This window comes from Schistosoma haematobium, chromosome 3 (genome assembly GCF_000699445.3).
Source record: "Schistosoma haematobium chromosome 3, whole genome shotgun sequence".
NCBI lineage: Eukaryota > Metazoa > Platyhelminthes > Trematoda > Strigeidida > Schistosomatidae > Schistosoma > Schistosoma haematobium.
Genome location: NC_067198.1, coordinates 24562046 through 24664157, shown reverse-complemented (window position 1 = coordinate 24664157; position 102112 = coordinate 24562046). Strand labels below are relative to the sequence as shown.

The 102112-nt window shown below is 35.6% G+C and overlaps 1 protein-coding gene across 2 annotated transcripts; it reads left to right on the top strand.

Moving 5' to 3' along the window:
• Positions 1-21543: 21543 nt before the first annotated feature.
• MS3_00000090 (uncharacterized protein) lies at positions 21544-82145 on the top strand. Of its 2 annotated transcripts, XM_051207998.1 has the most exons (14): positions 21544-21663; positions 26534-27903; positions 29330-29375; positions 41441-41951; positions 44492-44922; positions 50306-50491; positions 54024-54593; positions 59424-59686; positions 61170-61445; positions 66817-66955; positions 68360-68531; positions 74891-75111; positions 77604-78014; positions 79144-82145. In XM_051207998.1, the coding sequence occupies exons 2-14, from the start codon at positions 26564-26566 to the stop codon at positions 79954-79956; spliced, it is 5379 nt and encodes a 1792-aa protein (XP_051069354.1). In that variant the 5' UTR covers positions 21544-21663; positions 26534-26563; the 3' UTR covers positions 79957-82145. The 2 variants fall into 2 exon arrangements, with proteins under 2 accessions (XP_051069354.1, XP_051069353.1); XM_051207999.1 differs by lacking the exons at positions 21544-21663; positions 26534-27903; positions 29330-29375; ... (7 more) ...; positions 68360-68531; positions 74891-75111 and adding an exon at positions 75555-77507 and having other exon boundaries at positions 77604-82145.
• Positions 82146-102112: the final 19967 nt, after the last annotated feature.

Here is a 102112-nt window from a genome sequence, read left to right as displayed (position 1 = left end):
GAGATCTAGAGAAGAGAATAATAGTAAGTTTCTGCCTCAGAACCCGGTCCCACATGTAGACCTTCTACGGTTACTGTAGGTCTCCAGCCCGGATAAGGGAGTATGGTAGGGTTTGAAGTTAGCAACCCCTTCCCGTGGAAAACAACCTAGCTTAAAAAACGCTAACCAGAATAAATCATTTAAGCCAATTAAGCTCTGAACTGGGGGTTGAAGGATCTTCATTTGCAACAATTATAATACCTCATGGTAAAAGCCATAATTCTTCGGAAGCCATGAGGCTGATGTCCCTTCTAACAACGTTCGGCCAATGTGGGAAATCAGGAAGACTAATCAAATAGCTGCGGAGATGTTGAGATACAACTTGGCGGTGCTAGGAATCAGTGAAATCGATTGGACCCAAGCTGCACAGAAGAGATTAAATTTGGTAGAGGTGGTGCTATACTGTGATCATGAACAAGAAAATGCTTCGCTACACAAGGAGTTGCACTGATGCTATACAATGAAGCACGAAAAACACTTATAGGAACCCTCAAAACAAAGAAGGAGTGATTCACAATGAATGTTATCCAGTGTTATGTACTAATAAATGATAGAAATGAAGAGGATAAATGTCAGCTTTAGGAGAGACTGGAGTCAATCGTAGATAAGTGCTCAGGAAAGGACCTGACCATCCCTATGGGAGACCTAAACACCAACGTCGGAATGGACAACACCGGGTATGAATATATCTTGGAACGACATGGAGTGACTAGGAGAAAGGAACGAGAATGGTGATAGTCAGTCGGTTACAACGTAGGACCAGGCACATACATGCGTCGGTTCAAGTTGTCACACCTTATTAGCACAGCAAGAAGCAGTTAACTCAATGGTGTAATATATAAAGGAAAGATTTTGTGCAAGGATATAGTACAGAAAGAAAGATATGAAATAATATTAATCGCATAGTTTAAGGGGAGACAAAGAGTGTATGCACCTACGCCACTGTGGTCGATTATGAGTCATGTCACTCAGTCTTCAACCATTGCTTACGATAGTCGCGCGGACTACAACCAAGTAGTCTGTATCTACCAACATGGCTCAGACTAGAAGTTAGTGACTTCAAGCACTGATTCCACGTTTTGGTTTGGCCGCCCTTAACTTTCTTCCAACCATCTCCAACACCGGTTAGCATTGCACGTCGTGGTAATCGGTGTTCAGGCATACTTATCACGTGGCCCAACCATCTCAGTCGATAAAGATTCACAACCTCATCAACTGATTTACCATCATTCCCTAATACCCTGCGTCTAACCTCACTATTACTTACCCGGTGATCCCAGCAGATGCCAGCAATATTTTTGAGGCATCTGTGGTCAAATACTAATAGCTTACGAGTGTCTTCTACTCTTAATGGCCATGGTTCGCAGCCGTAAATTAAAACAGAACGGACTGCCGCGCAGTATACTCATCCTTTTATTGATAGACGGATATCTCGCCTTCATCATAGGTGACGTAAGTTGGTAAAAGCCAAACGAGCTTTTCGAATCCGTGCTGAGATTTCGTCAGACACCAACCCATTAGGGCTGATCAGACTTTCAAGATAAGTGAAGTTGTCAACGCGTTCGACTACTTCACTTTGTATCCTTAGTTCAGGTGTTGACGCAGGCCAGTCCTGAAGCAACAACTTGCACTTAGAGGGAGAGAAGCGCATTCCAAACATTCTAGCATTGTTGCTTAGTGCTACCAAAACACTCTTCACTTTATCAGCGTTTTCACTAAACAGGACTATTTATTATTTATTTATTTGAACACATACATATTGGTACAAGAATGTGCCAAATATATATGCGCCACACAAAACAATGAGAATTTAAAGAGAAGGAAAAAGAAAAAAAAAGGTAAGGAGGGTAAAAAAAGAACAATAACGAAGAGATTGGTGTAAGGTAGTGTAATAATAATAGTGGTAATAATGGGGGAACGGAAAGGTACAATCAGAAGAAACCCTTCAGTTAAGGAAGATACAACCATTTTTTATGAAGAAAGTAAAAGAAGGTTACAGCACGATCGCCACTGGCTTCTATTCTGAACCATATCTGATAACGTCTCTAGCCACACTGTGTTGCGCTATCTCTCGGACCCCAGCCAGGGAGTCGTGAAGGACCAACACAAGTCAGTACTTTACAGCTTTCTTTCATACCACGACACGATGTCATATACTGACCACCTCTCCGCTTTTTCCAACCAATCCCAGAGTCGGCAAATAATGAACGAGGTGGAATTCTCTGGGACGACATTCGTAGAACATGTCCAAGCCACCGAAGTCGGTGTTTCAAGATGGTGACACCGATTGCATTGTCGTCTCTGTGCCCGAACACACGATGCCGAACCTCTGCATTACTAACATGGTGTTGCCACTAGATGTCAGCAATCCTTCGGAGACAACGATGATCAAACACAGAGAGTCGTCTGACGTCCTCAACTCGGAGAGACCAGGTTTCACAAGCATAGAGCAAAACTGCTCTCACCGACGCGTTCTAGATCCGACCTTTTACAGCCAGACTGACATCACGAAGGTACCAAAGATAGCCCAGATTGGCATAAGCCGCTCTGGCTTTCACTATACGTGCATTGATCTCATCACTCACGCCACCTTCAGCACTTATGTAGCTATCTAGATACACGAACTTCTCGACTATTTCTATCTGCTCACCATCCAGGGTGAGTACAGGATTAGAATCCTGCCAGTCTTGCAGAAGTACTTTGCACTTCGGAGGTGCAAAGCACATACCATACCTACGGACAATGATTGCCAACTGATTAAGTGCGGATTGCATGCCTTGGGCATTGTCGCACAGTAAGACACTATCATCCGCTTACTCAAGGTCGAGAAGTCTTTCTCCAGGCAACAGATCCACACCACCATTACTTACATCCATCAGAGCTGTTTCCAGAATGTCATCGGTGGCAAAGTTGAAGAGGAATGGTGAGATTGGGCAACCCTGCCTAACCCCACTGCTCGAATGGAACAATGGAGAGAAGTGGTTGTATGCCCTCATTCTACCTGAGGTGTTTGTATATAGGGACTTTAGGATGTTAATAAACTTCTCAAGCACACCCTTCTTCAATAGACAATCCCAGAGAACAGTCCTGTCCAACAAATCGAAGACAGTCCTGATGTCAAGAAACACTACGATTGTTGGCCTTTGATAAGTATGGCGGTGTTCTAACATTTGGCGGAGGGTGAAGATATGATCAATGCATCCTGGACCAGAACGAAACCCAGCCTGCTCCTCGCGAGTCAGTCTTTCTCGGGTTTTGAACAGTCTACGAAGTATGACGGAAGCCAATAGCTTGGACGCAATCGGAAGTAGACTTATCCGCCGATATTTGTTACAGGAACGACGTGGACCCTTTTTAAAGATAGGGACAACTATTGAGTCATTCCATGACGTTGGAACACTCTCTAGCTCCCAGACCTTTGTAAACAACACAGTCAGTTCCTATGCCAGAAAGTCACCACTATCTTTAAAAAGAGCCGGAGGTAAGTCATCTGGGTCAGGTGATTTGTGGCGCTTCAAGAGTTGGAGTTCCTCGCGGACTTCCGCCTCATTTGGTGGATCAGTCGTCACCGGCCATGGAGGACGGGACAGTCTGACCGATGTTGCCGGAGTAGCAGGCCAGTTGAACTGCCCTTCGAAAATTCTGCCCACCGTCCAAGACGTCGTTGGGTGTTAGTGATTGGCATCCCGTCCTCCTCACAGATTGTTTCACTCACACCAGACTTCTTGCTGCCAGTGGCTCGGATGAGTTGGAAGAGCTTCCGGTAGTTAACAGACGCAGCTGCTGCTTCCAGCTCATTAGCACGCTCCGACCACCAGGCTTCTCGGTCCTTACGCAAGCTTTGCCCAATTTCCTTACGTAACATCCTTCGTTTATGGTCAAACTCACAGTCACCCGGAATGGACCGACGGGCTTCGATGAGTTGTAAGGAGCCTGAAGAAACCCAGTGCTTATAAGTGGGACGTTTCGCGAAGCCGCAAGCGGCTTTACTCGCCATTTTCATAGCGTCATGCAATTGCAACCAATGCTCATCTATACTTTTCGGTGGAGTGGTAGCTAGCCTAGAAGCTAGCTCGGTTCGATACTTACTTGCAACAGAAGTTGCAACCAACTTGCTGACATCAATCCTTTCGTGGTGGTCACTTCGTTGGCCACTGAAGAGTAAGGTAGGGCATGGTCAGAGTCCAGATAGGTACTCCAAAAGGAGTGGCAGTCTTGTACACAACCACACCAGTGGTAGCTGATCGCGATGTGATCAGTCTGAGTCCAGGTTTGAGATGCAGAAGGGGGATGCCAGGTGGCACATCGGTGATGACTGTGCCGAAAGTTAGTGCTGGCCAGAAACAGGTTGTGGCCTGTGCATAGTTGCAGAAGACGGTCCCCGTTATCTGTCCTGCGACCAACAAGTTGCCATCGGCCACCTAAACAACTCTCTTCTGTGCCTAGACGCCCGACCTGAGCATTGAATTCTCCGGCTAGTACTGCAATATCTGTCGAACGCACTTTCTGGAGAAGAACAGTTAACTGGTGGTAGAATTCATCCTTGGTTGTATCCGGGCTGCAATCTTTCGGGGCATAGGTGGAGATGACGAAAAGACATCGTTTCTCACGCCGATTTCTTCTCACTTTGATAGAACTCTCTAATCTAACAGCACATAACCGACTGTTAATGGGGATCCAATCGATTAGTGCTGCCTCAGCTCTAGCGCTCAGTGCGACATCAACGCCAGCAAGATCAGACAAAGATGCCACGGGGTCTCCGGATAAAAGCACGTAAAACAAGCTTTTCGAAGCGACAGATGAAGAGCGAATTTGTAGTACTTCACCAGAGTCTTGAATATGGGTCTCGGATAGACAGCAAACATCGATATTAAGACTTTCTAAAGATATAGCCAGCCCTATCTGTTGTCCAACCTGCATAAGTGTGCGAACGTTGAAGGCAGCCAGTTTGAATGGCGCACGCGGTTTCAGAAAAACTGCTTCAGTACTCATATTCGGTAGTGACATACAATTTTCAACCGGACAGTGACTCGAGAACGTTTAGATACAGTCGAATTTCCACCAAAGACGAGCTGCTGTATAAGTTGAAAAAAATAAGTATAAACAGAGTGGGAATAAAAGAGGGTGAATAATGACGTAGTAAATAATAATAATTATTATATTACAATAATAATAATAGTAATAATGATTCGAGTCACTTGTTTGTTATTTGGAGCGAGAGGAATATTTTTCATAAATAGATAGTTTATCATGTTTTTGTGTGCGGGCTGAGATACTACCCGGGTGCCCAAACCGAAGCAGGTGGTTTTCTTAGGGGCCACACCCCGAGCCTTTGACCTAGAGGTCTAACCCACAAGACAGTGGGGCATCGTGAGGAGATGCAGTCCCATGGTAGCCGGTGACCAACGATAGGCTCATACGCCATTTGTTCCCGCAGGATACTGGAGCATATGTGCACCATTAGTTTGGGATCCGGTTAAAGCGCCGGACATTCGCTTTTAGTCCTCTCATTTTTTGTAAGCAGCACCCCCCGCCACGAGAAGGCAGTGAGTAGGACTTCCCTGGCAGAGGCTGTATACGCGTGGCCGTGTGAGAGCATTTCGAGAGGGAGGGCGAACCAACCCCGCTCTCGGCCATACCAGGGCATTTGGGGGCCAAGCAGGACTATATCATCTGCGTATTCTAAGTCGATAAGTGGACCTCCTGGTGCGAGATCAATGCCCGAAAATTCAGTCGATGAGAGCGTTATTTCCATCAGTAGGTCTATGATGAAGTTGAACAAAAATGGAGAAAGTGGACAGCCTTGACGGACACCACTTGAGGTTGCAAAATCAGATGACAGTTCGCCATAAGCTCTGACTCGACTGGTAGTGTTCGAGCAAAGAGCCCTCACAAAGTTTATGTACTTCTGAGGTACGCCTTTCAATGACAAACACAGCCACAGAATCTCGCGGTCTACGGAGTCAAATGCTGCTTTGAAGTCACGAAAGACCACCATTGTCGGACGCCGATAAGCATGCCTATGTTCTAGAACCTGACAAATGGTGAATATGTGATCGATGCAGCCACAACCAGGCCTGAAGCCAGCTTGATTCTCTCGTGTTTGCAGTTCACGAGTCTTAGTTAGGCGTCTGATAATTATCGAGGCTAGTATTTTAGATACTATATTAGTCAAACTAATCCCTCTATGGTTGTCACAAGATGATTTTAACCCTCTCTTATATATTGGGACGATAAGTGATTGTGACCAGTCAGATGGAATGACGTCTAACTCCCAGATCTTAGCTAAAATATTAGTCAACCTAATCGCTAAAATTGGACCACCATCCTTAAAGACCTCTGGAGCCAAGCCATCTGGACCAGCTGCCCTTCCTCGTTTCAGATTAGCTATAGCCTTTTGAACTTCTGCTAGAGTTGGGGGACCTACTTCAATGTTTCATTCACACTGTCTGGGAATGATGGGTAGTCGTAGAGTAGCTGAAGGCCAGCTGAACTGCTTCTTAAAGTGTCCCGCCCATCGTTCTAAACGTCTGGACTGAGAGCTGATAAGTGTCATCTTTTTCCGAGATAGTCTCACACTTGACTTCTTAGTTCCAGTTTCTTTTATTAGTCTGTAGAGCTGTCTAGTGTTACCTACAACTGCTGTCTTTTCCATCTCTTTTGCTTTCGTTGCCTGCCACTGCTCACAATCGTTCCTTAGACTTTTGCTTAACCTAGATCTGATTTGTTGTCGCTCTTCATCGTGTTCAGAGCCTGATAGGATGAGCTTACGATAGCCCACTAGTGCAATAGACTTAGAAGAAATCCGTTGGTTTTTCGTGACCCTTTGGTTTAGATCATTAATAGGTGTCACTGCTGTTTCTACAGCTGTTTGTATATCTTTCCAAGTAACATCTGTGTCAGACTCGTTTTCGGGGCTGCCCGATCGAAGCTGCTACCTTGACGCGGTGGTCGGGCTTGCCTATCGTGATGACCCAACCGAGCTATATTGGCTGGAACATATGTTCCTGCAGGTTCTACCATGCCAGGCAGGTCGATTGGTGAACGGTAAGACTAAAAGCAGCAACTCAAGGTCTGAGGGCGAAGTCGTACTGCTGACTGTAGAGGGGTGTGACAGCAGTAAGGTGTTTCCCTCGGACAACCAGCATGACAGCGATGCTGCCTTCCCACAAGGAGGGGTGGGGTTAGAAAAGGTCGACTCTAAAAATGTCACACCTCACTTTACCTCACGGATTTCCGTCTCCGGCGGTAAGGCCCTTCGAAGAACGGAGCTAACAAGTCAAAAACCTTCCACAAAAAGGCCGTGCGCGACCGGCCTCAAGCAGTTGTCCCTTGGGCTCTGCGGTCACGCTCCCAGGTCGTCAAGACCAACACTAATCCAATTTCCTTTTCAGGTTCCTCAAGAAATACCCTTCCACGGTGTGGGCAGCCGGGAAGTGATATCAGCCCTCATACCCGTAACAGCACAAGAGACCAAGGTGGTCACATTCAAATCTTTCCTACACCTAATACCTCTCTTATCTCCCCGACTAACCCTCCCCACGTCTCTTTATCACCTCGCACCGCTAGGGCGAACGATTCGAGTACGTGGAACGCCATTCCTGGTCTCCTGAAACCACGCTCTAAACTACACGTAGGAGCTTTTAACGTACGAACACTTTGCCAAATAGGACAGCAGGCTTCCTTAGCTAAAACTTTAGAATCTCGCGCCATCGATGTGTGCTGCGTCTCCGAAACGCGCATACAGGATCCGAGTAGCGTCATTCATTTGACCTCACCATGCCAAAATAAAGAACCGACTCGATTTACGCTTCGTGTATCTGGAAGCCCTGATTCTGCTTCCCGTGGCCTCGCCGGTGTAGGTATAGCATTGACTCCTAGGGCAGAACTAGCTCTCTTAGAGTGGATCCCAGTAGACAGTCGTTTGTGCGCTGTCCGACTGAACGGAACAGTAAGAATCCGGAAAGATAGGGACACTCGTCGTTGCCTCTTCGTCGTCTCTGCCTATTCTCCCACTGACTGCAGCTCAGATGATGTAAACGATGAGTTTTACAGAAAGCTTTCCGACCTTCTCCGAAAAGCTAGGCGCTCTGATGTAGTAATAGTGGCCGGTGACTTTAATGCTCAGGTAGGTAAACTAAGCGATAGGGAAAGACACCTAGGTGGATCTTATGGTGTCGTGGCTCAAAGAACAGATAATGGCGACCGTCTGTTGCAGCTATGCTCAGATAACTGCCTGTTTCTTACAAATACTAACTTTAGGCATAGGGAAAAACATCTTTTAACATGGAGACACCCTAATTCGTCCCAACGTTGGACCCAAATAGATCACATAGCTATCAGCCACCGATGGAGGGGCTCGATAGAAGACTGTCGCTCATTCTGGAGCACATGCCTAGATTCAGATCATGCTCTAGTGCGAGCGCGTATTTGCTTGCGTCTTACTGGACGTAGGAAAGACGCTGCAAGGAAACCTCTTAGGCGCCTACTTAATGATAGTCAAGCTAAGAGTATATCTCAGGAACAACTAGGAAAACAGTTAGGCAGCCATGTAGGTGATGCCCACCCCGAGGCAGCATGGAATGATATCCGAAAAGCTGTGGAAACTGCAGTAATATCTGCTAGTACGGTCAACCATAAGGTTAGGGAGCAACACTGGATCTCAGCAGCATCTATCGCACTGATAGATGCTCGGAAACTCATTCCACCTGGCTCTGAACATAATGAAAAGCGGAGTCAGCTTAAGCGCAAGCTGACAAGAAGTCTACGCAATGATCGCGAACAGTGGTGGGTGGCGAAAGCAAGAGAGATGGAAAAGGCAGCGGCAATAGGTAATAGCAGACAATTGTTCAGACTTGTTAAGGAAACCGGTATTAGGAAACCGACTGTTAGTGAAACAATCTCAGAGAAAGATGGACATATTATTCATTCTCAATCCAGGAGATTGGATCGATGGGCAGAACACTTTAGGGATCAGTTCAACTGGCCTTCAGCCACACTTCGGTTTCCCACGATCTCTAGTCAACCTGAATGGCAAGTTAATGTACGTCCTCTGTCCCTTTACGAAGTTGAAAAAGCCATAGGAAATCTGAAGCGAGGGAGAGCAGCAGGCCCTGACAGGTTTACTCCTGAGATTTTTAAGGATGGTGGTCCAGTATTAGCAATGAGATTAACCGAGGTCTTAGGTAGAATTTGGGAACTGGACGTAATCCCATCCGACTGGTCTCAATCACTGATTGTGCCAGTCTATAAGAAAGGACAAAAGTCCTCTTGTGACAATCACAGAGGAATCAGTTTGACTAATATAGTGTCTAAAATATTAGCTTCAATAATACTTCGACCCCTAACTAAAGCTCGTGAAGAGCAGACTACAGAAAGTCAGGCTGGTTTTCGACCTGGACGTGGTTGTATAGATCAGATATTCACACTACGTCAGGTTCTAGAACACAGACACACATTCAGACGCCCCACAATCGTAGTATTTCTCGACCTTAAGGCGGCATTCGACTCTGTTGATCGTGAGGTTCTGTGACAGTGTTTGTCACTGAATGGAGTACCAAAGAAGTACATTAACCTTATAAAGGCTCTCTACTCGAACACAACTGGTCGAGTGAGAACTTATGGCGAACTGTCATCAGAATTGATTACCTCAAGTGGTGTTCGTCAGGGCTGTCCACTCTCTCCATTCTTGTTCAACTTTGTGGTCGACGTACTTTTAGAGATAACACTCTCCTCATCTAAATTTCCAGGGGTTGAACTTCTACCGGGAGGTTCACTTGTTGACCTAGAATATGCAGATGACATAGTTTTATTTGGTGAAGACGCTGACAAAATGCAGAGTCTTCTGACCACTCTAAGCAACAATGCAAGCATGTTCGGGATGCGATTCTCTCCCTCGAAATGCAAAATGTTGCTTCAGGATTGGGTTACATCGACACCCGAACTAGTGATAGGGAGTGAAGTAGTTGAGTGTGTCGACCGCTTCACTTATCTTGGAAGTCTCATCAGCCCTTGTGATCTGGTGTGTGACGAAATCTCAGCACGGATACAGAAGGCTCGACTAGCTTTTGCCAACTTGCGTCATTTATGGCGTAGGCGAGATATCCGTCTATCAACCAAAGGACGTGTTTACTGCGCAGCAGTTCGTTCCGTCCTACTTTATGGCAGTGAAACATGGCCGGTAAGAGTAGAGGATATCCGTAGGCTACTAGTATTTGATCATAGGTGTCTTCGAAACATTGCTCGTATATCATGGGACCATCGAGTAAGTAACACAGTTGTTAGGAAACGGGTACTAGGTAAGGATGGCAAATCAATTGATGAAGTAGTGAAACTTCATCAGTTGAGATGGCTGGGACACGTGTTACGTATGCCCAACGACCGACTGCCTCGACGTGCTATGTTCAGTGATATAGGAGTAGGTTGGAAGAAAGCTAGGGGCGGCCAGATCAAAACATGGCACAAGTCCATGAAGTCACTGACAAGTGGACTGAGTCATGTTGGTAGGTGTAGACTACCTAGTTGGGGACCGCGAGATGATAGCAACCGATGGTTAGAGACCCTGAATGACATGGCTCAAAATCGTTTGCAATGGCTCAGGTGCATCCACTCTCTGTGTTCTCCCAAATTCTAATCTTCTGAATTCTTCATGTCCCTTTTTTCCTCTTTCCAAATTTATTTCACTGGATTATACTTTTTAAATAACATCTCCAAACCCTAATCTTCCCGATTACTGCTTATACTCTTATTACCTCTACCACTATGGGATTTGAATCGACAACTGCATCTCTGTGCTAATGTGGTGTGGCAACTCGAACTGATGTACGTACGTACGAAATTCTACGTTGTTACTGACTGACTGACTGACTCGTTTTCGGGGCTGCCTAAGTGTGACCTCAGTTGTTCCTGGAACCTACTTTTGGTTTTCTCGCTACTCAATTCAGTTCTAATGGGTCTTTTTACTGAGGCTTTTTTGCGTCCAGTGAGGCGCAAGCAGATGCGTGCCCGTAGTAGGGCGTGGTCGGAGTCCAATCAGGTATTCCAGAACGAGCGACAATCTTCTTGGTTTGGTGTAGGGAGTCGCCATGTTAGACGATGTCTCTCCTTATGCTCAAAATTAGTGTTTGCTAAAAGCAAACGATTGTCTGGGCACAGTTGCAGCAGACGATCACCATTATCTGTTCGTTGTGTCGGAATACTAAAATACCCACCTAAATGCCTTTCTGTTTGGTTTAAACTACCTATCTGGGCATTAAAGTCTCCCGCTACGAGTACTATGTCTGAACGTTTAACTTTCTGAAGAAGTTCAGATAGTTTTCTGTAAAATTCATCTTTTACTTCATCCGAGCTGCAGTCAGTGGGAGCGTAGACAGAAACGACAAAAAGGCAACGACGTGTGTCTCTATCCTTCCAAGTTCTTGTGGAGCCGTTTAGCCGAACAGCACATAAGCGACTATTAACAGAGGTCCATTATAATAGTTCTTGTTCCTACCTCGTATTTAGTGCTATGCCTACACCAGTCAGTCTACGAGAACTAGCCAACGGTTGCCAGATACACGGAGGGTGTATCTCGTTGGCTCTCCGTTTTGGCGAGGTGAGGTCAAGTGAATGAACACACTAGGATCCTGTATGCGTGTTTTAGAGACACAGCATACATCAATGGTATGAGATTTTATAGTCCCAGCCAAGGAGGCCTGCTGACCGATTCGACATAGTGTACGTACGTTGAAAGGCTCAAATGTGTAGTTTAGAGCGAGGTTTCAGTAGACCTGGGACAGTGTTTGGCGCACTAGAATCGTTGGCTATGGTGACACTTGAGGAGGAGGTCAAAAGAGGAAGTTTAGTGTTGAAGGAGGAATGATAAGAATCGAAGAAAGAGGTTGATTATGAATACAATGGTCTTGAGTGCTGTTAGAGGTATGAGGGCAGTTATCACTTCCTGGTTGCCCACATCGTGGAAGGGTTCTTCTGGAGGTACCTGAAAAGGAAATTGAATTAGAGGTTATCTTAGTGACCTGAGAGCATAACCGCAGTGCTCAAGGGAAAACTACTTGAGGTCGGTCACACACGAACATTTTGTGAGTAACTTTCGCGTTAGCTCCGTACTTGAAACCTTACCACCGGAAAAGGATATCCGCAGGATAAGGCGGTGTGCGTTTTCAGGTCGACCTTTTCTAACCACACCTCTCCTTGTGGAAAGGCAGTATCGCTATCATGCTGGTTGTCTGAAGAAAACACCTTACTGCTGTCACACCTCTGTAAAGTCAGCAGTACGACCTCGCCTTCGGAACTTATGTTTGTTGCTTTTAGTCTTACCGCTCTCCAACTGACCTGTCTGGCATGGTAGGACATTGAGGAACGGTTGTTCCAGCCAGTATAGCTCGGTTGCCTCATCACGATAGACAAGCCCGACCACATCAAGGTAGCAAAAACGGTCGGGCAACGTTGGTTTGGAATCAGGGTGTTCCAACTCCCCTAGGTGGACTCTCCACGTCCACTAACCCGGTCAGAGCGCAGAACATTCTTTTTTCGTCCTTTCAATTTTGTAAACAACACCCCCTCCACGAGAAGGCTGTGAGTAGGACTTTCCTGGTAGTAACTGTATACGCGTGGCCATGTGAGAGAGAACTAACTCCACCCTCGACAGTACCAGGGCGTTCGGTAGGTAGATCATAAATCTTGTCCTAGAGCATCAGCACATCGATAGTTGACTGATTTACAACACAATCTGTAAAAAGTTAAACTATGCCTTTAACAAGTGACTCATATTTTGCCGATTAACAGCCCAAATTAACAAACTGTGTGAAATTTCTGTGAAAATGTTCATAAGACTCAGGAACTACGTGCCTATGTATTCCCATTTATTCTTGAAGACCTTAAAGGTAGAAAATAGGAGAACAAACATCACAGTGCCTATACCAAGTGATTCCCTTTTTCAGTGAAAGTATAGTATGCTGACGACTTTGAATGACTTGTCAGTCAGTCAGGAAACGTTACACAATCAAAGACCAATTGACAATAAAAAGAAATGGAATGATAATGAAGTAACAACTTCGATTTGAACAATTAACCTTCATATTCCAAGCTATTCTTCATATTGAAAGAAAACGGTCAAGTCCCCACACTAGGACTCGGACAAGCATCCCAACATAAGGTTATCACCCCTAGAGTTTTTCGATTGCATGACCTCGGTTGTAACATAAAATAGTTAGATATTAAGAATGACCCACGAATTTTGGCGCGACATTTATCCGTACACTAGTTTTGGCATTATAGCTGATGTCAGTTCGTGATGAAAGCCTTAAACCTAATTTTTAACCCTAACCATCAACTGTAAATGAGAATTCTAGCTGCTTTATAACCATCATTTAGTCCTAATCAGTAGGTGTCCACCCCCAGGGTCACTTCAACTTCGCTCAAAGATCGTCCATAAATTATAGTCTAACCGTCGAATGGATAAACAAAACATATACACCATATTTGTGAAACGACAATAAAAACTTACACTGTCTTCTGTTAAGAAGAAGTTCAGGAAAAGCTGCCCGCCGTTCCGTCTCAACAACCTTGAGCGTTCAATACATATTTCAAATGCTGTGGATTTGTTGAGTTGCACGATTATCAGGTGTTCTCACTTTTACGTGGTCTTTTGCTGCAGCAAAACCACAAAATCATTGCGACGAACATTGATTTAGCTTTCTCTATTTTGTAGTGCACAAGTTGGATAATTGTTGCCTAGTAACTTCCCGATCTCCCCACTTTGGGGGAAATTTTGTCCGATTTGGTTACATTTTGGTCGAAGGTGTCATGTTCTGTCCGCCTGTAAACAAAACGTATGGCAAGAAGATCAGCTTGGAATTGAAAATGCTTTTTAATTTCAGGGACCTTGAGTGGTCTGACCCGAGTTGTGCATTTCATATTCGAAGTGTAAGTAGTGTGGTTGTAAGGTAGCTTAATATCGTGGTAATCCTGCCTTCAGGAGACCTTTATATTTATGTCCCTGAATCTTACAAGGGATGACGTTTCGTGGAACAAATGACAGACTCACTTGAAGTCTCTGATCATGGGTCTTAAATAACACTGTAGCGGTAAATAAATACCCATAATAAATAGCTCTGTAAGTTTTCGACATTGGATGCTGACCACATTAGTTTTAATGAACTCACCTAGGTGAAGGCTCTCGGTCAAGAATCCGCACCCGATCACGAGTGGGAACGCCGTGTTCAACAACCCTTGCAATCGCTAGCCAGATTAGATCAGACGATCCTCAATATATTGATAGCCTATCAAATATATCTTCGAACCTGCTCGCTTCTGTCTTTTGATTTCACTTGGTGGGTACGATTCATATTAGAAGGTGTTACTGGTTAAAGCGTTGTCAAACTCCGAATACTTGTGGCATCTTTAACACCAAGAAACAGGTGAGATATAAGTCTAAGAAGGTATAAGAAGGTTTCTCCAGACAAATATTGCTAGGAAACTGCAACTGAGCTCAAAGTATCGCGCGCTATTTAAAAAGGACAGTGGTATTTTTCTTCTGAGTATATTTCATAGTATTGATCGCCTAATTGCACAACACGACTACTGTTTTTTGCTGTAAATTAATTTATGTCAGTTAAAGTAAACTCCTAGCGTATTACTTCTTTCTAGAGAAGTCTATCATCTTTATTTTTTATTACAGATACAAAAAGAGGTACTGTTATCTTTCCCACGTTGAGTATATCCTTTAGTACTGTCTATATCTAAAGGCGTTAAGGTCTTGTTGTAAATACTGAAGTTGGATTTTTTATTGTTGTTAGGCCCGGTAATATACAAACCTCTGTTTTTTGTTTGTGTTCAGTATCTACCACCTATCAAGCCTTAGAATACACTCATTCTAGAGATCACTTTTCGCTTTTGTTCTTCCTGTGAGATCACAAAACAAATTTATGGAGCTAATAAAACGTCGTTGTGACAGGCCTGCGTGCTATCTCCCTGTTGATAATAGAATACAATGCAACAACTTCAGCAAGTGGTATCACAATGTGTGCACCGAGCTCCTACCGGCTGCATATAAAATGTGCTGCAAGCAACTATCACATTGGCTATGCAAAGCATGCTGTTCTGCAAAGTCTCTGCGGATTCTTCAGGCGATTGAGCTGCTAAACATAGATGGAAAATTGCCCTCAGATAAACAGGCAGCAGTGGATGAGCAGAATTCAGTTTTCTACGAAATAGAGAGCGTCATCATGAGTCTAGCTTTGAATTTTAATGAGACCATAAAGGTGGAACCTACTAGAGAAACGGATAATAAGCATACATATGTAGGAATTGTCACAAGGAAAAAGAAAAAGCATTCTGAGAGGAGACCATTTATAGGCAACACTAAGGTATGTGAATCTACGGTTTTAGTTCCGGATTCTCATATCAACGAAAAACAGACTATGGGGAGCAAAGTCTGAGAGGTATAAAAGATGTGATCAAGAGACAAAATAAGGTAAATGTATGACTCACAGTCACACCCAGGAAAAGAAAAGTAAAAAAGTAAAGTGGGATCTCTGAGTTTGACGCCTAATCGGAATCAGATTGCACGAAGGTTTCTGGATTTGGAATTTTACAGCGTGTTAAGTCGGACCTCGTTGAGAGCTCAGTCGTTTCTTCTGAGTTAAAAGAATCTTCCGGAAAGGAACCAAAGACTAGATTCAAGCACGATCTCACTCATATTAAGTCCTTAATAAGCAAGCTACTCCCAGGAATATTTTCAGGAGTTAAGATCTGTAAGCTTCATAGAATATGACAAGAGGTGGGTTTTGAAGGCACTCATCAAAGCTGCCTCTCAGAGGTTATCTTCGATTCGGCTGAAGAAAGAAACCTGACACTGAAAAACTCACGCAAACTAATTCGATCCGGAATATGCATCGGTGAGGATCTTAGCCTGGTTGATCGTATTAAGAGTGGTAAAAAGAGTAAGCAAGTAGGTAAGTGGTGATAAAGTCATGTGAAATTTAAACGATTTTTCAAACTATTGGTTTTCCGAAATCAATAAATGTTTATCCTGCTTTTCTCTTTAACCTTCCACAAACTGAGGCCTGTTTCCCCATTACAATTCTTCACTTTTTGCGTTTAGTTCCCATGGTTTACCGGTAGTTCCCTCGTTGCTTAGCTTGAGTTCTATCTACCAACAGACAAACCCTAATCTCTTCCACTGCAATAATAAAAATGTTGCGTTTTGTCAACCCCTTTGTTTTGCCAGTTATGCTGTTTTTTCCTCTATTTTCCCAGTGTCACGAATATGATACGCATAAACGGAATATGGAGAAGATGTACGTTTGATGAGGTCACATTTTGTATAATGTGCCATTTTTTAACAGCTTATAACAACTATGAACTTATATTACAGTACCAATACACAAACCCATTTATTGACAGGTTTTCCTGCATGAGTATTCTATCATAAATTGTGACCGAATTTATCTATTTAAAAATATCACTCAGGTAGTAGATTATCTGTTAAACTATGTAGCGGTAAACAGATCTCCAAAAGAGGTAGTTCTGTAGGTCTTTGACATTCGATTCTGCCCTCATTATTTCTGCTGGACACACACGGTTACACATATGCACCAGATCACGAGTGGGTGAGCTGTGCTACGTATCGCTTACAACTGTTAGCTGTCTTAGACTGGACGCCTTTCAATACATCGATAGTCTTCCAAATATACCTTAGAACCACTTAATTTCTGACTTCTGACTTGACTGGGTTGATATACTTCGATTATAAAGGTGTTACGTGCAAAGCTGTTGTCAAGCTCTTAATACCTGTGCCATCTTCAGCTGTGATGTAAGTTATTGGTTGTGCCTGAGGAAATGGCACGCACCTACGAACTATCGTTATTAATCTTGATATTGTTCCTATTCTTATCTGCATTAATTTAGCCCCTGTTTCTATAATCAGTATGCCTTATAACATATGAGCTTAACAGAGTAAATTGTTGCAGTAAATCCCGTAATATTCATAACATTTTGATCTCGCCAGTAAACTTGAATGCCACCAAAACATATTGCTATATGGAAATAAATTAAAACTAAATGAAAGATATAATTACCTCTCGAAGACTGCCGTATACCGTTTTAACAGGAAGGTTATTGACCAAACCTACTACATGATGAGACTATAACTAATGGATGACGTTTGAGCGACGCCAAAGTGACATTGAGAATGTTCACTTGCTGGGATTATGGGAAAATTATGAATAACGTGAGGAATAACTGGGCTCAAAAATGGTCATATGTTAGGACTTAGAGTTAGAATTAGAGTTTAGGGATTGGAGTTAGGACCTTTATCACTAGTCGACGTCAGCTGTAAAGCCGAAGTTCTATTTGACTACATGGATGAGTGAAATTCGCTCCATATTCAAAGACTCACTATCCCCAGTTTCATTGGTTTGTCCATAAATTTCTGACTCCCTACTAGGCCAATAATCGAACAATAAAATTACAGACTTAAAGTAATGTAGTCGATTAATCCATGTGATTTTTTGTTGAAGTCACATCATTTTCTATCCTAAATCATTCTCACTCTATGGCGGTTTGATGAGGGACAAGTGTAAGTCTACCGGAAGGACAAAATATCGAATATAAAAACGAAGGATTTAGATTGACCACACCGACATTGCCGAGTTATGTAGTTCCGATGATGCCTTCGTGCCTACCCCTATTGACTTTCGTTACTAGTTCTTATCAATCATTAAACGTGCAGTGATCTGCTGTCCAACACAGAAACAGTTCAGCTTGTGGGTGACTTACGGTAAGTTTCCGCTGTTATTACACTGTCATGACATGCTCACTCTCCACACCTTTTCAATCTGCTCTTCCTGACAATCACTGTTACTGCTGTAAGCTGCTATTTGTTCGTGAACTGCAGGTTGGAAGCAGGATGTCATGGTCTTCTCCTTGAGGTGGGTCAGGCCAGGAAATTTCCCTGTGGTGCAACGTTTGTGTAAGATCTCCGCGATTAAACGCAAATGAATATGAGTAAGCTAATAAGTTTATTGAATAAGAAAAAGAGAATTCAGCGAAGAAAATTTTTCGTCGAAAAGAAAATTTTCTTCGCTGAATTCTCTTTTTCTTATTCAATGACACTATGGGTTATTTTAATTATCTAATAAGTTTATGTCAGAACAGGAAGTTATAATTTGATTTGCAAGGGCATTCAGTCATCTAAATGTTGATATTTTTGGGGAGAATCTTGATCATCCTTGTTTGGCATGTGTATCATGCGAAGATCACCTGAGCCTGATCGTTTCGACACAATTTTTAGGGCATTCTATTCACACTCACTGTACAGGTGAGTAGCTGTCTAGAGTCAGTAGCTAAGTGGGTAACGCGTTTGACGTTTGAAGCGAAAAGTATTGGATTTAAAACCTGGGATGAACGTTGACTCCTAGGTCCCGTTATATCCAGCTGATGAGTTTCAAGTAGGAAGAAACAGCGGCTTTGAACTATACTATTACCCACAATCCATCACATCTGAAAACATTGGAGCTAGAGGTTGGAATTATTTGTTCTAAGAATTGTATTTCTTACCTTTATTTATTGAATGATGAATCATTTATATATTCGAGAAGCCTACTCGTAATTGACTTGTTTCCGTGATGTATAATAAACATTATAGATTGATTCTTGAAACCTCTTCCTACTTTCCAACCGTCAATGAGGCGAAGAATAATCTTAACGTTAGTAAGCTCTTGTTTTGAGGAAAATATGTCTTGTTACGTACTCATTAATAGATCAGCCCCTTCTGAGAGTGCAAGCACAAGCAAACTTCAAATAGGTAAGCAAATTATACACACACACTAGGCAGCCTACAAGGGCGGATAGGTTTTCTTGTAGTACGCCTTATTGTCCCATTTCTTATCATTTGTTTGGAGAGAATAACTCGTAGGGTAAGGTTGTGCTAAGACGTTCGTAATGGTTTGACCAGTAATTATGTAATTTTCATGGTGCGGCCTCTCAGCTCCACCTTGTTCAGCAATACGCTAACCAACTCAACAAATGTCATCCTACAGTCCCACGAACCTGGCAAACTCCCTATTTCCCTACCTTTTTTGGCGGTATTTACTCAAGGTTTCGCCAACAAATAGTACCGTAACCTCAGTTACTCGTTAAGATCTGATCACACCACTAGAGAATGGAGCAATCAACTTATTAACCAATAGCGATTGCATTCAATTTGTTCATGAAGGACGAAGTTAATCGCCTCTTAACCCAGATGTGTTTATGCTACACCCGAAACTTATGACAAATCGATAAACCAAATAATTCTGAAGCAATAATTAAATAACAATTAATTAAGTAGGCAACAGTTCAACAGTTTCCTGCATTTTTTTTATCGACAATAGACTTCATAGAGCACAGGATGTTAGTGGCACTAACCGAAGTGACCAGGTGACTCAGGAACACAGTATAAAGTAGGAAATCATATCATAATATATATGCATGCTAATGCACGACAACTCGTTGCCTCATGCATCGCCGTACTTGATCGAGCACCGGACAATTCTAAACCACATTGTGCTCTACAATAATCTGATATCATTCTATCAATTAAGAATTCCACCTACGTCTTTTCCAAAGCGAGTAGCTGCAGTACCTTTGAGGGCACAATACTCATTGACTAATCCAAACGATAACTGGACCACGCAACGATTACAGCAAGTTTGCTCACTGTTATAATAATACCGGCACGAAGTTAGCTACGACTGTCTACCTCCGTTGGATGTTCCTGAAGACTCTGGGTTCTAAGCACGAACTGTAGACCTCACACAACACAACCACGAAGTAGGTCACAGTATGGTGATAATGGCGCCAGAAAACAGGAAGTTGGCACGACCGAACAAGATAAGCGGCTTGATACCTCATCCCCCCTGACATAACTCGATAGATACTCCATACTTTGGGCCCAGTTGTAGTTTCTTAGCAAGTCTTGTCTGGAAAAACTTATGCCTTCTTAAACTTATGCCTCATCTGTTTCTTGGTGTTACGTAAGACTCATGCTCAGAGACTTTAAGTGAGTCTGTCATCTGTTCCACGAAACGTTATCCCTTGTAAGATTCAAGGAGGTATGAAGTCTACTGATACGTATCCGATAAAACCTCCAATGTTACGATAGCCGCAGCAACTTGGTTTTTCACTCAGATACTCACTGGCGTTCTTACTGTAATATCACTAGATGGGCACCTGCCACTTGTCCAGCTCAAGCTAATTCGAAGTTTTCCCCTTTAGGTAACCACTGATGTATATTGCTACTCCGCACCCCATCTTGTTTTCCATACCATGTTTAAGTGTCACGTATAAAATGCTCATTTTACCGTCTGTTACATCGAGGCTAATACTAAATTTCAACATGAGTTATATTCTTCATTTAAGACTGGACACATGTTCCTCGACCCCCTTCCAATAAACTGTCAAGTCATTTAGCTGTCCGTCACATTAAGGTGTTCTTTTATTGCAGAATCATTCTGAAATGCTGCAGATCGTGGATAACTTAGGTGAGGCTGTTTACCAACTTTGTTGAAACTGGCTCAAACAAGTTTGTTACACAGGCGAAGCGCTTGGTCCGTTTTGATTAGCTCGCAATACCCTGAGTGGTGGTTTGCTGATCGAGAGCAACTGAATCTGATGTGTGTTTCGTCCGTTTTTAAACGTTCTTCTTACTGATCTAGGTCACGTTTAAAAACACCTGACGTGTCTATGCAGGTCATTCTGCGAATAGGACCTTTCAGACAACTTCGGAAAGGCCTAATCGATTCCCAAAGTTTACGATCGGCAAGTGCGAGGACCCAATGGTTGTTAGGGATGATAGGCAGTGAAGTGGGGACACATTATTCACCGTTGTGGGCAACATGACTTTATTGACCATCATAACCTAGTAAGATACGTATCATTTCAGCATCCTTCCTTTTAGCAAGGTCACTCGAAGTACAACAACGTAAATTCGTGTAGGCTGACTCCAATGAACTCAACGGAAAAATTTATTGATATGATTGAATCGCTTAAATTTTCACTCAATTTTGTGGAATAAGAAGGGACACTATATCAGGAGTCTTCGTCTCAAATGATGACTCTGGTAACAATGTGTTCTATCACTTTCGTCTTTGGACAAGCTGATGATCTCCAAGGCCATGACATGACATACGGGAAGCTGCGTTAGGGTTTTAATTTTTCCGTAGGTAGGTTTTGTCTGAGATCTCCTGCCCAAGAGAGGGATAAAAACCCTTTGGACTAACTGTTTTTAAGCAGAAACCTAATCTTTACGGGAATAATTGGCACTGGGCTAGAAACAGATTAACTGACCTAATATGCCTGTTGTGAACAACCAAATATTACTCAAGGGATAAATTTCATTCACTGGATTTGCAAACAAATAGTACTTGCATATAAAAGCTGTGTATGAGCTCAGTTTCACCAAGCGATAAGAGGAAAATATACTTACATAAAAACTCTATAATCCAAACCTTGTTTTGTTGCGTCTTCCAAATTGCGGGAAGGTTGTATCTTGTTCGGAACTCACCTGGTTGGTTGGTGGGTTCTGTAGTGTGTACTTTATAGGAAACTGGTTATATTTCCACGTATAATACTGCACAGCAGAAAGTGAGTCGAATCTTTTTATTTAGGCTGCCGTCGTTTTTCCATGTGGTTAATCCATTAAGAAAAAACCTTTGTGTGTATTAGGAAACAAATTATTTCTGAAACATGCATAGGTTTTGATATTATTTTCCTTAAACCTCAGTTTTAGCTGTTTTGGCAACAGCAGCGTACTACAAATCACTTAGCGCTGAAATTATCAACGAAGAGTGGGTTGTCTTATTATAGCTCAATTACCAATCAACCATCTATTAGAAGTGAGTCTAGTTTTGAGGCTAGAGTTAGAATATATCTTTCGTGTTGACTAGTTTCATTCAAAAGCGAAACGAAAATCGGTGATGAACGGGTCAGAATTACTTGAGTTAGGTACTGACTGACCAATCGTAATAAGGTCATATTAATTTCTATACTGATAGGACGTGTTCATTCACGTCTGAATAAGGCTGTCGGAATTAAAATTAGTTAACAAGGCGAAATCCAGTCAAGTAACAAAACATTTGGTACATTTTATAAGAGGTGTGATCGTTCATATGACTATGTTTATTGTATGTAGCCTCTAGTCAACCACCTTAGCATACACAGGGTAGTAAGGCTGACTGCATAGTATATAAATTGAATGTAGACTCCTGGATGGTCATAAAAGGTTGATTTCTAGTGATTTAGGTACCTAACCTACCCATCAACTAGCATTTTTGCTACATTCATTTTTCATTCGTGCCATGGATCTAAAATTTATTTTCAGCTGTCACATTGTGAATCATCCTTATAAATAGATTTATTCACTTTTGGCCTCAGTTGTGAAAATATTTGCTTTGCACTCATTCCGTCAGTGTGCAGTATATCTGTAATTCAGTAGTGTAGGTATTAAATTTTGTAGTGTTTAATTTACCTTCCGCGTATCGAAATCCGGGCAATAGGGTTTATCGATTCCTTAAGCCTCCTGGTTTACATCTCTCAACGCTGGTGAGTAGTATATTGTACAGATAACGTACTAATGAGGGACCGTGGATCGTTTAATGAGGCTGCAAGTATTTTTCAGTTGATATCTGAAAAAATGTGTCGCGTGCACCCAACGACCACTTCCCTTGACATGAAATCCTGGCTGGAGTAGATGTACGTTAAGAGAAAGTCATTGGTGGCCAAACTAAGTTCTGAATTCGGTCAGTGAATTCACTGGTTATTGGAATAGACCATGTTGCCAAATCCAGTTCACCTGATCGGGCTTAGCGCGACGAGTGGTTGGAGACGTAAATTAACACTTCTTAGGACTTGTTAGGTGCATTCATAGTCGTCCCCTTAGTCTTCGATATTCATTTTTTATTCTCCGAATTCATCCATTTTTGGACTGTATTATCTAACTGTTGAACTCTTTCACTATCAGTGGTAATACTACTAGTCCGAATCCTTTGGTATTCATCTTGTTACGTTCGCAGATGCTAGTCATTTTCGGTGAGGACGATACAATGCAGTTTTCTGATCACCTTAAGCAGTAACCTAGGGCTTTGGGATGTTATTCTTTTTTAAATACAAAATTTCGCTTCAGAACGGGTCTGTGTAAATGCCTCAACTAGTGATAGGGAGTGAAATAGTCAGACTTCTTGATCGCTTCACTTATTTTAAAAATCTCATTATCCCCGATAGGTTGGTGCCTGACAAAATATTAGCCCGGGTTCCAAAAGTCCGGTTGATCTTTGGCAACTCGTGTCACTTTCGGCGTAGGTAAGATATCCGTCTACCAAACAAAAAGAATATGATGACTGGCAGTTTTTTTCTGTTTCACATTATAACTGTGAAATATGGTCTTTAAAAAAGGAGGATACAGGTAGGTTACTAGTATCCGATCACAGAGATTTTCAAAGAAACTGGCCATGCATGTTGGTTCCACAGAGTGAGCAATGCTGAGGTGCTCTTACTCCTTGTCAGCCTCTAAATTCTAGGTCTATAAATTTCCTCAGGAAGATTTCATTTCATTCTACTAACCCATATTTCCTTCCAAAATTATGCCTCCTGTGCTTCATCTTTTCCGCTACTACCAGTTGCCGTACTAATTATGCTAGTCTGACATTTCAGTGTGACATGAACGGATGCTCATAAGTGTCAGGTTCTACATTATGTATAACCATGATTGATATCTTGTTAACTTCATCTTGTTGTATTCATTCAATATGACAACGTGGGCTGACTCGTTTGAGTGCACGCTCTACGTTGGTAATGACTTACTGACTGATTCTTCAAATTATCAAAATTCATGAAACAAGGTAAGTGTGATACTACAGTTTAAAAAAATTAGTTGTCAGTTTGTAAGAAATGATATATTTTGGATTGGTTGACTGGAGCCTCACACAAACTTGTCGTCGTTGAGTGGTACTGGGAACTAATGGTTTGTCCCGTCTAATATCTTTTTTACCGCAATTGTTGAGCAATAATTGATGGTCCACTATTTTCTTTGTTCTAACCTGGATAACCTACTCAATATTTTACGTTAGTCAGTAAATTAAAGTAGACACAGGTCGTAGCACGAGTGTGCATTGGTTCAAGTCTCCATACCTTACATTCGTGCCTCTAGCGAGAATTGAGATGAAAATCATGGGCGCAAAAATAATGTCAATAAATACATTCGAAAGCCAAACGTGAGAAAGGCAACTTAAAGAAACAAATAAGATTGTGGGATTTAATACATGGAGTGACAGTAAAATCAGGATTTAGAAAGAGGTAGAGAATGAATGCAATTGTTCTACTAAAACTGATTTCAATCCACGTCACTCAATATCTTTAACTGTAGATTTTGACTATTGAGAAATCTTGAAACAGGAAGTGTTCAGCAACCGACATTATTCAGAGCAAAAGTTACTGACATCAAGGACTGACCTTATGTCTTGATCTATCCGGTTCTAGTTTGTTTCAAACCTATTCCTACTGTATTATGAATTATTCACCAGGGTAGGGAATGACTAGGCATGTGTATCACGTTGCAGTCACCTTGGTTAATGGTCTTTAGCATCTTCAGTTGGCCTGCAATTTTTCTATAATATCGGAATAAATTGCTGGAGTGAGTTCAATATCTGATTACCAGTTATATTGAGTGGTTCAGCTATTCGAATACCACTGGGAATTTGAACTGGATTTTAAGTTTCTAAAAAAGTAGTTGCAAAACTTCTCGACTAGCGAAAATGGTATGTGTTCTGATAATGGTTAGTATTTGTAAATAACATAAGACCCACTGAAAATTTGCTAACTTACGAAGCTTACAAGCTAGTGTTTAACAAGAGAAAACAAAGTTCCTTATGGAAAATTTCACCGAAATTGATGGAAACGAGTAACATTACTCAGAATTGGTTGCAACGGCGCGGATGTATTGACTTTTTACTTTTGATTCCCTGAATTATTTTATACATTTTATTCCATGATTCGATTCTTTCTTCTCTATGCCAATCCTTCTTACTATTACTGATACTGTTGCTTCTGCTCTTGTGTTCATTTAGAACCTATCTATCGTTTTCTGAAAAGAATAGATAACGTTTTTGAACTTCCACCGAATATTTTAAAAACTTTTTCACTGTGACTAGATATTTGCGTATTTATTCATGATAAACAGTGATTAGTTCGACTTCATTTTAGTGCATATTATTTTGTTTCATCGCCTACTTCCTTATTAGTAGAGTTGTGGCTTAATGGTTTAACCACTTCACCTTCAAACACCAGTGTGCAATTTAGAGTTCTACTCTTACTTCAGTTTGGATAACCTGGTAGTTTAATTAGCCCATATAAATTGTGGTTTACCGTTTAATAAATAAACCTATACTACTTATTGTTATATTATACCAATCAACTGAGCTGAAAGTCCGAAAAAAATTCCCGAGATATGCCTAAAAACCAGTCGCTGTTCTTACTTTTATTTGGTTGTCAGTGCTTTTCTCTGATGATGGATTTGTCATGCTACGTGGGAGATCAGCTACTACGACTTCGGGTCATAGAGACAAATAGAAACCAGTTTTAAGTAACAAATTCAAGTCATGAGGCGAATTTTAATTAAATGTAAAGTGAAAAATTAGCAATCAACTTATTTAATAAATGTCAATAGCTGATGACGATAATATTAAGCGGGTTTAAAACAATCTAGAAGGACAGAGTTATATTTTCCTGACCAACATTCTTTTGGGATTTTGGAGTGTTTTATCATTTCGACTCATATCTTTTCTAGATATTTCAGCTAATTAAGATATATTCTAAAAGTAAATCTGCTTATCAACTTCAATATTTTGAACTCTATCCTCAGTGATTGTAAATTGTGATTATAAATCAGTTGAAATCGAATTCACGATAAGTATATGTTATATGTCGATTACATCAGTTGTATCTTCATTCTGCTTTAGGTTTCCAAGTACAAATAATTACGCTTAATTCGAATTAGTATTGTTTTGTTATATAATGTTAACGCTTTGTGATTACTTAGGTGGATCCACAGTGTTATCTTGAACTTTTCGTTGGATGTTTTACTGCGTGAAAATGATATTTTTGTTGGTCAGTTGTATTGTTTCATGTCAGTTTATCTTAGGGTTAGTGTCAATAATTGGATTTCATGGACAGTTATCAATTGGCTACTCCACACTAATTCAGTCAATCGGCCACACAGCCAAGATACAACTATATTTCTATCGACAGTCCTTACCTATTCTCATAAACCAATCTGTGTCTTGATCTGTGTAAACTAGAGTGGGAAAACTAGTAAATAATAATTATATTGTATTATATTTCAGTTAAAAAAGTTCATAACTTTCCAGGGAATTTTCTTCATATTAATTGTTCTGGAAACTAGTGAATCTGACGAATGATCTTCAGAGCATTTTATCTTGTAAACTCTTTTCTTGTGTTGTAGGTTGCCAATCTGCTCTAAAATGCATACGGCATGTTAAATGATATAGATTTGTTCAACACTTTACCTAAGGGTGCAAAAATTTTCGCACCGCAAACAAATGACAACTTTTGTGTTGAAGGAACATCAAATTCGTCATCACCTTTAAACTTTGGTGCGAACCAGCCTCTTAGACCGTTTTCCCATCCCTCGCACTTATGTAATAAAGATCTAACTTCACATTGTCTCGAAGACCATGTACATGCACCTGTACTTAGTTACACAAGACCATCTAGCACACCAGCTTCCAGTAAGTCTGTCAAACATGCTGCGAAAAAGCTTACTGACTTCTTCCCATTTCCGGTAGCAGTTGGATATTCAAGTCAGTTGTGTGGCGAAAGTCCCGCCATCGAAAAACTTGAATTGTGTCGTCCTAATAGTTTTACTCCTTCGAGGTTTACGCCTCTCAAAGAGGATTCATCAGTAGATCCAGTTGTGGATGATCTGGTAAACAACACAATCCCATATGAGGTAGATGATAAAGACTCTTTGTTCACTACACAGGCATTTACATCCACGGGGGACGATGAGGTGTATGATAGTGAAGTTCCTTCTGTCTATGATCATAATCAGCCACTGAATAGAACTAGCACTGTCAGAGCTGGAGTAAAACGTCCACATTCCGCCGCATTATGTTACACTCACTGTTCAGATGGCGGGGATCCTTTAACACGTCCTCTCTCAGCGCCAAAACGTTTAATTGAGGAAATGCATGTATCTTCTAATCTGAATAGTATTCTATCATCTCCTGATAATACTCCAATATCTTCAGTGAAGTTCTCAAACACTGATCCTGACGCCCCTAAATCTACTCTTGAAGCTTTGGTGGCCTCAACATCTCCGTTGACGTTTTTCCCCCATGAATTTCCAATCGATTCAGAATGTGATGAGAAATTTCCAGAGTTTGCACCGCAAGTTTCACACAGTTTAATGAATAAAAATATTATGAACGACTTGTCTTATTCAGTTGATTTAACATCACCGAATACCGAATTTTCTATCAAAGGAGAAGTTGATTTAAATGCTATTAATTCAGTTCCATCATCGAAATCTATGACATCCTTGGATTTAAATGATCCTAATTTCAAATGCCCAAACTCTCATGGCAGTCATAAATCTGTATACAGTGATCTGGGTTTAATCTCTGATGTCTTGGAAAATAATAATACATCTGCGGCAACGCATATGAATGAATATGTTCAAGCCATAAGGACATATGCTGCTGAGTTATGCCCGGTAGACTGTGTGATTTTGCTTGAACATTGTCGACCTTTCAACTGTGATAGCCTTTTCATGAAGTATTTTCGTGATCAGTATCTCTGTCCAATTTTGAGGTATGTACATTTTTGATTGGTATATTTAAAAATGACGTTTAAGGGGATCGATCGATCACATCATTTTATTCATCTGATTGTGTAAGACTTATAAAATTGGTTAGGTAATCTCAAAAGATGCCGATTATTTAACACTTAGTGTGTTCGCGTTATATTGCGGACAGAAGAATAGCTGGTTGTTGTTCTAAGGACTACGTTGTGTGGTTATCAACTCCTGACAAGTCTACCACCTAGAATAATCTCAAAAATAGTATTATTTTTTGTTAGAAAATGATTTCCCAGCGTTTTTATCGAAAACATCATTCCTTTTAGTTTTGAAGCCCAGGTTTCTTCTAGGTGAAGCCCACAATTTATCTAACAGGGTCTAAGCTAGAAGTTATTATTTTCCTACTGTAGACTACTTTTTAGTGATTATGTGGATGTAGTTCTAGAAAGGGAACAATCTTAAAAATAGTGCACTTAGTAAAGCTAACGAACTAAAAGTCTTTCGATTTTTCATCAGAGTCCCACTTTGATATGAATGATAGATCTGTAGGACAACTTAGCTCGTAAGAAAAAGTTAATAGTCATTTTTATTAAGGAAATAAAATCCACTGATTTACTTGAACAATAAACCTTTGAGTGCTCAACCTTTACAGCCTGTTTAAATCACAGCTCTAAGTTATGGGACTCGGTAAATCAGCAGTGTTTTTTTTCCAGTATACCTTCTGAGTTACTTTCGCAAAAGTTAGTGCTTATAAGTTCAGTATTACTCCCTGTATTAAAGTTTTTCGATTGCTTTTACCTTAGTTTATTGAACATTTCAATTTCGCTAGCTGTCCCTAAATTAATTTGGAAGCATCTAGTACTTTGCATGGAAAACCACTGGATTTTTCTTTGAATTTCTTGTCAGATCGATCAATAACTAGGAAGCTCTCATACATAAGATTTTAAACCCCATGCACTTCAGCTTCCTTACACTTCGGATTCATCAGTTCATCACATAGTTTGATAATAATGTTGGCGGCTGTCCTAAAATGCCACAGAAGCTTGGAATGTCTCATAGTCAAATGAATCAAAATACTATTGACATAAAATCTCAAAATCTATGGCTTTTGATTTTAAAAATCAATTGTCAAGGTTTGGAAGGTAGATAAATTATAGTAGTCATCCAGTGTTCCATGTAATCATATTGATAACGTGTTAGGAGAAAAAAAGCTCTATGTATCCCATTTTACTCAGGCTAGGAACCATAATTGGTGCAAATTGTGAAAAAGAACAGCATGAATTTAAAGCGACATTACATTTCAACCAACATTCCAAGATATCTCGTATTCATACATTGGATTTTATTTTCTTTAAAGTTTAATATGATTATTTTTCCTTATTTTACCATATAACGATCCCTAGTTGTGTTTGTATTTGCATACGTCGTTTTCACTTGTAGCAATTTAAATGGAGGTCCCCCACTCAATGCTGATTTTGGAAGAGATGTGAGTTATAATTTACTGAAATATGTTTGTAGATTATTTAATTAACAATTATTGAAAGAAATTGTTTCTTCTCAGTCCACCAACCTATGTTCACTGATAATTATCTAAGAAGTAGTAGCAAATAGAACACCGACTACCACGACGTGCAATGCTAACCGGTGTTGGAGATGGTTGGAAGAAAGTTAAGGGCGGCCAAACCAAAACGTGGAATCAGTGCTTGAAGTCACTAACTTCTAGTCTGAGCCATGTTGGTAGATGCAGACTACTTGGTTGGGGTCCACGTAACTATCGTAACCAATGGTTGGAGACTCTTGGTGACATGGCTAGGAATCGATCACAATGGCGTCGGTGTATACACTCTCTATCTTCCCTTAAATTAAAAGATTAAAATCGCTTCATATCTTTCTTTCTATGAACTAATTCTTTCTTCCTGTACTATATCCTTATATGCAATCTTTCTTTTATATATTACCACCACTCAATTAACCACTTTTATGAATCCGGTGTTCATCTTGTTGTGTTAATGAGGTATGGCAACTTGGACCGATGCATATATGTGCCTGGTCCTACGTTGTAGCTGACTGACTGACTGAGTAGCGAATAAGTGGACTCTTAGAATAATCCATACTGCTTGATAGTGTCGTTAGATTGGAACTGTTTGTATAAGATAACGTAATGAATAACAGGCCATTTCAATATCAACAATTCGTTCACAAGATTATACAGATTTTATATAAAGACTATCTACGCATAATTGTGGTTTCTTTCATTCATTTAGTAATCAACAACATTTTGCTGGAATTGAATTACTTCTACTGCATTTTGTTTGTATACTACGACAGTTATATAAAGTAAAAACTAATATCATATATATTATTATACTTAAGTTAATCTTCCGCATATATTTGTAAATAATAAAATTGTTTTGATTAGTTATTAACGATTTAAACTCGATTGATAAATCTCTAAGACTAATTAATATACATTATTCAATGATTTATTAAAGTATAGATCTTTTATATCAATGGAGTATAATATTTTTTGTAAGTTGTCCATTATTTGAGTGTAAAATAGTTGACAGTTGAAGCCAAATCATTGAAATCACTTTTTCAAGCTCAACTACGATAATTGTTCCAGTCAATTATGCATAGGGAAACGAATATTATTGTGTTACTGACACAATCAGATTTCCTCTGCTCTGCTCTTAGTTTCCCCTCTTAATTAATAATCATAGTTATTGTCTAATGAAAGATATATCTACTCATACTATTATGGTATGGTAAATACTTTAATTGTAAACATTCTTCAGGGTTTTTCTATTATTCTATCCAGTTACTGTTTAATTTTTCAAAAATAAAGTATAATTTGTCTTACACGTTCACGTCCCGACCGTAGCTGGTACCTTGACGCGGTGGTCAGGCTTGCCTATCGTGATGACTCAACCGAGCTATATTGGCTGGAACATATGTCCCTGCAGGTCCTACCATGCCAAGGAGGTCGATTGGAGAACGGTAAGACTAAAAGAAGCAAATCAAGGTCTGAGGGCGAAGTCGTACTGCTGAATGTAGAGGGGTGTGACAACAATAAGGTGTTTCCCTCGGACAACAAGCATCTACAGCGATGCTGCCTTCTCACAAGGAAGGGAGGGGTTAGAAAAGGTCGACCCTAAAAATGTCACACCTCACCTTACCTCACTGATTTCCGTCTCTGGCGGTAAAGCCCTTTGAAGAACGGAGCTAACACGTTAAAGACCTCCTACAAAAAGGCCGTGCGCGACCGGCCTCAAGCAGTTGTCCCTTAGGCTCTGCGGTCACGCTCCCAGGTTGTTAAGACCACCATTAATCCAACTTCCTTTTCAGGTTCGTCAAGACATACCCTTCCACGATGTGGGCAGCCGGGAAGTGACACCATCCCTCATACCCGTAATAGCACACGAGATCAAGTTGGTCACGATCAAATCCTCCCTACACCTCCTAATACCTCTCTTATCTCCCCGACTAACCCTTCCCACGTTCTTTTATCATCTCCTCACCTCTAAGGCAAACGATTCGAGTACGCGGAACGTTATTCCTGGTCTCCTGAAACCACGCTCTGAACACACACGTAGGATATTTTAACGTCCGAACACTGTGCCAAATAGGACAACAGGCTTCCTTAGCTAGGACTTTAGAATGTCGCGCCATCGATGTGCACTGTGTCTCAGAAACACGCATACAGGATCCGAGTAGCGTCATTCATTTGACCTCACCATGTCAAAATAAAGAACCAACTCGATTCTCACTTTCTGGGCAGAACTAGCTCTCTTAGAGTGGATCCCAGTAGACAGTCGTTTGTGCGCTGTCCGACTAAACGGAACAGTAAGGACTCGGGAAGATAGGGACACTCGTCGTTGCCTCTTCGTCGTCTCTGCCTATTCTCCCACTGACTGCAGCTCAGATGATGTAAAAGATGAGTTTTACAGAAAGCTTTCCGACCTTCTCCGAAAAGCTAGGCGCTCTGATGTAGTAATAGTAGCTGGTGACCTTAATGCTCAAGTAGGTAAACTAAGCGATAGGGAAAGACACCTAGGTGGATCTTATGGTGTCGTGGCTCAAAGAACAGATAATGGCGACCGTCTGTTGCAGCTATGCTCAGATAACTGCCTGTTTCTTACAAATACTAACTTTAGGCATAAGGAAAAACATCTTTTAACATGGAGACCCCCGAATTCGTCCCAACGTTGGACCCAAATAGATCACATCGCTATCAGCCACCGATGAAGGGGTTCGATAGAAGACTGTCACTCATTCTGGAGCACATGCTTAGATTCAGATCATGCTCTAGTGCGAGCGCGTATTTGTCTGTGTCCTACTGGACGTAGGAAAGACGCTGCAAGGCAAGTTCTTAGAGTTCTACTTAATGATAGTCCAGCTAAGAATATATTTCAGGAACAAATAGGAAAACAGTTAGGCAGCCATGTATGTGATACCTATCTCGAGGCAGCGTGGAATGATATCCGAAAAGCTGTGGAAACATCAGTGATATCTGCTAGTACGGTAAATCATAAGGTTAGGTCAGTCAGTCAGCTACAACGTAGGACCAGGCACATATATGCATCGGTCCAAGTTGCCATACCTCATTAACACAACAAGATGAACACCGGATTCATAGTACATAATTCAATGTTAGTGCTATATAAAAGAAAGATTGCATATAAGGATATAGTACAGCAAGAAAGAATAAGTTTGCAGAAAGAAAGACATAAAGCAATTTTAATCTCATAGTCTAAAGGAAGATAGAGTGTATACACTGACACCATTGTGACCGATTCCTAGCCATGTCACCAAGAGTCTCCAACCATTGGTTACGATAGTTACGTGGACCCCAACCAAGTAGTCTGCATCTACCAACATGGCTCAGACTAGAAGTTAGTGACTTCAAGCACTGATTCCACGTTTTGGTTTGGCCGCCCTTAACTTTCTTCCAACCATCTCCAACACCGGTTAGCATTGCACGTCGTGGTAATCGGTGTTCAGGCATACTTATCACGTGGCCCAACCATCTCAGTCGATAAAGATTCACAACCTCATCAACTGATTTACCAACGTCCCCTAATACCCTTCGTCTAACCGCGCTTTTACTTAACCGATGATCCTAGCAGATGCGAGCAATATTTCTAAGGCATCTGTGGTCAAATACTAGTAGCATACGAGTATCTTCTACTCTTAAAGGCCACGGTTCGCAGCCGTAAATTAAAACAGAACGGACTGCCGCGCAGTACACTCATCCTTTTATTGATAGACGGATATCTCGCCTTCATCATAGGTGACGTAAGTTGGTAAAAGCCAAACGAGCTTTTCGAATCCGTGCTGAGATTTCGTCAGACACCAACCCATTAGGGCTGATCAGACTTTCAAGATAAGTGAAGTTGTCAACGCGTTCGACTACTTCACTTTGTATCCTTAGTTCAGGTGTTGACGCAGGCCAGTCCTGAAGCAACAACTTGCACTTAGAGGGAGAGAAGCGCATTCCAAACATTCTAGCATTGTTGCTTAGTGCTACCAAAAGACTGAATTTTATCAGCGTCTTCACCAAACACGACTATATCATCTGCGTATTCTAAGTCGATAAGTGGACCTCCTGGTGCGAGATCAATGCCCGAAAATTCAGTCGATGAGAGCGTTATTTCCATCAGTAGGTCTATGATGAAGTTGAACAAAAATGGAGAAAGTGGACAGCCTTGACGGACACCACTTGAGGTTGCAAAATCAGTTGACAGTTCGCCATAAGCTCTGACTCGACTGGTAGTGTTCGAGCAAAGAGCCCTCACAAAGTTTATGTACTTCTGAGGTACGCCTTTCAATGACAAACACAGCCACAGAATCTCGCGGTCTACGGAGTCAAATGCTGCTTTGAAGTCACGAAAGACCACCATTGTCGGACGCCGATAAGCATGCCTATGTTCTAGAACCTGACAAATGGTGAATATGTGATCGATGCAGCCACAACCAGGCCTGAAGCCAGCTTGATTCTCTCGTGTTTGCAGTTCACGAGTCTTAGTTAGGCGTCTGATAATTATCGAGGCTAGTATTTTAGATACTATATTAGTCAAACTAATCCCTCTATGGTTGTCACAAGATGATTTTAACCCTCTCTTATATATTGGGACGATAAGTGATTGTGACCAGTCAGATGGAATGACGTCTAACTCCCAGATCTTAGCTAAAATACTAGTCAACCTAATCGCTAAAATTGGACCACCATCCTTAAAGACCTCTGGAGCCAAGCCATCTGGACCAGCTGCCCTTCCTCGTTTCAGATTAGCTATAGCCTTTTGAACTTCTGCTAGAGTTGGGGGACCTACTTCAATGTTTCATTCACACTGTCTGGGAATGATGGGTAGTCGTAGAGTAGCTGAAGGCCAGCTGAACTGCTTCTTAAAGTGTCCCGCCCATCGTTCTAAACGTCTGGACTGAGAGCTGATAAGTGTCATCTTTTTCCGAGATAGTCTCACACTTGACTTCTTAGTTCCAGTTTCTTTTATTAGTCTGTAGAGCTGTCTAGTGTTACCTACAACTGCTGCCTTTTCCATCTCTTTTGCTTTCGTTGCCTGCCACTGCTCACAATCGTTCCTTAGACTTTTGCTTAACCTAGATCTGATTTGTTGTCGCTCTTCATCGTGTTCAGAGCCTGATAGGATGAGCTTACGATAGCCCACTAGTGCAATAGACTTAGAAGAAATCCGTTGGTTTTTCGTGACCCTTTGGTTTAGATCATTAATAGGTGTCACTGCTGTTTCTACAGCTGTTTGTATATCTTTCCAAGTAACATCTGTGTCAGACTCGTTTTCGGGGCTGCCTAAGTGTGACCTCAGTTGTTCCTGGAACCTACTTTTGGTTTTCTCGCTACTCAATTCAGTTCTAATGGGTCTTTTTACTGAGGCTTTTTTGCGTCCAGTGAGGCGCAAGCAGATGCGTGCCCGTATTAGGGCGTGGTCGGAGTCCAATCAGGTATTCCAGAACGAGCGACAATCTTCTTGGTTTGGTGTAGGGAGTCGCCATGTTAGACGATGTCTCTCCTTATGCTCAAAATTAGTGTTTGCTAAAAGCAAACGATTGTCTGGGCACAGTTGCAGCAGACGATCACCATTATCTGTTCGTTGTGTCGGAATACTAAAATACCCACCTAAATGCCTTTCTGTTTGGTTTAAACTACCTATCTGGGCATTAAAGTCTCCCGCTACGAGTACTAAGTCTGAACGTTTAACTTTCTGAAGAAGTTCAGATAGTTTTCTGTAAAATTCATCTTTTACTTCATCCGAGCTGCAGTCAGTGGGAGCGTAGACAGAAACGACAAAAAGGCAACACTGGATCTCAGCAGCATCTACCGCACCGATAGATGCTCAAAAACTCATCCCATCTGGCTCTGAACATAACGAAGAGCGGAGTCAGCTTAAGCGCAAGCTGGTAAGAAGCGTACGCAATGACCGCGAACAGTTGTGGGTAGCGAAAGCAAGAGAGGTGGAGAAGGCAGCGACAATAGGTAATAGCAGACAACTGTTCAGACTTGTTAAGAAAACCGGTATTAGGAAATCGACTGTTAGCGAAACAATTTCAGAGAAAGATGGACATTTTATACATTCTCAATCCAGGAGATTGGATCGATGGGCAGAACACTTTAGGGATCAGTTCAACTGGCCTTCAGCCACACTTCGGTTTCCCACGATCTCCAGTCGACCTGAATGGCAAGGTAATGTCGGTCGTCCATCTCTTTACGAAGTTGAAAGAGCCACAGGAAATCTGAAGCGAGGGAGAGCAGCAGGCCCTGACAGGTTTACTCCTGAGATTTTTAAGGATGGTGGTTCAGTATTAGCAGTGAGATTAACTGAGGTCTTAGATAGAATTTGGGAACTGGACGTAATCCCATCTGACAGATCTCGATCACTGATTGTGCCAGTCTATAAGAAGGGTCAAAAGTCCTCTTGTGACAATCACAGAGGAATCATTTTGACTAATATAGTGTCTAAAATATTAGCTTCAATAATACTTCGACCCCTAACCAAAGCTCGTGAAGAGCAGACTAGAGTAAACCAGTCTGGTTTCCGACCTGAACGTGGTTGTATAGACCAGATGTTCACACTATGTCAGGTCCTAGAACATAGACACTCATTCAGACACCCCACAATCGTAGTATTTCTCGGCCTTAAGGCAGCATTTGAATCTGTTGATCGTGAGGTTCTGTGACAGTGTTTGTCACTGAATGGAGTACCAAAGAAGTACATTAACCTTATAAAGGCTCTCTACTCGAACACAACTGGTCGAGTGAGAGCTTATGGCGAACTGTCATCAGAATCGATTACCTCAAGTGGTGTTCATCAGGGCTGTCCACTCTCTCCATTCTTGTTTAACTTTGTCATTGACGTGCTTTTAGAGATGACACTTTCCTCATCTAAATTTGCAGGGTTTGAACTTCTACCGAGATATTCACTTTTTGACCTAGAATATGCCGATGACATAATTCTATTTGGTGAAGACGCTGACAAAATGCAGAGTCTTCTGACCACTCTGAGCAACAATGCAAGCATGTTCGGGATGCGGTTCTGCCTCTCGAAGTGCAAAATGTTACTTCCAGGATTGATTGGGTTGCATCGACACCCGAACTAATGATAGGGAGTGAAGTAGTTGAGCGTGTCGACTGCTTCACTTATCTTGAAGTCTCATCAGCCCTTGTGGTCTGGTGTGTGACGAAATCTCAGCACGGATACAGAAGGCTCGACTAGCTTTTGCCAATTTGTGTCGTTTATGGCGTAGGCGAGATATCCGTCTGTCAACCAAAGGACGTGTTTACTGCGCAGCAGTTCGTTCCGTCCTACTTTATGACAGTGAAACATGGCCGGTAAGAGTAGAAGATATCCGTTGGTTACTAGTATTCGATCATAGGTGTCTTCGAAACATTGCTCGTATATCCTGGGACCACCGGATAAGTAACTCAGTTGTTAGGAAACGGGTACTAGGTAAGGATGGCAAATCCATTGATGAAGTAGTAAAACTTCATGAGTTGAGATGGCTGGAACACGTGTTACGTATGCCCAACCACCGACTGCCTCGACGTACGATGTTCAATGGTATAGGAGTAGGTTGGAAGAAAGCTAAGGGCGGCCAGATCAAAACATGGCACAAGTCCATGAAGTCACTGACAAGTGGACTGAGTCATGTTGTTAGGTGTAGAATACCTGGTTGGGGACCGTGAGATGATAGCAACTGATGGTTATAGACCCTGAATGACATGGCTCAAAATTGTTTGCAATGGCGCAGGTACATCAACTCTTTATGTTCTCCCAAATTCTAATCTTCTGAATTTGTCATGTCCCTTGTGTTCTCTTTCCAAATTTATTTCACTGAATTATAATCCTTGAATAGCATCTTCAAACCCTAATGTTTCCGATTACTGCTTATACTTTTACTACCTCCACTACTATGGGATTTGAATGGACAACTGCATCTCTGTGCTAGTGTGGTATTGCAGCGCGAACTGATGTACGTACGTACGAAGTTCTACGTTGTTACTGACTGACTGACACGTTCATGTGTTCGTAATTTTCAATAAGTTTAAAAGGTATAACGTCAATATCTCATGTGTTATGGATGCTGTTCTTTCAACCCTACACTTTTTGTTATATCATTTTATTCTGTAGTTAAGTCTTAGTTCAAGGTTTTTCGTTCTTTTATTTAGAATAAATGGAATATGTTTGTAACTTATGTGTCGACCACTTATACTCATAGTAAGTTTAGTAGTATACTAAGCACAAATTTATTTACGAAGCTCAAATTGCCACTTCGTGGAGTCCATTTTTTCTAGTACTAACACAATAAAGATCGAGAAAGACGGATTAGTTATTGGAAATATGTCCTAATTTCATCCGTCTACTTCATCTGACAATCTCCACGTTACTTATTCCTTCATTAGCTGTAACAGACCAAGAGAATTAGTTTTCTAATCCTCAAGCTACCGAAAGTTAATTTATATTGGTTATCTTCGTTGATCGGATAAGGTAAAGTGAATAACCACACTTCAGTCATGCAAATGTGTTTCTGCAACACAATTTTCCTTCATAACTTCAAACCCTAGGTTTCTGTTTGGTGTAACGTGTTCTTTTATTTAATATCGAAGGTTGTCACATGTGTTTCAGAGTTCTGTTTTAGAAGACTAGTGGTCCCGTATAATAAACTTGATTTATTAACACTGGTTATGAAAGAGAAGATATAACTAGGGATCCATTTCTAACAAGAATAGAAGCACACGTGATGAAAAAGAAGCGAGTACGTTAGTCGGCTGAGATTTATAAAAATCTGATTTAAGAAGAAAAACTTAACGTAGAAAGCCCATTGCAACATTGAGAAAAAATTAAAATCAATTCCACGAGAAAAAATTTTTCTTTCATATGATTCACAAAGGTTGATTATTATTTTTTAGGATCGGGGTTTGTGGAGATTAATAATTTCAATAGTTGAATTCATGGGTTGATGTAAGCTAGACCACCAGTGAAGACCTGGAAGACATTAACCCCTTTGGATGCCAGCTCAGTGGTTTAAATGTTAGGCGTTCGCACGCAAAATCGAAGATCCTAGGTTGGAATCTCGCGGGCGGAATCGTGGATGCGCACTACTGACGAGCCCCATATTAGGACGAAACGTGGTTCTAGGTTTTCAATGGTGGTCTAGCTTACATCGACTCATGAATTCAAGTATTATGATTATTATTTAGGACATAACAATTTATAATAAAGTAGATAGATATTGGGTCACTTAAGGATTCATCGTGTGTATCAAAAAACTAGGTAAAAAGCTAAAGAGTAGTGCGAAACAGTTAGATGAAAATAAATCATAGTTGAAAGATAATTGCCCACTTGAAGAATATTAAGGAAACGTCAGAATAAGGAATAAAATGAGTTAGCAGCGTCTAAAGTTGAAATGGATTTACTGTTGTCGTAATTTTTTAGACCAAGATAAAATGAGGGCTTGAAGACATCGTTTTTAAACGCACGTATTAGACTTAGGGTTGTATATTCCCAACGGATCTTTTGACGCGAAGCTACTTCTTAAGAGGTTACATGACCAAAATTGAACAAGTGTTGGAAAATGTGACCATTGGTTGTTTTACATTTACCTTTTCTTAGCCATGCAGGGCAACTCTCGAAATGTACTTGAAGAAAGCACGCTTTTGAAAAGAGCTCATATTTCTCAGTCGACTTAAAGTAGTTGAAGACAAACCAGTTGACCTACAATTCAACCGTCCTTAGTTTAAAGGGTCTTGAGCGGTCTAACACCAGACTAAATAAACTGAGACTTTATATCCCTGGTGAGTACATTTACAATATGGCGAAATAACTAATATTTCCATATGGTCGAAAATTGCTACCGTGGAAGAAATGGATTATCCAAATTGAAGACAATCGCAATTATACGATCGTATTCACTAAAAAAATTAAGTGGAATTATAACTATAATGTTTGTAAAATATTAGATTGTTATTAAGCTGGATTCTTGCACTTAGAAGTAGTTCTAAATTAAAATGACGTATGTCATACTGTAGCCAATGAACAAGCCAAGTCCTGAGTCAACACAGATTATGAAATATGTACACTTAGTCTTCAATCTTCCATTTTCATCTATTGTGTGTTCCGCAACCCATGTTAGTTGTAGACTGCTTTTGTGGTCTCGCTAGTATCCATAACTCTCCGAGCTTTTGGGTTCCTGAGACTCTTGTCTTCGGCTGTCGACTGCGATGCTCCGCTATATACTACTTATAAGCACTCTTGTGAGTAGCACCCAGTACAATATGTTTGAGCAATATCAAGGCTGAAAGGAAGTGATGCACAATCGTGTTAGTACTTTTCTTTATTAGAGGAGAATTTATGTGAATTATGAGTGATAGGCGATTGATCTGTTGACTTGATCGTGTCCACGTCGTCGCTGCTCATAAATCTGAATTTATGAATTTAATCCCGACAATAAACATATGTCAATAAACAGAATAGCTTGTCTGCAAAAATTGAGTTGTTTTTTTATGGAGAAATTACACACTTAAATACAAAGTATTTTACATATAGTAAGCATGATTAAAATTCATCTAAAATGTCAGTGAGTGCTAGGCATTGGTCTACTAATTCACTCATGAACTTAAAAAGTAAAGGCCTAACGTCGAAAAACTTACACGTTTCCCCCTCATACCAAAGCCAAATGCAATAAATTGATTCATTTTTGACTTAAAATTTAAAACACAAATGATTATGTTATAAAAACTACTAAAAACACTGCTATAAACACTAATGCATTTAAATAAGAGTACCGTAACTGTCAACTGTGGATGCTTCCTGCTAAGAAGTTCATCAACTTTACAACAGTAGTAAAATACTTTACTGAATATCTAGGTCATTTACTATTTCATTTGATTTATAGTAATACAGAAATTCTTACATTAAAATATCTGAAAAAAAGTACTAATACCTCAGTTTTATTCGAAAATTCCACTAATTCATAAAAAAAGTTGAAACGCTGTAACAATTATTTATTAAATAATTTATTACAGCAGTTAAAGAGAATAATGTGTATATCTTCTTAAATTTTGCTCATTTAGTAGAAGTATCTCTAAGCTTTAATTCAAAAAGGTATTTCCTTCGAACACATATTACCATCTGATTGTACATTCACTCAACCAATAAAAACTAAGGAGCATGAAAATTAGATAAAAATGTTTGATAGATGATACGCATAAATCTTAAAACGGTGCATAGTGTGGTGAGATACGATCTAGTTAACCGAATACCCCTGTATGAAGCACAGTTTAAACTCATGGCCATTATGTTGTAGTCAGTTTTCTAAAGCCACTCAGCTACAGTTCATCCATTCAGTTAGTATAGGGATCAAATTTATTTGCTTAAGTGAAAAACATTAATTAGTATTAAGAACCAGAAAATCAACGTGATTACGAATACTCTCCAAATAGAAGTTACTTCATCTTAATAATATTACATCTGATGGTAAAGTATCTGTCATAAATCGAATGTGTGAACGCAATCATAATGATATAGAACAAATAATTCAAGAAGCTTTTTTACTCTGAAAACGTAACCTAAATTATTTATCTACTTTCAATTAATTCATTGTGACTACATTGTGGTGTTACAGTCAGCATATAGTATTTTTCATTCAAATCAACTGAATTCCACAGGTGATATAACTTAGCACAGTATATGCTGTATGTACAATCATTTATCTTCTTTTCTTATGATATGCCTCATTCATTTTGAAAATGTCTTAAATCCAATAGCTCAGTAAGCTGAGTAACCAGTGAAATGGTTGCTCACCTATCCCAAAGTTTAACTAAAGTTAAAAGTTACGAATCACTTCATTACCGATTCCGTCGTTGAACGATATTGTGTTCATCGCAGTATCTGGAAATTTCATGTATCCATGCTGTGTGAGTAGATTTTTGATATGTTTTAGTTTTTATTAATTATTATTTGATGTCAATAAATTATGAGAATAATAATACTTGAATAGTTAAATCATTATTTCTTATTCTAGGTCTATACATCCCTTTATTCACTTCATGGCTTCTGTTGGCGCAAGCCAATGCAAACAACTACGCTGATGCCTGATACACCTATAATTTATAAGATTCTAAAAAGAGTTGCTACTATGCAACACGAATCACGTCACACCAGTGATCAAATTAATCCTTCTGAAGGTACACCTGGTCATGAGTTATTACAAGCAGCAGTCAGAGAATTCGATGCCATTGATCGAGCACGGCGTGGTTTATGCAAAAAGGTTCAAAGACATCTAATACTCCTAGCCATGTCTCCAGTTGATACAAGTAAACTCTGGGAGTCAGATTCATCTTTTATAGAATTGGGAGACGATGGTTCTAAACTAAACTCTCAAGAACCACTTAAAAATTTAAGGATGAGAGGAGTTGCTTTGAGTGTTTTTTCACCTATCCAAAGTCCAAGTCTTTTGAAACTGTATGAATTAGTTAATGGAACTCCAGCCTCACCTTTCTATGATCGACGCTGGCAAACAGTTGCTTTATCAGGTATGTTCACTTTTCATTGCGAATAAATTTAGTTTATTTTCTAAGTAATAACATTAGTTATGCATACGAATTTTTGTTAACCTACTTAATGGGTTTATCATAGGTGTTATTATTTTTTCTGTCGTGTGTCAGTCTTTCCTCCACAACTAACATTGAGAAGAGTTAATTTTTTTGGTCAGAAAAGTGCTTATCCTTTGTATTTTCTGTTCACTGTTTTAAAATTTCTGAGTGAAAATGTGTGTAGAATATAATTCCTACATTATTGGTTCTAATCTACAAGGCTTTCTGATTAGAATTGTAATAATTTACACTACACTCACTTAGTACAATCGCAAGACATAGTTGAATTATATTATTAAATATTGTACAGTATACTTTCAATGCTCTGAACATATCACTTTGTTTTTAATATTAGTTCCGTTTGATAGACCATAGATCTCTTTTAGTTAAAGGATCCTTTACATATTGTGCACACAGGAAATATCTGATAAAGTTCATTTTTATGTGTTGTTATAAGTCATTTGTGATATGTCAAGTAAAATCTGATGGGGAGCTGCAGTGGTAAAAATCAAAATGTTTAATTTAATGGTCAACCGGATAGAAATTTTCCTACTCTAGGTTTTGATTCATCCTGCTACGTAGTTGGGACAGTCTTATCGATAGATCCATTTTGTTATTAAACAGATTAACATAAGCCATGTAGTCGATTTCTTATCATAATTCTAGATTCCTCAAAAATGTGTATTAATAGTGTTTTTCTTAAATATCTACTCTTCGCAATCATATGAAATATTTTGTCTTCCGATAATCCACGGCCCAGTAAGACATAAGAGTATGAGGGTAGTAATCAAATTTGTTATCAATTCGTTTATTTTCGATGTAAACCCTTTCTGATTGTTGTACTAAATTTACTTGGCTGCTTAAAAGATAAAGACCAATCAGCAATGTATTTAAACAGACATTCGATATCAGAATATTTAACCCACTAAACAATATTAAAGTCATTGCGAATTTATAGAACGAAAGTTACGGGAAATAGTCAAGAAAACTGCATCATAAATGTTGCTGCCTCAGTCATCATCAATGTTGAGCCTCACAAAGATATGTGTTTCCTCTAGTTACTATAACACTTTAGCATGACGAGATGAATATAACATGATGAACTTCGAAATAATGTAGTATCACTAACCGTAAAAACCATTGAACATTTTTAATATCATTCGAAAAGACAGTAATAAAGTGTGTATGAAAGAATACTGAAATTCGAGGTAAGGTGGAAGATAAAGAGTGAATACACCTGTGTGATTGTGGACGGTTTTGTTCCATTTCACCTAAAGTCTTCAACCATTTGTTATAATGATCGTGTGGACCCCAACCAGATGGTCTATATCTACCAACGTAACCCAAAATAACAATTGTTAACTCTATAGACTGATAACATTCCTTGGTTTTGTCGCTCATAGCTTTCTTCCAGCTTATTCCTACGGCAACAAACGCCATCACTGCCTCCCATTTGGTCATATGTGTAAGCTTCATGGACACAAAAGGATTGGTAGGGAACAGTAGATCTATACAATACACCTCAAGATTTCGCAAACAAACTTATGCCATTTTGATTCTGAAACCTTTTATCTATAATTTCCTTATTTTTTGCTTAAAGGAGCACATATTTTAGTAATAATAGTAAACTAATGACGCCTTGTCAGAGACAATGTCACTGCAGTTAGATAGAATAGTGTGAGCTTGCCCCCAAAAGCCCTGGTACGGCCGAGGGTGGGGAGAGTCAGCTCTTCCTTTCGAAGTGCCCTCACATGGCCACGCGTATACACCCACCACCAGTATCCTTCAGTATCCTGAAGGAACAAATGGCGTATGAACCAACCGTTGATCGCTGACTACCTTGGGGCTGCATATCCTAACGTTGTTCCACTATCTTGTATATTAGACCCACAGGTCAAAGGCTTGGGAGTGGCCCCCTAATTAAACCACCTACTTCGGTCTGAGCACCCGAGCAGTATCACAGCCGACACACAAATCAAATGACTTGTGTGATGCATATGTATTTGGTGCTCCTTTGTACCAATATTTACGTGTTCAAATAAATAATTAATTGAATAAATAAATCTTCAGTTAGAAGCCTTCTAAAATGACAGAAATGAAGTATCGATGGTTAAGTCGACCATTAACTCAGTAAATTTTGTGGTTGACCAAACTTGAAATCAGACTGTGAATTTAAACTTTCAAGTAATAACATTATTAACTCATTCTGGAAGTTATAAGTTTGATTGAGTACATCCTCACATTTATTTAATTATTTATTTATATTTCAAGTGCAAACATATGACTATTCCACATTCCTTTCGAAGAAATCGGTGATAACTTTGCGTCAGCACTTATGCTGAACTGTTTTTTCGAACCTGTTCCTACTGGTACAATCATATGCTTAGGAATTTTCGGTACTCTGTTGCTGGTTAAATTGTTTTATTTCCTATCTCGATAGTTTCCACTCAATAGTATTTCCAATTTCTTATTCATACTAGACAAACTATTAGAATCAGATATACCTGAAAGACGAATTGTCGGTCCTATGGCTGCAGCTTTTCATGCTCAAACTGAGGCTGAATTGTCTATCATCGAGCATAAACAGATTTTCTCTAAACAGACACTCACAAATGGACATTCCAATAGAATAATTGACGATTCTCATCCTCCGTCTCATACAAGTGCACTTACAAGCGATCACAGTTTAAATAATCGTTGCGTTGTTATCAGTAATAATAAATATCCAGTTCAGGAACAGAACTTACAACAATCGACATACTGTACAGAAACGTCTGCTTATCCCATTACTTCGAATTCATCTCTAACCATAGCGACAGATGGCTCTTTCCGTACTGATTCTAATTCTTGTGGTGGAAACAGTTCGTCCCAGTACACAAACGACGGTTTATCACCTATGGCAGTTACTCAGGTATTTGATATATATAGTAGTTTTCAAAAATATCTTTAATTGAAAATTAGGTGAATAATAATTATAGTCCCATTTTCCTACTGTTTTAATTGATTTCTTCATATCATTTTCTGTTATTGTTGACGGATATCGTGTAGACAATTGTCAATGATATCAAATGTTTGGATTGTGAGTATCATAAATTTAAAGAGTTTTAAGACAGTCGTTTTGTTTCAAGGTTGAACAGTTAAAAAAGACAAGCCTTACATTAGAACAATGAGTTGTAAACAGTGAAGATATCTGTTTAATTATTCAATTATTATGAGAAAAGACTTGATTAAATCTCTTTATTTTTTAATTAACGAGTAGCATTTGTCTAAGTTTCTGTTTACACACATGATTAAAAGCTAATCTAATAATACTTTTCGCGTTAACTCTTATTGTCCTATTTATTATGCAAACTCTGATAGACAGTCAAATCAGACACTAATTGTCATATAAGTTTTTCTTAGGAAACTACTCAATGAGAATCCTGCTGAACTATGTTCTCTTATTCATGTTGATTTAGATGGTCATTTCATAGTAGTCGTTTTATAGTATGTGTCATTGCTTATTCCGAATTGTGGAAGGTATTTCCGGGGAATTAAATCACTCTAGCTTCTGCACTGTCTCAACTTGAGTTTTCCTTTCTTTTCAGTCTCTAGCAATATACAGAATAAACTAGCAACTCTGATCGTGATTATCGTTATTTACCTCCGAAGCTAACAAATATGCGAATACCAGACCTCCGACGAAATCTTTTGTATGTAGTCAAACTAGGAGACCGAAAAATAGACCTGATATTCAAATCATATAACGTTCTTAAGAAATGGTATATAGAACATGGAAAATTACTACCTGATGCCGTTCCATAGTTTTGATGTAGTGGGGCCAATGATACAGAAGATATGTGAACCATAGCAGATGGCTTTAAAGCCCTCACTGTGAAAAAAGTCTAAAAATTTAACATATCAACTTTAGGAGGAAATTATAGGACTATATTAGAGATTATGATTTTAGGACTATTTAGTCACTAACTGAAGATAAAGAGAGTTTGTAGAAGGTTCGGTATTATTTTTACTCTATTTTTTGACTATACTAATAATCCTTCCTTCTGAATATCACAGATGGTATATCATGTTCAAATGTCCATTTTTGGTTTAGCCACACTAATCACATATCTCAATCGAATTATTGAATGGATGATCACATTTAGTTTATTTCTTTTTTTATTATATTTTCCATTTAACTGAATCACACACTCAAACCCTCTTGCTTAATCATAAGAAACCTTTAACCGTCGTTCATATTCCGTAAACAATATTAAATTTGTTTTATGTAACAAGTTTATCAACTAAAAGCTTATGTACTCACCTTTGAAGCACTCTATTTGTGTAGCAGCTATATTATCTGACAATCGATATGGATAAAAGTGGAGGGCTTGGGACCAGAACCCACTGATTGGGAACCGTGCGGTATAATCTTCAGGTCACCACTCCCCCAAATTCCGAACATACTCTTCACAAACTAAATGTATCCGATTATTGTTCATCACACTTCCGAATCATTCAGTCAGTCATTTAACTACAACGTAGAACCAGACACACTGGTCCAAGTTGCCATACCTCATTAGCGCAATAAGATGAATACCAAATTCATACAAATGGTTACTTCAGTGGTATTAAAAAAAACACTTCGTATAAGGATATGATACAGGGAGAAAGAATTAGTTCGTAGAAAGAAATGTATAAAATGATTTTAATCTCACGGTTTAAGAGAAAACAAATAGTGTATGCACCTTCTTCATTGTGATCGATTCTAAGCCATGTCACCCAGTGTCTCCAACCATTGGTTACGATAGTCGCACGGACCCCAACCAAGTAGTCTTCATCTACCAACATAACTCAGACTAGAAGTTAGTGACTTTACGGATCGATGTCATGTTTTGGTTTTTGATTATATCATAGTTGGAAAAACTAAATACAATTCATTGTTTAATAAAAACAAGCTATAATAGCGATTATACATATATTTTAATGCATGTATATACAGAATTAGTGGTATATGCTTATACATAGTTGCCTCAAAATTAAATATACAATAGGATAATGCATGTAAATATATATATGTACGTACGTGTAGTGATTAAAAAACCTTGCTGTACAACAGTTAGGTAAATAAATTAACTAGATCAATAATATCGTGTGAAACATGGGGCGAAATAAACTTACATAATATTAATCTTGTCAGGTTTAATTAGTAAAAATATATAGTTAATATGAAATTATGGATTAAAAGAGTAAATTAGGTAATGATTGTCCCTGATGTTACTTTATTTATAAACTCACTAGGTGCATGTTCGTGTACTTGGTTTCGAGGACTAATGATACTACCTAATTGTTCAAACCAAATCAGATGAAATAGGGTTCGAACTTATTGCCTACTATCTGGAACGGTATCCATCCAAAACGGTGTACATCATTAAGGGCAAGCACTAATAAGGTCGACCATTAAAACATCTCATATTAATAGTGACAAGCATCAAAATAGGTGGTAAAATTTAAGGGTTTGAAATTTGATTAGTTTGCTGTTTGTGCTTTTGTCTCTACGATCAATCTAACAAGTAATTCTTCAATCGTTCGACAAAAAGTCTACTTTTAATAAGTACTGTAGTGAAACTGAGAATCTGGTTGACCTGCCTAATAATTAATATGAGATTCTACAGTAGTGAGGTTAATACAGTATGTTTTTGCACTTATTATTCAATATTGTTTTGATATGATGTTCGCAGCCTAGTTATTTTAAGCCCCTGATTATTATCTGTCAGTGAATACGAATTATTTGACGACAGACTATTCGGATTTTTAGTAAGAATTTTCGAAACGAACAAATTCGTGGTGCTGCCGGGTGATTTTATATTCTTTTAGATAATCTCCTCTATCTGTCCTACCTATATAAGTCCTACTCTATGAACGAGTAAATGGAATTGGAAATAATTAAAGGAGGTCTATTATTGAAGTTAAACATTCTGAGGCTTTTTGTTTAACCACTGACAGTAAACTTGGGAGTAAAAAAAACCCATTTTAATTCTGGTCCTCAGTTAACGGCTTATTCTGTATGCCAAAATAATTCCATTCGAATAAAGCATTGACAACCATATTCTTTTTTGATGTAATTGTTTTCCGTAAAATTAAGTTTGTTGACTTAAATTTCCCGATTGATAAACATTCATATTGTAAATCACATTTTTAACAAGAACTTAAATATGTATAAATGCTCAAAAACTATATCTCATTTTTTTAAATCTAAACAAAATGATCTGTATACTTTATTCATGCATGCATTCCAGACTAAAGGCTACGATAATTTAAGGATAAATCATAGTCATGCCTATTTTGTATTCTTATATGATGTTGTTATGACTTTAAACTTGGTTCGACTTCTACCCTGTCCCAGTTGTTGCGTCCTTGACTGAAAGATTAGAGAGCAGTGTATTATCGGTCGGATCAATGACGCGTATAACACGTAAGGACGACCTAGTATCCTGATTGGTCCCGCTTCCCTATCTAACCCAGCCAGTTGAGTCCAGAACACAAATCACAGCCTCTGAGATATGAATCATTGTATTTCAGACATACTCTATTTATATACCAACCAAACAGACCACATCGTACCATAAAAATAGAAAACAACATTTGTACAATATTTAACGAATGAAATAAATAATGGCCAATAGGAAATGTCCATTTAACGTCCAAGGACATCATTAGACTTAACATGATAATGATTGGTATATTATTCTGCATCCATAACAGATGTAAAATCATTTATTAAGTAATTCTAATTTATCATTGTAACAGTGAATGATCAATCGAATATAAGTACAAATTAAGAAATTTCTCAGATACCCCACAAATATTCGCAAATGATCTATCATTAGTGGTCTATTCCTAATAAGGTATTAATATTAACGTCTAATAACTTTCGTGATTATAAGTGGAAATATGAATATCATGTCAAACATATGGCTAATGGTCTATGTCGTCAAATAATTCGTATTCACTGACAGATAATAACCAGGGGCTTAAAATAACTAGGCTGCGAACATCATATCAAAACAATATTGAATAATAAGTGCAAAAACATACTGTATTAACCTCACTACTGTAGAATCTCATATTAATTATTAGGCAGGTCAACCAGATTCTCAGTTTCACTACAGTACTTATTAAAAGTAGACTTTTTGTCGAACGATTGAAGAATTACTTGTTAGATTGATCGTAGAGACAAAAGCACAAACAGCAAACTAATCAAATTTCAAACCCTTAAATTTTACCACCTATTTTGATGCTTGTCACTATTAATATGAGATGTTTTAATGGTCGACCTTATTAGTGCTTGCCCTTAATGATGTACACCGTTTTGGATGGATACCGTTCCAGATAGTAGGCAATAAGTTCGAACCCTATTTCATCTGATTTGGTTTGAACAATTAGGTAGTATCATTAGTCCTCGAAACCAAGTACACGAACATGCACCTAGTGAGTTTATAAATAAAGTAACATCAGAGACAATCATTGCTTAATTCACTTCTTTTCTTTTGTCCTTATTACTGTACACTCCTATTCATGCGAACCGGCTGGAATTTGAATTATATCCGTTGAAACACCGCTCCAGGTCTTTAAACAATTTTTAACTGTTGGAATAACTCAGTCATGGCACTTGCAAACATTTATTTCAACGAGAGGATTTTCATTTTGATCACACTCTCTGATATTGAGTAGGAAATTTCCATCTGCAATTCTAGTGCCACTGACAACCTCTTTTATTCTTAGTTAGAACATTTCAGAAATAATCATTCAAAACCATATTATTTTAATGTACCATACGAATAGTTTCTTAGCAATGTACAATTGGTTATTTTCCGTACGTTTGAAGGAAATTTGTTGAAAATGGATTCATTTCTTTTTTTATTGTCAAGTTGTTTCCTGTTAACAAATATTACATACACAGCTACATGTTATGACTAATTTTAATCGTGAACTGTCTGTTATATTTTTTCTATTATTAACCTTTCTTTTTAATTCTTTAGGGTTTTGTTTTCTTTCTTTTTTTTTCTTTGTATCACAAATTAAGTGGAGCGGTGAGTAATTAGTTAAGGTTTTTGGATTTTAACCACTTAGTTACAAGATGTGACCCTGCTCCAACTATTTTCGTTTTGACAAGTAGGTGGTCTTACTAGCCCTCACACTTAGAATGTAGTTCATAACCAAGTACACGAATAAGTGCCTTTTTAGTGAGTTAATAACAATAACGATCGATCATAAATCCATATCGAATTGGCTAATATATTTTTCTATTATAGTTCTGTGCTACTGCTTCACCCATTGGATCCTATCAACGTCCTTTACGTAATCCTTCGGCACTTGCACCTATTCAATATCCACCAACTAGTGTTCCTAATTATTCTACTCGAAGTGTTTGTAATAGTCGTGGTGGTTCAGAGAGTAATAATAATACTAATAACAATAATAATGTACGATCTGTTGAGGTAAGTTAAATTTTAATTCAGCATATTTCATTGTCATCGATGGCACTTTTACAAGACTATTTATCTTGTTTTTGTATGTGTATACTGTTATATTCTACAGTATATACCATTATTCACAAACTTTAGATAAAAAACCCAATAAATGTGCTATTTATCGTTTCGCGGAGATAATACACAATTGTAAATTCCAGTTGTCACGAATCAGAATGAATAAGTTGCAGAAAATATTAGCCATTGCATCTCCATTCAAACGTTCAGTGCTATCATGTTACCTTAAATATTATAGTTTTCTAATGTTGATGAGTCTCAAATTAGAACAAAGCAACTATGCACTTCTCAATAATACGAATCAACTTTAACATTTAAATCGTCTTTGCTGTTCATTATATTGTCATGAGGATATTTAATAATTTTCTTCTCAAATCTTGCTTGTTCTACCTGAGCTGAAATCACATTAACCACAAATTCCAGTGATAGCATTTTTTAGAAATGGCTATTTATTCACTATTTATCAATCGTTAGTTTTCATTCACCTGCTTTCCCTTTCTTCTCTTTTGATGGTGATTTTTTTTTCTTACAAAGTCTTAATTCCAGGATGGGTTTTGTAAAGATTTTTTTTTTTTACAAATTTCATAGGTTGAAATCATGAGTCATTTGAAGCTAGACCACCATGGAAAAACCCATTCTGATATTAACCAACTGCTCACTAGTGACTGAGTTCAGGGGATACTTCTGGAGTTCTAGTGAGAAGCCGTTACCAGTGGAGTTCAACCAGGTCTGTTGTGAGATATCAGCTCACTGAAGACAATTGTGTACGGTGGCGCAACTTCGTGGATTGGTTGAAGTTAGACATTAACACCGTTGGATGTCGGCTCAGTGGTCTAGTGGTTAAGTGCTCGCGCGCGAAACCATTAGGTCCTGGGTTTGAATCCCGCGGGGTGCGGGATCGTGGATGCGCACTGCTGAGGAGTCCCGTACTAGGACGAAACGGCCGTCCAATGCTTCCAGGTTTTCCATGGTGGTCTAGCTTCATTTGACTCATGATTTCAACCTATGAAAAGTCTTAATTATTATTCTCTTTGGGATTATTAATACAAATTTTTAATTTAATGTTTACTAGTATACCTATTGTTATAAGTCTTACAATTCTGTGACAAGCGAACACCACTCAATCTTTCCGAAAAAAACATACATCCATATACATATGCAATAAACAAGATCTGCAACGTTTGAGCGATTGATCAATCAACTAATCGTTTTAAATAATCATAGTAATGCATCATTATTAGACAATTTCATTATGGAAAGTAGCACTTATTCATGGTGTTCTTTTTATTTTCTCTTATATTCCATTAGCTCAATATTTCATGTTATTGTAAACTAACAAGTCAAATAATTTATTGTTTTTTATGTGATAAAAAGCAGACAAACGTACAAACTGTAATATACTTGTCCTAATTTACTTCCTTTTTTGATTGCCTTTAATGATTTTTATGTAGAGAATGGTTCATTTGATCAGTTAGATAATTAATTAGTCGATCTTGTATGTATATGTACATTTTCATGCTTAGTATTATGGTATGTATAGTTCACTGAGTGGATTTAAGATGGATGAAATAATGATAAGCATGATAATAATTAATTTTATCATAAGTAATAATCATAGTTATTATAAGAGAGTTATCAGCTGGCAACATAAACACTATATATATAATCATTCAACTTTCAATTCAGTTATTTTACTTAACTCTAATGTTTAATGTTTGACTGAACATATTATTTTAATGATAATGTTTGTATTCATCTTTCTTAAATGTCAACTTCACTTTTTTAATGTACATTAAATAAGATCTATTTTGTAGGTAGAGTATAATCAGGGAAGTGTAGAAAAAGATATCACGTTTTTAAAAAAAGAGAACATTATCACTGAGTTGTTTGTATCAGTAGAGGCTAAGTTAAGTACATTAACCTTTCTTAATTTTTATTTATAACTGTATTAGAATGTCTGCTTAATTAGAAAAACTAGCGTTTCACTTTTATTACAAAAAACATTAACCATCAAAATATCTGTTGACTATATAAAATAACCTACTTTTAGTACTGCCAGTTGGAATAATTAACTAACCAGCTTGGTGAAGATTTCAACTAAGTTATAGTATTTTTCTGTTTCATACTACTTATAATTACAGGGTCAATTGGAAATCGTTATTATATCCTTACATTGGAAAGGTGAGGACATGTGAAAAGATAAATTTTATCACATATTTTCTTCAATCGAAGTGTGATTGTATAACCATTAACTGATGTCTGATAAATCTACTATCTTCTCATTTTCATACTTAAACTAAACCTTCAATCTGTTCTCATTAGAAAAGTTTTGCAATTTTTGACTGTACAAGTCACTTAGCCTCTGGAATATACGTATTTTGTCAAAATGAAGTAAAAGTCACATCCATGGTTTTCATCAATTTCTAGTGGTAAATTTCTTACAATCGTTTCTAATAATTTATTCTAAAAGAATTCATAAATCAACTTTCAACTCGTTAATCGACCAAAATATCATTTAACACAAAAATCCTATCCAATATAAGAGTTCACTAGTACGTTACACTTATTGTATAACGAAAGTAATTGTACATTCTTCGCGCATTATAAAGAGCTTTCTGTGTTACTTGTTATTATTTCTCATAGACACATTTTGTCTTTAAACTGACACTAGATGTATCACTGAAACTTGTAAAGTATGTGGGGTAGATTACATCTGTATGATTGTAAGGATTTACTGATTGCTTTGAAAACCTAACTTCGTTGTGCTCATAAGTATTTGCCAATTTCCTGTCGTACATATTGTTATTTGATTGTCTACTCCATATCCTTCACTATAAGGGTGTTATTATTAGATCTTGATAGATCCTGCTATTCAAATCCGTGTCGTGTTGACTTCAGTAATGACACCAGTAAGACAATTCATGCTTCGGACTAATGACATTCCAAAACTATAGAATTCATAGTAAACACCAATGAGAAATAGGAAGAACAATCACTTCTTAGCAAAGATGACAGTTAAAGATGATACAAAAAATACACCGTATTGCAATACTGTTGTATTTATGTCAGTTACGGGAGAAATTACGTCAGCCTCACTAATCAATTTTTAGACATATCACCTTCAGTTTTCAACTGCTGATTTGAACACAACTACAATGGCTATCCAATTAATAATATGAATCAATGTTATATCTCTTTTTGATCACAATTGAATGCTTCTTTCCGTCTCTTCCGAACTTTAATGTTAAAAAAGTCCAGTGCTGAATCAAACTTGTGTATGAATAATCCATAAGTTGTGAATCATTCTATATTACAGACTTTTTTTGCTCTATATGAGTTTTTTTTTGGAAAATACGACGTGGTTTACAGTATTTCAGCTTAATTAAGAACTCAGTCATATATAAGTCATTTGAAGTCAAGATAGATTTTGAACGTTTTGATAAGAATTCATTTTTTTAATTAATATTGATTTCATTTTATTTAGGGTATTACACCATTGGCAAACTCACTATCAGCTGGTCATTCTGGACCCAATTCGGTTGATCAAACACCTGGAAGTGTATATGGCTCTGATTCAGTAGCTACACCTCAAGGAATGTATGCCTCCCAAACTGGAACTGTATCACCTTTACAGGTGGCTAACAATTCTCATCCAGCATCCCAGCTTCATTCTCCACTAGCTTCTGGTGGACTACATTCGCATCAACTAATACCATCCTCAATTCAGTCTTCATACAATGCCTATCATCATAACACTAGTCATATATATCAGAATCAACAGTCTCTATACGATCAAAATACATCAAAGGTAATGCCTGGTACTGCACCTTCACCTAATTTACTACAAAATTCTTTTCGGCCTTCATCAAATGCGCCCTCACCCAGTTCACAATTTATACCAACCACAGTGAACACTTCTGGTCTATCTTCACCGTGTTCATCGCGTGTGCCTAGCAAACAATATTCTCCTCAACTAACACCTCATCAACAACAAGGTTCTCCTCAAAATCGTCTAACTTGTCCTGGAGGAACTCAAAAACCAATTCACTCTCAGGTATTTGGTTTAGTATTCAATGAATTGAAGAAATGGGAAATGTTATTAACTAATATACACAACCACATAATAGTTAGAGATGATTTTGTTTAGTAATCTCTTCAAGGTACACCTGTTTTAAACAAAATAGATGTTCATAAATCGGATGTCGGAAGGTTTTATGGATTGGAACTGTACTGACGGAAGTTAACATCAAAATAAGCTATTTCACACATATCAAGCCGACCGCATATTTTAAATAGCCTAATCTTTCAACCTATTATATTAAGGTAAAGTACTGGGTCCAGTTCTCAATTAGTCATATAAAATTGTAGAAGGAAGTATTTTCATTTATTTTGAATACTCTTGAAAAGCGGATTGAGAGGACAAAAAGTGAACGTCAGGTGCTCTAACAGAGTTGGTGGATACGGAGGGTCCATCTAGGGGAGTTGCAAAACTCTGATCACAAACCAATGGTGCACATGGGCTTCAGTATCCTGAAGGAACAAATGGCGTATGAACTAATCGCTGGTCACTGGCTACCATGGGACTGCATCTCCTAACGTTGTTCCACTATCTTGTATATTAGACCCACAGGTCAAAGGCTTGGGAGTGGCCCCCTAATTAAACCACCTACTTCGGTCTGAGCACCCGAGCAGTATCACAGCCGACACACAAATCAAATGACTTGTGTGATGCATATGTATTTGGTGCTCCTTTGTACCAGTGTTTATGTGTTTGAATAATTATGATAACTTGAATCTCCCATTTCGTCAGTAAATCCAAAGTATGATCTCATAATCTCTTTTGTATCGACCGTCCTCTAGAATAATCTATATTCTTTGCTTGCTAGCTTATGTTACTTTTCGGCACTTTTTATTAGATTGTTTCTTTAATAAATAATAATATTATAGAGGAAAAAGTAATGAAGTATCTTTCATCTTTCGGAAGTTATTTAATTATAATGGTCGCATTTAATAGTTAACAACTGATTGATTCATTCCTAAATGTTCTTTAATATTAACCACAAGTTACAGATACTGTATTTTCCGGTTTTCAGGTATTTTCTATTAATTTCTTGTCTTTCCATTCGCTGGTCCTTACAGTGACTTGTCAGTTATAACTTATTTTCAGCTAGTTATCAGTTGGAATGCCATGTACGTCAGACACCACTATCTTACATATATGTGTGTCTCTATCCGTTTATACAGACCACTTTTTCAAATTAGAACAAAATAATACAAGAGTTTAAAGCTATGTGGATGTGATAAAACAATGTATTTTTAACGGTTTGAAGACAAATAACTAAAAAGATCTGTATAATTTCTATGCTTCAAAATCTAATTATTACACATAACCAACAAATATTAATTCACTGTTTTACTGTTTTTCATTCATTATTAAATAAACAGAGTTCAGTTGCGTTTTTCTCTTAATGGAATTTTCGATAACACCTTTGTCGTATTTTCATAAATTTAATATTTTTAAGGTTGCACGGCTTAATAGTATCAGCCCGTGTAATGTTTACAATTAGATAACCAATATATATATATATATATATATATATATATATATATATATATATATATAATTGTAAGGCACTCCCTAAACATTGATTTAAGTGGATCTTATCTAAGAAGCCAACAATTTACTAGATGATCTAACTCATGTTTTTATTCGACAATTCTTTATCTTAGAATTTAGCTACTGGGCTTAAATAAGTAGTCTCTGTGTGCCGAATAGTGTGAAGTTCATTTATCTAATGGTGATTATAATATTCTTATAATTCGATGAATGAAAAAAAAGTTGCAGACGTGCACATTTATATCCTTTATTTTCGAAATTACAGGCAGGGGATCTTAATGATAACTTGCTATTTGATAAACGTTTAGAAAAGCATTACTACTCTTTTCCAGATGTATATATGTCTGATAAACATTTTTCACCACCTTGTTAAACAAAATTCTTCTATCATAACTCTATAACAATAATGAGCTTGCTTTCTAATGTTGTCTACAATCGCAGTTCACACAAACCTGTTTGCATGCATAGTATAGATCTAAACACTTTGTACCTCCCATTATTGACGTTATATTTTATAACTATAATAAGGTAACTTTATAAGTTTGTTATAGAATAATATATAAATTGACAGAATATAAATAATCCTCCTTCCTGTTCTAATTTCAATCTTTTTGTTTTCTTTGTGAAAAAATCGTTTCATTAATCTCGTAAATTATATGCTCATTTATATATGTATAAATTGATTTCAATCCTTATCGATTATATCTTCAATCTCTTTTGTTATTGCTGTATATTGTCATTTTATTATGTTTATTTCATTGTCTCCTTGACTTTTTGTTCTATTGATTCCGAAAAATATTGTTATTTGATATTGGTTTTTCCCACTTTGTTTTCAATGGATTAAGTTTTTTTTTCTGTATACCATTCACTTTGTTGTTGTTGCTTATTTTATGAAGTGGAAATATTTATTCATTACTACTTGGATGCTTTATATAATTGAAGAAATTCAGTCAGCAGATGTGTGTCTGTACATGAACTAAGGAAATCATGAACTCTTCTCTATCTCTCCCACCACTTTTAAAATGAGCAAGATCATTTATTCAGGCTGATTTTACCAAACGTAGCTTTTTATCTTTGTATTCAGTCAGTTTGTCAATTCTAGATAACTTAATACACGTAACGTGACACAATTATTCATATGGTTGAGTTACCTCATCATATCACCATATCAACGGAGGGAATTCATCGTTATCTACTAACCTACCAAGGCTAATAAGACATCCGTATTCATATCCAACTATCTTTTACTGGCTTGGTAAAACGTGATCACATTGGTTGTTTCCCAACATTCCTAATACGTCTCATTTAGTTCTTTTTCCTAACACAATTTGTTATACATTAACATAATTTAGTTTAAATGAATTCTCTCCAAGTTATTCCATCGTGGCTTTCAGTTTTCTTAATTTTTCCAACTTAGATATTTGCATTTGTTGGCCTGGATATAATTGGTAGCCAGTGATTTTGTGGATTGTTATTACATCATACCCTGAGAATAGTATTCATCCAATTTACGATCTCTATAAACTGTTTATTACAACTGTATTTTGTTCAGTGATATTACAGTTATCTGTACTGGTTTTCATGACATTTGCTGTTAGCATTCACACAATGTTTTCACTCAAACTACATTTCAAAGTTAATACTGTCAAGTTGAACTTACAGATGTGTGATCGAAGTTAAACAACTTTTTACATCTAAAATATATTCTCCCTTGTAATTTCGTTTGCACAACAAGTTAGTGTTTTCAGTAGCGATCAAATTTGTGTCCAGGTTACTCTTTTCATCATGTTTGGAACTTGTCGACTGGATATATATCCGTCTACGAAAATGTTTTCACTAAAGTTCAAAATCGATACATGTCGTTTAAAAAAACGGTGCACATCATTTATTCATTAGCCGCTACCCAGAATATGAATATGCCTTTTAATGTTCATTATACCTATGTTTTTAATTAAGTAGCTTATTTGAATATATCAATGGGGAAACACAAATTTTTGCGATAATAATAATAACAAGAACAACATATCTATATACTCAATGATTCCATGAGGAATATTTAGGCTATACACTTTGTAAAAATAAGCAGACTTTGACGTAAACATTTCATCAGTATCTAGAAGTTGACGATTTTCTTTCGGTACTTAATCAGCTTACCAATCTTCTTTGCAATTCTTGCTCACCTTGATCATTTATTAGGTATATTTATGCTTCTGGATAAAGATAAAATTTAAAGTGAATTACTTTTTTTGTTTTCTGACATGATACCGTACAAATCATTAATTACAGATTCATGTACTAGACTTTGAGGCTAGTGATATTATCCGGCTGCTCAAATCGAACTACATAGAGTGAGGCTAGAAGCTACGACCTTGCGGTTGAAAGTTGAACGCCTTAACCAACAAGCTAGTGCTCTGAAAATTTCAAAATGTCTGTCATAAGTTATATGGAGATATTTCGGCAATGCATATCCGGAATCTTCAGAGGTACTGATGCTATTTGTTGGATTCAAACCCACATCATACGGTTTCATAATCTGTAATGTTATCACTAAGCTATATAAGTTGTTCATAGCACATTTTTGCCGTTTTTAGTATGATTGAATATGCATTATGTAAGTTTGTATTTACGCGATTAAATCAAACCCACTCCTACATTTTATTTTAATTACGAATGTAGTTAGGTCTCTAAAATTTTTTGTCCGCATTATTATTTTACATGAGACTATTTGGTTTCATAATGCTGTATTCTTTATTTCTGATAATAGTGTTATTATAATTAATGTTTTTGTTTGTGTTAATGAACACAACAATAAGTGATTTACTACGTAACCTCAAATGAATTAAATAAATTTTTGACTTTCTACTTTGAAGACACTTTAAAACCTTTTCTCTTAATTAAAATAACCCATTGTGTCATTGAATAAAAATAAGGTGAATTCAGCGAAGAAAATTATCTTTAATAATTCAGACTCGTAAATATTTCCAGCCTCATATTTTTCTTTCACCCTTTTATTATTGCGTAACTTCATCTGATAATAAGAGTCTCGAATCACTTTATGATGCAATCTTTCCTATCCTTCTATAAACATATTTTCCATATGACTATAAATACGAATGTACATGTTTTCCCTTAATTAAATGGTATTTTTAAGGTAGGAACAAATTTATATCTTGTTTATTCATAGTACAAATGAAATATCCCTACCTTTATCATATTACTGCTTTCCTCATCATAGTTTGTGTTCTCTTTATTTTTCTAAAACTGTAGTTTATTCGCGGTAATAATAATAATAGTAGTAATCAAATGTCAACATCAAACAATCATCAAACAAATGAAAATTTCACTACACATTCCAGATCTAATACACCAACGAATACAGTTTATACTAATAATGCAACAATTAATTCTAGCCCATTGAATAATCCTCAGTATGTCAATTATATACCTAAAGATAATTTACAACAACAACACCACCAACAGCAGCCACAGATGAAAATATCCAGTCCCCAATCTTCTTCATGTCTTCTCGGGTAAATTTTTTTTATATGACTGTAGATGATATATAAAAAAGCCTTAGAAATTTGCATGTAATTAAACGGTTTCATGCTATTCTTCAGCTTTGTCTAGTTACATTTCAACATTGAAATAGAGATATTAAAACATAATATTCATGATGAGCTACTACTAATTGTTATACCACTTTATCTAATATGAATCTATTTACTTCATTTTAGGATAATAATAAAGTTTCAAATTGTTTAAACATTTATATCACAAGCTTGTTTTGATTAGACAGTGATTGAAAACCACGAAACACTGAACAGCTACTTTCTACTAGTATGAATTTATTCATCTACATGATTATTAAATCCCATTATTTATAATTTATTCACTTTGTATTATTTGATCCATAAAAGTTCTTAATTTTTTGTATGTGTACATCACAAGATTGAGCTGTGCTTTTCAGTTTGCAAAGCTCCTAGATGATGTTTATTTCTGCTGAAAAACTATAAAATTACCATCTTGTCGAATATATTTATAGTTGTACTTTGGTGTTTGGAGACGTCGAATGACATAATTGAGAATCGGTCATAATTGTACAGTTGCGGTCATTCTGGATATTGATCTAGGTTCTCAGTTCCAGCATTCTTTTATATATACATTTCTATTCTATCTTCTTAAATCATTTTCTAAATGTTTAATATTTCTCACTCTTATTACTATTACGATTATTTCTGCTCTTTACTACTTATCGTGTTAATTTCAACTCAGATATTTTACTGGGACAACTTAGGACTAATGCATATTCGTGTTTTTCTCCTCGTTAATCATGACTAACTAACTGCATTATCCGAATGCCACTTCACTTTCTTCAATTTATACAAATGAAATTGCCGATCACATTGCTTTATTCATGATGTCATATTCGATAATATATGAAGATTGTTTCTTATAACTAGTATTGAGAAAGTATGTGTTATATTTGAATATCAAGTTTGAGATAGAAGATAATCGAGCTTATTATCGAATTAAATATGATTTAGATGAGATTGAAAAAGAACTGATAACTAGTGAACTTATCCTTACCATGTATTCATTGTAGAGCCATATCATAAAGACTTTAGTAGGAAATTTTACACCTTTTCTAACAAAATTCATAAATGTTTTCATTTTCCTAGTCTCATCTGTACGTCTAATGTATTAACTGAACAAGTGTACATGCTAATATTCAGTTTGAAAATGTGTTATAAATGATACACATGCACTTCATATTTTGTTAAAAAATGCACCGAAAATGCTATTAAATTTCTTTCCATTTCTCTTCATCTACATTCTCTACCCTGTGGTTGAAAATCAATTATTGTGCGCTAAATTACTTTTCTGTTTAAAAATTGTAGGAATCTGTTTTAATTGGTCTACACTTTAAATACACTTTTCTAAAACATTTCTATATGATACAATTAATATTTGAAAGTAATATCTCTTTACATTTATTGTTTATTTTATTAATAGAAATGATAGTAATGTAGTACAGCATTCATTGAATCCACCTTCTCAACCCAGTATGACTATTTCACAACAAAATCATCGTCGGTCACATATTCCAGCTAATACAAATATATCTGTCCATCAATCGTCTCAAATAACCCAACAACAGTCACAGTTGTGTCCACCTAGATCTGTGTTTTGGGAAGGCGAAATTCATGTTGCTGATCCAAATGGTATGTCTATGACTAGTCGTTTTCCACTACGCCTACTGTTAGAACAATGTGCCGTACGTGATGTGAGGTATGTAAAAATTTGCTTTGCCTTATTTGATTTCACATCTGTTATGATGTTACTTTTTTGCTGAAAAACATATTTGACTATATGATTGGTTAAAATCTATCTTTGAACTGCAAATCCCTCTACTGTCCACTCTTAGGCAACCGACAGGATGTTTTGAATCTCGGTTTCACTACAAAGGTGTTCCTCATGGAGCCGGAATCCGTGTTGCAACATCGTATAGTTTTTTTATAGATTGACCAATCACATCAGCCCTCATACCGGTAACAGCACACGAGATGAAGTTGGTCACGATCAAATCCTCCCTACACCTCCTAATACCTCTCTTATCTCCCCGACTAACCCTTCCCACGTTCTTTTATCATCTCCTCACCTCTAAGGCAAACGATTCGAGTACGCGGAACGTTATTCCTGGTCTCCTGAAACCACGCTCTGAACACACACGTAGGATATTTTAACGTCCGAACACTGTGCCAAATAGGACAACAGGCTTCCTTAGCTAGAACTTTAGAATGTCGCGCCATCGATGTGCACTGTGTCTCAGAAACACGCATACAGGATCCGAGTAGCGTCATTCATTTGACCTCACCATGTCAAAATAAAGAACCAACTCGATTCTCACTTTCTGGGCAGAACTAGCTCTCTTAGAGTGGATCCCAGTAGACAGTCGTTTGTGCGCTGTCCGACTAAACGGAACAGTAAGGACTCGGGAAGATAGGGACACTCGTCGTTGCCTCTTCGTCGTCTCTGCCTATTCTCCCACTGACTGCAGCTCAGATGATGTAAACGATGAGTTTTACAGAAAGCTTTCCGACCTTCTCCGAAAAGCTAGGCGCTCTGATGTAGTAATAGTAGCTGGTGACCTTAATGCTCAAGTAGGTAAACTAAGCGATAGGGAAAGACACCTAGGTGGATCTTATGGTGTCGTGGCTCAAAGAACAGATAATGGCGACCGTCTGTTGCAGCTATGCTCAGATAACTGCCTGTTTCTTACAAATACTAACTTTAGGCATAAGGAAAAACATCTTTTAACATGGAGACCCCCGAATTCGTCCCAACGTTGGACCCAAATAGATCACATCGCTATCAGCCACCGATGAAGGGGTTCGATAGAAGACTGTCACTCATTCTGGAGCACATGCTTAGATTCAGATCATGCTCTAGTGCGAGCGCGTATTTGTCTGTGTCCTACTGGACGTAGGAAAGACGCTGCAAGGCAAGTTCTTAGAGTTCTACTTAATGATAGTCCAGCTAAGAATATATTTCAGGAACAAATAGGAAAACAGTTAGGCAGCCATGTATGTGATACCTATCTCGAGGCAGCGTGGAATGATATCCGAAAAGCTGTGGAAACATCAGTGATATCTGCTAGTACGGTAAACCATAAGGTTAGGGAGCAACACTGGATCTCAGCAGCATCTACCGCACCGATAGATGCTCAAAAACTCATCCCATCTGGCTCTGAACATAACGAAGAGCGGAGTCAGCTTAAGCGCAAGCTGGTAAGAAGCGTACGCAATGACCGCGAACAGTTGTGGGTAGCGAAAGCAAGAGAGGTGGAGAAGGCAGCGACAATAGGTAATAGCAGACAACTGTTCAGACTTGTTAAGAAAACCGGTATTAGGAAATCGACTGTTAGCGAAACAATTTCAGAGAAAGATGGACATTTTATACATTCTCAATCCAGGAGATTGGATCGATGGGCAGAACACTTTAGGGATCAGTTCAACTGGCCTTCAGCCACACTTCGGTTTCCCACGATCTCCAGTCGACCTGAATGGCAAGGTAATGTCGGTCGTCCATCTCTTTACGAAGTTGAAAGAGCCACAGGAAATCTGAAGCGAGGGAGAGCAGCAGGCCCTGACAGGTTTACTCCTGAGATTTTTAAGGATGGTGGTTCAGTATTAGCAGTGAGATTAACTGAGGTCTTAGATAGAATTTGGGAACTGGACGTAATCCCATCTGACAGATCTCGATCACTGATTGTGCCAGTCTATAAGAAGGGTCAAAAGTCCTCTTGTGACAATCACAGAGGAATCATTTTGACTAATATAGTGTCTAAAATATTAGCTTCAATAATACTTCGACCCCTAACCAAAGCTCGTGAAGAGCAGACTAGAGTAAACCAGTCTGGTTTCCGACCTGGACGTGGTTGTATAGACCAGATGTTCACACTATGTCAGGTCCTAGAACATAGACACTCATTCAGACACCCCACAATCGTAGTATTTCTCGGCCTTAAGGCAGCATTTGAATCTGTTGATCGTGAGGTTCTGTGACAGTGTTTGTCACTGAATGGAGTACCAAAGAAGTACATTAACCTTATAAAGGCTCTCTACTCGAACACAACTGGTCGAGTGAGAGCTTATGGCGAACTGTCATCAGAATCGATTACCTCAAGTGGTGTTCATCAGGGCTATCCACTCTCTCCATTCTTGTTTAACTTTGTCATTGACGTGCTTTTAGAGATGACACTTTCCTCATCTAAATTTGCAGGGTTTGAACTTCTACCGAGATATTCACTTTTTGACCTAGAATATGCCGATGACATAATTCTATTTGGTGAAGACGCTGACAAAATGCAGAGTCTTCTGACCACTCTGAGCAACAATGCAAGCATGTTCGGGATGCGGTTCTGCCTCTCGAAGTGCAAAATGTTACTTCCAGGATTGATTGGGTTGCATCGACACCCGAACTAATGATAGGGAGTGAAGTAGTTGAGCGTGTCGACTGCTTCACTTATCTTGAAGTCTCATCAGCCCTTGTGGTCTGGTGTGTGACGAAATCTCAGCACGGATACAGAAGGCTCGACTAGCTTTTGCCAATTTGTGTCGTTTATGGCGTAGGCGAGATATCCGTCTGTCAACCAAAGGACGTGTTTACTGCGCAGCAGTTCGTTCCGTCCTACTTTATGACAGTGAAACATGGCCGGTAAGAGTAGAAGATATCCGTTGGTTACTAGTATTCGATCATAGGTGTCTTCGAAACATTGCTCGTATATCCTGGGACCACCGGATAAGTAACTCAGTTGTTAGGAAACGGGTACTAGGTAAGGATGGCAAATCCATTGATGAAGTAGTAAAACTTCATGAGTTGAGATGGCTGGAACACGTGTTACGTATGCCCAACCACCGACTGCCTCGACGTACGATGTTCAATGGTATAGGAGTAGGTTGGAAGAAAGCTAAGGGCGGCCAGATCAAAACATGGCACAAGTCCATGAAGTCACTGACAAGTGGACTGAGTCATGTTGTTAGGTGTAGAATACCTGGTTGGGGACCGTGAGATGATAGCAACTGATGGTTATAGACCCTGAATGACATGGCTCAAAATTGTTTGCAATGGCGCAGGTACATCAACTCTTTATGTTCTCCCAAATTCTAATCTTCTGAATTTGTCATGTCCCTTGTGTTCTCTTTCCAAATTTATTTCACTGAATTATAATCCTTGAATAGCATCTTCAAACCCTAATGTTTCCGATTACTGCTTATACTTTTACTACCTCCACTACTATGGGATTTGAATGGACAACTGCATCTCTGTGCTAGTGTGGTATTGCAGCGCGAACTGATGTACGTACGTACGAATTTCTACGTTGTTAATGACTGCCTGACTGATGTTTATTGAAGCTCAGAGTTATTTTAATGCAACTATTAGGTAATACGTAACAACATCAAACACTGTAGATTCACTGAGAAATAGATTTGTAAATGTATATTTGAATGATATGACTGAGTTGTATTTTCATATTTAATTGTTTGCGTAACCGCAGTACTACTTATGTATAGATGTATCAGTCTTTAACCTACACTTATCTTCTGGTTTCATAGCCCCTTAGTAGAAGAGATAGAGCATCATCTGATCCTTTACATTTGCTGTATAACATCAGTATCTATTTGTTACCGATATGGACGATCGGTTTTAACTTTTATAATTATCTTCATATTTACTAATATCATCGCTTAAGATTTACAAACGTTAATATTTTAAATTAGAAGTTGAATCTTGATCTAATTAGTTTGGTTACTTCTGTCACTTTAAGTCAGCTCTCTTAATTTTTGGCTCTACTGTCTCTTCTTCATCGTTGTATTGTTCGAGCAAAGAATTTACTCATCGTTGATTTTGTAATTCTCAATATAGATTTTCATTGTTTTATTAAAAAAATCAAATAAATTTTATCATTCTACATCCTTGATATTATTCTCGTTCGAATTTACCAACAAAATGAAGACTAAACTGATTTTGATCAAGATGAGTGAGAGAGCATGAAAGTGAATGGGAGAGTTAACAATACATATTCATGACGTTGTATAATGATGGTTATTATGCATGTGATGCTATGAAAATTTAATAGTCCGATGAACTTTTTTTTCTGTTTTTAAAATACACACTAATACTCCTTTTTTCTCTCCTGTATATACTTGTATGTTTATGTTACAATTATAACATTCCTTTTTTCATTTTGATTGTTGAATTTTCTCAATGTTATCATTTGTTTGACTGAATTCTATTCGATTATGGTACTTCCTAGTTCTAGCTATTTTTTTTTCAACATTCAATAACAGTGCAATATCTAGCACTTCCAAACATTTTTCTGTTCATTCAGTGGGTGACAGTGCTACATTTTGTTATTTATCATTTATTTGGTCTTTAAAACTGTCATATTGCTTTTTCCTTTCTCTGCTCTTGAGGGTTTAATATTATTAACTAAATGCAGTTTTTTGTGATTTTCACAAAAGTTTTTATAATTTTCTTTGTCATACTGGCTTATATTGGTGATTATTTGACTGGATATGTGATATAATTTTTATGTACACAAAACCTAATATGTTCTATTTTATATCTTGTCTTTCCTAAACCGATAAATATCCATCACTTTTTGTAAAAAAAACTCTACTTATCTACTTGGCGCATTATTCATCCTTATCATCTGGCCTATACAGTTACAAGACCAATTTTTAGCAAAATTTAATGGTTTCATTCAAATGTTTCTTTTTTTCCTTCTATTGACATCATTTATGTATCATTAAGAATATTCGTACGATCACTGAGCAATTTATAGTAGTCGCTGTTAGATTTACTTCTTTAAGTAAGAATAAAGTACGACTTTGAAAGCTAATCGTAAAATAATGCCCAGATATGAATTAATTCTTCTTTTCAAATAATATTCTCTATGCCCAATCTTACTATCTTTAATGTTACTAATACCACTTCTACTAATTTGGTATTCACTTCACTGTCCTAATATGTGATATAGTAACTTGAACAGATATATATGAATAGAGATCACATGATTATTGTAATAAGCCTAAATTGCATTGTAATCGTAACTAAGCAATATATATTTTCTTTTTTTTATTACATATACTTCAAGTCAAATAAATTTACAAATGTGGGGACCCGTAGCACAATTATCGATTATTCAAGCTTATAGAGATAGTCTGTTGGTCGAACGTCTATCAAGTCCACTTGGTAATGGTCAGTTATTAGCTCGTTTATTAGTCGATTTACCTGTGAGTGCATCCAATCTTAAATATTTTTATAATATATTTGTATTTTTTATAATTGTGTTAAATGGTTGTATTATATATATATATATATATATAATCTCAAATTTAATTTAATATTGAACTTTGAATCTTTATGTTATACATTCGTAATGCATTTTAACTCTTAACTGTTAATCTATCAGCCTAGTGGTCGTTTATCTAGTTTTGTGTCTTCATAAATAAAGTGACTTAAGGCATAATACAGAAACTTGTGCTTACTTATTGAAATTGAACTAATCAAATTATTCATTCATACTACAGTCATTTGTATAGGGATGATCTTAATTATATTTCAGTGATAAATCTATCATATAGAAAATGATTGAGCTTAAATACTCTTTTGATATTGTTCAATAGTAGCTTTTATTTTTAGATTATATGAAAGGTTATTTTTATATGAATGAAAGTTTGGAATATCAGTTTATATACCTTTATATTTGGTAACACGTTTACATTGTCAGCACACAGCGAATGCACTGGTTTAGTTAAAATCAATGTGAATTTTTTATACTGTGATGGATTGTGAACTTTCTGTGCAATATATGAAGGGTTTCAACAAGAACCGATGATCTCATGCTACATCTTTACTATGTCATGAATTATTTCTAACTTTGATGTTCGTATACCTTAACACAGGTAAATCATTATTCACTTCCTAAATTCAACTAATCATTTGAAATATTCACTCAGGACACTAAAAGAAGGATTCATTTTAGAGAACAACTGTAGTTTATTATTTCATTTTTCATACTTTTAAAATTAGCGTAGAATGCTAGCTATAAGATTATGGTTGTGCTAATTAGATTTTTATATTAGATATATTCTGTATTCATTGGCTTCTAAAATTTACGTAATGCTTAGTTAAAATCTTCATAAAGGTGTTTGTGTAAAATAGTCTAAAATTGTTCATTGAAAAAAAAATAGTAACACCAATAAATAAGTAAAAAAAATGCCGATCTGTAAATAAGCTGCAAAATAAATTTACTACATGATATTAACTACTTTTGGTCAAATGTACCATTCTCTACTGGTTGTCACTAAGAAGAAAAACAATAACAATTTCAAGTGAATATCACCATAACACTTAACTTCCACCACTTGTATATTCTGACCATTTTTGTCCTGATTGTTCAAGGTAATATTTGTAATTACCAATGAAATACATAGTTTCATGAGTTAAAATTAATTTCTTTTTTTAAATAGGAAATATGAATTAAATTAATCGACAATTAAAATTATTATTTTGTTAAAAATATATGTTCTCTAATGATGTAAAAATTGTGTTGTTTTGTGTGCCAACTTGTAAATTAGCTGATAACTATTACTGTTTACCTATTCATTATCTTTTGTTTTTCTATTTATTCAAAGGATTCTAATGATGTTAACAATTTAAGCGCATTACTGTCAACACAAACAAATCAAATGATTATACCATTGGGGATTTTATCACCATCCACTTATCGTTTATCTAATCCTATTCAACCGGGTATTGTAGGATTTATCTGTTTAATTTACAATCCTAATCGTAATCGAATTCATGGTGAGTTCTTTTTTTTGAGAGGTAGAAAAAAAATAGTTCTTTTGTGTGGACAGAATGAATAGTGGGTTTTTGTTTCTTATTGAATAGTCTTTATCTTCCATTTGAGTAGATATATATTCCACCATATCGGTTTATTATCGAAGCACTTCTTATTTTAGAACGGCATTTGCACCAATTCACTTTTTTATTTATAAAAAAAACATGAATTTAACACTGGTCATAGTAAATCATTTGTTAATGTTGTTTTTTACTTAAAAACTGATTATTACTATTATTGTGAGCTTATGCTTAATTGTATGTGTGTGTGTTTGGTTACTTGTTTGTCTAAAAAAATCCATATTCTGCATATATCTTATACTTTTCAAGGTTGTAAAAGTGTTCTCCACCTCGATTTTCTTTTCAATTGGTAACGTCCAATATTTACGATATTGTTTGTATCACGTTTCAACAAATAACTACATGGTCATAGTTTTAAACCTTATAAATTACCATCTACCAAATACAATTCAATTTGAGCTTATTTGCTATCAAAATATATTCAAAATTTCAATCATTTTTTTATTTGTTCAATGCTAAATTTATTGATTGAGTTAATGGTTATTATTGGTTGTTACGCTGAAAAGTAAATGAACATGTTAACTATTAGTGTTATATATATATATATATATATATATATATATATATATATATATATATATATTTTATAAATGCATAGAACTGGTTATTATTATCGCTGTTGTAACATAATATACTCTACTTATGCTACATCTTTTCTATTATCATAGTTATTTTTCTAAAACACTTTTGTTGTATGCAGCAGTAGTAGAAGTAGTACACTGGTGGTATTTACATATTGATGTATTCACATATAAATATATATGTTACTTCGTGTGTATGTTTCTTTGTTTACTATATTGTTAGGTTTATTTAAATATAGATGGTAACGCCTAAACTAACTTATTCTTGTATACATAGATATCCTATCTTTTTTTGCTGTTTTGTTTTATTTTTTAATTGTAGCTTATATTTTCAAGTTCATTTACTCATTGTATATGATATTGAAATACAACTAAATATTTGCAGAAATAGAGTTTATCGTAACTATTGTTGAGCTATAATAAATAAAAATTTATTGTGTGTGTATGTCTGCTTGTTAAGTAAAATTTTTATTTGTTGATTCACTCTTTCATGCCTCCACCCCGATTGTTTCTGTATATATCCATGTTTAAATGTATGTAAGTATGTCTACATATACTACTTGCTACTGATGTAGTTTTGTTAATATTTCATTTACAAACCATCTCTACCAAAGTTTTTTTTCTGTTTGCGTTTTCTCTATCTAAATAAAAATGAACAATCAACTTTTAAATCAACAAATTATATTTGTTACCATACTCATATATAATCAGTTACTTACATCGACAAACATTATTATCATTTATGCTACAACCATCGAATAAATATTTCACTCGTCTTTTTTCTACTACAACTACACATGACACTCAAGTCGTCGTTTTCCATTACGTTAGTTAGAGGTGCTGAATTTTACTATTGTTTTACGCAAGTTTGTAATGAAATCTAAAATTGTTATAGCATGTATACTCCTTCATTATATATATATATATATATATATATATATATATATATATATAGATAGATAGATAGATAGATAGATAGATAGATAGATAGATAGATAGATAGATAGATAGATAGATAGATAGATAGATAGATAGATAGATAGATAGATAGTAGATAGATAGATAGATAGATAGATAGATAGATAGATAGATAGATAGATAGATAGATAGATAGATAGATAGATAGATAGATAGATAGATAGATAGATAGATAGATAGATAGATAGATAGATAGATAGATAGATAGATAGATAGATAGATAGATAGATAGATAGATAGATAGATAGATAGATAGATAGATAGATAGATAGATAGATAGATAGATAGATAGATAGATAGATAGATAGATAGATAGATAGATAGATAGATAGATAGATAGATAGATAGATAGATAGATAGATAGATAGATAGATAGATAGATAGATAGATAGATAGATAGATAGATAGATAGATAGATAGATAGATAGATAGATAGATAGATAGATAGATAGATAGATAGATAGATAGATAGATAGATAGATAGATAGATAGATAGATAGATAGATAGATAGATAGATAGATAGATAGATAGATAGATAGATAGATAGATAGATAGATAGATAGATAGATAGACAGATAGTATTTTCACAGTTGAAATCACGAGTTGATCTAACCTAGACCGCCGTTGAAAACCTGGAAAAACTGAATAGTCGTTTCGGGATCGTGGATGCGGACTGCTGAGAAGTCCCATACTAGGACGAAGCGGCCGTCTAGTGCTTCAATGGTGGTCTAACTTAAATCGACTCGTCATTTCGACTGTGAAAATACACATATTTGTGTATATATGTCAATGCTTTTAATTGCTTTTATGAAGTTTTCATTTCATATAATATCTTATATATATTTATACACTTATGTTTTGTCTCTTCAATACTTGTTTATTATATTTATGTCTCTGTTTTGTCATTGTAATCATTAACTTGTTGTTTTGTGTACTTGCACTTTGTCAGTTTGTTCTTGTATATACTTGATTTTTTTCTATTAATAACAAGTGCATACAAACATATATATATATATATATATATATATATATATATATATATATATATATATATATATACGCTGTAATGTTGAATTAAAATCTATACCACTCATACATAAGTGGATCTATACTGTTATTATCAATAGTAAATGTGTTATTTTAAAAAAAAATAAATGACAATGTTCATATTGTTGTGATTTATAAATAATAATCTCTTTTATTGTGTAATAAGGTCGTTAATTAAAGGAACAATTCATTTATGAATATCTTAACGCATATTGGTCCAAGACACAGCGTACCTCTATAGCCCAATAGTGAGACAAAATACGAGCACGGTAAATAAATAAGGCTTTTATTGTACAGATCACTCATAACACTTAACCACAGTGCAATGCAATTCGGAAATTACGATTTGTACAAGACTACTCCGTAAAGAAAGAAAAACTGAATAATAGGTTCGTAATTAGTTAACAATAAATACATAGGGTAAAACATCAGTTCGCGAATCAAATTGAAGCTTATAGTACGTGAAATATAAAAGTATCTTGATACAACTATTTAGTAGTTCTGGAAGTCCAGCATTTCTATTCAGCATGTTCCTTCATTAAGTCAAAATTGGAAAAGGTTGAAAACTTATCCTATTGTTCAAACGATGGATTATATGATTAAAGTTTAGTAGTTTTTTTTAATATATATGTCTAAGTAAGTTTCCTGCAATAACTGTTCAATATGTATATAGTGTCCATCATTTTCGGGGATTTTTGTGTACTGAATGTAGTTCTAACTAGTGTTATGTTATCGACATCTGTCTGTTATAAATACAGTGTATCGCACCTGAAAATGCCGGACGAAAACTGCAAACATTGATGTTGGGTCTTGGAATGGAATCTCCAGCGAAAATTACATTAAATACCACTACACATCCATTAAGTAATCCAAGAACATATAAGAGAATCCCTGATATCGCACACTTATCAAACAATAAAAAGTTTAATGAAAAATGTACCAAATTTTCTAAAATACATACTCAAAAACATCACAGTTTTACTCTTAAACCTACTTCACCGTACATTGACTTTTTTCATCCACAGTTTCACATAGTCGTATGTATAAAAAGAGCAGTTCGATAAATCTCCCGCGTTATCATAGTCTTTATCACAACTTGCTCTGATGTTAAATCTGAACAAATATTCTCATTTCCACTTCTTATATCTTATTTTGTTCTTATCATGACTGTTTTACGCTTAATTCTCCGTTGTAACGGAAAATATCAGGTTCTTTAGACTTTAAATTATTACCTGTTTTTACATTTAACCAAGCCTTATAGAAATTAGGTTTGTGGCGAAGTGTTCATTCAAATGCGCTTCATTTGTTAGAAGTTTAATTTCATGAAACGCACACACTATGAGTCTAGTTAATTGCTCGAATGTGAAACTAGCACAAAGTACGATTCTATCATGAGACCTATTGGTTGAAGTCCGATCACCTTAACTTATAAGCCATTGCTTGTCAGTAGTTTCTGCACTCAATATGGAATCATAAAAACCCAATTATCTTGACATTTTTATTATGTTTCTTTAAAGTTTACAAATATCAATGTTAAAAAAACTTGTTTTTATCGCTATTTTACCAATGTTTACCTTCACACCAATCGTTATATACTCAGGTGAAGAATGTGTAGACTATAAGGTTTTTATATTGATAACGAAATTGCTGAATATTTTTAACATTTACACGAAGAAATTACAATACACAAAGATACGTCAATTTATGTAAATAAATTCAAGATTGACTGACTAAAGTCTATGGTTGAGCATCTTTTAACATTCTCTGTAGATCTATTAACACTTAGAAATTCAGCAGATAAACGAATATGTACCTTGGTAGCCGCAAACAAGAACATATATACGTCTTTTTATCTACATAACTAATTAAGCATATTTAATTGTTATTGTCCAGTGTATTCAATTGTTATGGAACATGATTCAAAATATGGTTAACTGTAATTAAGGTTTCAAGAATTTATCATATTTCATATTACCAGTATTATTGTATACGTGGAATACTTCTTTCAATAAACTAAAACAGAAGTATTTTCAGGAGGATAAGCTACGATAGTATACTTATACATGAAAACGTAAGCGAATAAATTTGAGTAGAAACATGTTTTCACTCGTTTAGTGTTTTAAAAGCATCATCCAAGGAATAATCATCAAAAATTTCAAGTAACGACCAGTAGCATGTTTCATATATCGAAGGAGCTACTTCCCATTGCATATGACACCATGTTTAATAACTTATTAAAAATGAGTAGATATCCTTTGCAATTCCCTAACTGTATGTACAAATTTACCTGCCTGTGAAAAAATGTACATTTTGTAAAAGTAGAACAATTGAACTTTGCAAACATTTTTCGATCTTTGTTCCAAGCAATCTAAATAACACATTCAAAGCAATCATTAAATTCTAAAATTCCTAACGGAATATAAATGAATATCAAATTAATTGGAATAAATTTTATCATCCTACATTTTTCAAGAAATTCTTATTTTATTTTAGAAGGTATATTCTCCTATTTTCTAGAAATATCCTTGAATTACTGTTCTAAATGATAAATATTTCACATCTTAATTATAAAATGAGTTTATGTTTGACAGTATCTTATGTTAACATGTATTAATAGCTTGTTATATGTGATCGCTGTATAGATTACAATAATTAATTTATCATAATGCATTGACAACGTCATTTTATTGCTTAATTTTTAATTTCTGGAAATCACGTTTACTGTTTTGGTAAAAGTTTCTAAAAGATATATCAGAATACTCTTTTCTTTTGCATGATCACTAAAGAAATATCACTCACTTTGTAAATTTAAATGCTTTTCTGAACTCAAATAAGATAATTCTCTGTTGAATTGGTATGTGACACTTTTGATTTCAGAGTTTTGAGTAGCAAATATAATAAATTGAATGCTATGTATAACAACAGTTCAGGATGAAAACAAAATGCTCTTTTTAGATTATTTTCCGGGACAACTGCTTCATAATATATATATATATATATATATATATATATATATATATATATATATATATATATATATATATATATATATATATATATATATATATAGCCTGAGACGTGACAGTTTTAAGCTATATGCTTTAACTAGCAAGCAACAATACAGCTTCATTTTACAGTGATTTTTCACAGTCGTATACCTGTCTGTCACAGATCTTTAATGTATGTGATTCTGTAGGATGATAGCAATCATATTTTCTGTTATAATGTAATTCATCTCGTTATTATTGTATTTATTCACTGGATCATATTACTTTTATTTGTATAGCTTGTTTTTTCTTACTATTGACTATTGAATTAAAATGTTATGCTTACTAAAAATTACATACATGCTGATATTCTTCACTTGTGTAAAAGTAACACATAGTGTTGTAAGAGAATCTATAGATGGATGAATTTTTTCTTAGATAAAGATTTACAACATGTATTAATTATTTTATTCAACTAAATGATTGAATAATTATTATTTCTATTGATTATTAATTTATTATTTTGTTCAATTTGAATGTTTTCCACACATCAATGTACTCGATAGTCTTAAAAGAGAAAGTTTCCGTAAAACTGATTTAAGTTACTGCCGTTTTTGTTTTTCAAACTTTCCTTCCACATTATTATAGGTTTTGTACCGTATGACTCTGAACAATTTCGACAAGATATTGTAATGGGTCGTTATACTAATACAAGATCATCTAATAACATGACTCCTGATTTGAACAGTAATCTGTCTGGGAATCATTTTCAACGTGTTCATTCAAATTCCCAGACATTCTCACAAGGACACGTTGATAGTGCAGGAACTATGTTAAATATAAACTCTCAGTACATGAATACACCACACGTAAGTCATTAATTAGTTGTTTTTTTACTGACTTAAAAGTAACATTTCACGTGTTCACAACGTTATTCCATCAGACCAGTTGTTTCAAACTGAAGAAACTCTTCTCCTCTGAACTGTTTTATAACTACAAGGAATTTCAAATATGTATCAGTGTTTTTTGCTACTCGATAAGGAGCTGGTTTTTAATTGTGTGTCGATTATTGATTAAACAATATATATTTTCAAATACATGTAATGAAATAAACACCAAGTTAACAATAAGAGAACTAACAGAATACAATCAATTGATGAGATAATAATCTAATCAATAAACCTTTAAGGCTATCTGTGTAAAAGTGTAATGTTGAAATGCAAATAACAACATTTCTCTCTTTAGTTGGTAGTTATTGAATATATGAATATATATATATATATATATATATATATATATATATATATATTCACACAAACACTATGTTTTTATTAAAATATTTATTCCTGTTAGTCCTTAATCTATTAAAATTGTCTTGGTGGAAATAAGCAACGGTATTTTGTGGGTTTTTTTAGGCAACTACTCATTACTACATTATTTTCACCTGATTAGTTGTTTTCGTTTGGATCTATAAAAAGAATGTGTGTAAATATATATATTCTTTTTCGCTGGTTCAGTTCAATTGACACTTTCATTTTCTCTCTTTTTTCACTATCAAATATGATTCATGTGATCATAATGTTTATACACTTTCGTTCAGGAGAAAATGGATAGTGGCTTTGAGAGCAGTAGTATTCTGGACTTTTTTCGGTATTTTCAATCAGTAGAAAGTTTTTCCAGTGTCTTGTCAACCATAATGTTGATTAGGAACTATAAAAATGATCTATACTTTACACCTAAATCCATATTACTTCTGCAAGAATGGAAAGATCCTGAGCCTACACTCACTTTTAGTGGGGAGCCGTTAGATGTACTCGAAGAGTTTTTTTCTGGATATTTGTGTGAGTGCTCATGCTGGTGTGACTGACAAAATCAATCTATGCATAGTGAAAGCCAGATTGGTTTATGTTATTCTGAGTCATCTTGACCGTTGTTTTAATGTTCCTCTGGCTATACAAATCCGAAGTAACAACGTGTAAATACGAGATAGGTGTTAAATTATCATCTTTCGGTCATCCACGTCTCTGTGAATGGGTTCTTATAGATAGGCCTATTATCTGATATGTCTTAGAATAGAAGCTAGTTTCGATTCCAATACAGTTTTCTATTTCACTTCATGAAAATAAGATAAACTCCCAACTGTTTTTGATATTTTCAATATAACTATGATCATTATTCCACTAATTATACGATCCTTCTCCCCTTTTGTTTCACAATATTATCTTTCTGCTTTGTGCAAATAATTCTTATTAGTTTGATGTCATTTCATATTTTCCTATTTTTTAAAAATAAAAATATCTTCCAATAACGTGTTTGTATGTATGACAAACTGACAAATTATTCACCAATATTTACGACAGTAAATAGGTTGTACTGCTAACCTTGTTTAACATCTCTTCTCAGGAAGCTCTATGGGTTGTTTTTATTCTAAGGACAACACAAAACAAACTGAACCTTCAAAACTTAATTACTACTTTGTAAATACTTCTGTTCTGTCAATAGTATTTGATAACAATAATCATTCAGATTCATAATAAATTTCAAAATGGGGTTGTATATAACTGAAAATGGCCTGTTTTTACCTAGTGGTCATATATAGTCTACAACAAATTGCAGAAGTCATTGTAATATAATATGACCAACGAAATGAATCGTATTCAACAGTAAATATGATTGCTTCTCTCAATACTTTATTTATCACGGATCTGAAGACAACATACGTCCTGTGACTTCAAAGGATCGTCATTTAACAAAGAGTAATACTTGAAATTCACAATTAACCATTCTAAAATTATAATGATATAGTCAAATAATTCATACTAATTAGTCTAACAAGTAAATATTATATCCAACAGAATTAACCAGAGCATGTGACAGCATGGATCAAAATCTGAAGTAAATGAAGGCTTCATCAGTACTACTCGTAGTTAAACCTACCTTACTATATCTCATTACTTAACTTAAAGCTAAATATATTGGTGTTTGTGTCGATCACGTTTTTATTTAATTTCAATCAATTTGTAGTGAAAAAAACCTGCTGAAAATGTTCACAATATTTGTCGACCTATTCCCTCAACATCAGTCAATAAATTATCCCAATGTCGTTTTATCTGTTTATGTAGATAAAACATGAAAAGTTGTTCTCTGTCTAATGCATTTATCATTTGAAATATATTTAACTGGATGTATACTATTTCTCTGTAAATTCATTCGGTGATAAAAATATCTATCCATGTAGTACCTCGTACATTACTTCCCTTGTGTAGTAAGTTCCCATAGCTCTTATTGACTTGGTTTAATTTATTTTTCAGTTTAGTTAAAGCATACTTATTCCATCTTTCGTCTTTGGTAAATTTTCTAGATGGCAAATAATAATAATATTCCACCTCGTGATCCAAGTCCGTGTAATTCCGTCAATCCTACATACCAATATCAAAATCAATCCTCACATATTCCACAGTATATGCCACAACATGTTAATTCACAAGCACAAAATCCATCGAAATCACAAATTTTAGGAAATACTGCTTATCAAACTATTCAATTGAATCAACGATCTACTCCATCACCACATAACTTGCATGATAATTTACAGACTGGACCTACCTATATGCCACAATATCCATTAGAATCAGAGACATCAACTCAATGGATAACTAATAGAACTGATACTGTATTTCATCAGAATCAACAACTTTCGATTTCAAATAATACCATACCAAACCAGTCTGTACGTGCAATACAGTCTGGTCAGAATTCTCACGTGATTCAGGTACTGTTCAAATTTCCTTTATTGGGTATCAAATGAATTCCTCATTTATCATATCAAATTCACCCATTTCCAATTAATACACAGGGTTCTTTCATATCATTTCCTACCATCTCTGACTATATATACATAACATACTGATTAAGCTGAACAGTATCAGATCGAAGATTCCCATTTTTCACAGGATTGTACTCATGACGAGTTGAAAATGCCATCCAATGACTTGTTTTTCTTTGTTGAGAAAAATGAAAGTATCAAAATTAGTAACGTGATTACTCCAGTAGTAGTGACCCATGATGGGAATTTATCAGTAGTCAACTAATTGCAATATTATGTAATCTGCTTTCATTTATTCAGTGTACTGATAAGTCTTCTAACTGAGCGTTTGATTCGGTTTCTTAAGCTCTTCTTGTAATATCGATGTCAAATCTATACGGCATCTTGAACTTGAGAGAAAAGGTGCGAAGTTTGGAAAGAACGCTTTACTCCAAGGATAGTTTATGTATAGAAAATCTCGAACATTTTTAGCATTTGACTTTGGACTTCTGGAAAGTTCTGGAACTCTTCTAAACATAGAAAAAGGATAGGTAATCACCCAGACAGAAATGTGACATGTGACTTTTCACTTTCTAGATGTTTCTGAGCTTTGATTGAATACTAATTGGATAAGATACTTCACAGAGTTTTCAGGTCTCCACTGGGCTTTTTTCAAGGAATTTTTTGGGTCTTCCTAACATGCACAATTTCGTACTCTGTTTGATCGTGCTTTAAGTTCATGACGTTTAATTATAAAGAAGTATACTTTGTAATTCCCTCAAGTGAAATAAGTTAATTTATCATGATTTTCATGTTAGATCTGGTGAATGTTTTCGAATAAGATTGACTTAATTTTCTGCTTTTTTGCTATGTATACAAATTTTAAAACTTTTATGATATCCAGATGTAGAGAAAACATTAAATGTTTACAATCTTGTCTTAAGAAAAAAATAATATGAAACAAATATCGAGATAGACCTCTCTTTAAAACAATCTCATCTCCATTTAACATTGTTCAGTGTCAAAGTAGTTTTTATTAGCATCGTGATTTTTTATCGTTTTAGTTAAAATATGCTTTATTTTTCCATTTTACAAGCAACCTGTTACTCAACGATCTGCAATATCCACTGGGTATAGTAATACCACTGCTTACCATGGTCATCCTCTTTCAAGACCTAAACTAGATCGCCTTAATGCTCCAACACCAGTTCCAGTGCAATGTAATTCCATGACTGATCCTTCAGTTATGTTAGATCAAACTTCTATCCACAATTCTCCACTTACTAATGTACTCTCTCATGGGCAACAACAACCTCAGTCCCACTTTATTCCAAGTGGTTCAAGAATCCAGAATACTATTCCATCTAATTCTGTTAATTCATACCATCGAAATATCGTGCCACAAAACCCAGGATATTCTCAACCTCAATCATTTAATCAAAGAGATCATTATATGGCTACACAGTCACAAACTCACCTTTCACCAAGTGGTAATATTGGAGGCGGTTACACATGTTATCAGTCTCGTAACAATATGGTAACCAACAATATACCAAATCCATCTGGTCATCGTTTTGTTCCTGGACCACCTAATGTAGGCACTTTGCAAATGTCTAATCAACAGTCACATGTTCCAAAGCATCAACACACACCTGTACTTTCACAAGGAGAAAATATAAACAATCGACATGGAACATTTGGTCATCAAAGTGCACATATCCGTCCAAGCCTGTCTAACATTAATTGTAATACTTCAGTTGACGGTATTGGACCTCACTATGCTATCCCTTCACAAGACCTCCCACAGCATATGATACATTCAAACTTACACGGATCATTAAGACAACAACCTTCATATGACTCCTGTGGTCCTAGTGGTGGTGGTAGTAACTCTCAGGGCTTTATTTGATCCTATTCACTTCAGATACCTATACCGTTTAACTTTCTGTGATTTTCAATGTTGTGCCTGATCTTGTCACAGTCGTTTTATATAGGCTTAACTTCACTGATAAGTTCGTTTACCTCTTTTACACTGTTTTTTTAGCCTAGTGTATGATGTTGATGATGATATTCACTACTACTGTTTATATGTCTATTGGTGATCAGGATTTAAATCTCATGTATGTATAATTGATAGATTTTTTACCCATATCACTTGTCTTTCTTTTGTGTTTCTTCTCAAAAATTTTTGTTTCTTAATCTTTCACAAGCACTTAGCTTAATTGTATCCCCTTACAATTTACACACAGAACACAGCTGTTTATGCACATAAAAATGATTTTTTACGTACATATTATCACGAAGACTATTGTTATAAATGCTTTGGTTATTATTATTATTATTATTATTATTATTATTATTATTATTATTATTATTATTATTATTATTGCCACTCTTTGTATTATGTTCGTATTATTAAGTTTAACCAACTGTAACTAATAATCATAACCGTGTACATTATTATTATTATTATTTTAATTGTGTGCTTTATTTCCTGAAATTCTACAACCCCTAATTCTTCGATATGTCTCCCTGGTGTTCTTGAAACCATCCAGTGAAAAGAAAAGAGAAGCAAAAATAAACAAATCCATTGTTTGCACTTTATTATTGGGTGCATAGTGAAGTTATTGTTACGTTATTTGTTTTTCTTTAGAGAATAGAATTAACATCTTTCATGTAAAGAACATATATATATATATATATATATATATATATATATATTGAATATTAGTAATGATCTATTTCTTCTTTTCCAAAAATTAATAATTACTAATTCCATTATCAGGTCTTGTAAGAGTAATTTATTGGATGTAGGGGAACTATAATTATTTTCTGTTTTCATTATTAATGTCATTCTCAGTTTTATGTGCTTGTTTCATTCTTTCTCATTACACACGCATATACTCTTAAACTTTTTTGTTATAAAAAGACAGAAATTTATTGAACTTTTCGAGTTTGAACAATGAATAGTTATAATTTTGAACATAGGTCTTTGCTAAATTTCATACATATATGAGCTGCTGAGTAAATAACTGAATAGTCGATTAATGTTGGACCACCATTAAAAACCTTGAAGCACTGAACGGCCGTTTCGTCATAGTACGGGACTCCTCAGCAGTTCACGATCCCGCATTCGGGATCTAACATTGGTCGGTTCGTGATTTCAGTTAAAACGCAACAATCTGCACAAATCGATACTGATGATTTGAGTAATCATTCAATGAGTTCACACTTCGAAAATCCATAGGAATCAAAAGTTAACAGTGATATTCAAGTAATATTAAACGTTTCATAAGTAAATAAGATAAGCAACTAGCGAATTATCACCATTTTGAATTGCGATAGCTCAATGATAGCTGCTCCCTTGCAGCAGTGGCCAGGTGCTTTCTCCATAATAATATCCACTTTACTTCATGGTTGGTTACATTGAAGAATTCTCGGCACAAATCACTACAAACTCCCCTAAGAAGCTTTTAAAGAATCATTAACTCCCGTTCACGTTTCTCCATAAATGTTTAATATTCTTGATCCCATGACATTCCTTTCCATCACCTAATATATTCAATGTATGATCCTTATACTGATCATCTCTAGTTTCTCTTAAGAACAGCCGAGAGGAAGTTATACGAACCGCAGTGGTAATAATTTTTGAGTTTCACAGAAATTATATTCGCGATAGTCTGTATACATCTTACTGGAACGTATAAGTATATGCGACTGAAACATAAATATTGGACTAAGACAAAGCCGAACTGAGAAATTTATGGACATAACTGCACACTTTTGAAATAATAGTGGCGCAGAAGTTTAAGCTGAGTGACTGTCGCAACGGGCTATGTTGACTAAAGCATGCTTATTGGAGTTCTATAACTTTATTGGTCGATTAGAGAGCCATAGGATTAGATGAAATAAATTTAAACCCTGAGTTCGAAGTCTCGACGACTGGGATATAATGAGAGAAGAATGTTGCCCAAGAATAAGCTACATATTCACCGATTCTGTCTTGCCACAACCTAAGAGGTATCAGCCTTAAAATAAAGCGCATCTTACCTTCTGCCATGGGCTTCCGATGGTTGCACTAAGGTCTGAAGAACACTGTTAATTTATCTGAAACATTTTACAAAACCCCATGTGTTGTCAGCTCCAAACAGGCGTCTCTTGAAAGCAGGTCGAAAAGACTCCTACTATGGTGTGTGCTACTTATATTGACATAAGTAGTATATGATGTTAGTCGTGAACAGAAGGTCTGGCAGCAGAGAGACAAGAGGATCGAACAGTAAAGAATGGAAACAGGATGCAATTTGTATGAAAATGCAAGAACAATGAAGTCTGAGTCATCCTGAGACAATTGGTGGATATTTTGCAAATTAAGCATTTACTTTATGATTGCTGGATTTTATTAACCAGTCCTGTAATGTCTTGTTGCGCACATCTGATTGTCCTCACTAGTGTTCTTGTTCACTACACTACTAGTTTAGTTTACTTCGTAGGTCCTTGCGGGGAAAATATCTCCCAATGGTGCGGACACTCGGAATGTGACAACTACTTCCAATTTTTAATAACACATGGTCATCCTACCCGGGTACTTTTCTCTACATTTTATTTATCCCGAAAACCATCTATTTCTGTGACATTTTCCTTACGTGGGACCATTGTTCGAGTTCATTTAATGTTATTCCTGGTCTCCTGAAATCACTCCGAACTGTGTGTTGTAGCCTACAATATCTGAATCCTATGTATCTTCGAAACATTCGCATGGGATCCAATTGTGGTAATTCACTAACCTCACTTAACCAGTACGAGGAACTACGGTCATTCACTCATGTGCTTATATACTGAGCTGCAAATTTAAATGACCTTGTTATTGTAAATATGGACTAAAATTTTAAAGTATAACAGGGACTCCTGGATCGGATTCTAGTAGACATCCCCTTTGTCTCCATCCGGCTAAATTGGTCAGTAAGATTATCTCTTCATAGTCTCTGCTACGTTTCCACCAACTGCCCCCAGATGAATTAATAGATAAGTCCTTATTTCAAACGTAATATTTTGGATGGAAATGAAACGTTCACTAATGAGTCTGTAATCCTTCATCGACTGAGGTGATTCAGACATTTTGTCACGCTGGCTTATAAAGTTACCTACTACTACACTTAATGCTGATCGGATGAAAATTGATGATATAATTATGATCTACAGTTGCAGCGTATGTGTGCGTGTGTAATTATCCCTTACCTTCTATATTGCATGTCTTCGACTTATTTTTCTGTCTGAAAAAAACTAATTTAATTCGTATTTGGCTTTTATTACTGCCATCGTCCAACGGATTAGTTTGACATAATCCAAAGTCGGTCAAGATCGTTCAGATTTGGTTTTGTTTAATCTTGGATCTGGTGATAATACATATCTTTCATTCTTTCTTCTTATTTCCTAATTCTGGACTGTATTCTTTGTGTTTAGTTCACCATTTCTCACCGACATTTTCATTTCTTTCTTGTTCTTTACAAATTCCTCTCATTGAACTGATGTAAAATCCAGAAAGTTGAATAACTACACATTTATTCGATATTCTATGCTATATATGGTTTTGACAAGCAAATGAACTGAATGATACTTCTAACTAACTGGCTACCATGTATTATGTCAAAATTTATCATGTAGCATTTATTGTCATGGTATATGTACAAAGCTCAAACTAACTATTCAGTTTGTTGACATATTGTTCGTAACATAGTAAATTAAAGCCCATTATTTTATCAAAGCCCCTGAATGCCCTGGTGCGGCCGAGAGTAGGTAGGGTCCGCTCTCCTCGAAATGCTCTCATATGGCTAGTCACCTATAGCCACTGACAGGGAAGTCCCACTTACTGCCCTCTCAAAATGGGAATGTTTGAGAAGCTAAGAGAATCAAAAAAGAAAATCAGGCGCTTAAACAGGGTTGGTGGATATGGGGATCCACCTAGGAAAGTTGGAAAACCTTGATTCCACACCAATGGTGTACATGGGCTTCAGGATCCTGAGGGAAAAAATGGAGTATGAACCTGTTGTTGAGCATCGGCTACCATAGGACTGCATCTCCCAACGTTGCCTTGTGGATTAGACTTTATGCCAAAGGCTCGGAGAGTGGCCCTCTAAAAATACCACCTTTTTCAGTTTGGGCACCCGGGTAGTATCTGAGCCCATACATAAATCAAATGGTAACTACTTTGTGTAGCGCATATATATTTGGTGCCCCTTTGTACCAATGTATGTGCTTAAACAAGTAAATAAATCGTATTGGATGATTATCAAATGCTTATCATAAATAAACTTCCACAACGTTGTGTTGACTTTTGAACAAGTTGTTTGATTTGTTGAAAAAAACTGGCCACATTTACAATTATTTGAAATTTTTTTAAGTTCTGTATTCATATGATTTCATTCGATAATATTTATCTCAAGTGGCAACCAACCTGTCACATCGACTATTTTCCTTATGTTAGTCTAAACTTTCTTTTTTTAGCTCATTTAACATTGAGTAATGTTACTGGGTCAGCGGATATCTGGTTAATCCCAGTTTTTAATACGTATTTGTAATTCATTTGTCATTTATCACTAAAACATGCATATTTCACCTTACTTTGACTTCTACGTCTTCGGTACAGTTTACAAATATGTTTGAAAAGTGCAATGCAAAAATTTATCATATGTAGTCAATCTTTTTTTACTGATTTATGTAATGAAACATGAAATGTTACTCCAAAGGAGAGTTTATATCGACGTATTGTCTGTACAACAACCGCTGAATAGTAGGTATTTAGTTCAACCTTTCATAGCTGTTTTATACTGATCTAAGTTCTATAGCTTTATATGAATCACTAGAAGATTCACATATTCAATAAAGAAATATTCTGATACGGACATAAATAATGCGGAGAATTTGATTTTTTTAAAATATATTCTGTAATACAAGCTGTTTTATCTATATAACAACAGTTTACGTCGGTTCGTATTTTTTTGGTCTGATATATAGGTTTGAATAAGTATAGTCTGATATGTATTGTGAACATTTGACTTTTTCATAGTCAGTATGAAAACAACTAGCAAGTGTTATGTTATTAGATACAAACCACTATTTCATGAACATCTCATATAACTTCCGGCAAAATGAGAAGCAGATACATTAGAATATACGGACGCACACAAAGCTCTACAGTACTGTTAAACCATAAAACTCAACCAGAATGTTTTAGTTTTCTTACTTTGTCCTATTTTCCTTTAAGCTATTCCCACCAAATTAAAATTCCTATAATTGTAGGCTAAGACACATTTCCTTATGAAATAAAGAATTTTATTCCAGTTTGTATTTTGTAGGCAGCAAAAATCCATAGTCGAAACTCATAAATTCAAATATATCATGAAAGAAAAAACGAATATAACTTGTATTTTTGATTACATTACATTCTCATCAGCTAATTGTAACCCTTTGTGGTTGAACAGAAATAAAGATTTGTACATCAGACTACTACTACTACTATTCTCTAGAAAACTGATGAACTTTGTAACATGTCTGAGAAACAATAACTATCCATCAAAATGAAGACAATAAGTATCGAAATTGCGCTCACTAGAAAACCCATCTTCACTCACTTCAACTTGAAAGATTATGATGCTTCAGAGAGAATTAGTAAAGAAATAAACTGTGCAGTCTATCTAGCAGTTAAATTGATCATCTCGAATATAACATTCTCATTAACACATTCATGAATCAACACTTTACTATCAACTATGTTTCGACCTGTCTGTATCTTCCAAAGCAGTTATATTATTTATAATATAGAAAAAAGAATCTAGTTTAGATTCTTCAAATATGATTTACGAAACGTTCACTCAAAAATAGTTAAGATATCCAACAGTCAAATTTTCAGATGTCATATTGAAATGATTCACCGAATAAATATCTTGAAGTATTTCAAAGCTATTAGCAAGAATTTTGAATCTAATCTTCTGATATTTGCTGCGGTTCTTGCGACGAAATCACTTGATATTTCTCATGTCAATTCTACGGCTTTCCACCAGTTTATATATTTATTTTTATTCAATAGTGTAACTTAACTCATTACATACTGTACTCCTAGTTGTAATTTACTTCTGCCAACTTATTTAAGGATGTAACCTCAGCGTCAATATTCCAGAACATTGGATATAATCGTTAATTATAACATCTTATTCAATATCTTTTTTTTAGAATTTTACTTAGTTACTAATAATTTCTTTTCCATCAAACAGATATAAGATATTGGTCAGAAGTTGATTTCAATATTTCAATAAAAGTATATTGACTTTCATTAATAACTTTTGGTTACTGAAATAGTACACGTTGTAATTAATTATTCTGTTAAAATGTAATGTTCTTACTCTTTTAAAGTTAATAAATGGAGTTGTATGATAGATATAATCTGACTCCATAATGATTATCAATTTGAATAAACAATTTCAAATTAGTAGGTATCATTACCAAGGTTTAATTTGATAATTTCGAATAAATTGAGCATTGGGTTGATTGTTATAAATAAAAATAATATATTTGTAATATCCCAATGAGTAGAAAATTAGATTTTCTGACGTTTCGTGACTTAGTGTAAGTCACTTCTTCAGAGAATAAATAACCAAATTAAAATTAATCCAAGTTTAAATAGTACAACGGAACAATGCAAGAATAATATTTGATCAATCAAAAAACAGGTCTGAACAATTTTAATTTGGTTATTTATTCACTGAAGAAATGGCTTACACTAAGTCACGAAAAGTCAGGAAATCGAATTTTTCTAGTCATTAGGATATTACAAATATATTTTTTTATTTGTTTATAACAATCTACCCAATGCTCAATTTATTCGAAATTATCAAATTAAACCTTGGTAATGATACCTATATACGTTAGTTACTAGGATCAATCATGAAGTTCTTCAATTACAAAAGATGAACTTAAAATCAATCTTATTATTTGTTACAATTATATACTTGACAATGAAAGTCAATGAATGTTTATAATCTGCTCAGATTGGATTATTCAACTAGATTTGTTTATATTGTCATTTTAGTAAATTTTCAACCATTGTAACTTGTAAATTACAATAACTCCTCCCTAAGTATATATATATATATATATATATATATATATATATATATATATATTCATACCTATAAGTAAATTAGTAAACAAAATTAATTAAGTAGTTTATTTATTTATTTAATTTTTTAAAAATCATACTCTATATTTTATTTTTACATTAAGATTCTTGCCACCTGGAGAGAATGTAACACACAACTATCAGCTTACTTGATGCCACCAACTTTGTTGTGCTATTTTAAACAAAAAAATCATTTCATTATTGTGTATGTATTTATTTTAAGTGATTTTGATTTTGTATATGATGTGTTGCATGATCATTTGAAATGGATTACTTTTATTCTCTCTTGTCTATGACTATTTTTTTGTTTTTTTAGTTGTTGTCCATCCAATGGACTACATGTTAGTTAGTTTGTTTTTTTCGTATGATGTACCTTATTTTGATTAATTCTATAAAGATTGATTTCACTTAAATACAATTTTTAATTGATGTTTGCTAACTATTGTATTTGACGACTTAATTTATATGGAACTAAGAAACAATGTATGTATATGAGAGTAAAGATTACTATTTTGTGTATTCTTTTATTATTATTATTATTATTATTATTATTATTATTTATAAAATCGACTTATTTCTGGTTGTTACTTACATTATTTTTCATTCAAGATTTGTTTCGTATCAATAGGAATATGTTATTAATTTCTATCTAGTTGAACGGCAAATGTAACAGAATTTAGAAAGTGTTCATTTTAGATAGTTTATGTAAGCTCTCTGATAAGTTGACTAGTAATAATTCATTGTATTCATTCATCATATTGATGTTAGATAAAATCAAGTCAGTAGATACTGAGGAATCTATGAGAATAACTTTTTTTGAACATATTGAGATCATGAAACCATCAGTGTCGGGTCACCTGGAAGCAACGGACCGAAGGCAATAAATGGTGGTCGCGCTATATCGTGGATTGGTTGAAGTTAGAGATTAACACCATTGGACCCCGGTTCATTAGTCGGAAGTTTGGCGTTCGTGCGAGACTGAAGGTCCTGAGTTCGAGTTCCGCGTGCGAGATCGTGGATGCACACTATAGACGAGTCCCACACTAGGGCAAAACGGCCATTCAGTGCTTCCAGATTTTCAATGGTGGTCTAAATTAGATTAGTCCATGATCCCAGTAAAAGTTCGAGGACACTTATACTTCCTGAAGGATTCGACACGTTTCACCCAACTTCACAGCCAAATAAGTCACCACTGCGCTATCGTGGCCGCAACTGACCTCCTATTGGACTGAGATGGATTCACATTTGATTGATTGTTGGGTAGTAACCATTATCATGTATGTTTGGTCCTTCTTAGTGCTGCTTCAACCACCACCTTACATATCTACATAGTGAACGCGACGTCTAGTCACCTAGACTAGTGGCCATATTGCAAACTGATCTATAGGATTCGATCAGCACAAAGAAAGGCCTGAACTCATTAGATTTTTCATTCCTTTAGTAAACTCTTATGCGTGGTATATATGTGATTAATTAATAAATTAAACGAAACGGCCGTCCAGTGCTTCAAGGTTTTTAACGGTGGTCTTACATTAATCGGTTTATGATTTCAATCAAATAAATGAAACTATTTAACAAGTCTAGTTAACCCTAGTTGGTAAGTACATCAGTATATACTTTACATTATTAGATAAGCATGTATGCGTGATTTTACATGCTTTATGTGCTCTACGCTGGATGCTTTAAAAGTAGAGCAACATTATCCGCACAATTCATACACTGTAATAAATAGATAGAATATTAAAGCATTGTGCCAAAATTTATTCACATGTGAATATTTGTGATTAGTTAAACAAGTGACAATCTCTTTGCTACAATACTGAACATATGAGTTCAAACTAAAGAACACAGGCATGAAGATTTATCAGTGTTCCATCATTACTACTAAACGAGAAAATGCAATTTTTGAAGGCTGTTTCTATCAGCTAAAGAGACCCGTGCAAACGACGGTGCACTGATGTTGTGAACTCCTCAAGATTTTATCATCATTTGTTCGATCTCATTTAAAGTCGTAAGACTGCAGTGAATATAAGTCTCAAGTTATGAGAGGAAAGGTGTTGTAATGCTCTTCAATTTTATGCACTCTTTCAGATTATACCAGTTTATGACGAAAACTTTCTTAACTGAACTAATGGGTATTTACTAACTCGTTGACTGTGTTATCTGGTTGTATCCTCACTATGACTTTCCACAGGAGAAGATGAGTTAATAAATACACAAAGATGCGGTAAAACCAAGTAACTCATGCTTTAGTTGAAAAATCACTTTTGGTTGACTAAGAAGTGATAAACAAAGACCAATTCCATCAGAATTCATTATGGATGCTTTGTCAACCACCTTGCTTCGTAGTTTGGAAGGAATTAAGTAAAATTAATACACAACTTCAATCCACGACAGGCATTTTTTAGTGGATGGAACCAAGTTATTCAGTGATTTATCTAATACCTTTATATTTTCTGATTAGCGTTAGATAACGCCCTTTATGTATAGAGGAAGCTTTAGGAATCAAAGCTAATATCATCCTCTTTCAAAAAAGTTGATAACATCTTTCTACCTTTCTTGATCAGAAAAAACCTAACAGACGATATTAACAATTCATTCTACCTTTTACTTGTTTCTTTTCTTCATCACTTACTTAAACTGATTGTTGATGCATTCAACATTGCTTAAATATAAACAATCATTTTCTCAAGTGGTGGCCTACTTCCTGTATTATCATATCTACTCACCTTATCTCGGTTTTTATAGCCCTTATAATTACTTCTTTACTCTTCACCTTACTATCAATTTACACCCCTTGTTTACTATGGTTAGTCGAGTAATTCTTTTTCAGTATTACCACTGGCTAATATGTTTCTGTCATAAGTTTGATATTTTGCATATATGTATATAAATATTACTGTTTATTAGCGTAAGGTCTGATAGAGATCGAATTGAAACCAATGTTATTCTATTATGTATTGTTTTAATTTACACGATGAGTTTTAATATTGATGTTTTCTCACTGCTATTATCTCAATTAAATTTTTGTGTGCTATTGAATGTTTATGGTTTAAACATTGAGTAATTATCACCACGAATCGGCTGAAGTTAGACACCATTGGATTTAAGCGTTGTGGCCTGAATGCTTAGCGCTCACTAAGAGGCCTGAGGATTTGGGGTTTGATCTTTGTTGAGGTTGTGGATACGCCTTACTGAATCTCATACTTGGACAAAATAGCCGTCCAGTACTTCCAGGTTTACAATCGTTATCTATGAAAGACCAGTCAGTGATGTAAATTACCATTTAAATCATTGTTCAAACGTACAAATAAACAGTATATAGAATGATTACTCTTGTGATTTGTATAATCTGTATTTGAGTGGTTCACATTGTATTTTCTTGGTTATCAAACAAGTAAAAAGGAATCAATATCAAACGATAGTAATTAATAAGTTAAGAGCATTGATATTATTTTGCTTTCTGTGGTGAGACTATAATTTATGGACGACTTTTGATCGATACTAATGTGACCTTGAGGATACCCCTCTACTTACTATGGCTAAATGAGGGTTGTAAAAGGGTGAGGAATTAGGGTTATTATTTACTGTTGGTAGTTAGCATTAGGAATTAGATTTAGGGTTTCCATGATGAACTGACATCAGCTAAAATGCCAAAACACTATTCAGCCAAACGGATAAATGAATTTCGTGCCAAAATCCAAGACTTGCTATCCCAAATCTGATTGGTTCGTCCATATATTATAAACTCACCTTTTCTATTTTCTTCAGTAAACCTAAACTCAGTACCATATGAATACCAAAAAACGTCCTCTAAACCTGAACGTATAAGAATGAAGTTTGTTTGTTTAATTTATTGGTCAGAACTGTGGCTATGTATTGAGTGGTCTAATCTAGAGGTTCCACTACCTAGTAGACTCATTTGATGTACCCAGTCTATTATACGGTTTAGTGTTAGTGTACCATCATATTCCCTTTCACAATAAATCCCTTTATTTGCCGTTACGACAGATTGATTTGATGAAATATCGAGGATACTTATGTTGTCTAATTGATTATTTCATTCACCAATAAACAAATTTTAATTAACAAAAATAGATTTTTGATGATACAAGAACTAGTCAGCTAATTGTACATATGGATACATCTTTTGGAAATGAAATTTATACTTTGTTTACAAAATATTTGACCAAAATAGTATCTCCATAAACAGTTATTCATTAAATTACCAAGGGTAAAAATGATCACTCAAAACAACTAATAATTGCTCACATCCGCTCGTCATAACATATCATTCCACAAATTTCTGTTTAAAATTAACTCTAAGCATATTAAACGAAAATTATTGAATATTGTCAGACTTATAAGTTGAACACTAATGAATCCATGATTTCAAACCAATTTTAATGAATTATTTTATTATTTTAACTTTAAATACATTCACATGTTAATTGTATTACACATTAAAAATAGGTTGATATTCACTTAATTAGTGTGATTTTTAATTCATCGATAAACTGGCTTCCACATTATATTTTCCTAACTTAGTATGGATGGAGATTTCATGCAATTGGTTCCCTTTATGAATTTAGATGGAGATTGTTGAATAAACCATACAAATAGATTTATTAATTTATTTGTACGCTTAACATTGAAGTATTGATCTCCAGATTGAGAACGGTATTCAATTAAATGTAATCCAATAATCGGATCTTGTGTAATAAGTTTATATCGTGATTTTAGTACTTTTAAGTCTACTTTCACAAAGTCTATTGATTTGACACTTTTTTTTAAATAGTCAAATAAAAATTTATCAAAAATATTTTTGACACATAATGACTAAAGAATATTGTAGTAGTTTCGAAAGTTAATGCTAATGTAATGAATAACATATTACCTAATGAGTAGTCCTATTAACCATGGAAAACCTGGGAGCACTGGACGGCAGTTTCATCCTAGTATGGGACTCCTCAGCAGTGCACATTCACGATCCCAACCCCGCGCGAGATTCGAACCTAGGACCTATCAATCGCGCGCGCGAACGCTTAACCATTAGACCACTAAAGTTTCCACGAAACCTCTTCTGATTATTCCGTGATAGATAGTAAGCATATTGTTGTTAATATTACCATATTTCCAATAAAAGAGTTAAACTTAGAAAATAGTATACAAGTTTTTAAATTAACTAGTAGGATTTCCCTCGAAAGGTAATTCACTAGTGAAAAAGTTGAACAAAACAGACAACAAAGTGTAGATAAATTTCCACATAGTAGATTAACTGACGGGTTTTTTCGGATGAAAAGGATCAAACGATAAAAGAGATTATTATAAAAAAGATTGTTGAAACATTAGTAATAATAATAATAGAAATGCCACTAAGTTATCGTATATTGGTTTATAGATTGACATATAAGTGACTCGTAATACATAATATCTGATTCTTGTAGGTAATTGACCAAAACCCAAATACGTAAGTCGAAATTCAAATCTTCAATTCATTTGATAGATGTCAAGAAAATGAAACATTGTATAGCATTACTAAGCAAATAAAAGTATCATTTGAAACATTGAAAATATTTGCAATTTTGAAGGAATTGTAAAAACAAAAGTATCGATATATTGGTTGTCATTTAAATAAAATAAACATTCATAAAAGCAAACTACTGAAAAGATGTGATGGATTGTAAAATTTTGTTTTAGTTTCACATTTACAATTATATTTATACTGTACATCTTTGCTAACAACTGCAAAATTCACTTAGCTGTATCTGTTATTATTTAGTTAGAACTAATACTGATTATAAATGATAACAAGATTAGAAATAAGCAGTAATTATCAAATGATTTTCTTCTTATTACCACCTTTACAACTTATCGAACACTCAATAATTTTATTGTAATCTTATAAGATACTCACTGACCAATTTTTCTGAGGTTTTCGAAAGTTTATTTTTTATAGATGAAATCTATAGTATTTCTAACCTTTTTGTTTCTACCTAATTGATTAACATTTCTTGTATAATTGATTTGAGATCATTACTGTACTATTCCTTTAACCAATTGTTGACGTATATACGTTGTATTCTAATTACATCAATTATTTGTATTATTCTTTGGAATTTATTACGAATTATTTTTTAAAAAAAGGAAACTTTCATTCATCTATATTTTGTACATAGTAGTATATATTTACCAGTTGTTATGTAATTTTTGTTTCTGAATAAGAATTTTACAAAATCACAATCACTTTGATAGTTGGTCAAATAATTGTAATATTAAAAAAGATTCTAGTGTTTTCATATTCATTTAAAATCGTAATATGAACACAAATGAAAACAAGTAGACAATAAACAAAATAAAATATCTAACATTGGTTAGGTGCTCGTGCGCGAAACCAGTAGGTCCTGGGTTCGAATCCCGAGGGGTGCGAGCTCGTGGATGCGTACTGCTGAGGAGTCTCATACTAGGACGAAACGGCCGTCCAGTGCTTCCAGGTTTTCCATGGTGGTCTAGCTTCAACTGACTCATGATTTCAATCTGTGAAAATTCCTAATAAAAAAATCTCCACAAACCCCTTCTGATATTTAACATTCACTTAAAATATCATATTGCTTTTAGTCTATGAGTTTCAAATTTGAAAGAACACACAATAATATACAATTACTTGTTATGAATTTAATAGTGTGCAATCTTCGAATGCATTCGATGTAGAATGTGAAGATGATTTATGGAGATTAAATAAATTCACTGTTTATATTAATCTGAATTTAACTTAGATAATTACTAAAAGTCAGAAAGTACTACAAACCTATTGTATCTTAGTGTGAAACTTCATAGTAGTAATTCGAGAATCTAATCTATAGATTACTTTACTTCAAATACCACCCTTACTGTGACATCCTGGGTTCGATCACTAGGAGTTGTGAATATGAACTAGTAGAGTTCCATATTAGGATTAAACAATTGTTTAATGCGTCTTTGTCTTTGTTTATGTAACTAAAGCCAGTCAATGGTGCAAAGTAAAAACTTTACAATTCATGGAGAATACCACTCAATACCATTCACAATATTTCCTTGACTTTGTTTCTTGTATTAGAAAATAAAGATAATAAAAACTAAGCTTATTAGTTAAATAATATTGTGTGCTCCATCATATCTGAAAACCATGTATATAAATAATTATATCTATCGTCAAATGTCGGATAAATATATTCACAAACACTTAAGCTGTATATATATAATATTTATTTAGTTTTATATTCTACAAAATATTCATCATTTGACTAAGATTTGACATCAATATTATTTTTAGACAATTAGCATAGAATAGATGACCTAAATGGAGTATTCACTATGTAGCATTAGTGTAACATTAATTATAACATCATAATAAATGGACCAAATTTGTTTATAATCTAAAATTCATTATCTTATACTAATTAATTAAGGACTATATATATCCAAGATACTTAAAACAATTAGTCCCTTTGATAAATTTCGATAATGCAATGCGAAGACGAAGTTTACCAGAATTATATGATATATCTGCGCAATACATTTCGAACAATCTGATCACACATACTTGTTAAGATATTTTTATATCAAAATTAAGAGGTCAACTAGACAGGTTAAAGGTAAGCCATAACAAAGAAAGAATAATAATATTAAAGTACACAAAAACAAATGTGATTACCACTCTAGATAATAAATCAGTATTACCAGGGTAGGTTAAGTGTAGGGACAAATTGTTTCTGAACGCATAAAGGGGATTTCAATTTCCATATATGCCATGAAAGCTCCACGACCAAACCATCCAAGAGAACGAAACTATCAAAATCATCCACCTGAGCTACAAATCTTCTCCACCATTTCAATTTCCATATAGCCATGACTTCAATAAGTATACGTCTTTGAAGGCTTTTGCATAATACTACAAATGCTGACTTGATTTCAAACTTATGACCAATCTCAATCAAATGTTTCGTAATGGAGGATGATGTCTGTGATCTTATTGGACCATTGGAATTCATTTGTTTCTGCAGCTATTTCGGTATGAGTTCACCCACCCTTAATTGCAAATCACGATTGCTCCTCCCTATGTACGTGTTTCTGCACATATATGTAGATTGATAGACACAATGGGATGTGACACAATCGCTTTCGTGCTGTTTGGGCTTTTGGTGATACATAGACTTTGCCTTTTCGATAATGATAAGTTGACCTGCATAAAATGTCCGGTTGGTAGTTAATTTAAGTCTCCGTTTCAACATGAGACTATTTGTGTCGCTTCTGAATGGTAATGTAATCTAAACTCGTTTTTCGGGTGCCAGAAGCGTCATAGGTCTAGTCGTATTGGAACCCTTTGTACTGGTGATACTATTGAAGTAGAGACGAAGCTCTTGACTGATACGTTAATGAATAATGGTTATTCTTTGAAGTTCATAAACCGCTGGAAGGGTTGCAATGCGACTAAATCTATGACGCTTCTGGCACCCGAAAACGAGTTTAGATTACATTACCATTCAGAAGCGACACAAATAGTCTCATGTTGAAACGGAGACTTAAATTAACTACCAACCGGACATTTTATGCAGGTCAACTTATCATTATCGAAAAGGCAAAGTCTATGTATCACCAAAAGCCCAAACAGCACGAAAGCGATTGTGTCACATCCCATTGTGTCTATCAATCTACATATATGTGCAGAAACACGTACATAGGGAGGAACAATCGTGATTTGCAATTAAGGGTGGGTGAACTCATACCGAAATAGCTGCAGAAACAAATGAATTCCAATGGTCCAATAAGATCACAGACATCATCCTCCATTACGAAACATTTGATTGAGATTGGTCATAAGTTTGAAATCAAGTCAGCATTTGTAGTATTATACAAAAGCCTTCAAAGACGTATACTACGGCTTATTGAAGTCATGGCTATATGGAAATTGAAATCCCCTTTATGCATTCAGAAACAATTTGTCCTTACACTTAACCTACCCTGGTAATACTGATTTATTATCTAGAGTGGTAATCACATTTGTTTTTGTGTACTTTAATATTATTATTCTTTCTTTGTTATGGCTTACCTTTAACCTGTCTAGTTGACCTCTTAATTTTGATATAAAAATATCTTAACAAGTATGTGTGATCAGATTGTTCGAAATGTATTGCGCAGATATATCATATAATTCTGGTAAACTTCGTCTTCGCATTGCATTATCGAAATATCCAAGATACTAGAAGTTATGATTTATGTGTTCATTTCGATTCAGAGGTTTGTGAAGATTAGTTTGAGTTAAAGTTGGTTATTATCACGAAATGATATCATTTAGTTAGTCATAAGTAACGTAGAATTTGAAATAAATCTACAACAGATCAATTTGCCAAACTACAATAACACATTCAGATGAATTCTAAAGTAACAGATATAGTGACAGTATTCGTGGCAGTGGAAACTATCCGATATAAATATGATTTAAGAAAAGGAATGAATTTGTGAAATAAAAAGTACAAAATAATTTTGGAACTTTGAATTTAACGAGAGAAAAAACGGTTGCATCTGCATTATAATACCTCTACATAGCTCGAAGTGAAAGATATCATTCAATTTATTGATTACTTAAATATGGTTTTAATAAATAAATGACATCAACTACAGGAGCGTTAGAAAAATAGTGAGAAACGGATATCTATTTGGTTTTTGGTGTCCAGTCTTCCATGATATTCAATGATACTCTAGCTGATCCTACTTCATGACAAGAATCCAATAGAACGATTTGTCATTTGACGTGCACAACAAATAACCCGACATCAAGAACATATTTTGAAGATCAGAGAAATTTTAGAATGATGAAGCTTTTGTGACAATCAAAAACCACAAAAAGATATTAGGACAAATAGTTTATGAGATAATCAACAGGATATTACAAAATTACGTTGTCAAAAGTCAAAATAGTCAGTAAAAAAGTTAAGTTTATAGAAAACAGTGTAATCGAGTGTAACCGATAAGTTTGTAAGGATGAAAAGTACTTACTACTTTTAGAATAACACGGAACTAAATTCTTGATAGTTAATTCATCCGACTGAAAAACAAAACATGATTTATAGCCTTCAAATTTCGGATAATATATCTGAGGTTCTTCTGTGCACATGTCTGATGATAAGTCCACAACTCCTTTACAATATTCGTCACATGATCAATAGAGCACTCAAAGTTTCATGTTTACAAACTTCCATTCAGAGCATATAAAATTCAGACCAATCACCTTTTATGATATAAAATCATAATTCACGTGCCGTTATTTAAGTGAAATACACGAGTTGGACAAAATATAAATAATTTTAGGAACATCGCTAGAATATTTCTGACACAAGTTGAGTAATAGAGATCTGTAGTTAATCAACTGTGATGTTTGAATCAACAAGGGTATAGGAAAAATTGATGAATTTTAAGTTAGCTTACTGTTAGGAAAATATAAAAAGTCCATAAATCAACTGGTTGATCAATATTGGTCAACAGTGTGGAAGTAAACTCACCAAAGAATACCCAGTCAAGTTTTACATTTCTCTTTTCTGACATCTTCCTAACAGTACAAGAAATATATTTATATGTACATATATGTATACTCCATGTTGTAACATATAATTTTGTTGCGAGATCGACTTTATAACTATCGCGTTAATATTCAATTTGTTTACCAAAATTATAACTATTTAATCAGTAATTCAGTTCAGGATATAGACATGTAGTGATTTCATAATTTTATTTAATGTGAAAATAGCATATTTATGTCTAAAAACTAGTTCAAAACTTCTTATGTGTTTTTTGGGTCAAATCACAGTGGTGTATTTATGTAGTAATCATTTAACATTCCATGAATTAACATAATGTAAGATTTAAATAACCCTATTTAAACCACCTTACTAGTTGGGCATTCTGGAGAAAAATAATCAATATAAAATATACATATAATTGACGATTAATCGGTAGGTTCTGATAATTTCACAATTTTATTTTTATCTCATCTACAATAATGAAATAAACACAAGAAATGAAGCATGTCTATAAAGGTTAAAAAAAGGGAATTGTTTTAAGTTTTGTGAAATTAATTAATTAACACGACGTCAAGATATCCACTAACTGGTTGTAAAAGCAATCTGATATATATATTGTTGTCTATACACGTTAGGAAATAATAAATGTATCAAACTTGGAAAGTTTGTTATGCAATGTATTTATGTAATAAGAGCGTAGGTTGAACTGATTAAGCAAGTTATTAATGTAAAAAAGCATAATCGATCTTATTTTTACGTAATGCTTTATCGTATTGTATCTACTGTAGTTAATAATTGTTAATGTTAATAGTATTTAAATTTTAAAAAAATGGTATTTATCAACATCAAAGTAAATAAATAAAAGAAAGGCAGACACTGTTAGACAAACTTTATTGTCTAAAAACTATTGTTAATGTAAACCAAAATAGATTGAAGACGATACTAATTATACTGCATGAAACGAAATTCCATAACGGAATGTGAATAAAATATCAGAATCAAATGGGTTTTTTTTAAAAGGCTTAAACTAAAAACAGGATTTCTTTTTTTGTGAATATCACCTGATACAGAAGATGAATAAATTTGATTACTATTTTTTTTGACAAAAAAAAAGAATATCGAGTTTTATCTGTTTTTTAAGTTTACAATAAAGTGGTAACACAACTGGGACAAATAGTTACAGGCTCAAGTTTGTTACACCTAACTACGAAGAGAAAACACGAGAAGTTATTAACAAGATAAAAAGTAAGGAATGAGTGACAGTATCAAATACACTACAGAAAGCTAAATATAAAAATTATATTGTCAATATGATGTTGTGAAGACTACTGAATTTCATTGGAATCATGAACTAATCCAAGTCATACCACCATTGAGAATCTGGAAGCACAGAACAGCTGTTTCGTCCTAGTATGAGAAATTTACAGAGTTTTAATGAGAAGCTGTGACCAGTGGTGTTAAACCATGTATATGATGCAGTTACTCACTGAAAACAATGTAAGTTGGCCGCGCAATGTCATGGATTTATTGAATTTAGATATTAACAATACTGAACCAGTGGTCTATAGGTCAAGCGCTCGTGCACATGACCAAGGATCCTGGGTTCGGTTCTCAGCTGCAGGGTCGTGAGTGTGCTCTGCTGAGGATGAGTACCATATTGGAACGAAACGGCCGCCCAGCGCTTCCAGGTTTTTAATGGTTGTCTAACTTAGACCGAATCATGATTTCCATGCAATCAAACCCAAAAATCAAGGGGATGACACTAAACTCAAACTTTACAGGTAGAGTAGTGGTCTGATGGTTGAATCGTATAGTTTTCAACTATTGGCAGGTTAGAGATATACTCTAAATATTTCACTTCTGCCTAACCAGTAATATCACTAGTCATCACATAAATTGTGGCTTACTGTCGAGTACATATACCCACACTTCGTATATAGATAACGTAAGCAATTTTTGGAAGATAAAAAATGAACCACACACACCAGAACAACTAATTTTGGATCCATCATCTCAAACCAAAAAGTACAGTTATGTCGTGGACAGCAACCTAGAATCCCACATCAAGCAATAAGTTTCTAATCAATTGCCAATAAATTCACGCACTGATACCACATATATCTAGCATAAACTAGAAAGAGCTATTATGATATCGAGCGCATCGATGAGAATTCCGAATTTCTCGGTAAACAGTTATCATGTAAGAGTAAAGGGTAGTAATATTCGCATAGCACACAGATACAATTGTCGACTCAAATCCCGTAGTGATACAGGTAATAAAATTATAAGCGGTAATCGGAAAGATTAGGGTTTGAAGATGTTATTCAAGGAGTATAATTCAGTGAAATAAATTTGGAAAGAGAAAAAAAAGAAACATGGAAAATTCAAAAGATTAGAATTCGGCAGAACAAAAAGAGTGGATGCACCTGCGCTATTGCAAACCATTTTGAGCCATGTCATTCAAGGTCTCTAACCATCGGTTGCTATCATCTTGTGGATCCCAACCAGGTAGTCCGCACCTACCAAAATAGCTCAGTCCACTTGTCAGTGACTACATGGATTTGTGCCATGTTTTGGTCTGGTCTGTGCAACTCCTTGCATGTGTAAAGCATTTTCTTTTTCATGATCAGAGTACAGCACCACCTTTACTGAATTTAATCTTTTCTGTCCAGCTTGGGTCCGATGGATTTCACTGATTTCTAGCACCATCAAGTAATAACTCCATTTCTGCAGCTATTGCATTGGTCTTCCTGGTCTCCCACATTGTCTGAACATTTCATGTACCTATATTAATTTTTGCTCTGGTTGTTAGAAGAGACATCAGTCTCGTGAATACCGAAGAACTCGGCTGCAGGTACATCCACCTGACGGGTACTGAATAAGACAAAAACGCGCATCCTGGACTCCACTGTTAGCCAACATCTATCTTTGCTCGTAGATCACAGAATGACTTTTTAAGAAGACGTAAAATAATTTCACAATATATTTTTGTAATGCAAAGCCATTTATTGACGTAGCTTTGCTAGCCTTCTGGTCAGATCTATTCAACAATTTGGGTGGGCGTTTTGATTAAGAGTTTAAGGAGCTCAACTATTTTAATACATGAAGGGAGAGAAATCACACTAAGATTAATGTTTTCAAAACATCAAATTTATAACAATATTTGAACCAAAAGTTAAAACATACGTCAGTAACTTATAAATATATCTTTATTATACATGACAGTCAGTTAAATAATTGTTGGAAATTTGATCTCACGAACGAAAATAACCAATGGTATATGGATAATCAGCCATGTTATTTTGGATTTGGTCGTGTACGTTATGCTGTTAGTATATACTCTCTATCTAACCAGTTTATTTACTTCACTCTTACCAACATCTATCTCGTAGAAATGAATTGTTACTTTCAAGCTAATCCCATGCTCCTCCTTGACTACGGTTGATTGAGCGTTGATGAACTATTGAGATATTATAAACTGATAGTTTCACGTCCTTCAGAATCATGATCTTAAATACCAATGTAACAGACTCAGAAGTTTTTAACAAGTAGTTAGCCATCTTTTTGTAAACAGTAGAGAAATGATAATATATGTAATTAGACATATCTATACTTAGGGCAATTAATTACTTATAAAACATACATTAAAGTCTATGGTATCCCTTCATCATAAAGAGATGTCAGAAGAAATGAGAAAGATACTCAGTAAGTATGACATGAAAGTGTTTTTACTTAAGTAAAAAATCTACAATCAATATTAGTCGAAAATAATGATGAAATGTAAAGCGGGTAAGAAAATTTTTGTATATGAACTGTAGCACAAGAAGCATTATGGTCTCTGTGTTGAACAACCATCAACGTAGTTTTGAATTTTTAGTGTTGAAGATTTCTAAGCAATGAGTCAAGAAATCACAGGAACCCATTATCAAAATAAAAGTTCTTTCTGAACTGGCTTTATTTTCCCGGGCTTATCGAAATGTTAAATAGTCTATGAGAAGTTGAAAGTAGATTGGAGTGAGTACTAAATTCAATAAAAACAGGGTACACAACTTGGGAGGAAATTAAGTTTGTGTGTTAAGCCATACTACTTGTTGTTATTAAGTAGCTCAAGTTGCATCATACTATTTATACACCACGCACTTGGGAACGAGTAATAACCTGTATCTTATCGAAACTGTAATACTACTATTTCGATATATTCTTGCAAACATACCATGATTTATTGTTTTACATCCTTTGAGAATCTATTTATCTAAGATAATTCATTTGTATTCCGTTGGTCGCTAATATGATATGACATACAATTAAGATGCAAATGCAAATATACTATGAAGCAA

Excerpts from the sequence above, each read along its gene's own strand:
- MS3_00000090 (XM_051207998.1), top strand. The coding sequence starts at position 26,564 with ATGTTAAATGATATAGATTTGTTCAACACTTTACCTAAGGGTGCAAAA. Across the intron at positions 29,376-41,440 it reads ATGCTGATTTTGGAAGAGAT|GTCTATACATCCCTTTATTC; the intron begins GTGAGTTATAAT and ends TTCTTATTCTAG. Across the intron at positions 41,952-44,491 it reads GCAAACAGTTGCTTTATCAG|ACAAACTATTAGAATCAGAT; the intron begins GTATGTTCACTT and ends TATTCATACTAG.